General features: G+C 40.5%; 1 protein-coding gene across 2 annotated transcripts; it reads left to right on the forward strand.

Annotated features, from left to right (window-relative positions):
- Positions 1-34,330: 34,330 nt before the first annotated feature.
- Positions 34,331-105,229, forward strand: LOC127570289 (integrin beta-1-like). Of its 2 annotated transcripts, XM_052015690.1 has the most exons (17): positions 34,331-34,653; positions 65,687-65,800; positions 70,569-70,638; positions 74,065-74,150; positions 78,793-79,009; positions 82,281-82,451; positions 82,540-82,778; positions 83,147-83,305; positions 84,208-84,303; positions 86,872-86,961; positions 87,069-87,209; positions 91,528-91,730; positions 93,570-93,808; positions 95,604-95,826; positions 96,742-96,968; positions 98,377-98,543; positions 104,060-105,229. In XM_052015690.1, the coding sequence occupies exons 3-17, from the start codon at positions 70,569-70,571 to the stop codon at positions 104,123-104,125; spliced, it is 2,394 nt and encodes a 797-aa protein (XP_051871650.1). In that variant the 5' UTR covers positions 34,331-34,653; positions 65,687-65,800; the 3' UTR covers positions 104,126-105,229. The 2 variants fall into 2 exon arrangements, with proteins under 2 accessions (XP_051871650.1, XP_051871649.1); XM_052015689.1 differs by lacking the exon at positions 65,687-65,800.
- Positions 105,230-121,896: the final 16,667 nt, after the last annotated feature.

Here is a 121,896-nt window from a genome sequence, read left to right on the forward strand (position 1 = left end):
GGTGTTTGGGGAGAGGAGCAAAAATTTGAGGAAAGTTGAAAGTTTAGGTTAAATCAAAAAAGTAGAGAGTTTCGGGGGGGGGGGGGGTGGAATTTCAGAACTTTGGGCCTTAGCAGCTAAAGACACAGCCAACAGTAGTGAAGTGACGAAATTCAGGAATGATCAAATGGTCAGATTCAGAGGACGGTTGAAAGAGATTACATAGTTAGGGAGGAGCAAGGCCCTGGACGCATTTGATAAAACAAGGATGAAAATGTTTAAATCAACCAAGGCTGAACGGCAGATGTGTGAATAGGACTTGAGGTTGGTATCAAAATTTTCAGTGACCTCAGGTTTTATAGAATTAGGGTAGCCAAATAGTTGTGTGTTAGAATAGCATTCATATCCTAATAATCCTTTGTGTAAAAGATTCCCTTAACCCCTTTCTTCCCTACTGGTGGTGCACACACACATCAATTTGATTGCTTAAAGTGAAGATACATTTCCCCACTTGAACAACAGATGGAGCGTCAGTGTTTCTTCAAATGTTAAATACTGTACATGACACTAATTTTCCAGGAAATGCTTAGTGGGCACAAATCCTGAGAGAATCCAGGCTTCCCATATTGTATGATAGTAAAGATAATGTAAGGATTAGCTGCTGTTAGAAATGTTTATGAGTAATGCCAGCAGGCCCAGCATTTATTGCCCTTGAGACATTGTGGAGCCTTCTGAATCCTCTGCACTCCGTTATGAAGATACCCAATACTATTAGCTGGGGAGTTAGAGATCTTGACCATAAACGATGAAGGAATTCCAGCATACAGAACTGGTCTTGCACCCGAAGTGTTAACTGTTTCTCTTTCCACAGATGCTGCCTGATCTGTTGAGTGTTTCCAGCATTTTCTGTTTAGATTGGTGGAAGTTGTTGTCTGTAGTATGATGTTCTGTGGTAGAATCCACATTTTTAACCATACTAACTTATAACATTTCATATAACAATGCACATGACTTGCCACAGGTTGATGATGTTGAGGCATTCACAGTTTCAGCCCAAGGAAATCCATTGTAAAGTTATTAAAAAGAGCTTGAGGCCTTGACAAATTTAATAGTTTTCAGAATCAGAATCACATTTATTATCACTGACATATGTCATGAAATTTGTTGTTGTGCGGCAGCAGTACAGTGCAAGACATAAAAATTACTGTAGGTTACCAGTAAATAAATAAATAGTGTGAGAGGAATAACGAGGTAGTGTTCATGGGTTCATGGACCATTCAGAAATCTGATGGTGGAGGGGAAGAAGCTGTTCCTAAAACATTGAATGTGGGTCTTCAGGCTCCTGCATGTCCTCCCCGATGGTAATAATGAGAAGAGGGTATGTCCCGGATGGTGAGGGTCCTTAATGATAGAAGCTGCCTTCTTGAGGCACTTGTGCCTGTGATGGAGCTGGCTGAGTCTACAACCCTCTTCAGCCTCTTGCGATCCTGCACATTGGAGCCTCCATACCAGGCAGCAATGCAACCGGTCAGAATGCTCTCCACTGTACATATAAAGAAATTTGCAAGAGTCTTTGGTGACACACCAAATCTCCTCAAACTCCTAATGAAGTAGAGCCGCTGGCATGAATTAGTGATTCAAAAGCAACATTTATGTTATTTTTCTTCTCTTCTTAAGCAGCCCCTCAGGTGCAAGGACCTGATTCAATTCCAGTTTGTGGGTTCTCAGTGAGGCCAAAGTGGGAAACACTTGCATGGGGAGGGGTTGGTGAGAGATGTCTGACAGGTTGGACAGGGGAGTAGTTTGTGAAGCAGTGTGTTCCTTCTACCAGTGTGTCGACTTAAGGTTATTTTCGAACATTCATTCTCAGAGGTGGACATCATTAGCAAAGTCACCATCTCTAACTGACCTTGAATTGAATCTCTTGCTGAATTAAATCATAAGGTAACTAAGGACATTGGAATATCTAGAGTCAATAGTAGGCCAGACCCAGTAAGGATATCCTGAAGCATATTTGTGAACCACATGGGTTTTCAAGGACAAGTACATCGTTATTCGTGATGCTATTTATTACTTTAATTAGCTTGTCCTGGTCCAACCACATAGACGCCATGGCCAAGAAAGCACACCAGCGTCTCAACTTTCTTAGGAGGCTATGGAAATTTGGCATGTCCCCGTTGACTCACACCAATTTTTATAGATGTACCATAGAAAGCATCCTATCTGGATGCATCATGTCTTGGTATAGCAACTGCTCTGCCTGCGACCACAAGAAACTGCAGAGAGTTGTGGACACTCCTCAGCACATCACGAAAACCAGCCTCCCCTCCATGGACTCTGTTGGCACTTCTCGCTGCCTCCGTCAAGCAGCCAACATCATCAAAAGCACCTCCCTCCCTGGACCTTTTCTGTTCTCCCCCCTCCCATCGGGCAGAAGATACAAAAGCCTAAAAGCACATACCACCAGGCTCAAGGACAGCTTCTATCCTGCTGTTATAAGAATATTGAACGAACTTCTTGTAAGATAAGATGGACTTTTGACCTCACAATCTACCTCATCATGCCCTTGCACCTTATTATCTGCCTGCACTGCACTTTCCCTGTAACTGTCATAATATATTCTGCATTCTGTTATTGTTTTCCTTTGTACTAACCTCGATGTGCTGATGTGATGAAATGATCTGTATGGATGGCATGCAAAACAAAGTTTTTCACTGTACCTCAGTACATCTGGTAATAATAAACTAATTTACAATTTAAGTGCTCCAGTTTTCATGGTGGAACTTGAAATTGTATCATGAGATCAGTACCTGCAGGTCTCTGGACACTAGTCTAGTAACACAACCATCATACTCACCTACCCCTTTTATCCCTGAAGATATGTTCAAAGTGAGATGTATCCACAAATTTAAAAATTCACATTCATGTATGCATTCATTGTAACAAAAAAAGGCATATGGCATTCTTGCCTTTATTAGTTGAGACATTGAGTTCAAGAGTCAGGAAGTTATGCTGCAGCTTTATGAAACTCTAGTTAGGCCACATCTGGAGTATTGCATTCAGTTCTGCTCATCTCATTATAGGAAGGTTGTGGAGGCTGTGGAGAGGGTGCAGAAGAGATTTACCAGGATGCTGTCCGGATTAGAGGGCATGTGTTAAAAGGAAGGTTGGACAAACTAGGGTTGTTTTCTCTGGAGCGGTAGAGGCTGAGTGGAGACCTGATAGAAGATTATAAAATTATGAGAAGCATAGACAGAATAGATAGCCGGTATCTTTTTCCCAGGGTCGAAATCTCTAATACTAGAGGGCATGCATCTAAGGTGAGGGGGGAAAGTTCAAAGGAGATGTGTGGGGCAAGTGTGGTTAGTACCTGGAATGCGCTGCCAGGGATGGTGGAGGAAGCAGATAAAATAAAGACGTTTAAGAGGCTCTTAGATGGAGAGAATGGAGGGATATGGGCCATGTGCAGACAGAAGGGATTAAGTGTCATTAGCTTAATTAGTTCAGCACAATATTGTGGGCCGAAGGGCCTGTTCCTGTGCTGTACTGTTCTATGTTCTATAAGACCATAAGACATAGGAGCAGAATTAGGCCATTCAGCCCATCAAGTCTGCTCCGCCTTTTAATCATGGCTGATTTATTTTTCTCTCTCGACCATATTCTCCTGCCTTCTCCCCGTAACCTTTGCTGCCCTTACTAATCAAGAACCTACCAACCTCCGCTTTAAATATACCCAATGACTTGGCCTCGACAGCCATGTGTGGCAATGAATTCCACAGATTCACTGCCCTCTGATAAAGAAATTCCTCCTCATCTCTGTTCTAAAGGGACGCCCTTCTATTCTGAGGCTGCGCCTTCTGGTCCTAGACTCTCCCACTACTGGAAACATCCTCTCTACATCCACTCTATCCAGGCTTTTCAATATTCGGTAGGTTTCAATGAGATCCCCCTTCATCCTTCTAAGCTCCAGCAAGTACAAGCCCATGTTCTATGTAGAAATATTGTAAATACTGTAATTATTTATCAGCAGCTGAATGGGGAAGTGTGGAGGTGAGGGATGGCAAGACATCTAGAAAGGTATATTCAGACTGTTGGCACAAATCTTAAGTGTGCTAACATTCGCACTCTTGATTGATATCAGTGTAAGGACAGGAAAGAGTGCACTAAAAGATATCATTTCACCCAATTCCAGACTGTTATTTAAATTGTAATGTTAAATTGTTCTTAATAACCTGGAATCAAAAAGCTTCCAACTACTGGGTGAGTCATAGTATTCGAGGAAGAAAATTAATGGAGAGAAAAGTTCACCACTATCCTCTGAATTAGCATCTGCAAACAGCAAGGGGTAAAAATCAATCCCTGCGCAAAATGCGTGATGTAGTAGTGGTTATATATTGTGCTCAGCTTCCAAGGTTTGCATCTATTGAAGTTATTGCTGCAAAGGTTGTTATTAATCACTACCAAGCTTAACAGGGGATGGTTAAAATTTAAAACCACAAAATATGGCTGCAAGCACCATGCTTCGGTTTATAGAACAGAGAAACATAGAAAAGTGCAGCACAAGACCAGGCACTTCAGCCCATTATGTCTGCGCCAACCATGATGCCAATCTAACTAATCCCGTCTGCCTGCATATGATCTGTATTCCTCTATTCCCTGTCTGTTCACGTGTCTGTCTAAATGCCTCTCAACCATCGCTATCGTATCTGCTTTATCATCTCCCCCAGCAGCACGCTCCAAGCACCTACCACTTTGTGTAAGAAAACTTGCTTTGTAAATCTCCTTTTAACTGTCTCTCCTCATCTTAATGCCATGCATTCTAGTATTTGACATTTCCACCCCAGGAAAAGTCTCCAACAATCTACCATATTGTTAGATTGTTGTGTCAATGTCAACAAAAGAGCTGGTCATTGACTTCAGGAAAGGGGCGATGTACATGCACCTGTCTACATCAATGGTGCTGAGGTCGAGAGGGTTGAGAGCTTCAAGTTCCTGGGAGTGAACATCACCAACAACCTGTCCTGGTCAAATCACGTAGATGCCACGACCAAGAAAGTTCACTAGTGCCTCTACTTCCTCAGGAGGCTAAAGAAATTTGGTTTGTCCCCTTTGACTCTCACCAACTTTTACTGATGCACCATAGAAAGCATCCTATCTGGCTGTATCACAGCTTGGTACGGCAACTGCTCTGCCCAGGACCACAAGAAACTGCAGAGAGTTGTGGACACAGCCCAGCGCATCACAGACACCAGCCTCCCCTCCTTGGACTCTGTCTTTACCTCTCGTTGTCTTGGTGAAGCAGCCAGGATAATCAAAAACCCCACCCACCCGGGACATTCTCCCTTCTCTCCTCTTCCATCGGGTAGAAGGTACGGGTGCCTGAGGGCATGTACCACCAGACTTAAGGACAGCTTCTACCCCACTGTGATAAGACTATTGAACGGTTCCCTTATACCATGAGATGGACTATGACCTCACGATCTACCTTGTTGTGACCTTGCACCTTATTGCACTGCACTTTCTCTGTAGCTGTGACACTTTACTCTGTACTGTTACTGTTTTTACCTGTACTACATCAATGCACTTTGTACTAACTCAATGTAACTGCTCTGTGTAATTAATTGACCTGTACGATCAGTTTGTAAGACAAGCTTTTCACTGTACCTCGGTACAAGTGACAATAGTAAGCCAATACCAATACCATATTGATTCCTCTCATAATTTTATATACCTCTATCAGGTTGCCCTTCGGCCTCCGACACTCCAGAGAAAATTTAAGTTTGTCCAACCTCTCCTTATGTCTAATACACTCCAATACAGACAACATCCGACTGAACCTCTTCTGCACCCTCGCCAAAGCATCCACATCCTTCCTATGGTGTGGTGATCAGAACTGCACACAATACTCCAAATGTGGCCTAACCAAACTTTTATACAACTGCAACATGACTTCCCAACTTTTACACTCAATGCCCTAACCGATGAAAGCAAGTGTGCCTTATGCCTTCCTTATCACCATATTCACCTGTGTTGCCACTTTCAGGGACCTATAGACTTGTAGCTCAAGACCTCTCTGACTAAGGTTCCTGCCATTTTCTGTATACTTTCCTCTTGCAGTTGACCTCCCAAAATGCATCAACTTACACTTTTCCAGATTAAACTCCATCTGCCCAAATATCCAACTGATCCATATTCTGCTATTTCTTTCGACAATCTTCCTCACTATCCACAACTCGATCAATATTCACATAATTTGCAAACTTACTAATCAGACTACCTACATTTTCATTCAAACCATTTACACATATATATTACAAAAACAGAGGTCGCAGCACTGATCTTTGTGGAACCTCTGTTGTATATGACAAAGCCAATTTTGTATCCAACTTACCAACTCACCGTGGATCCCATGTGACTTAATCTTCTGGACCAGCCTACCATGAGGGAGGCTGTCAGATCCTGGGAGGTAGCAATCAGGTCCTCATTCTTATGAGTATTTTGTGACCAATCCTCTAAAGGGTGAATTGAATTCACCCTTAATCAGACTGGAGCATGCTACCACTGACTCATGGCTGGCAGAGAACCAACTTTCCAGCAAGTCACACACCATCCTAACTTGGACATATAACATCATTCATCTGCATTGCTGGATCAAGATCCTGGAAATCCCAACCTAATACCAGCCAGGGGGTACCATCGTAAAACATAGAACATAGAACAGCATGGCACAGGAACAGGCCCTTCGGCCCACAATGCCTATGCCAAACATGATGTTGAATTAAACTAATTCACTTCTGCCTGCACATGATCCACATCCCTCTATTCCCTGCATATTCATGTGTCTATCTAACAGCCTCTTAAACACCACTATTGTATTTGCTTCCACCACTCCTCGCTCAGCCCATTCCAGGCACCTACCACTCACTGTGTAAAAAAATTTGCCCCGCACATCTCCTTTAAACTTTTCCCCTCTCACCTTAAATGTACGTCCTCTTGTACTTGACATTTCTACCCCGGGAAAAAGATTCTGACTGTCTATCCTATCAATGCCTCTCATAATCTTATAAACTTCTATCATCAAAGAGAAAATTCACCACTATCTTTCCAGGGAAGGTAGGATATGAAATTTCACCATATTCAGCATTGCCTACACCAGAAGAACAACTTTTTAATAGTTAATCACAATTCAGCACCAGCACCGGAACTGATGGTACCTTGCATTTACTTGGTAGCTTTAGATAAGAACAGTACTGTTCGGTCTGAGTGGAATCAATTATTTATTTACATGAGGAAGCTTGTGTGCAACTGTATCATTTTTTGACTCACCTTTGTGATTTTCCTTTTATGGCCAACACAGATCTGGCATGTGTCAGCAAGGCCAGCTTTTAAAGGGACTGCAAATACATCTGCACTATAGAGTGCAGCAGTCTGTCATCTGCTTCAATGAATCCATTAGTCAAACATTACTCCCTTAAGTTAGCTTTACAGCAGCCACTGTGTTCCCTCAAAAACTTCGAATATAATTTAACATACTCCCCAGGAGAAATGCTTCTGTGATTCCAGATGAGTGAGAGAGCCTGAGACACGTTTCACCCCACATCTTGGAATGCTGCCAGTAGGGTGTAGAATTGCGTGTTCCAGCAAGTACGTGTGACTAATACAAAATGGGTCTCTTCTGGTTTATAGCTATCCAGCTCTTGTTGTTAACCTACTTCAGCTGAAAGAAGAGGATTGAGACTGGAGGCGTCTGGGCTGTGTCTGGTACACTCATTGGTATAATGTGCCCATCCCAGAGATAAGACATATGCTACTGTTCATTTTCCTCTGTGGGATACCTCAAATGTTGTCATGGCGTGTCCATGGACATGCACTAATTATTGCAATCATTTTTTCTTTTTGATTTGGTCACTAGGACAAGAGTTGTTACTGTGCAGATGCCAGCTTCTGCACAGGACAGGCTGATAACTGAGATAGAACACTAAGTCATGACCTCTTTTCCACTTACAGGATGCAGATGCATAAGGCATAAAGAAATACAGGAACCTGTCTGATTAAGTCATGATTATTGTCATTGTTCAAATCAGATACAGCTACTTTCAATGTACAAACTGCAGTGGTTCAAGTATGTGGTTCTCAGTCATCATGTTCTCAAACCATCGTGTTCTCAAGGGAAATAGGGATAAGAATAAATGTGGGCCTAGCGCTAATGAATATAAAAAAAACTGAAGACAGCAATAGTGAAGTGATGAGATTTGTGCTCCTTCCTTGAATTTGTATTTTTTTTTCATTCTCTCCTCCTCATTGGAATCACTATTTTAATAAAATCTTATTTTTAAACATAGAGAAAGAATCTAAGGGCATTTCATGGATGCAAAGGAAATAATGAATGTCATGCCAAGGAGGAATAGGTGGCCAAAAGCTTGGTCAAACAGATAAGGTTAAAAAGGATCTTAAGTGTCACTGGTCAATGATCAAGGAAGTCCAGAGCATGGCAGTCAAGGACACACCCTCTATTTGTGGATTAGGGGTACAACAAAGGCCAGATTTACTAACAGTATTATTTACTAGGTGGATAAAAGGCTAAGGAAAAAGTTACTGACTCTGGGCAGGGAAAAGCTACTATTTGCTTGGCTATGCCTCGCACGGTTTAAAATTCAAACAAGTTCTAATGATTTTGTTATAATTCACTGCATTTGGTATTTTGTAGTTATATTAGTTCAGTGCTGTTTATGTGTGTAATGTACATATTCAGCAATGAAGAATTATAAGTAATGTAAGTAATAAACAACTGGGTGTGTCAAGCAGTTGTTATTGGAATTAATTCATCATGTTATTATAGGTAGCTTCACTATAAGAAGCAAGAAGATGGCAGTTCACTACAACCAGTCAGAAAAATCAGAGCAGCATTTAAATTAAAATTTAAAAAAACTGCAGATGCTAAAAATCTGAAATAATAACAGAAAATGCTGAAAACCAGGTTCAAAAACAGCTACTTCCCTTCAACCATTCAGTTCTTGAACCAACCATTACAATCCTAATGACTACAGTTTAGCGACACTATGACCACTTTGATCACTTTGCACTAAAATGGACTTTTTTTTGTTCTAATTGTGTTCTTTCTTGTAAAAATTGCATATAATTTACGTATACTTTATTTTTTTCTTGTGAATGTGACTTATACGATGCTGCAAGTAAGTTTTTCATTGCACCTGAGCATACATGTACTTGTGCATATGACAATAAACTCAACTTTGACTTAGACTTTGAAACACTTATCAGGTCAGGCAGCATCTGCAGAAAGAAAAACAGAGTTAATATTTCAGATGCTAGACCTGAGACCCCTTGTCAGAACTTGGAAAGAAAGAGAACACGTTAGTTTTAGGACTGGGAAAAAGAGAAAAAAATGGCTTTCACCATCCTAATGACTGTGACTGCTTCTTTCCAACAGAGGTATGTGCAATTAAGATTTGTGTTAAATGAAAAGGATAGAACAGATAAAATAGAAATCAATAAACCTCAGGGGTGTACCTGAATTTTATTTATTACTTATCTGTGGGATGTGGATGTCCCCTGCAAGGATGACTTTTATTGTCCACCCCTAACTGTCCTTGAGATGATGGAGATGTGTTATCTTCTTGAACCACAACACTCCGAAGTGATTTATAAGGCACTGATAATCAATTTGAGTGAGTCACTGGACACTTAAGACATGCCAGTAAATTAGAACACAAAGTGCATCTCATCTATTTCAAGAAGATGACAAAACAGATGTGCAACTATAGACTCATCGGTATCCATTCCAAGTTTTACAGAAAAGATGATTTACAGAAAAGGTACTTCAGAATGCAATTTGAGGACTGGAGTTCCTATTAGGCTGGACTGGAGGATTTTCATTGCCATCCCTAAAGGACAATTGAGTTTTTGCAATAATCTGGCAGCTTCAGGCTCACTTGCACTGAACCTTCTTAAATTGAATTTAAATTCACACACTGTCATGGTGGGATGATGAATTTCTCTTAGAGTCTTAGAATCATACAGCATTGAAACAGGCCCATCAGGCCTGTTTCAATATGCTGACCATCAGGCCTATCTATACTAATCCTACTTGCCTACATTAATTCCACATTCTTCTATGCCCTGCTCATTCACATCCAGATGCTTCTTAAATGTTGTTACTGTTCCTGCCTCTACTCCCTCCTCTGACAGCTCATTCCACATACCAACTAATCCGTGTGTGAAAAATTTACCTCTCAGATCCCCTTTAAACCTACTCCCTCTCACTTTAAATCTATGACCTCTAGTTTTAAAGATTTCTTTAGTTTCATAGATTTCACCTTCTCATGGATTATTTGATCCAGCATCTGGATTACTGGCCAGTAGTATTATGTCTAGAACAAATGGGTCAGTAATCCTGCATTCATCTTAGAGCCAAATCAATATTACAATTGTTCAACATTTATGTTCCTGGCATCTACCTTACTGAGGAGGGAAAGGCTTTGGGCTGTCGAGGTGAGTCTGATCCTAACTGAGTTTCTGGTCAAAGGTGATCCTCGGTATGCTGGTGATGCAAAACTCTGTGATGGGAATGCCATTGAATATCAAGGATAGATAGCTTGACTCTTTCTTGTTGGAGATGGCCCATCCCCATCTTCCCAGGGATGGGGAATGAAAAACTAGAGGGCATATGTTTAAGATGTAAAAGATTTAAAAGGGACTTGAGGGACAACTTTTTCACGCAGAGGGTGGTGTGTATATGGAATGAGCTGCCAGAGAAAGTGGTTGAGGCAGGTACAATAACAACATTCAAAAGACATTTGAGAAGCACATGGATAGGAGGGGTTTAGAAGGATATGGGCCAAAAGTGGGCAAATGGAACTAGCTTGATGGGCACCATGGTTGGCATGGACAAGCTGGACCAAAGAGCCTATCTCCATGCTGTAATACTCTATGACTCTACAGCTATTTACTCTGTGACTCTACAGCCATTGAGTGCGACTGCTGTGGTGCAAATCTTACAATTTGATTGAAATCATAATAAATAAATTATTGAACCAACCAAATGTGTATTATTTATATGTAAACATTGATGGGTATCTGCTTCTAATTAAATGCATAAACAGCACCAAACATGTATACACCAAAAATAGTGAGCTATAACTTAAACCTTTAACTTCAAACCATGTTGGGTACAGCAGCCATAAATGAATTAAGTAGACCATGTGATGAATGATTCATCTCCTTTTCCGTATTTTCAACTATTTTAAGTGGTACCTTTAAGATATGATGATTCAATTCATTTCTTAAAAGGAAGAAATGGCTCACATTGATACTATTAGTGATGTGATTTAGAGACCAATGATTCTGCAGAATGAAGGTCAGCTCATTGGTCTCTCTGTTCTCATTGGGGGCTCTATTTTAAGAAAGAAAGCTAATAAGAAATGGAAGCCACGATAATGAAAAAAAAAGAATGAAATGGCAGATTTCATAAAAGGCAGTTACCCAAAGGATAGAAACAAAATGAGAGAAAACGTATTTTTCAGTGAACCTCTGCTAGGAAAGATTGCATGTGTACAGTAATGCTTCAAGATTAAACAAGGTTCTTGGGTTTGTTGCTCCTATTATGAAGCAATGCATGCAGGACATTGCAAACATGTACCCCAGAATTTAAATGTCTGTTAAACCACTTTTAACCATAAAATTAAAATCTTATTATAAAGTTTTGCTTTTGCAAACATTTGGTGTTGATCTGGCACAACCTCTTCCACCCCCTTCAGCATGGACATGATCACAGTTTAAAAGGCAGGAAAATGGAATGGTGTGAAGAACTTCCATTTAAGATATCTTTATTAGTCACATATACATCGAAACACACAGTGAAATGCATCTTTTGCGTTGAGTGCTCTGGGGGGGTAGCCCACAAGTGTCGCCATGTTGCCGGCGCCAACATAGCATGCCCACAACTTCCTAACCTTTACATCTTTGGAATGTGGGAGGAAACTGGAGCACCCAGAAGAAACCCACCCAGACGTGGGGAGAACGTACTAACTCCTCACAGACAGCGGCCGGAATCGAACCCAGGTCTCTGGCACTGTAATAGCGTTACGCTAACCGTTACACTACTGTGCCTGCCCACATTTCATCATCCAAACTGGAATTCCCCAGTCCTCTCCTTTCCCCTTCCAATCTGGCCAGATCAAGTCCTGGTCTCAGCTAAGATTTCATGTGGCATATCATTTCTGATCAGCTTGTCCTTAAAAGCCTTTTGTTTACCTTAAGTTGCCTCCAGTGTATATCCTGTTCTTTTTGTTCACAACTCTGAGGCCTGTTCACTTGCCTGTTCCTCCACCACATGGTGCAGTCAGCTGCCTAGACAGCATGTTCTGGAATTCTCTAACTGAATCTCAGATTCTTTACCTCCTTTGAAATCAACAAATCTATTTCACCCATTGTTTGGTCATCATTCTTAACATCACCTCCTTTAATTTGGTTTATATTTTCTTCCTCATACATAGGAATGACTTGCCTTGGGCAGTCACTCTGTATTGAGGATGATTTGCTTCCATACCAGTTTTGTGGGTTCTAATGAGGCCTCAGAAGGGGCAGGAGATAACGGAGAGTACGATATGGGTGGTAGTTTGTGCACTCCTTCCACCACTTGCACACGACTTCTATGTGCTCCTGATGCCTAGAGTCAAGGTTCTGAATACCATTCCAAATGTTCTTTCTCCACTTTGAGCAGTCATGGGACAGAGATGCTCAGTTTCTTCAAGGAGGCTTGAAACTTTTCCTCTGTCTACCTGGTAATCTCTTCCCATGGCAGAGCTTGGAATAGAGTATCTGTTTCAGGACTCTGGCATGTGAATAATCTGACCTGCCCAACAGACATAGGATATATAGCATAGAAACAGCCAAGCCATTCCTTGCCGGCATCTATGTTCTACTGTACCATCCTCCCATCTTTCCTCATATTTATCAGTGAAACCTTCTATTCCATTAACCCTCATTTTTCCCCAGCCCCCTCTTAAATGCATCTACACCATTCTCTTCAACCACTCCCTGCAGTGGTGACCTTCACATTCACACTGCTCAGAAGTTTCTTCTGAAATCCACATTGGATTTCTTAATGACTACTTCTATAATGTTGGTCTCTAGTTACGTTTTTCCACACATGCTCTCTGCATCCACTGAATCAAAACCCTTCAGAGTTTTAAAGTCCTTTGTTAGGTTACCCTTCAGCTTTCTTTTCTCAATGTCTCTGCGAACGACATGGGATTATTTTCCTATTTCAAAGGCATTGAGTACGTATTGGTGTTAATTTTATTTTTTCCCGGCAGTTTCAGAATGTACATATTTTATAACATTTCAACAACAAATGTTCAATTAGAAGCATGGATTGCCATTATGACTGACAGGCACATGCAGCTTCCAGCATAAACCCATGCAAGTTAATATACAATTTAAATATTTCGTCAATGGCAGCATTCAAGAAAATGCTCTTTCTTCAAGGATTGGAATCTGCTGATATATAAAAATGGTTCTTTTATTTATTGGTCTGTGGGACAATACAAAACTACAGTGTAATTGAGGGGGTGATTGCCAACTTTAAACCACAATTTCAACCAACTGATCATATCCGGTTAACCAGGGAACATTCCACTACCATGGTAATCCTTCTTAGTTTTGTTTCAAATTGAGAAAAAGAAACTTCACTATTTCTGTCCTGAACTCTTGGCTTCCCTTAGTAATATATTTGCATACTTAATTTTGTTTGTAAAGTGAATTAAGTATTGACTATTTTTGAATTTCACTTAATGATGAATCTCCTGAATAATTAAAGTCTCATGTTTAAAAGATAAAAATCCTATATAAACACTTGAAAGTTCTTAGTTACAAGTGGAAAATGTTTTTGTTTGACATCTTCTCATGTTAAGGAGTTGGTTCTTCAGCACAAGAGGTAATCATCTCCAAGTGCTGCTGTGAAATTAAAGGAAATTCTTTAAAAAGGATTTCTTCCCTAAATTGACTGATCTGAATTGTAGTACTCCTCAGCCTTTGTTCAACTGCATACAGCTCTCCGAAATCCATTCAAATAGTTAGTGTAGAGTTTATTCCTGCAAATGCAGTGACTTTGAAAACCTTTTTAAATGTTTGAATTTATGTTGTGCTACTGAGGTGGAAAAAATCTATCTCTATCATTTTCTGCTAAAGCAAATCACTCATGTTTGAAAGATTTTATTGTCTGACAGTAAAAAGAAAGACGAATTTATGCAGCAAAAGTACTTTACTGCTACTGAATTACTTCTATAGTAAGGAATGTAATGTGGTAGATACAAGACACTGGAGATGCTGGAATTTGGAGCAAAACAACACTCTGGAGGAACTCAGCAGGTCAGGCAGCATCTATGGTGAGAAATGCAGTCAACATTTCAGGTCGAGTCCCTTCATCTGGACTGAAAGATAGAGGGGAAATAGCCAGTATAAAAAGGTGGAAGAAAGATAGAGGGGCTCCAGCCTTCCCTTCATATACTGGAGTGAGCTAATTTTCCCTTACACACTTAGACAAATAGCAAAGGTATTAATTGTCTGATAATTGTCTTAAGTGAAATTGGTTGATGATTTAATATTGGACAAGACATCAGGAGAATTTCCAAATGTACCACGAGATCTTTTACATCTGAGAGAGTAGACAGGACCTTGGTTTAATCAGTGGAAAGCATTCTGACTGGTTGCATCACAGCCAGGCATGGAGGATCCAATACACAGGATCACAAGAGGCTGCAGAGGGTTGCAGACTCAGCCAGCTCCATCACGGGCACAACCTCCACCATCAAGGACATCTTCAAGAGGCAGTGCCTCAAGAAGATGGAATCTATCACTAAGGACCTTCACCATCCGGGACATGCCCCCTTCTCATTACTACCATCAGGCAGGAGGTACAGGAGCCTGAAGAACCACACTCAACAATTCTTCCCTTCAGCCATCATACTTCTGAACAGTCCATGAACCTATGAACACTACCTCATTATTCTTTTGTTTTGCATTATTTATTTATTTTTGTAATTTATTGTCATTTTATGTCTTTGCACTGTACCGATGCCGCAAAACAACAAATTTCACGTCATATGTCAGTGATAATAAATCTGATTCTGATTCATCCAAAGAGATGGTATCCTAGAAATTTGTTCTTAAAGCAAGGAACAAATAGGCTATGTAGTTAAAAATAGACTTAATCCGGAGTGGAGTAAAATTGCATACATTTCCAGGCCTCCTAGCACTCAAAGGGAAATTTGACCTCTGATTTTCCATTTTCCTTTGTCAGTGCTAGAAACACAATTCCAGTTTGAAGTTCTCCCTGATGATGTCAATATTAGAACAGCCTGTTTTTTTTTGCCTTCCAAATTACTTTCAACCTCACTGGTCTGAAAAATTACCTTCCTTATTTACTCACAAAACAACCAGTTTTTATTAATGCTAATTCCCCTGAAACCAGGTTATCTAAAGGACTAATCATATTCAAACTACATTCTATGCCAGGCTGCCTCCTGCATTCTGCAACCTCACTGCTTACCCTGCAGACTACTCACACTTAAGACTGAGCCTTCCTTGCACCATCAACTGCATTTCTATATTAAAACCTGACCTCCAATGGATATCTGTCAAAACCTAACACTGCCCTTGCTGGATGACATAGAGATGGAATATAGGTGTCAGAAGCACCACAGTCAGCCATGGGGACATTTGTGGACAAAGGCACAGAGGGACTCATCACTCAAGATCTTATTCACCTAGAGTTTACAGGAAATATGAAGGTTCTTTACTGAAACCTGTTGCCTCCTGCAAACTCTCAGGAGTACAAAAGCAAGACCTCACACGTGCCTAAACTGCTCTCATAATCAAAACCACTCTCAACTTCCCAACCTCAGGATCATTTCAAGCTGCTGCCACTGATCTGCAAACTTCTCAGTTTGTTTCTCATTGCTGCGTTGCAGAGACCATACAAGCTTCATACTTGAGGAGAGATGACTTCAGCCCAGAGAATGAGACAGACTAGACATAAGAATTTGCCAACATTTTCAAGTATTTGCTAACATAGAATGTGTAAATGGAGGAGATCTCCTGAACAGTCTCCTCCCAAGAGCACCTGATTATAACCATGGCAAGTCTCTGACCCAGTTACACTTTGTGTATCTTTCCTCCTGCTTATCTGTTCCACCAGCCTCTCTAATTCCCTCTTCCTTGGTCAGCTGTAGAAATTCCTCACATGGTAACGCTCAGTACAATTTGCATCAGTATTGCTTATCTGCTGTCCTTTCCCTGAGTTGCCACTGTGCAGGGTAAGTGTTGGGAGCTGCTCTTCATTGCTGTAGGAAAGGCTATTAATGCACTTTGTTCAGTCAAGTCAAGCTTATTGTCGTATGCACAAGTATGGTGAGGTACAGTACAATGAAAAATTTGTTTGCAGCACCATCACAGACAACAACAGAATATAAATTAAACATAAAATTATACCATACAGTGAAAAATAAAGACTGTGTAAAAGCAAGACCTTAGTGCAAAAAAAAACAAAGACACAAGACTTTATACATTCATAATCTGGAATTGCTGGTTAATAACAGTTGCATTAGAAGATCAAAACCATACTAGCATTTGGAATGTATTAGCACATCGTGCAACACTGTTTTAAAGCCCCCAAATCAGGGCTGACATCTCTGACAATGCAACACTCCCTCAGTATTATACTAGAACCAATGGCCTAGATTATGTGTTCAAGTCTCTGCAGTGAGGCACGAAACTTAAATGTCCTCATTCAGGAAAGAATGCTTCACTGAGCACCAGCTAATTAGAAGTAAAGGCTGCAAAGCATCAATGATGCAGGAATTGATTCCATAAGTAATTATAGTACCTGCAACCCAATGAGTAGAGTCAGTGGCATAGACAAAGCTTTTTCTTCATATAATGGTTTTTGTGATCCAGTTAATTTTAAGCATTGTGCTTTAAAATACAATGAAGTCCACAGACTAAAAGACACAACAGGCTGCAGGAATTGCACATATGCATTAAAGCCAGATAGGCCAATTAGTAGTATACCACAAATCACTATTTATTCCAAAGTGATTTAATGAAGATCATTTCTTTTTCCCAGGACTGTTGGCCAGGATGCCAGCCATTCACTTTGAGATTGACAAGGCATATGTTCCCTTTAAGCTTGAATTCCAAGGACCAGATGTAGCAGCCAATTTTACTAAAAGGGTGACAAGCAAATCATTGACCATGGAAGAATTCAGTATAACAACCTTCTCTGTAGTTGGGAACACAGGCTGCACATGGATAACCTGTTCAACCATTTCAACAAAATCATGGCTGATCCCTACCTCAAACACCAATTACCTGTCCTCTCTCCACATCTCCCTTAGTTCCTTTAATATCCAGAAATCTATCATTCTCTATATTGAATACAATCAATGGCTGATTACTCACAGCCCACAAATTTCCAAATATCCACGACTCTCAAACCCACCCCGATTTTCTCCTATTTCAGCCCCAAATGGTTACCCCATACTTTACGACCATGAGTCCTAATTCCAGACATCTTAGCCAGGGAAATCATACTCCCCTCATCTATCCTGTTAAGCCCTGTCATAATTTTGTATTTTTCAGTGAGGTCACTTCTCATTCTTTCAACTCTAGAGAATAGGGGCCTAGCCAACACATTCTCTCCTCATATGACAGACTTGCCATCGCATGAACCAGTCTGGTGAATCTTTACTGTACTCCCTCTAAAGTATATCCTTTTTTAGGTAAGAGACCAAAATTGTGCACAATACTCCAAATAAATAAATATTGTGGTCTTGCACAATAATTATAGTAAGACATCTTTACTCTTGTACTGAATTACCTGCTGCACCTCCATAAAAGCTTTCAGTGATTAATACACAAGTACAGCCAGATCCCTTTGAATATCAACGTTTTCTAATATCTCCCCATTTGTAATTCAGTGTTTCTGACTTTTGTACCAAAAGTGGACAACTTCACAATTTTCCACAATGTACTCCATCTGCTCACTTACCTTATCTATACCCACTGAAGCTTCTTTATATATCACTTTACATGTTCTCACTTAGTTTTGTACCATTAGAAAAGTTGTAAATATTATAGCAACAAACAATCTGCTGGAGGCATTCAGAGGGTCCCCGGCCCACTCCAACCTTACTTCCTCTGAACATGCAGCCCTAAAAAATCTCTTGTCTCCCCATTGGAAATATATTACTTGGTCCCCTCAGAAAAACTGTGAATCGTTGGAACCCAAGCACTGGTCCCCTTGGTATCCCACTAATCATAGCCTGTCAATCTGAGAAGCCATTTATTCCTACTTTTCTATCAGTTAAACAACTCTCAATCCACACTAGTATTTTACCCCCAATTCCATGTGCTCTAACCTTGCTCACCAACCTCCTGTATGGGAACTTATCAGAAGTCTTCTGTTCATTCAAATACATAATATTCACTGGTTCCCTTTCATAAATCCACATTGACTCTGCTCAATCATAGTTCTTAAGTTTCTTGATATTACATCCTTTATTATAGATTCAAGCATGTTCCCTACTACGAATGTCAGTCCTGCAGGTCCCTCGTTCCCCAATTTCTCTCTCCTTTCTTTTGTATATATTGGGGTCACATTTGCTGCTCTCCAATCTGTAGGAACCATTCCAGACATTTTATGCTGCTTGTAATTTGTGGGTAATTTGATTGAAACTAAAATTTATGAAAACATCTCAGATAGAAAGAGGGCTTGTATTTATCCAGCACCTTCCATGGCCTCAAGTTATCCCAGAGCAGTTTACAGCAGAGGTTCTTCTGAAATGTAATCGCCATCGTAATGAAAAAATGCAGCAGCTAATTTGTACACAGCATGCAGCCATTAAAAGATAATGTGATAGTGATCAGATAATCAGTTTTTATACAGTTAATTGAAAGATAAATATTGGCCTGCACTCCAGGGATAACTTCCTGTTTTTTTTCTTTGAAGTTGTGCCACAAGATCTTTTACATCTACATGTCAGGATGCATGGTGCCTTATTTTCATAAGAACGAAAGAAATAGTAGGCCATAATGCCTCCCAAGCCTGCTTCTCCTCTTCCACAAGTCCTAATAATAATTTGCTCATAATGCTTGCCTGATTCCTTTAGTATCCAAAAGTTCATCGATGTCAGCTTTGACTATGCTCAGCATCAGCAGCCCTCTGGAATGAGGCTTCCAAAGATTCGCAGCTTTCCAAGCAAAGGCATTTCTTCTCATTGCAACCATAAATAGCTGGCTTGAGATTCCACCCTCATGTTCTAAACACACCATCAATCAATGAGATCACCATTCATTCTTTAGAACTATAATAAATATAAGCTCATGCTCTTCTCATAGGATAATATCCTCTCCCAGGAATCAATCTAGTCAATCCACATTTTGCGTGAACTCACCAAAGCCATGAAGAGTTACAGTAAGATTGTTTCATTACTCTTGTACGCCAACCTCCTTATATTATTAAATGAAAATCATAAAAATTACCAATGTTGGAAATCTGAAATAAAAACAAAAATTGCTGGAAATACTTAACAGGTCAGGCAGTTTTTGTGGAAAGAGAAACAGTTAATGTGTCAGCTCTTGGACCCTTCTCCAGAACGTTAACAGTTTCTCTTTCACAGATACTGCCTGACGTGCTGACTGTTTCCATAGTCACAGTCTGTTAACCTGAGATGAACCAGTTCATTCCTATTCTTTGTTTTCTATCAATTAGCCAACTCTTAATACACACTAGTAGATTACCCCCATTTCCATATGTTCTAACCTTATGTATTTCATACAGATTTCCTACAGATCGGAGAGCAGTAAATGTGACCCCAATATATACAAAAGAAAAGTGAGAGAAAGTGGGGAACTAGGGACCTGCAAGACTGACATTCGTAGTAGGGAACATGCTTGAATCTATAATAAAGGATGTAATATCAAGGAACTTAAGAACTATGATTGAACGGAGTCAATGTGGACTCTGACTGTCCACTCAATCGATGAAAGGGAACGGGATATTGAATTCAAGAGCCGCAAGGTAATATGGCAGCTCTATAGAACTCTGGTCAGACCACACTTAGAGTATTGTGTTCAGTTCTGGTCACTTCATTATAGGAAGGATGTGGAAGCCTTAGAGAGGGTGCAGTGGAGATTTACCAGGATGCTGCCTGGATTGGAGAGCATGTCTTATGAGGATAGGTTGAGTGAGCTAGGGCTTTTCTCTTTGGAGAAAAGGAGGATGAGAGGCGACTTGATAGAGGTGTACAAGATGATAAGAGGCATAGATCGAGTGGACAGTCAGAGACCTTTTCCCGGGCGGCACAGCATGGTGGGTCGAAGGGCCTGTATTGTGCTGTATTGTTCTATGGTTCTATGGAAAATGGCTAACACAAGGGGGTGTAATTTTAAGGTGATTGGAGGAAGATATAAGATAAGATAAAATATCTTTATTAGTCACATGTACATCGAAATACACAGTGAAATGCATCCTTTGCGTAGAATGTTCTGGGGGGCAGCCTGCAAGTGTCGACATGCTTCCGGCGCCAACGTAGCATGTCCATAGCTCCTAACCTGTAAGTCTTTTGGAATGTGGGAGGAAATCTGAACACCCGGAGGAAACCCACACAGACACGGGGAGAACATACAAACTCCTTACAGACAGTGGCCAGAATTGAACCCGGGTCGCTGGCACTGTAATAGTGTTATGCTAACCACTACACTGCCATGTCAGAGGTAAGTTTTTTTTTACACAGAGAGTGGTGGGTGCGTGGAACGCACTGCTGGCAGAGGTTGTGGGGGCAGATACATTAGGGACATTTAAGAGACTCTTAGATAGCCACATGAATGATAGAGAAATGGAGGGCTTTGTGGGAGGGAAGGATTAGATAGATATTAGAGCAGGATAAAATGTCAGCACAACATCGTGGGCCGAAGGTCCTGTATTGTGCTATAATGTTCTATGTTCTAGGGAACCAGTGAATATTATGTATTTGAATCTACAGAAAACTTCTGATAAGTTCCAATACAGGAGGTTGGTGAACAAGGTTAGAGCATATGGAAACCTCCAGTGTAGGAACCAGGTAATCTCAAGTAATCTTCACAAACTGTAATTAATCATTTCAATGGATTGAGCTTTCACTGTAGTGATCCAATCATGTAATACTGTATTAATAAATATTAAATTCATCACATTACTCACATTATTTATAATAAGGAACCTAATACTGCTATTTCCCCCTTTTAAAAAAAATCAAGAATCTTGTTTATGGCATACAAAATCCTAATATTTGGTTATACTTTCCTGCTGGTGTGTAAATAGGGATAAGTGTCACTCTCTGCATACATTTTGTCTGACCTGCTATTTATTTCCAGCATTTTGTTTTATTTAAGATATTGCATTATCTTACGAGTCTGAGTGGGTTGCCAATAGAGAAAAGTGCAAAATTCAAAATATAATCTGAATCCCACAATTATGGATTCAATCAGAGTTCTGACACCAGAAATAATTGACAGAGGACTCATATAATGATTCGTGGTACTTTTCATTCAAATTTTCTTTGTGCATCTGAGATGTAGCTGGGAATATTTTTGTTGGGACCTAGAATTTTTTTAACATGTGAAGCTAGTGATGTCCAAAAGATGCAGAAATGGTATTGGACAGCCGTTTTTCTGTACACGTAGTTCTGTATCTCTGCAATTCTTTTGGAACGGTCTGTGGCTACATTTTGAATACAGGGCAGCAACATGCCCAGGCTATTGTGTGGTTATCTGGACTCGCAAGTGGGAATAAGCCTGGCCTCTGAGGTTCTTTTAATGAGCCTGCCTGGCTTGTTATCCATCAATAATACTCTCCAAACACCATGGGATTGCCTCAGCACTCTACAATATTGCACCCTAATTTATTTTTGCATATCACCCAATAAGTTTGTTCTGGTGGGGTCTTATCCATGCAAAGGTTACAATATACTAGCTTTTACTATACAAATGACCAAAAGGGTTATTGTTATTTAATGCCATTATTTTAACTGTTAGTGCCTTTTTTAATGAAAAATTGCAACAGAATTAAATAAAAGGCCTGCAAGACCTCAGATCTTTTCTAAAGGTTTATCTCACTGGTTCCAGTTAATGATGTATAAAGGATCATCAGTATTGGCTGTACATATTCCTTGCACTTTCATCACCTAACCTCAACGCCTGTAGCCATCTTGCTCTCAAGCATGTGGCTTTAGTCACCCAACGTGGCCATTTTTGTGGTGCACCTCCTTCCCACACCAGCTTGTAAGTGAAGAGCATCTTAATTAGCCAAATGATTGATGCCAAGTACCATTTATTTCAGTCATCAGTATTTGTGTAATCATATCTCTTCATAACACTTACCAAACCCATGTTCTTCCATGTCTAGCACAAGGACCCCAGGTACAAGGGAATGCCATCATTTTCAAGTTCCCCTCCAAGTCACACACTATCCTGATTTGAGTCCAAATTCTGGAGTTCCCTGTGTAATGGAATTATGGTGTTAATGTTACTTGCCACTTTCACCAGACAAACTGTAATACTCCAAGAAGATCCATTACTATCTTTTAAAGGCAGCTGGGTGTGGGCGAAAAATGCTCATTCTGCCGCCAATGTCTCAAGAATTATCTTTTTAAAAAGTAAAACTAAGTGTTCCAAGAAACAGAAAGTCAAGCCTTTTATAAAGTATTCTACATACATGCTGCTCTCTCTATATCTAGTTGTGTGTTCAGACTGTAACCCTGATTGAGCAGGAGAGTTATGTGGTGTGCCTGCTTTGCAACAACATAACTTTATGTGGAACATTCAATTTAAATCAACAGCTTAAAGGCTCAATGTATAAATAGTTTAAGTGTGATGCCTGGCAAAATAAATCATCACCTTCCTGAACTGATGCATTGAATCTCTATACGTTTATGAAGATATTACAAATTGGCAATGAGAAAGATACCTTTTCTTTGGAATTCTCTGGCAAGCTTTGTGCATGTTGCATAAAAACATTAGATTTTTCCTGCTGCTTTTTATGACTAATCACATGGAATCTCATTTGACTAAGGCAGCTACATGTAGCGACGAGAGTGCATAGCACAGCAAACCACAGAGCCAAAGAACAGCAACAATGAGTTATCACCGAAGAAGACATGCAGCAAGTTTAGCCATGTTGCTTTTAAATAATAACATGAATGCCCAAAATGGCCATATTGGGAGCCGTAGTATGGATGAACAAGCTTGAGAATTTTCAGCTCATATACTGAAATGAATAGAATTATTCTTTACAGATGTCCAGTTGTAGAATTCTTCAAAGCAATATGAAATACAAGCATAAAAATGCAATATTCCTGACAGGGACTGCACCAGAAGGATAAAACACTGACAAATCTCCCCTTCATATGCAAGGCCAAAAATGCCACTTAAAGATATTGAGCAAAAATTATAAGATTACTTTGACCCAAAGCCATGTGATATAGCTGGCAGCGATGTTTGAGACAAGGTTTCAGAAGCAGGATGAAACAATGTTTCATTTTGTGTGTTGCTCCAATATTTGATTTTGTGTGTTGCTCCAGATTTCCAGCATCTGCAGTCTCCTGTGTGAAACAAATAGTCAGTGTAAAATTTCATTAAAGAACTAATGTTTGCATTATAATTTTGGTTCCTTTTCACGATGTCCCTCACATGATAGGTTTGTCAGAGATGAACAAATTCTGTTGATCATGCAAAATCTGATACGCAAATTGCAAGACAGAAGGTGGCCTTTCAGCCCATCTTCAAAGTTCAACATAATCCCACCTTCTAGCATCTTCCAAACTCATGTCCAGAGTCCTGCAGGTCATGGCTCCTCAAGTACACACCCAAGTTTTTTTTTCAATTGAGGGTTTTAGAACATAGAAAACACACAGCACAATTCAGGCCCCTTGGCCCACAAAGCTGTGCCGAACATGTCTCTACCCTAGAAATTACTAGGCTTACCCATAGCCCTCTATTTTTCTCAGCTCCATGTACTTATCCAATAGTCTCTTAAAAGACCCTATCGTATCCGCCTCCACCACTGTTGCCGGCAGCCCATTCCATGCACGCACCACTCTGAGTAAAAAACTTACCTCTGACATCTCCTTTATACCTACACCCCAGCACCTTAAACCTATGTCCTCTTGTGGCAACCATTTCAGCCCTGGGGAAAACCTCTGACTATAACACGATCAATGCCTCTCATCATCTTATACACCTCTATCAGGTCCCCCCTCATCCTCCGTCGCTCCAAGGAGAAAAGGCCGAGTTCCCTCAACCTGTTTTCATAAGGCATGCCACCCAATCCAGGCAGCTTGTAAATCTCCTCTGCACCCTTTCTATGGCTTCCACATCTTTCCTGTAGTGAGGCGACCAGAACTGAGCACAGTACTCCAAATGGGGTCTGACCAGGGTCCTATATAGCTGCAACATTACCTCTCGGCTCCTAAATTCAATTCCACGATTGATGAAGGACAATACACCGTATGCCTTCTTAAGCACAGAGTCAACTTGTGCAGCTGCTTTGAGCGTCCTATGGACTCAGACCCCAAGATCCTTCTGATCCTCCACGCTGCCAAGAGTCCTACCATTAATACTATATTCTGTCATCATATTTGACCTACCAAAATGAACCACTTCACACTAGAACCATAGAACTATACAGCACAAAACAGGTCCTTCGGCCCACCATGTTGTGCCGTCCATCAAACCACCCTCACACTACCTAACCCCTTCCTCCCGCATATACCCCCATCCCACACTCCTCCATATGCCTATCCAACAAGCTCTTGAACCTGTTCAATGTATCTGCCTCCACCACCACCCCAGGCAGTGCATTCTGTGCACCAACCACTCTCTGGGTGAAAAACCTCCCCCTGACATCTCCCCTGAACTTCCCACCCATAACCTTAAAGCCATGCCCTCTCGTCTTGAGCATTGGTGCCCTGGGAAGGAGGCGCTGGCTGTCTACTCTATCTATTCCTCTCAATATTTTATATACCTCTATCATGTCTCCTCTCATCCTCCTCCTTTCCAGTGAATAAAGCCCTAGCACCTTAAGCTCCTCCTCATATTCAATACTCTCTAATCCAGGCAGCATCCTGGTAAATCTCCTCTGCACCCTCTCCAACGCCTCCACATCCTTCCTATAATGAGGCAACCAGAACTGAACACAGTACTCTAAGTGTGGCCTAACTAGAGTTTTGTAAAGCTGCATCATCACCTCGCGGCTCTTAAACTCAATCCCGCGACTTATGAAAGCCAACATCCCATTGGCCTTCTTAACTGCTCTTTCCACCTGTGAGGCAACTTTCAATGAACTGTGAATATGAACCCCCAGATCCCTCTGCTCCTCCACACTGCCAAGTACCTTGCCATTCACCCAGTACTCTGCCCTGGAGTTTGTCCTTCCAAAGTGTACCACCTCACACTTCTCCGGATTGAACTCCATCTGCCACTTGTCAGCCCAGCTCTGCATCTTATCAATATCCCTCTGTAAGCTCCGACAGCCCTCCACACTATCCACAACACCGCCTATCTTAGTGTCGTCCGCAAACTTACTAACCCAGCCCTCCACCCCCTCATCTAAGTCATCTATAAATATCACAAAAAGTAGAGGTCCCAGAACCGATCCCCGCGGGACACCACTAGTCACTGCCTTCCAATCCGAGGGCACTCCTTCCACCACAACCCTCTGCTTTCTACATGCAAGCCAAGTCCTAATCCACACAGCCAAGCTTCTTGGATCCCTTGGCCTCTGACCTTCTGAAGAAGCCTACCATGAGGAACCTTATCAAATGCCTTACTAAAATCCATGTAAACCACATCCACCGCACTGCCCTCATCAATCTTCCTGGTCACCTCCTCAAAGAACTCTATCAGGCTTGTGAGGCAAGATCTTCCCTTCACAAAGCCACGCTGGCTGTCCCTAATCAGTCCATGATTCTCAAGGTGTTCATAAATCCTATCCCTTAGAATCCTTTCTAACAGCTTACCCACCACAGACGTGAGACTCACCGGTCTATAATTCCCTGGCCTATCCCTATTACCTTTTTTGAACAAGGGGACAACATTCGCAACCCTCCAATCCTCTGGCACCATCCCCGTGGACAACGAGGACTCAAAGATCCTTACCAGCGGTTCAACAATCTCCTCCCTAGCCTCTTGAAGCAGCCTGGGGAAAATCCTGTCAGGCCCTGAAGATTTATCTGTCTTAATATTATTTAACAACGTCAACATATCCTCTCTCTTGATATCTACAACCTCGAGAACATTACCCCTACCAGCACTCCCTTCCACATCATCAAGACCCCTCTCCCTGGTGAATACCGAAGAGAAGTACTCACTGAGAACTTCTCCCACTTCCGCCGCCTCCAGGCAAATTCTCCCACCTTTGTCCTTAATCGGACCTACCTTTACCCTAGCCATCCTCCTACCCTTCACATACTTGAAAAAGGCCTTGGGATTTTCCTTAACCCTACCAGCCAAAGCCTTTTCATGTCCCCTTCTAGCTCTCCTCAGCCCTGGGTTGAACTCCATCTGCCACTTCACAGCCCAGTTTTGCATCTTATCTACGTCCCGCTGTAACCTCTGACAGTCCTCCATACTATCCACAACACCTCCAACCTTTGTGTCATCCGCAAACTTACTAACCCATCCCTCCACTTCCTCATCTAGGTCATTTGCCTACTCTTATAGTCATCTCTCCTCCGACCCTTATAACAGTTATGTTATATCAATGGCCCCACGTTTTTGACCCATCTGCTAAATGACAAAGGCCTTTCTATTTATTCTGTTAAGGTCCTTCATGATTTTATAATCTCATTTAAAAATCATCTCATTCATCTCTGTTCCGAAGAAAGCCTATCCAATCTCTTGTCATTGCTAAAAGTTTCCTGTTTAGAAAAAATCCTTGCACATCTCTTTTGCATGCACCCTCTCCAGTTCAATCATACCTTAAAATGTGGTAACCAGAACTGTGAACAATACTGAACCTGTGGCCTAACTAGTGTTATGTAGTCAAAGTGAGATATAGCATGAAAACAGACTTTTGGCCCACCGAATTTGTGCCAGCTATCAACCACCCATTTACAATGCTGCATTAATCCCCTTTCCTACTCTCCTCACATTTCATCAACTCTCCCCAGATTCTACCACTCATGTGCACACTCAGAGAATTTTACCATGGGCCAATTAATCTACCAACCCACACATATTTGGGACGTGGAAGGAAACTGAAGCACCTGGAGAAAACTCACACAGTCACAGGGATGATGTCCAAACTTCACACAGATAGTACCTGAGTTCAGGACCGAACCCAGGTCTCTGGCACTGTGAGGCAGCACCTCCACTAGCAGTGTCACTGTGCTGCCCACCTGTGCAGTACTAACCTAATTTCCCTGCTCTTTTATTCTATGCCTCTGCTAATAAAGGAAAACATTGCATTGGCTTTTTTAGCCACCTTTTCGATCCGTCCTGATACCTTTAAAGGATCTGTGGACACAGACTCCAAGATTTCTCTGTTGCTCCCACTTATTATGCATTTGCCTACCTCTACAATCTCCTCACTCGCTTCTTTTAATAGTCTGGGCTAAATTTCATTTGTGCCTAGCAACTTACTTACTGTCTAAGATGCTAAGCTCATTAATACTTCCTCTCTTACTGTGTTTATCTTACTATATATTTTAAACTCTTCTTTGCAAAAACACAGGGAAATGGGAGCAGGAGTAGGCCACCAGGCCCCTCAAATCTGCTCTGCCATTCAATATGATCATGGCTGGTCAATGCTGGCCTCAACTCCTCTTCTGTGCCAGTTCCCCTTAACCCTCAATTTTTCAATCTTTCAAACATTAGTTTATCTTCACCTTAAATATATCCAAAGGTCTGGTCTCCACCACCCTTGGAGGCAGAGAATTCCATGATTCACCACCTTCTGAAATTTCTACACCTCCCAATTTTAAATGAAAGGCCCCCTATTTTGTAGCTATGTTCCCTTGTTTGTGAGTCTCCCACTTGTGAAAACATTTCAGCATCTACCCTGTCAAACCTGCCAAGAGCTTATATGTTTGAATGTTATTCCTTATCTATAACATCAGCATTGTACTCATCTTAGTGAATATTTTGCAGCTGTCTTCAGAAGAACATTATCCTCATCCTGCAGCTCCATTTAGCTCCCCTTATGGTCCATGTTGGCCATTCTCTTTCCTTAGTTATGATTTTGTTCTTTATGTATAAAGAAGTTATCTTTGCATTTATTTAAATTGGTTTATTATTGTCACATATACTGAGGTACAGTGAAAAACTTTGTTTTGCATGCCATCCATACAGCTCATTTCATTACATCAGTGCATTGAGATAGTACAAGGGAAAACAATAACAGAATGCAGAATAAAGTGTTACAGTTACAGAGAAAGTGCAGTGCAGGCAGACAATAAGGTGCAAGGCCAGAAAGAGGTAGATTGTGAGATCAAGAGGCTGTATAAGAGGTCCATTCAATCAGCTTATTACAGCAGGATAGAAGTAGTCCTTGAACCTGGTGGTACATGCTTTCAGGCTTTTGTATCTTCTACCCGATGGGAGGGGGGAGAAGAGAGAATGTCCAGTGTGGGTGGGGTCTTTGATTATGCTGGCTGCTTTACCCAGGCAGTGAGAAGTGTAGACAGAATCCATGGAGGGGAGGCTGCTTTCTGTGATGTGCTGAGCTGTGCCCACAACTCTCTGCAGAGTTTATATTTTACTTGCTAGTATTTTTTTTCATTCCCTCTCTTTGCTTTCACAAATTCCCTTTTAATTTCACTCTTAAACTTTCTGCACTATTCTGGGCTTAAGCTCCTGGTTAAAGACTTCCTATTTCTTCCCGTATTTTAACCTTTGTTTCCTCATCTTTCAGAGGGTTCTAGATTTAGCAATTCCACCTAATTTCTTTGAGAGGACATATTTACCTGAAATGTTTAAATCTCTTTCTTGATTGTCTCCTACCACTCTATAACTGATTTACCTTCAATTAGCTATTTACAGTTTATTTTGGTTAAAAATCATCCTAGTCTAGTAAAATTAGCCTTACACTAATTTAAAATCTTTACTCTTATTTTATCCTTGCCTTTTTCCATTACTGTTCTAAATCTGAATTACGATCAGTACAGCAAGACCCCGACAATCCACTATCCATTTGTTTGAAAATCCTGATAATTCGGCATCGAGACTCTAGTTCACAAGCTCCCTTTAACAACCAGAGCCCCATTTCCTGTTCTCCCTTTAAACTTAACAGGATCCTGCTTCCACACTCTCTCTCTCTCACCAGGACCCTATGTCCCACACTCCCTTTAAACTTAATGGGTTCACTTAAAATTTATTGTACTACCGTGTAACATTTCAAAAAGTTTATTAAACACGTGTTGGAATAACATCCAAAAGTCTGGAAAGTCTGACAAAGTTCAGATTTAGAGTTTTACCATGTCACAACCTGCACATAAAATTGTTGTGTTGATGGGAATGGCATTCAAGAATGCTAGGGAATTTCGTCCTCCACCAGCAACTAGTATAGCTACAATCCACAGTCAAAATGCCATTGCAAAGTTTAAGACTACAAAACTGAGCCTGAAGTGCACTGGTGAAATCAGTCGCATCACATGCTATCATTACAATGACTATCACTTATCACGGCCTTGGTCCAAACGTGGACTGAAGAGTTGAATTCCAGAGTCAAGGTGAAAGTGACTGCCCTTGACATCAAGTCACATTTGACCCATTTTGGCATCAAGAGGCTATGAATTCAAAAGGTATCAAAGGGAAAGCACTCCCATGGCTAAAGTTATACCTCACACAAAGGAAAATGAGTGTAGCTGTTTGAGGTCAATCAATCAGCATACTTTGGGAGGTCCTCTGGGTAGTATCCTAGGCCCAAACATCCTCAGTTGCATCATTCCATTGTACGATCAAAAATGAGAACCTTCGCTGATAATTGCACAATGTTGATTCCATTTCCAACTCCTCTGCAAATGAAGCTGTCTGCAACTGCACACAGCTAAATTTAGACAAAATTAGACACAGGCCGACAAGAATCAAATAACATTCACATCACAAATGTTCCGGGCAACAACACCTACTCTTGATATTCAATAGCATCACCAGCATTCAAGTCCTGTAACTTCAATATCCAAGTGGTCATCACTAACCAGAAACTGAATTGGACCAGCCACATAAATACCGTGGCCACAGGAGCAAGTCAGAGGCAGCAAGTGACTCATCTCTGACACCCAAAGCCTTTCTGTCATCCACAAGTAACATCAGAAACTGATGGAATACCCTACTTTCCTGGATGAGTTCAATTCAAACAGCAATCAAAAAGTAAAACAGAAGCAGTCCACAGTGCCTGCTGTCAGTACCATGAACAAAATGCACAGCATTTATTCACCCATGCTATTCCATAAGCACCTCCCAAACCCAAACACTCCCACCATTGAGAAGGAGCAGGGCAGTAAGTACATGGGAACACAATGTCTTCCTCCAAAGTTTGCACACCATCAGGACTTGGAAACATATCACTTTCACTTATTTGTCACTGGATCTATCTCCTGGAAGTGTGGAGTACCTTTGCCAGAAGGACTACACTGGTACAAGACAGCAATTCATCTCAAGCTTCTCAAGGGTAATTAGGATGAACAATTAGTGTCAGCAATGGCCTGATCACAAAAATCAAAGAAAAATACAAAGGACATATTTCCCTTAGCTGAGGGGGTCAAAAATCAAGGTGCATAGATTTAAAATAATGGTTAGAAAGTTAAGACAAATAGCTACTTTTTTCCACCCACAAGATGGTGGAGATCTGAATCTCAATTGTCTTTGGTGGCAACTCCCAGCACATTTGAAAAACATGTACATGTGACTAATAAAGACAGCTTATCTTATTTGCACTTGAAGAATAATGACCTGTAGATCAAAGTTGTGGTATGTTCATATACTAGTTGTAAATAACTACTATTATACAACTTTATGTATAGGGGTGTGATAGGTGTTGCTAGCCAGGAAGAAAATACTCACACTGTCCTGATACTCGGGTGCCTCTGTAATTACTGTTAACCAAGATTTCACAAAGTCACAGAGTGGGTACAGCAAAAGAAAAAAGTTTTTTGGCCTGTTGAGTCCATACAGGCTCTGCACAAGAGCAATCCACTCCCCTACCCCTCCCCATAGCCTTGCAAGTTCCTTCATTTCAAATACTCATCCTTCTATCTCATTTGCAAGGTCAACACAAGAGAGAAAGGAAGTTGTGATGACATACTGATTTAGCCACAAATGGAGCATTGTGTTCAGTTGCAGGCCCCACTGGATCTAAAGGTTTTTACAGTGCAGAAGGGATCTACTAAAATAATTCCAATGAAGAGGATATTTAGATACATGGATAGACTTATTACAATACAGGAGGGCATTCAACCCATCAGGTCTATGTCAGTGTCCAGCAGAGTAATCCCATTCCCCCTCTTATTTCCACAATTTATTCTTTCTCACATTAAGGCACATGGGATCCATGGAGACTTGTAGATTAAATTCAAAATTGGCTTGGCTGTAGCAGACAGGGGGTAGTGGTGGAGGGGTGTTATTCTGCCTGGAGTTCTGTGACCAGTGGTGTTTCACAAGGATCAGTGATGAGACCTCTGTTGTTTGTGATATATGACTTGGACGAAAATATTGATGGGCTGATTAGCATGTTGGCAGATGACACTTAAATTGGTGAAGTTGTGGATAGTGAAGAAGGTTGTCAAAGGATACTGCAGGATGTAGAGGGTTAAGAGCTTCAAGTTCCCAGTAGTGAACATCACCAACAGCCTGTCCTGGTCAAATCATGTAGATACCACAGTCAAGAAAGCTCACCAGCGCCTCTACTTCCTCAGGAGGCTAAAGAAATTTGGTTTGTCCCCTTTGACCCTCACCAACTTTTACCGATGCACCACAGAAAGCATCCTATCTGGATGTATCACAGCTTGGTATGGCAACTGCTCTGCCCAGGAGCACAAGAAACTGCAGAGAGTTGTGGACACAGCTCAGCACATCACGGACACCAGCCTCCCCTCCTTGGACTCTGTCTTTACCTCTTGTTGTCTTGGGGAAGCAGCCAGCATAATCAAAAACCCCACCCACCCAGGACATTCTCTCTTCTCTCCTCTACCATCGGGTAGAAGAGACAGGAGCCTGAGGGCATGTACCACCAGACTGAAGGACAGCTTCTACCCCACTGTGTTAAGACTATTGAACAGTTCCCTTATTCAATGAAATGGACTATGATCTCACGATCTACCTTGTTGTGACCTTGCACCTTATTGCACTGCGCTTTCTCTGTAACTGTGACACTTTACTCTGTACTGTTATTGTTTTTACCTGTACTACCTCAATGCACTCTGTACTAACCCAATGTAACTGCACTGTGTAATGAATTGACCTGTACGATAGGTTTGTAAGACAAGCTTTTCACTGTACCTCGGTACAACTGACAATAATAAACCAATACCAGTTGGAAGTGTGGGCAGAGAAATGGCAAATGTGAGATGTTGCACTTGGGGAGGCCAAATGTAAGGGGAAAGTAAATGACAGCATTCTTAAGAACATTGATGTACAAAGGAATTGTGGGGTACACACCTCCCTGAAAGTGACAGCAGGAGTACATTATGTGTAAAGGTGGTATACAGCATACTTGCCTTCAAGTTGAGTAGTTGAGTATAGGTCAGGAAGTCATGTTGCAGTTGTATAAAACTTTGGTTAAGCCTGATTTGGAGTATTGTGTGCAGTTCTGGTCACTGCAATAGAGGAAGGACGTGGAGGTTTTGGAGAGGGTGCAGAAGAGGTTTACCACGATGTTGCCTGGATTAGAGAGAATTAGCTATTAGGAGACGTTGGACAAACTTAGGTTATTTTTGATAGGTAGATAATCATAGTCTTTTTCCCCAGGAAGTGTCAAATACTAAAGGGCATAGCTTTAAGGTGAGACAGGTAGAGTTTAAAGGAAATTTATTAGGCAAGTTTTATTTTTACAAAGAGAAGTAGGTGCCTGGAATGCTCTGTCAGGGGAAGTGGTGGAAGCAGATATGATAGTAACTATTAAGAGGCATTGAGACAGGCATGGAATGGAAGGATATAGACCATGTGCAGGTAGATTGGCATCATGGTCAGTACAGACACCATGAGCCCAAGGTCCTGTTACTGCGTTGCACTATTCTGTTAAGATATCTTTATTAGTCACACGTACATCAAAACACACAGTGAAATACATCTTTTGTATAGAGTGTTCTGGGGGCAGCCTGCAAGTGTCGCCACGCTTCTGGCACCAACATAGCATGCCCACAACTTTCTAACCCGTTCGCCTTTGGAATGTGGCAGAAAACCGGAGCACCTGAAGGAAACCCATGCAGGTATGGGGGGAACATACAAACTCCTTACAGACAGTGGCTGGAATTGAACCCGCATTGCTGGCACTGTAATAGCATTACACTAACCGCTACACTAACGTGTTCGATGCTCCATGCCCATCATCTTTGATTTTTTTTGCCACTTACCTACACTAGGTGTAATTTACAGTAGTAATTTAACCTACTATCATGTCTTTGCAGTTTGGGAGGAAAAGAGAGCACACAGTGGAAACCCACATGACTACACGCAGTACGTTCAAACTCCATTCTGGCAGCATGCAAGGTCAAGATTGAACCTCGATCCAAGGGGCTGCACCACTACTCCGCAGGTAGTAATTGGACTCCAAATTCAAAACAGATAAGTACCTGAAAAGAAAGGATTTGCAGGACTATTGAGAGAGAAAGGCGAGTGGGCCAATCTAAATTCCTCTCACATAGAGCCGGTATGGTCTCAATGAACTGAGTGGCCTTATTGTGTGCTGTAACTACTCTCTGAGTTTGTCATAGAGTAATACAGTACAGAAACAGGCCCCTCAGCCCAACTTGTCTATGCTGACCAAAATGCCCATCTAAGCTAGTCCCATTTACCCAGGTTTGACCCATACCCCTCTAAACCCTTCCTATCCATCAGTCTGGCATTTGTCATCCAGCTGAAGACATTAACTCTGTGCTTTTTTCCACCACAAAAGCCATGACCAGCTGATTCTCACCGGCATCTAGTTCTTTTTCTTCCCACAGATACAAACCGTTCCTCACTCCACTCCACGCCATGTCATGTCTCAATCACGTTCCCGGCGATGACATCATCGTTATCTCATCGTCACGCCCACACAGTGACGTGTCCGCTCAGGAATTCGTTTCCGGCGGGCGCCGCCGCCATTCGGCCTGACTCGGAAGCCATCGGCAGCGCTCGGGAGACGCAGGAGCAAACACAAAAGTAAGGAGCAGTCGCGGGCGCAGCCGCAGCCGCGTCCCGGAGAGAAACCGAGCGCTGGTGGCAGGGTGGGGGGAGTTTCTTTTTCCTCAAAAAGAAAGAAGAAAAGAAAGCAGCGTTTGAAGCGGAGATCGTTCAGTGAGCAGGCAGGGGAGAGGCGAGGACATCCATTGTGTGGATAACAGTCCTCTGAGGCGAGTGGCCGGGACCGGGGACATCTGAGCGGCTGGAGATCTGCTAACTCCGGTTGACCTGCACGTAGAGGTAGGTGGGCCGCCCATTCCCTCCTTTCCCCCAAGGAACTACTAACCGGCGGGGGTCCCTGGCCGCTTTTCACCGGTTCCAAACTGTCCTGGGTCGGGGAGGGGGGAAGAAGAGTCATCCACACGACCATCATCAGCTTGATCTCTCTCTCTCTCTCCTACCGCAGAAAGGACAGGAATGTGATACATGCCCTATTTATGGGTGGGGGACGTACAGCCACTTAAATATACTTTTCAAATTTATATACACAGTGTGGGGGAAGGGAGTTCTTCCAAGTCTCGTCGAGCCCAGTCTGCTCCAACACATTTTGAGAGAAGTTTTTTTTTGGTGGACATTCTTGCATGAATTTGAGGGTTTTCTTGTCAGCCTGGTTGGAGCTCTTGCTTTTCCACCCCAACACCGTCTTTTTCTTGCCTAGTCGAAACTTTGAAGATTCATGTGAAAGAGTTTTAACATGATCACTTGTTTCTGTTCTGCTATCTTTGGATATAACCTTGAGTGTTCGCAGTGGCAATTAAACTCCCGACGAAAGCTGCATAGCTTTCTCTTCTAGTGGCCTTGGGGCGTGCATTTTATTTGCGTTGGTCTTTTGTTTGTTCAAAAAAAATTGTAATGATGACTAGTGCTTGTTGCTTCTTTAATCATCTCGGCTTTAAATTCATTTGAAAGTGATTCAATTTTGAAGGATTTTGGATTTTTACATTTTTAAAAATAGATTAACCGTGGAACACTGTCTGTTGCAGGCGTTTTTTCTGATAAAATATTTTTTTAATTGTCATGCGAGACCTTGTACAAATGATGACGTGACCTGTTTTTATTTCGCAAATGGACAAATATGGAAAAGGATTTCAGCAGACTAAGGTGTTGAAGCATATTACCCATTCCATTTAAAATATCTATTTAACCTGATTGAAATAAATTGTACTTAATGTGTTTTGAGAAAGTAACACAAACAACAAATCGGAAAACTAAAAATAACGGTAATTTGCTTTTACCATGACTTCCTGTCCACGAATTTACATTTGTTCTGCAGTTATTTTGCAGATGCAATGTTTTATCATAGGGCATGAAATTTGTGCTGTAATGTACATTGATTGGTCTTAAACTGAAAAGAAAGATATGCATTTTTCTGATGCATGTACAGGGGCTGTTCCAAAATGCCTTAACAGCCTATGTAGCTTAGGAAAAACAGCAGCTAAATTCTCATAGAGATGTAACAATGAGCAGGCAATCTGCTTTAGTTATACTAGTGTACAAATAACAGTCAAGGTGCCAGAGAGAACCCTGTCCTCAGAGATATTGTCTTGGGATCTTTTGCATTACAGGCTTGGTTTAAGGTCTCTTCTGACACTGTAGCAATCTCTCAGTACTGCACTTCAACATAAAACATTGGAGAAAGTGCAATCCCCTTTTCAGTTGGTTTATCCTAGTGGAACAGCAAGGGCATCACCACTGACTCATGCTATAAAGAGGAAAATTAACTAGATTTTCCACTAGCCCTATAGTTAGATATGCATCAGTTATGTAATGGTTTAACCTGGATATGATAGCTCCTTTCTGATTAGCCTACTACATATCACCGGCATACTTAGTAAATTAGCAATAATGGTTAGAATGCAGTTTTAGAGGATGTCATTGGAACATTTTTATTCATTGATATGGACATTGCTGGCAAGGTTGATATTTTTTATCCATCCTAATAATAAACTATTGTGTGTAATCTACAAAATCTCACATACAGACTGATCAGAAAAGTAAGAGGGATTCAAGGGAGAGTGGCACATTGGATGCAAAATTGGCTTAGTGGCAGTTCTTTGACTGTTATCAGTGGCTTTCTGCAGGGCTCAGTACGTCGTCTGTTACCTTTGTATATATTGATGACTTTGACTTGAATGTGGAGGGTAACATACAAACATAGAAAACCTACAGTACAATTCAGGCCCTTCTGCCCACAAAGCTGTGCTGAACATGTCCCTACCTTAGACATTACTAGGCTTACCCATAGCCCTCTCTTTTTCTCAGCTCCATCTACCTATCTGAAAGTCTCTTAAAAGAGAAAAGGGTATGATAGAGAAGTTAGTAGTGGTAAAATTGGTTAACAAGGAAGGAAGCTTTTGATTCCAGAAGGATATAGAAGGTCTGGTCAGTCAGGCAGTAAGGTGGCAAATGAAATTACATTGATGTGTGAAGTGATGCATTTGGAAGTGAAAAAGGGGAATATTCAATAAATGGGAGTGTATCTTGAAGCGTAGAGGAGCACTTAATAAAATGTATGACTACTAATTTTTGAAGGTTGGCAAAACAAGATTGTTTATAAAACAAAAAAGGCAATGGGAAGCTTACAATATGATAGAAGTTTAAGGCTGGAATTGTGTAGGCTACAGGTTGAGTACTGTGCAGAGTTCTGGTCACCACATAACAGGAAATACTCTAGTTTCTCTTCAGATTGTATAAATCTTTTGCCTTTTACTAAAGATATGATTGTAAATCTCCACTGTACTTATTAATGCAAAGATATTGCCAGATGTAGAACATTGTAACTCGTAGGAAAGATTGGATAGGCCTGGATTGTTTTCTGCATATACATTTGGCTTGTGTTAAAGATGGCATCACAATACAGGTGTAGTTGAGAAATTAGTTATCTTTAAATTGTTTGTGCAGAATATGCTAACAATTTACAAGGCAAAAGTTGTGACCATCCATTTTAAGCATTTAGTTAAGATTAGCTCTGTGCACCAATCAACTTTCTTAGCTGTTTGCTGTTAGCTTTTGGATTTTGGAATTGCAAATTTGTATACTTGTGTTTCATAACTCTTGTGTTTTGTACTATAATGTGAAATTAAATGTTCATCTGAGGTTTGTGAATTGACTAAAAATACATTAAATTTTAAGAACAAAGCCCACAGAACAAAGCCCACAATTAATGATTTTAAAATATGAGTGGCTTTCATTTTGTTTTTCTTTACCAAGTTGCATTAGTTGACACTGTTTTCATGTTATATCCTGACAGATGGACACTGATGGAATTTCCAGGGGAATGTGCCTGATGTCTTTTGTGCAATGTTTTAAATGAGATGTCAAGCTAAGGCCCTATCTGGAACCTTCAGGTGGATCTTTTTCACAAAGAAAATCCTATGGTATTAATCAAATATGATCAGGGTTTTTTTTTGATATTCTGATCAATATTTATTCTTCAAACAAAATCAAGGAAAAGAAATTTAATTGGCCATTCTTTGCATAACTACCAAAATTCTGCTGCTGGATTTCCCTACTTTGTAGCAATGACTATTTCAAGAAAAATGTACTTCCTTGGTTTTGAAGGAAGTAGCTTTCATGGCCTTGGGGCATCTCAAAGGACCCAATTAATATTAATTGAGATATAATTGAAAGTTGTTTTTTATTTTCTAGCACCACTGGTCCATGCCACAGTGTTGGGATTGCAATGCAGAAACTGTGTACCTGCAATTATGAAGTATCTTTCATGTCTTAGAGCACCTCAAAGGAGCCAATTAAGTGTGGTTTGTTTGGGGGGGAGGGGTCACATTCAGCAGTTTGCATGCAGCACAACCATCAGTGAGCTAACTAGTTTTTCTATTCTTAGTGCTATTGATCTGAGGTTCAAATGTTAGCAATTACACCAGGTCAACACTCTAGCTACTCTTTAAGTAATCCCACAGGAATTTGCTTCCATCACATGGGCTTTGGCTTCATGCTGTACTTGTATTTCAACATTAATATGTCAGCCCAATTTGTACACTTAGATTTAAGGGGGAGGGAATAAACCCATGGCTTCTGATATTGGTATGAGTTTGTTTCATGGTAATGTAGAGAAGCAGTTGGCAATATCCCTACAGATTGTAATGTCTGAGCTTTAAATCTTGTCTACTGTCCATAAGCTTTTTAATCTCCACACTGTCACTTGTATCCTTTTCCAAATTCCCAGCTTTTCCTGGCCCATTGATTACCATCTCAGCTTATCAACCCATGTTCTCCATTCATTGTTGGTCACATCTTGTTTCTGTGCTCTATTGGCAGAATAATCTTTGGAAAGTCTTGCTATCTGGAACTCCTTGAAGTATCTAAGGTCATTACATTTCTTCAAAAATCAGCTGACTTGTATTCATTTGATTTTTATTTTACTTATTTCTTTATTTGTCATTGTACTGTTGCAACAACAACACAACGGGATTACGATGGCACTCCCTTGCCTAATAAAAACCAAAACAGTAAATTGGTAAGAGCAATTATAACTATAAATTAACACAAACATACTTACACAAATATAAAGTATAAAAAAAATAAAAAGGCAGTGTGCAAATGAACCATGATGATGATGATAATCAACAGCATATCAATATATTAAATAACACCATGGTGAGTCCAGCCGGTAAAGGGGGGAAGACATAGTATGTGCATGTATGTATAGGAGCTGTAAGTCCATGTTCAACAATTTAACAGCTTTGGGGGGAAAAAAAGCTGTGTTTCAATCTTGTAGTGTGTGCATGTATTGTCCTATATCGCCTACCAGAGGGGAGTAGTTTAAAAAGGTAATGAGCAGGGTGAGCTGGTTCTCGAATGATTTTATTTTTGATGTGTGAGATATGTGCAAGTCCTTATTGTCCATTTTTAGTTACACTGATCAGTAAAGTGTTGGTAGATCTCTGCCTTGCACATCTGCAGTCTTTGTGGATGGTGTTTCCATGACCTGGAAGGTGAATCTAGAAATCTGACCTCCCAGTGTTCAAAGAAAAGTGAATTTGGTGCTAAAGAAATTTGGTTTGTCCCCTTTGACTCTCACCAACTTCTACCGATGTACCATAGAAAGCATCTTATCTGGATGAATCACGGCTTGGTATGGCAACTGCTTTGCCCAGGACCACAAAAAACTGCAGAGAGTTGTGGACACAGCCCAGCGCGTCATGGACACCAGCCTCCCCTCCTTGGACTCTGTCTTTACCTCTCATTTTCTTGGTGATGCAGTCATCGGGTAGAAGATACAGGAACCTGAGGGCATGTACCATCAGACTTAAGGACAGCTTCTACCCCACTGTGATAAGACTATTGAACAGTTCCCTTATATGATGAGATGGACTATGACCTCACAATCTACCTTGTTGTGACCTTACACCTTATTGCACTGCACTTTATCTGTAGCTGTGACACTTTACTCTGTACTGTTATTGTTTTTACCTGTACTACCTGAATGCACTCTGTACTAACTCAATGTAACTGCACTGTGTAATGAATTGACCTGTATGATTGGTTTGTAAGACAAGTTTTTCACTGTACCTTGGTACAAGTGACAATAATATACCAATACTAATAGTTGTGCTTTTTTATCAGCTTTCCAGTACCAGATTGTTTTTAAATCAATGAAGGAATGTCAAGGAGAGTAATATTTATTGAAGTACTTTTTTAAAACAAAACTAAATTGGTGCAAACTATTTCATTGCAGTACTTTCCATAATCATGTTACTTTTACAATATAACATTGTTGGCTATTGCAACCCAAATTTCAGTGGGTAGGTGGCATTTTCAATAGTTCTGATTTTTGGATCTCTGCATTGGTATCTCCTGCTGACATCCACAGCCAGCTGTATGAAGTCACTGTCACAACTTATGCTGCAGTGTGCTTTGAAATCATTCAATAGGGGTAAAGTATGAAACAACTTGACAGTGTGAATTGTGCAATAAATGAAATGTTAATGGAAAACACTAAAGTAATTTAGCATAATATGTTATGCTATGAGGTCCCATAATGTCTGCAGCTTAATTTCATGTGCAGGTGATCAGCTTTTGTTGAGCTTGTTGCTGTCAGACTTCAATGTGTTTTTATTTACGTAGTCTCTGGAACATTGAGGGAGAAGTAATGCCATGCAATTTTTTGGATTTTCTTTTTGTGTTGCCATGTTCTTGCCTATTTCTGGTTTTTAAAATGTCTATGGAGATTTTGCAATTGTACCTCGGTCTTTCATTTGGTAACATTTAGGGTGGATAATGAAGGAGGAGCTATCAGAAAACATTGGGCCATAGTCTTTGTTTTTTTTTTGCATAACTTAAATGTCTAGGTATGAACCAAAACTTTTTATTGCAGGTGGCTTTTAATTTATGAAAAATACTGTTCAATTCAACTTGAGAAGGGTAGTGTAATAGCTATTTTACTGGATTAAGAGGCTGTGTTCTGGACTGTTGATCCAGATATGCAAGTTCAGGTCCCACAATGCCAGTTGGAGAATATAAATTCAAAAAATTAAATCTGGAATTGAAGCTAATTTCAGTAATAGTAACCATGAAACTGCCACGTTTGAAAACCAGTCAGGTTCACTAAGGCCCTTTTATGGTAGGAAATCTACCATCTTTGTCTGATCTGGCCCACACATGGCCCCAGAGCAAATGATGTGAAAGACTCTTAACCACTTTCTCCATTTAGGAGTAATTGGGGATGAACAAGAAGTACCAACATTTCCAGTGATGTCCACACCCTGTGAATGAATGTGGAAAAATATGGTGCTTCATGAACTTGATTCAAATTGCGTAAAAATGTTGTTTGGTTTGCACATTCTTGTGGGCATGAATAGAGAATTAAAAGCTGTTCTGTCTATTTCACCATATAAATAATAACGTTTCATGGCAACCACAAAAGCCTACCAAAAATATTATCTCTTTACGTTATCTCTTTAATTCCAACGACTCAAAGACTCAAGGGTTTAGATAGGTATTTCTGTGGATCACAAGCAACAGGAAAGTTTCATGATCCTCCATTTGAAGCATTGTACCTTTTTACAATGCATGAAGCTCAATCAGTTTATTTGGTTTGGTTAGACTGAATAATGTAAATATGGCAGTATGTAGAACCAGCTTTGTGTCTCATGAGCTTATCGGATATGTTTCTCTGCATATTAAGAACCGTAAATCTAGAAAACAAACCTGTGCTTGCACCCTCTCTGACATTACCTATGTATTCCATAACCTGCTTTTTTTTGGGCAATAAAAGAATTAAAATTTGAACTGGGATCACAAGTTTTTAAAAAAAACAAAACACTAACTGCTAAAGCAAGTAGCTAAAAAGAATTAAAAATATGAGCCGACATCAGCAAAGTAGTATTGACAGCTGGAATGTGCTGTGCCATGTACAATTTTAATAATGGAGCAGAATGTTTTGAGTGAAGTCAAACCTTCATGGCAGGTTAAAACATGTAACATTGCTAACAATGTGATGCAAGAAGACACTAACTTTGCCTGAAGTGAAAGGTGACATGCAAACTCTGTGTGATGCACTTCTCACATTTGACCATCACCCTCCTCACTTGGATCCACCTATCATCTGGTAGCTCTTGCTCCACCCCTTCCCTCCATATTTTTATACTGGCTATCTCCCCTCTTTCAGTCTCGACCTGAAACGTCAACTGTCCATTTCCCTCCACAGATGCTGCCTGGCCTGCTGAGTTCCTCTAGCACTTTGTGTATGGCTCCAGATTCCAACATCTGCAGCTTCTCGTATCACCCTTTTTAAATGTGTGTTGTGTTAAGTACAGATTCTCAGGTTGCAACCAATGGAAATATAAGTTGCTGTTTGATAATCTGAAACTGCTTTCCAAGGAAAAAATATTTTACTTATATTTCGAAAACCCGTTTTCTTAGATTTTTGGCCCTAGTTACTTTTCCTTGAATGTTGTGTTACCAGTATTTAAAATATGTAAAAATACAAATCTCCATTTTTATATTAGAATTTTAAGCATTTCAATTCAGGAAATTCTGATGTGTGTTCAAGAATATTTACTTGCTCAGTATGTTTTTGATCCAATGCAAAAGATGGCATTATTAGACTTGGCCTTGCTCATTTCCCAGAATCAAGTGTAAGTGGGGGAACATTCAAGAAAGAGCATCATAATACCATAATATTTAGAATAGCTACACAACGAAATGGACCACTCCAAGGTTAAAACAATCAATTGGAGAAGAATCATTTGCAATGGGATGAGACAATATCTGGCCATGGTAAATTGGAATAAACACTTAGTAGGTAAAACTGTAATTGAACAATGAGGCCTTTAGTGTGAAGATGCTTCAGCTAGTCCAGGTGCATTCCCAAGAAGGAGAAGACAGGAAATTTAAATACAGTGGAAAGGAGAGAATATACTCGAGTGTGAGGTTGTTCACACAAATGAGAACCAAGCTCATTGTAGAAGATTCAGATGGGATGTATATAAAAGGAAATCGGAGAAGCAAAGGGCATGAGGAAAGAATGACAGCTAACAGAAAGGGATCCAAAAGGTTCAATAATCATATGAACAGGAGAAGTACAAATTGGAGGCTAAAAAGGAAATATGCTCATGAGGGCAGCTGCCGTGACTGAGGTACTACGTTGGTACTTTATCCATTTTTTGTTTTGCCAGGAAGTTGATGATGATGATGCTGCTGCTAGAAAAGGAAAATGCAGTTAAAATGAATGGGCTTAGAAACTGATAGAGAAGATATTAGAAAGGCTAGCAGCACTTAAGATGGATTAATCACGCATTCCCAATATCTTGCTGAGGAAAGTAAGGGTAGAATTGCATATTACTTGACCATAATCTTCCAAACATCTATAGATGTTTGAAGATGCAAGGGACTGCAGATACTCTAATCTGGAGCAACACACAAAACTGGAGGAACTCAATGGGTCAGATAACACCTGTGGAGGGAAATGAATAGTTGATGTTTCAGGGGGTGGGGTGAGGGAGTGATGGGGAATAGTACCAGAAGCTGGGAGGTGATAGGTGGAAGTGACAAAGGGCTGAAGAAAGTGGAATCTGATAGGAGAGGAATGTGGAGCATGAAATAAAGGTAGGGAGGGCAGAGGGAAACCAGTGAGTGGGTAAGTGGCAGATGAAGTGGGTGGAGGAGATAAAAGCCTGAATAATGGGGGCTGGGAGAGAGAAAAGGGACAGGAGGAGTATTTAACTGGAAGTTGGAGAATTCAATGTTCAAAAGTTGCAGTGAAGTCTATGAATATTTTTAAGGCAGAGGTAGATGGATTCTTAAGCACTGGGATAAAAAATCACCAAGGGTAGGCAGGAATGTAGATCTGAGGTTACAGTCTTAAACAATTTAGTTTACTGATTTTATTGAATGTTGGTGGAAGCTTAAAGTGCCTAATGTGTAGCCTAATTCATGTGCTCGTATGAAAGAGAAAATGGACCTTCACAGTTTGGATGTTTTCTAGTGTTTGGAGGAAATGGCAGTTGTTGAATCTTGTCAAACTATCAGCTTTGGTTTAGTGGTAGTATTGCTAACCTTGGAACCTTCTGACCCAAGACAAACCCCATTGCAGAGACATTGGCAAAGTCAATAGAGAGACACTCGGAGTGCTAAATTGTTGAAGACATCCTTGTTTGAATGAGCATTTAAGGAAAGCACAGTTTAACTTGTAGGAAGAGGTCCTAAGTCTATTTTCAAAACTTTGGAATTATCCTAGACAACATATTTCTCTATCCACTGATGTAGAAGCAAAATACAGTAGATATCAAAACATAAAATAAGAAAAACTTAAACATTTGGCAAGTCGGGCATCTGCACACCCAGGGTGACCAATGCAAACATGCTTACACTTGACAAATTTACTGCTGCTAGGGTTTTTATTCTCGGGCATTAAAATAATGTATGGAAAAAATGTATGGAAAATTGGCTTCTCCAATGCATAGTGCAGTTATTAAAAGTGAGCTGGTTCCTGTTACCACTTGAAACTAGTATGAGAATTGAATCATAGCAGAAGAATGCACATCTTTTTCTTGCCAATACAATTTTTGTTACTTATTTTAATAGTCAATTACTGAATATTTCTCAGGTTTAGACTGTCTTGATCTTGGTGTATGTATTTTCTTACATTAAATTTTTTTTCCCAAAGGAAAAGACACAAGTATACTTAGGAACCTGGTTTTGATTCCTGGTCATCAAACAATAGTCTCAATTTCCTGTGAAATTCTATGTTGCAATCTGTGGAGTTATTTAAACATGTACCTTGTTAACCATTTTGCTTTTATGCAAATTACTCAGGCAATTTCATGGAGGTTGAATTGCATTCTGATAAAGGGGAAATAAGTAATTTATTTCTGATGGACATTCAGCAATAGTTAAAAGGATTTTACTTCCTTTTAAAGTGTGCAGTTCTTTAGTAATTTCTTTCTTTTGTTAATGTTGTGCACATCTCTTTACTGCCAACCAGCTAAACCTATTGCATCTCCAATCATGTAAATTTTCAGTTGCTGAGGTGCAGGATTTTGGACCAAATTAAATTCTTGCTTTGAATGTTTTTTTTAGAGCTAATTTAAAATGAAATCTACTCGCCTTTTAGGGTGGGAGGAAATCTGATTTTTAGATGCATATTCACTGATAAATAGGTGTGAATACTACATATTGTACATTTGCACTGCCTGCCCTGTGTTTTGTAATTAAATTTTACATAGTAAAATTAGAGGTTAATGTAAGATGGATCCAGTGGAAGTAAAATTAGTAGCTGAAATGGGCTACATTTAATTCTGCATTTATTAAACTTGACGATATGATAACTCAGCCCTTTTACGGATTTCTATAAAAGGTCAGGATGGTGTTAACTGCAAAATCTAACTGATTCAGCAACTAGATCTGGCCGCAAATGGTGGTTATGCTGCTGGTGTCTTTTTTTTAAACCCTAAAATACAATGAACTGTATGAGATACTATAAAGTTTTCATGTGATTTTAAAGTAGAAATGTATGGATACTTAGCTGTTTTCCCCTGATTATCTCAACTACATATAGTTAGTGTACTCAGAACTAACAAACAAGCATCAAGTTGATATTTACAGCTTCCTAGAATTTTCTGTGTTCTTCCATAACTTAAAGTATCTTGATTTGTTTAGAGAAAAAAAGCAATATTGATTTTCATCACTTATAATCACACACAACAATCACATGTTTAATCATTCTTAAACAGAGGTTTACAATGGTCATTTTCAAAAGAATTTCCATAATTCCAGCTACTTTAAGTGGCATTACTTTCCAGCAGGAAAAAACTAATTACACCTCCTTATTTGGAAAATGTTACTCAAGACAGCTGTGAATCATTGAATCTGGCCATCTGAATCTGGCCATCTAATACCCATGCTTAACACTTCTGTAAGGAAGCTAGATTGGTATTCAGGAAGAAGAAAAAGCAACTTACCTTCTGCTGTGGTAAGAAATGGGTAGATCATTTAACATAATTAAACCTGAATATTTTAGGAACATACATAGGATTAGTGTGTGTGGTTCCTTGAGAGCTGTACTGTATTGAAGGAAATTATGGCTGAACTATCTTGGTCTCACTTTCTTGCCTATTCCTCATGACCTCTGGTAACCCTATAGCCCTTCAGTGATTCAGACTCCACAAGTCTTGTGGTAGAGAATTCCTAAGATTCACAATCATCAAGAAATTCCTCCTCTCATCAGTCCTAACTGGACACCCTTTAAACGTTTATTCTGAAAAGGGTCACCTAGTTCTATATTCACACACAAGGGGACATGTCTTCTCCTTGTTCTATCCCCTCATAATCTTAAGTTTCAACAATACCACCTGTTCATTCTTATAAACCCCAATAAGTGAAGGCCTAACCTACTGAACCTTTCCTCATAAGGCAATTCCCTATCCTAGAAATCAACCTAGTGAAGCTTATCTGAAGCAGCTGCAGTACAGTTATATTTTTCCCAAACTAAGGAGACCCAAACTGTTATGTGGTAGTGGTCTCCACTATGCTCTGTAGAGTTGTAGTAAGGCAACTACATTTTTGTACACCTTTCCTTTGCAAAAAAAAAAGGCCATCATTCCATTTGGCTTCTTTGTTACCCATTGTACCTGCATGATAACTTTGTTTTGTGTGTGAACAGCTAGAGTCTGGCTCTTCGTTTGAATAAAATCCTTTTTTTTGCCTACCAAGGTGAACAGTCTCCCATTTCCCCACATTATATTCCATCTATCGATTGTTTTCCACAAACCTATGTCCCTTAACACACTCTTATGTCCTCTTCACAATGTGCTTGACCAATGTATCTTTGTATTTTCAGCAGATTTTGCTACCATGCATTTACTTCCTAAGTCATTAGTACAAGTTTATAACCAGTTGAGACCCCACTACTTACAGCAGTAGTACTACAATCAGCTGTTCATTTCTCTCCATAAATGCTGCCTGACCTGAGTTCATCCAGCATTTTGTGTGTTGCTCCAGATTCCAGCATCTGCAGTATTTTGCTAACATCAATGATCCATTTAGCCTGACTCTATTTTCTGTTAATTAGACAATTGTTTCTCCATGCTAATACATGGCCACAAAGCCAGGATTTATAATCTTGGACAGCAACCTTTTATGACACTTAATTGAATGCCTTTGAAATTCCAAATGCAGATTGCGCCTTCTGATTGCCCTTTATGCACTTTGCTTGTTACATTCTTGAGGAATTCCAGTAGATTTGCCAAATGTTTCTCTTCCCTTCTCTCAAATCATGTTAATTCTTTGATTACATTATGATTCTTAAAGTGTCCTGATGCTAATTAATGGATTCCAGCCTTTTCCCAAAAACCATCAGACTGACTCGCTTATAGTTTGCTGCTTTCATTCTCTTTTTTTGAATAGGTTTACTACCTCTGCAGAATCCAGGAAATTTTGGAAGATTACATCCAATGAATTCGCAAACTTAAGTTCTTGTGAAGTAGTCCCTCAGATCTAGGGGACTTTTCAGACTTTAGTCCTGTTAGTCTCCCAGCACCTTTTCCCTTAAATTGGTTATTTTTCATGTTCATCCCTTTATTTTGACTCTTTTCCTACTATTTTTTTAATTTTGCCTTTCTTGGAGATGTACAAAATACGCTTCACAATGCATGCTATTTCTTTAATTTCCCTGTCTCAGCATCTTGTAAACAAATGCTTTTGCTACTCTTCTTACATATGCATTGAAGCCTTTTTATATTACTATATTTTCTCTCCCATAATCAATTGTACTAGGTAGCAGAATACAAAAGCAGGGAAGTTTTAGTAAAAGTTCACAGGGCTTTGGTGAGACCACAGCTGCTGTACTATGAATAGTTTTGGTCTCTTTACATCTGGAAAGCTCTACTATCACTGGAGGCAGTGTACAGGGTGGTTCTCTACATTTGAAGACATCAGTTTTATTCGGATCAACTGTCTTAACTAAAGTCTCACCCAATTTTGTATTGAAAAATCATTTCTAATTATCAGAATCGAATCCAGGATTTATTGCTACTTTTGTGGCATAGTGGGACAGTGAATTAAGTTGTTCAGAAGATTGCTTTTTTGTCAAAGATCTAGGATTTGAGAACTGGTTAATGTTTGAGCAGTGTTTTATACTGAGATATAGTGTTGTGTATGGTTCTGGTTACCACACTGTACAGGGGAAGATGTGATTGCACTCAAGAGAACAGAGAGAATGTACTGGTCTGGAAAATTTAATTGAGGGGAGATTAGCCAGGCTGGGTTTGTTTTCTTTGGAATGAAGGACAGTAAGACTGGCTCTGGAGATTGGGATGTTATATCCATAATAGAAACATGGCTGAGAGAAGAAGGGCAGGACTGGCAGTTCAATATCGGGCGTGACAGAGGTACAGGTAAGCGAGGAAGGGGTGTTCTCTTTTTGATAAGGGAGGATGTAACAGCAGTACTTAGAGATGACATTTTTGGGGGATCAGCCAGTGAGGCCATATGGGTAGAACTTAAAAACAAGGAGAGGGGTCACTTTAGTGGGGTTGCATTATAACCCTCCTTACACCCTCTACCCCCCCCCCGTAGTCAGCAGGAACTTGAGCAGGTGTGTAGAGAAATTGCTCGTAGTTGTAAGAATAATAGGGTTGTATTAGTGGGAGGTTTTAGTTTCCCCAGTATTGACTGGGCCACCCAGAATGTTAAGGGCCTGGATGGGGTAGATTTTGCAAAATGTGTCTAGGAAAATTTCCTGAGTCAATATTTAGAGGGCCCTACTCAGGAGGGTGCAATACTGGACCTCTTAGAGAATGAGGCAGGGCAAGTAACTGAAGTGGCAATCAGGGAGCTCTTTGGCTCTAATGACCATAATTCTATTAGTTTTAAAACTGATGGAAAAAGATAGGGCAGTCCACAGGTTAGGGTCCTAAACTGGAGCAGGGCTAATTTTGGAGAAATTAGACAGGATCTAGCAGAGGTCGATTGGGTGAGCCTGTTTGAAAGGAAAGGAACGAATGGCAAGTGGAAGGCTTTTAAGACTGTGATATTTTCAAAAGTGTGATGTCAAGAGTCCAGGGCAGCATGTTCCTGTTAGGGTGAAGGGTAAACCTGGCAAATTTAAGGAACCCTGGCTCGGGAGAGATATTGAGGCTCTGGTCAGGAAAAAGGAAGCATACATTAGGTTCAGGGGTCACAAAGGAGTGAATCCCTTGATGACTATAAAAAAATTAAGAATATGCTTGAGGGAAATCAGGAGGGCAAAGAGACGGTATGAAGTGGATCTGGTAGGTAAGGTTAAGGAAAGTCCCAAGAGGTTCTATAGCTATATTAAGAGTAAAAGGGTGGCTAGGGAGAGAGAGTAGGTCCCCTTAGAAATCAGCAGGGCTGCCTATGTCTCAAGCTGCAGGAGATGGGTGGGATTTTTAACAAATATTTCTCCTCTGTGTTTACTGAGGAGAAAGTCATGGTTGCTTGGGAAACAAGTGGAAATGTTTTGGTGAGCATTGATATTACCAGGGAAGAGTTGTTTGCAGCCTTAGTGCATTAAGTTGGATAAATCCCCAGGGCCTGACCAAGTACATCCTCGGACTTCAAGAGGCTAAAGAAGAACTTGCGGCGATATTTCCTTCATCATTGGCCACTAGTGAAGTTCCTGAAGATTGGAAGGTGGCTCACGTCGTTCCATTGTTTAAGAATGGTTGCAAGGACAAGCCAGAGAACTACTGGCTGGTCAGCCTGACATCAGTAGTGGGGAAGTTACTGGAGGGAATTCTGAGGGACAGGATCTACCAGCATTTGGATAGACAGAGTCTGATTAGGAGAAGTCCACATGGCTTTGTGTGTGGAAAGTCATGTTTGACAACCCTTTGAGTTTTTTGAAGAGGTAACCAAAAAGGTAGATGAGGGTAGGTATGTTTATTTAGACTTTAGCAAGGCCTTCAAGGTCCCACATGATAGGCTGGTCTGGAAGGTTCGATCCAATGGAATCCAGGGAGAGCTAGTTGGGTGGATTCAAAATTGGCTCAGGGAGGAAGCAGAGGGTGGTGGTTAAAGGTTGTTTCTTGGAATGGAGGCTGGTGACTGGTGGTGTGCCACAGGAGTCAGTGATGGGACCCTTGTTTGTTATTTATATAAATGATTTGGATGTGAGTGCACAAGGCTTGATCAGTAAGTTTGTGGATGACGTGAAATTAGGAGGTGTTGACAGTGAAGGTTATCATAGATTACAGGGGATCTTGATCAGTTCGGGAAGTGGGTTGAGGAGTGGAAAATGGATTTCAATACACAAGTGTGAGGTGATGCAATTTGGAAAGTCAAACCAGTGTAGGACTTGTACTATGAATGGTAGGGCACCAGGGAGTGTAATGGAACGGAGGGACCTAGGAGTACAAGTGCATAGTTCATTGAAAGCAGCATCACAGACAGGGTGGTGAAGAAAGAACTTAGCACACTGGCCTTCATCAGTCGGGCCATTGAGTATAGCAGTTAAGACATTATGTTGCATCTGTATAAGTTGTTGGTGAGGCTGTACTTGGGAGTACTATGTATGTTTTAGTCACCCTATTATTAAAAAAGATGTGGTTAAACTGGAAAGAGTGCAGAGGAAATATACAAGAATATTGCCAGGACTAGAAGGCCCAAGTTATAAGGAGAGGTTGGCCAAGCTAGGTCTGTATTCCTTGAAATGTAGGAGGGGTGACCTTATAGAAATGGTTAAAATTATGAGAGGCATAGATAAGGTGGTTGATAAGTTTTTTCCCCCAGGGTAGGGGAGTCCAAAACTAGGGCGCATAGATTTTTGGGGAGGTGGGAAGATTTAAAAGCACCCTGAGGGGCAACTTTTTCACACAGGGTGGTGAGTACATGGAATGAGCTGCTAAGGGAAGTGGTAGAGGCAGGTACAAAGTGGAAGTCGAGTTTATTGTCATATGCACAAGTACATGCACAGATGCAATGAAAAACTTGCAGCAGTATCACAGACACGTAGCATCATGTAAACAACATTTACAAGATTCGCAAGGTACAATAGTAACATTTAAGAAGTACTTAGGTACATGGAGGGGTGGGGCTTGGGGGGGATATGGGCCAAATGCAGGAAATTGGGATTAGTTGATTGGGCACCATGGTCAGCATGGACTGGTTGGGTTGAAAGGCCTGTATCAATGCTGTATTGCTCTATGACTCTGAGAAATAAATGAAATGTATAAAATTAAGAGACTTAGACAATTAAATAGGAAGGATTTGTGACCTTGAGCAGAGAGGTCAGTAACGAGGAGCGTAGAGTTCATTGATAGGATTACAGGAAGTTGAGGAATTTTTTTCTGTCCAATGTGAGGTGGAGGTCTGGAATTCTGGCAGAAACTTTCATCACATTTCAAAAAGCCATAATTAGCAAGGTTATGAGTCCAGAACTCAAACTTGAGATTAATCTGAATCAATCACTTTTGGTTACTCTTGTCATTTTGGACTCCCAGTGATGTAGATTTCAGTGATGTGTTTTCAGATCAGGGCCTTCACTCAAACCAGGAGTCTATTTGCTGCACTACCTGTGATAGTTTACTTTGGTACCTATTAATTTTACCCAAAATGATTCTATTGTCTTAATTCCTTTGATTTCCCCTGGTTCCTTCCCATCTGTTCCTAGTGATTTCACTTGGCATATCATTTTTCCATCTCCATGTACTTTCCACAATCAGCTGACTTTGTTTTCCTTGTTTAATGTCCTCAATTTGTTACCGGTAATCCCACAAATAACTCTTTGAAGTATTAACTGATTAGTTAGTTCCTGGACACAATTTAATCCACACATCACCGAATGATACAATTTGAGTTGGCTGCAGTTAACTGCAGATTTTTATTTTTTTATTTTGAAGAATCCAATCCTGTTTTTCAGTTTAATACAGAAGTTCTGTATTGCCTGCCTCCTCCTCATCACCCTCTTCCTACTTGTCCTTATTCTGTTCAGTCACTATCACCTGCTTACTCAGCTGTGCTGAATTCTCAGTTGGCATTTGTATTTCCACTTTTAATGTCAACAGACTGCAACATTAATGGGTTAAAGGAAGGGGTGACATGGTAGCATAGCGGTTAGTGCAACGCTATTACAGCGCCTGCAATCAGGGTTCGATTCCCGTCGCTGTCTGTAAGGAGTTTGTATATTCTCCTGTGTCTGCGTGGGTTTCCTCCGGGTGCTCCAGTTTCCTCCCACATTGCAAAGACGTACGGGTAGGTTAATTTGGGTTTAAAATGGGCGGCGCAGACTCATTGGGCCGGAAGGGCCTGTTACCATGCTGTAAATAAAATTTTTAAAAAAATTAAAATTTAAAGAAAGACCAAGTGAGTGGTTGCTGAACACTTTGACAAAGATTGGTGCAGTAACAGCTGTTTAACAGATTTGGGGTTATTCCAGAGAGGACTGAGGCAATCAAAGTATTTGCCATCAATGCTGTGGAATGGAAGGAGTGATGTACGCAAAGGCAGATAGAAGAGGGATTAAGTTAGAAGTGACAAGTGACTGGCATTTGGAATGAGGGAATATGACTTCAGTTCTGTACTAGCTAGGATTTAGTGGAAAGGCAAGTGTGCAAATACCCAAGGTGTATATTTGACAAAAGCTCAGCTAATGTTTTTCTGCTGTGAAACTGGAAATGCTTACTGGCAGGATATTGGGTTCAGATGGTGTCAAGCTTTTATATTTAATTCAGCCTGAATAAAAGGGTGGAGTTAGTGAGACCTGAAACTAGTACAATTGAAGGAAATTGTTGCTCATCCATGAGTTTGATGTCAGATTAGCTGGCCCAATAATATGGAGGGGTGAAATCAAGGCATTGGTGCTTAAAATTGCATCTCCAAGTTTGTTATTAAGCATTGAAAATATATTTTATCTTGCTGTTTTTATTTGCTAGAGTATTGAAGGCTAATTGTAGGGCATACCAGTCTCAACAAGGATACAGTACAGAAAGTCTCATTCATGGTTTTGCAATAAAATATGTAATTTGAAGTTACTTTAACAATATATTTGGCCAGTGATAAACTGCATTAATTTTTGCTCATAAAAACAAATTATATCCATCATAGTTTTCTGTCTCAAGCTGAATCAGTGAGTGTTTTGTGTTAAAGGCTGCTTCCTTTGTGTTTTAACAAAGAGAAACATACTGCAGAAAAACAAACAAGCTGGTTTGTTTTTCTGCAGTATGTTTCTCTTTGTTAAATTTCTGTTTAACTTAATGTTAACTAATATTGTATTAGTGTTCTTGAAAACTAGAAATATAGACTAGCCTGTATGGTGCCTTCGCTGATCGTGCAATGTCCCGAAGTGCTTTGCAGCCACTGAAGGACTCTCAAGTGAAGTTGCATTTGTCGTGTTGGAAGCAAATGACAAGAACCTAAGAAATAAAAGGGAAATAAATGGTAGGACAGTGGGGAGATGTCTCACTGAAATCATATCATTAGATTCTGTCTTTGAGAGAAACTTTTTGGGAAAGAAAGCGAATGCTATGTTGGCATTCATTTCGAGAGGTATAGTGTATAAAAGTAAGGAAGTGTTGATGAGGCTCTCCGGGGCACTAGTGAGGCCTCATTTGGAATATTGTGCGCAGTTTTGGGCCCCACATCTTGAAGGATGTGCTGACATTGGAGAGGGTTCAGAGGAGATCTACGAGGATGATTCCAGGAATGAAAGGGCTTACGTATGATGAGCATTTGTCGGCTCTTGAACTGTACTCACTGGAGTACAGAAGAATGAGAGGGGACCTCATAGTGACATTTAAAATGTGGATAGGAAAGGACAGAGTAGATGTGGCTAGGCTGTTTCCCTTGGTGGGTGAGTCCAGGACCAGAGGGCACAATCTTAGAATTAGAGGGTACAGTTTCAAAACAGAGATGAGGAGAAATTTCTTTAGCCAGAGGGTGGTGAATTTGTGGAACTCCTTGCCACGTACAGCAGTGGAGGCCAGATCAGTGGGGGTGTTCAAGGAGGAGATAGATAGATATCTAAATAGTCAGGGTATCAAGGGATATGGGGATAAGGCCGGAAATTGGGATTAGAATAGGTTTTTTTCCCCCCATTTCTCATTTTTTTCCCTTTTCCTTGGAGCAGACTTGATGGGCCGAATGGCCTGCTTCTGCTCCCTTGTCTTGTGATCTTGTGAGTGCAAACATTGTAATTTCTTAACTTTTTATGACAATGTAATTATATAGTACTTCTTCGGATGCAAGTCCGTAGCTCCCTGAAAGTGGCAATGCAAGTGAATAGGGCAGTACAGAAGGTGTATGGCATGTGTGCCTTCATTGGTCAGGGCACTGACCATAAATGTTGGCAGGTTGTGTTGCAGCTGTAGAAAACTTTAATTAGGCCACATTTGGAGCATTGTGTACAGTTCTGCTTACCCCATGGTCGAAGTGCTTGTTACTGTGCTGTACTGTTCTGTGCACTGTTAATGAATTGAATGTCCTTGCAAAGCTGTTGAATGTATGGGGATCATTTTTACTTTGAATTTTTTTTTGTCCTGAGTACTCTGACCAAGAATGAATCTTTTAATCCAGATCTTTTTCATGTGTGTGATATCCTGATTTGAACAAGGGTGTGTCTAAGTCTGTTTATGGCATCATATCCTGTGTTCTTTGTATAGATTTCTGCTGGCACAATCTTAGCTTTAATGGAAGCTTATTCAGCAATTAGTCATTTCCCTTCAACAGAAATGTTTCTTGATGAATAAAAGAAGAAATGGCAAAGTCTAGCCTGAAAATTGTCAAATGAATACATTTTGCAATGCTAGCAATATTTATTCCTTTCATTTGTCCCAAGTTTTTTTTTTAAAAAAGGCAAAATTTGGGGGGGAAAAAAACAAATTAAGCCTCTGCAACAATTACATCCAAAATTTGTCTGCTAGTTAGGCATCCATCACTAAGGACCCTCACAATCCAGGACATGCCCTCTTCTCGTTACTACAATCGGGAGGAGGTACAGGAGCCTGAAGGCCCACATTCAATGATTTTAGGAATGGCTTCTTCCCCTCTGCCATCAGATTTCTGAATGGTCCATGAACCCATCAAGAATACCTTTCCTTTTTATGCACAATTTATTTTGCAATTTGTAGTTTTTTTTTTGTCTTTGCACTGTACTGCTGCTGCAAAACAATGAATATCATAAGTCAGTAATAAATCTGATTATGAAAAGGCTAGAGTACTTTGATGCTGAGTTAACGATGGGTAATGTGGCAGGTGAGCTAGGCAGAGTGTGAAAGGGGTGGGGTGAGGTGTGGTGAAAAAGCCAATTGATCTTTCATATCCTCTGATCAAAGAAACAATTCTGATGCTTTTAAGTATTATTAACTAGCAGGCCCTTTAGTTAGTGTGTTGTGATGATTAAAAATATTGTAGACCAGGATTTCTTTTGTTATTCTGATTACCTACTACTTATGATTGTGACATTATAAAAGTAAAGTGAAAATATTTGGGGGATTAGGCGCTCTGCACAGCCATAGCACATGTTCATATCTGGAAACATTAGCAAAATGAACAGCCAATGAAAATTATATAACAAGCAAGAGTTCAAGGTCAAACTTGCACCAGACCAGAGCTCCTTCGGGTCATTGACGTGAAACATTTGGGATCTGTTTCTCTTTCCACTGATGCAGTGTGCTACACTGAGTGTATCTAGCATTTTCAGTTTTATTTCAGATGTCCAGCATCAGCAGCTGTTCTGAAGCCATTAGGTTTTTTTTTTGGGTCCAGGTGTGCGTGGCTTACTGTTCTCCTGTTTAATATTCATGTTCTGTATTTTCATGATTTGAAATATAATGAATGTGAAATGGAATATAAAGTTTATAACTAGCATACTCTGATACTAAAGGTGCTCACTTACTGGCACTTAGTTTTGCTGAGATAGGAAAGCTGAATTTAGCAGCACAAAAAGTGGCATTTATCTCGTGGGTTCCCTGGAATGCAAACTTAAAACAGCACCAGTATGGAAGTGGCTTATCAAAGAGAAATTGATGCTAATATTTTACTGGAAGTATTTTTTTAAAAGGGGCTCCTTGTATATCAAAATTGCATGCTCAAATATTTTCAGAGTTCTTTCCTTTTAAAGCAGCATAGTGTATAGTTTTAATTTGTGCAGTTGTTGAATACTATTGAGCAGATCTATCTTAGAAGCTGAACTAATCAAATAATTTTTAAGAACAGGCTGACTATGATGCCAAATTTAATCCCACCTCCCTGCAAGTGATCCAAATCCCTGCATGTTCGTGTGCTGGTGTAAATGGCTCTTAAATGCCATTACTGTCAGTTTCCACCACCACACCTGGCAGTGTGTTCCAGGCACCTATCACTGTTTCTAAACTAAAACCCTGAGGAAAAACCCTATCCTATCTATGCCTTTCATAATTTTGTAATTTTCTATCCAGTCTTCCCTCTGTTTCTGACACTCCAGAGCAAGCAATCCAAATTTTGTTCAACTTCTCCATGTAGCTAATATTCTCTAATCCAGGCAGCATTCTGATGAACTTCTTCTGCACCCTCTCCAAAGCCTCCACATCCTTTCTGTAATGGGCTGACCAGAACCACGCACAGTGCTCCAAGTACAACTTAACCACAGTTTTGTACAGCTGCAACATGAGTTTCTAACCCTTCTGCTCAATGCCTCAACCGATGAAGGCAAGCATGCCATACATCTTCTTTACCACCCTATTTACTTGTATTGCCACTTTCAGGGGGCTATGGACTTGGACCCCAAGATCCCTCTACATTAGTGTTCTTAAAGGTCTTGCCATTTACAGTATACTCTTGCATTTGGCCTCGCAAAGTACAACATCTCAAAAAGTCCTAATTAAACTCCATCTGCCATTTCTCCACTCATAACTGCAACTGACCTATATCCTGTGACAACCTTCACTATCCGCAACTCCACCAATCTGTGTCACCTGCAAGTATACTAATCAGCCCATCTACATTTTCATCCAATTCACATACATGTATCACAAACAATAGGTCCCAGCACTGATCCCTGCAGAATACCACTGGTCACAGACCTGCAATCAGATTAACACCTCTCCACCACTACCTTCTGTCTTCTATGGCCAAGCCAACGTTGAATCTAATCTACCAAGTCTCAATGGATCCCATGCATCTTAAACCATGAGGGACCATGTCAAATGCCTTACTAATGTCCATGTAGATAGACAACATACACTGCCCTACCCTCGTCAATCATCTTCATCGGCTCCTCAAAAAATTCACTAAATCTTGATAGTTTAATGTGCATTGCTTAATTTAAGTTTAAGTACAGAAATGCAAGCAGCAGCTTGCCAGGGTTTAAATTTCAATTGCATGTCTTAAATGATTGCATGTGTTGGCAAAGTTTTTTTTAGCCAATCGGAATGAAGATGATTAGGTAAATCCCCTGCCCATCTGCCGTGGCTGATGCCCACACCCCTCTCCCCAGCTGTAACTGACAGGTTTCCATTTTTGTGTGCATAATTTACACGTAACTATTTGTACTCACTGAATATTTCTGGAAGACATCCTACTTTTTTTGAAAGATGATGCTTTAGTTTTTCCCCTTTAAATAGGCTCATGGTACAGAGGGGATATGGGCTAATGAAAACAAATGGGACTAGCTTAGGTAGACACCTTGGTCAGCCATGAGTGAGTTGGGCCAAAGGACCTGTTTTCATGCTGATAGAAATGTATTCAACTGTGTTTTGAATGAGCACAATGACTAAGCCTCCACAGCCCTCTGGGTTGGAGAAATCTGAGTGAAGTTTCCCTCATTTCAGTCCTAAGCAGTTTGCCATTTATTCTGAAACCGCCCCTAGTCCTAGACTCTTTGACCAGGGGAAACAGCTTCCCTGCACCTAGCTCATCAAGCCCTTCAAGAATTTTGTTGATGAGATTTCTTGTCTTCCAAATTGTTTAGAGTGGGATTGCATTTTCTAAGCAATCCTTCTCTAAACAACCTCTCCACTTAAGGCAACTTGATTATCCTTGGAATTTTCACGGCACTTTGTTAAGTGCATCCAAAATTGTACGCAATACTTCATGGAGGCCCTATGTAATTGCATTAGAACTTCCTTACCCCTGTATTCATATAAACCTGTAGTAAAGGCTAACATATTGTTTGCTCTCTGCTTGCTATACTGACGTGACTTGTGTATAAGAACACCTTGGCCCCCTGAACATCAATGTGATCTGATCCCTCACTATTGAACTAGTACTTTGCTTTATTTTTGTTACATAGAACATAGAACAGTACAGCACTGCACCAAAAGAGGATAACTTCATATTTTTCCACATTCTACTCGATCTGCCACATTCCTGCCATCTCACTCTGCTTGCTGCCATGTGTACTGGCAATGCTGTTGAGGTAACTCTTAGATCTGAAGGAAATGGGAAGGAAGACTGGTACTGGTAGAATAGAATTTCTGAATACTAAGAGCACCCCAAACATATCCATACACTCTGGAAACCCTGAGGCATTGTCTGAGATCATTGGGAGTGGGAATCCAAGTGCAGTAGATAAGGTGGTATCCAAGACAGAGGTTCTGGTATCGGGTTCCTGCAATGCAAGCTAGAGAATTGTAAAGCAACTTGCTGGATGCAAAATAAAATAGAATCTGTAGGATATTCTGGGAATTCAACAGATCATAGTTGACCATTGACTTAGTTATTTTTAATATTCTGAGTTTCCAATACCATGTATGACATGTTCACATGGTCTGCAGCTAATACCAATGAGACTCTTTTGGCTGTAATGGACATGGGTGCAGGTATAATTGCAACAGCAATGATGGGTGGGGTTGTTTGCAATTGAATGGGCTAACAGCATCAGCAATGACCCAGGAAGAAAGTGGCGAAAAATAAACTGCTAGCAGAATTCAATGGCTTAAATAGCATCCATTCATGCAAAGAGATGGTCAATATTTCGGGCCGTGACCCTGTATCAGGACTGAAGAACGTTCAACTGTTTAACAATTGAGCATGACATTTGCATCTTCTGCAGAAGCAGAACTGTACAATAGGGAGATCCATAATTTAAAAAAAACATTTAAGGAGATAGTCGACCATTAAAAATGAGCTCAATCGTAAACATGCTGAATTTGAATCCCATTTTTGAAGGAGTTTTTGCAAATTTGTTATTTCAGCTCGGTGCAAAGGTGATCCAGAAAAAATGATACTGCCACCTGTTAACACGAGGCATATTGTGAAAAGAGTGTTTGTATAGATTTGTCTTTCAATGTCTATTATAAAGTTTGTATTACAGAAGCCTATCTCAGCTTTTATTAGCAATCATCATTGCAGATGTTTTCAATTTTTAGCACGGTTTAAAAACACAAAAAAAAGCAGAATTAGGCCTCTTGGCCTCTCATGCCTGCTTTGTCATTCTATAAAGTAGCGGCTGATTCTTTTACCATTTCTCTGCATAAACCCATATATATATGAAGTGGGGATAGTTTAAAGTGCCGTTTGGTCATTTGAATTTCTGTTTCCCCCTTTCAAATGCTATTTTCCTGTTGTACAGGATGAATATTTTTAACTTTGATTTCCTAGTCTCTTAACTTGTGGCTCTCAACAGTTATGTCAGTATGTGACATCAACAAATTTTTGAATTCCACACGAACAGTTTGTTACTTCAAGCCTTTGCAAGGGTTGTCTCTATTTTGTATCCTAGGTATGGGTTTTAGAACACTGCTTAATTTGCACTGTATTGGTTTTATGTTTATAATAAACATTTAAGCTGCCAGCATTGTAAATGTTAACAAACTGAAGTTACATTGATGCATTATCAAACAAAATATGTCATCAGGCCTTTATTATCATTATATTGTTCCTGTTTTATAGCTGCATCTGGCTCATTTTGTTCTTTTCCCTCCTCATGCCACCCCCTGAAAATTAAAAAGAAACTGCAGATATTGGAAATCCAAAATGAAAACAGTAAATCCTGTAAGCTGTCAACAGGCCAGGCAGCATCTGTGGAAGGATGTTTTGGATCAAAGACCCTTCATCAGAACTCCGTCGCTTTTTCTACAGATGTGTCCTGGCCTGTTGAGTGATTATTGAATTTTATTACCCAGATATGTATAAATTGTATATTTTGTAGAATTACAATACAATGGCCATTTGCTCCCACCAGAACTGCCTCCACAGGTGTTAGGAATCTGAATTCCACTTACTTAAAAAAAAATCAAAAGAAAACTGCAGATGCTAGAAAACTGCAGATGCTAGAAAACTGCAGATGCTGGAAATCTGGAGTAAAAACAAAATGCTGGAAACACTCAGAACTAGGCAGCATCTATGGAAGCAGGCTGGGAAAAATGGAGTCTGCTTCTGAATCTCTCTGAATCAGACCTGCTGGTGTGTGTCTCAGCACTACATTATGCAATTTTTATGTTCTTTTGTTTTACATGTTCTCATGGTCTAAATGCTCTCATTTCATAGACCTTAATTTTCTCTCTATCCAACTGCCTCAATTAACCCATTGACCAGATGATCTCTACAGCTTATCCCCACAACAACCTTGACCCTGCTCTTTCATTTAGCTGATTATCCTATACATCCCTCATCCATCTTCTCTGCACTTAGTTTTAAACTTCTCTTCCCAAGTTCTGACAAAGGGTCCTCGACATATTAACTGTTTACCTTTCCACTGATGCTGCCAAACCTGAAAAGTGTTTGCAGCATTTTCTGGTTTTTATTTCAGATTTCCAGCTTTTGATTTTATTGCAGTTCTAGGAAATGAACAAGTAATAAATGCATGGGCAATAAAAACAGATAACTCTGGAAACAGTAGGTCATATAATATCTGTGAAAAGAAAAACAAAGCTAATGTTTCAGGTTGACCCTTTTGCAAGTTCTGCTGAATAGTGAGAATGCTGTTTTTATGTTGTGGATCTTTTTTCCAATGGAAGTAATTTTGTCACATGCACCAGATTCTATTGTAATGCTGTAAGATGGTTTAGTGGAAGTACATTTACTAGCTTGACCAACCTTGAGGCTCCAATTTATTTTAAAGTAAAAGAATTTTAAAACATGCACACAGTTCTGAAAGCTCAAGCATTGTTAGTGCAGATGGACATCGGCATTCTTTGAGAAACTGTCACCTACAGAAGGAAAGTGACTAATGCCAGAGGTAATTAAACAGCCTGTGTGAGTCAGTCTGTGTATGGGAACAAATATCATGCTCTGCAAAATCTGTGGCAGAAGAGTTTTCTAAAAGTTGTACTAATGGCAGAATGTTTGAAGCGTTTGATCTGAAAATTATTGGAGCAGAATCTTGGGAATAGGATTTACGCACATCTGCAAAAGCATGGACTTGTTGGGGATAGTCAGCATGGCTTTGTATGGGGGAGATCATGTCTTACAAACTTGATTTGAGTTTTTTTGAGAAGGTGACGAAGATAATTGAGGTTAGGGCAGTGGATGTTGTCAACATGGACTTTAGTTAAGTTTTCAACAATGTCCCTCTCAGAAAGGTGATCCAGAAGATTAAGGCACATGGATTCGTGGAGACTCGGAAGATTGGATTCAAATTGGCTTGGCCAGAGAAGACACAAGGTAGTGGGTGGAGAGGTGGTATTCTGACTGGAGGTCTGTAACATGTGGTGTTCCACAAGGATCAATGCTGGAACTTCTGTTTTTCTTATGATACATATAAATGATTTCAATGAAAATGTAGGTGGACTGATTAGTAAATTTGCAGGCAACACAGAAATTGGTAAAGTTGTGGGGAGTGAGGAAGGTTGTCAAAGGATTCAGTGGGATGCAGACCAGCTGGATATGTAGGCAGAGAAATGGCAGATGGTGTTTAATCTGGACAAGTGTGAGGTGTTGCACTTTGGGAGGTCAAATGTATACGATAAATGCCAGGACCCGCAAGAGCTTCACAAGGATATTGCCTGGATTAGAGGGTATTAGCTATAATGAGAAGTTGGACATACTTAGATTATTTTCTCTGGAGTGCTGGTGACCTGATAGATACAGATAAAGTTATGAGAGGCACAAACAGGGTAGTTGGTCTTTCTCCCAAATATTAGACGATGTAGGTTTAAGGTGAGGGGGGGAAAGTTTAAAGGAGAGTTGAGGCAAGTTTTTTTTTCACACCGTGGTAAGTGTCTGGAAAGCACTGCCAGGGAAAGTGGTAGAAGCATATAAGCTGGCAAGGTTTAAGAGGCATTTGGACAGGCGGGGAATGGAGAGATGTAGACCATGTGCAGGCAGATGGATGTGTGGATTAGTGTCACGGTTGGCACAGATGTCATGGGTCGAAGGGCCTGTTCCTGTGATGTACTGTTCTGTTTTGTTCTCTAAAACCTGCCCTGATCCAGGGTGATCAATCTAGGAATTGGGTGATTGAACTATCGTCACCTTCTAAAGTGGCGTAGCCACAATTGCAGCAGTTTAGAAAGAAGACACTCCACTTTAGAGCAATTGGGAAAGATCATGAAATATAGGCCTTGCTTTTATCCTGGGGGGACGAAATTTTTTTAAAAAACAGCTTTTTGCTATTTGGAAATATTCAAAATGTATCTTTTACTTTGGCAAAGACTCATCCATTTTAATACATTCTAACGATTATACTGCGGCAAGGTCGGTGATGATGTCGATTAATGGCTGCTGATGCATTCTTTCTTTTAAGCTATTGGATAAAAGAAATGGACTGCATTTCAGTATTGAAGCTGGGTTATTTGTTTAATACTTTTACAGTGTTTCAACCTGAACACCAGATCTGCATGTTAGAACAATGTCTTGGAAAGACTTGCTGACATGCAAAAGTACTTGTTTATGTGTAATTTCATAAGTGTCTGTTCCAAATGTTTTGTTTTGAGAGGCAAGCCCTTTGATTTGAGCTTAATATCTGGAATACAATGTCAGTTTAGATTCTGTAGAGATGACCAGATAAGAACGTTGGATTGTTCCGTGCGGATAGTATATGATAGAAATTGAGATCAGTTCAAGCACAGATTGACATTTAGCTCCCTCCTTCCCCCATCCCCATTGGTGAACATTTAGTTTAGAAATCTTTGCTAGCAAAGATTTTAATTCGTTGCTTAATGAATACTACAATGAAAGATAAGGAATACATTTGGAGACTTTCAGTATAAACCATGACATTTAAGTCTTTTTGATCAAGTCAATGGGAAGGAGTCTGTTAAATAAAGCATTTAAAATGGGGAAAAATTCTTGAGCACCTGCATTCTTCCAGCTGGCAATAATGGTGATTTGATGAATGACTTGTATGTTTTAGCTTGTCAAAACAAGCACAGTTTGCATTTGATTTTCTGCATGTCTAACTGGAGGAGAGCTACACTCATAACTGTACAAAATGACTGCTGCGGTTGGCCATATAACTGACTCAAAAGTAATTAATGTAGATATTCATAAGACACGAGGTAAATACAAGTACATTCCTTGCTAAGGTGCAAGGGGAATATAGAAATCTGTGTAATCAGTACTACTTTAGTTTCAAATAGTTTAAATGAACACACAGAAGTCTGCAAGGATCTTAAATCAAAGATTGAAAAGTCTATAATTGCATTTGAGAAATTCCAAGAAACTCAACAGATCTAAAAGCAAAGTTTGCAGGTGCCAGAAATCTGAAATAAATAGTGCTGGAAATACTCTGTAAATCAAGCAGCATCTATGGGCAGAGGAATTGTAAACTTTTCAGGTTGATGATGGAAAAGAAAATGAAATCCAAAATTTAAAGGAAGAGGAAGCAGAAAAACTAAATGTTGGAAATATAATTAAAGGTTGGAGTGTCTGATGACCTGAAATTGTTTAATTCAGTGAGTACAGAAGGCTGTAAAGTGCCTAGCTAGAAGATGAGGTTCCTGGAGCTTGGCTGGAACAGTGTAAAGGGCACATTAGGAGTGGAAGGCAGAAGTGTCATAGTCATACGGCATGGAAACAGGCTATTTGGCCCACCACGTCCATGGGCACCCATTTGTATTAATTGCATCTTCAATGCTCTCTAGGACCTTGCCATTCATGGTCTGCGTCCTAGCCTCATTAATGCTCCCAGGGTCCAGAAGGTTAGAACACATGGCCTGAGGGTGAGTTGGCAAATTGGATACAAAATTGGCTTGGGGTAGGAGGCGGAGGGTGGTAGTGGAGGGTTCTTTTTTTCAAATTGAAGGCCTGTGACTAGTGCTGTGCTATAGGGATTGGTGCTGGATTCTCTGTAATACACATTAATGATTTGGATAGAATGTTGGTGGCATGATTAGTAACTTTGCAGATGACACCAAAATTGGTATTATAGTGGGTAATAAAGACAGTTGTCCAAGGTTACAACAAGATCTGGGCAAAGAAAGGCAGGTAGGTTTTAATGCTGACAATTGCTAATTGATGCATTTTGGCAAGTTAAACCAAGGCAGGACATTCCCCAGGGCCCTGACATTCACTGTGAGTGATGTTGAACAGAGACACCTTGGGGTACAAGTACATAGTTCCCAGAAAATGGGAACACAGGTAGACACAGTGGTGAGGAGCCCATATGGGTGCTTGCCTTTGTCAGCCAAGGCAGTGAATACCAGAGTTGAGGCATCATGTTACAGTTGTACAAAACATTGGTTGGGCTGCAGTTGGCGTGTTGTGTGCAGTTCTGGTCACCATGCTCTCAGAAGGATGGATTAAGCTAGAGAGTGCAGAAAAAAATTCATGAGGATGTTGCCAGAATTGGAAGGCTTGAATAAGACCAATCAGTAAAGATAGGCAGTAACACCTCCACCACGATTATGCTTAACACTGTGCCCCACAAGGCTGCATCCTCAGCCCCCTACTCTACTCCCTGTGCACTCTCAACTATGTGGCCAGATTCTGCTCTAACTTCACCTACAAGTTTGCAGATGATACCATCGTGGTGGGCTGAATCTCAAATAACAATGAGTCAGAGCACAGGAATGAGATGGAGCCTAGTGACATGGTTTCATGACAACAACCTTTCCCTCAATGTCAGCAAGATGAAAGAGCTGGTCATTGACTTCGGGAAGGGGGAGTGGTGCACGTGCTCCTGTTTATATCAATGGTGCAGAGGTTGAGGGGGTTGAGAGCTCCAAGTTCCTAGATGGACTCTTGATTTTGCAGTCTACCTTGTTATGGCCTTGCACCTTATTGTCTACCTGCCCTGCACTTTCTATGTAACTATAAAACTTATTCTGCATTCTGTTATTGTTTTCCCTTGTACCACCTCAATGCACTGTTGTAACAAAATTATCTGTGTGGAGAGCATGCAAAACAAGTTTTTCACTGTGTGGAGAGCATGCAAAACAAGTTTTCAGATGTACAATGTGACAATAATAAATGTACCAATTTATTAGGAGGGAATGAATAGAAATAGATGACTCCTAGGTTAAAAATCAACTACAGAAGGCATTTTAATGAGTTGACAACAGTTCCAAAGACTTGAAAATTACGATTATTACGCTCCTGTTTTTTAAAAAAGCAAAGGGCTAATGGTAAACCTGGTAACTATCTGCAATTTTAACCTTCATGGAGGGAAAAGTTGTGCAAACAACAGTGACAGAATTAGCAGTCAATTGAACAAATGTTGATTGAATAAAGAAAGCCAAATTTATTGAAGATAAATTGTTTGGTAATTGATAGCTTCTATAGACTTCCAACTGTATTCTATAGGTTGCTCTGTAATAGGCTTGTCCTCAAAATTGAAGGCCATTGGGGAAAAAAGTGAGGGTAGTAACATGCAAGGAAAATTAACTAAAGGGGAAAAAGAGTAGCAGCAAAAGGTTTTCTTTTTAGAACTGAAGAGAAGTGTTTTGTGGACTTCCTCCAGTGTTGGCCCTGATTTTCTTAATATATATTAATGATCTAGATTTAGTACACAGGAAACAGATTTCCAAATATGCAGATGGTGCAACACTTGGAGGCAAAGTAAGCGGTGAGGAGGATAGTAGTGGACTTCAAGGACATTCAAGTTGGTGATGAGGTAAAAGATACAATCTTATGCTGAGAAATTAGTTATATTTTGGTAGGAAACTGGGGGCACAATTCTTACAAGCTACAAGAACAGGGAGATTGAGTTGTTTTGTGTGCATACTTCATTGAAAGTGGCAGAATAGATTGAGAAAGTGGTTCAAGCAATATATGGGATATTGAATTTCATAAATAGAGGCCATATAAGAGCAAGGTTGTACGGTGAACCTTTTAAGAAACAGCAGTTTGGGCATAACTGGAATGTTTTACAAAAGGCATAAAGGCTCTTTGAAACAGATGTTGCAAGGAAATCTGATGGAAATATTTCAAATCATGGAGGATGTAGACTGGTGAGACAGAAAATCTATTCCAACGAGCAGGGGAGTCAAAAACTAGGGCACAGAATAAAACAAGTATGATTAGGTGTTTTTTTAAAATCACAGCAAATGGTTTAGTTCTGGGGGTAATAGTGGAGGCAGAGTCAAGTGTACCATTCATACAGGAGCCAGATAAGTGAAAAGGAACAAAAAGTAGTGTTAGAGTAGGACCAGCTGAATAGCTCTTGAATAGAGGCAACACAGTCTTGATGGGCCAAATGGCTTCCTTCCATGCTGTAGTCAGCCTGTGATTCTTTCAGCAGGTACCACGTGCCATTCAGTCTTCCTCCTATCAAAAACCTTCTCATTGTGCTCTGTAGCCCTTCCGTTTCTCTCCAACTTAAACATCTTTGAATTTTAACTTTTCTCCATTCTCATGAGCTTTCAACTGGAAATAGTGACTCTGCTTCTCTCTCCGTATGCTCCCTGATCTGCTCAGTATTTCCAGTATTTTCTTATTCTCTTTTTGGGTTCTCTGGTTCATTCTTCCATCTCCACCTTGCACAAGTTCTAGGGATCCTGCAATCACAACCACAGAAATGAGGACAAAGGGAACCCCATCCTTTAACTGGATAGAAGGAGAAGGGGCAAGAGCAAAAGTGTGGGAAATGTTACAGACATGGTTGAGACACAAAACAGCAGATGCTAGAATGTAGAGCAAAAAAAAACTGCTAGAGGAACTCAGCATGTCAGGCAGCATCTGTGGAGAGAGAGGAATAGTCAATATTTCCTGTTGAGACCCTGCACCAGGACTACTGAGTGTACAAGGAGATAACCAGTAATAAGAGATGAGGGGGAGGGATGAGACAGGAGAGGGCAGGTGATAACTGGAACCAGGTGAGGAGGGCACAGTAAGCAGATGGAGCAGAGTGGGGGGAGGTAGAGATGGAGGCTAGGAGATAAGTGGAGTCATCAAAGGGCTACAGATGCTGGAATCTGATAAGGTTATAATTGGAAGTAGATAGGGATGGTGGGCAGATGGAGCAAGTGGGGGAGAAGATGGGAGAACCAGAAGTGTGTGGGAAGGGCAAAAAAACTGGGTAGCAGTGGGATGGGAATTGAGGGGTTGCAAAGAAGGGAATGAGGGAATGTGGGTGAATCAGAAGGAGAGGGAAAAGAACACTGTGCAGGTTACCTTAAATTGGAAAATTCAGTGTTCATACCATTGGGTTATAGACTACTTGGGTGGAATATGAGGTACTTTTGTGTTTGGCCTCACCTTGGCAAGGATGGTGCAGAAAAAAAATCTAATCGTAGAATGGAAAACTTGTGAGACACTGGTGTAGAAGGTCATTTATCTAAAAGATTATATTACTTAAGCCAGAATGTATTGTGCATTTCTAAAAATGTATAGTTGTTTCCAAACATGCAGTCTATTTAAATGGCATTTCAGGCACTGAACCATAGCGATTCACCAAGTTTGCTGAAATGCCTCCAACATCTACCAGCAAAATGAATTGGGAAAGAGTTCAAGGTTACAGTTGTCTGATCTTCCAAGTAACAGCTTGTACATTTTATTTCAAGTGGAAGTTGGCTAGATCACCAAATCCCAACTGAAATCAGTCTGCTGTCCATCTTCCAATCAGCCTCTCACCAACAAAAATGATCCTTTGGCAATTCCTTGCCACATTACTGGGAGCCTAAGTCTCCCAGTGTCTGCATTGGCATGCAGCTTCCCCTTTCAATGATCCAGGATCCACTGAGATTGTTTGGCAGACTTGAGTCACTGAGAGACAAGCAGCTTCTAATTGAGACAGACCCCAGGAAGGACCAGGGCAATGGCTGTATGGAAAGGACGTTTCCTCATATGGGGGAATCAAGAATTGTTTAAAAAATATGCAGCTCTCCATTTAAGATATCAGGAAAAAAGTTTTGAGGATCACTAGTCTCAGCATTCTCTTCCTCAGAACAGGGGAAGCAGTGTCTTTGAATTTTTTAAGGCAAAGGTACTAAGGTTCTTGATAGCCAGTGAAGCGAAACATTACCAAGGGAGGATGGAATCTGTTGTTAAAGTTACAGTCTGATATACCCTGATCTTGTTGAATGATACCAAGCTCCAGGGACTGAGTGGCCTACTCATGTTCCTAATTTGTTTGAGGCTGTTCCTTTTTCCAAAAACAATTGCAAAATATCTCCAACTATTTCTTTATCAATCACATTGGATGATGAAGCATTACATGTCATAAGCATGCACTTCGGCTTTGTCATCTCAATTGATGATCAGCAAGCAGCATATAGTGCAGCTGCAAACTATAGCTAAGTCACAGCTGGGCATCCATTTAGATGATCCAGCCAATACTTTTCCTTTATCATCACCGGATCGTTAACCTGGAGTTCCCAACCAAGCACCATCAGCACAAGTAGCATAGCGGTTAGCATAATGCTTTACGGCACCAGAGACCCAGGTTCAAATCCGGCAACTGTCTGTAAGGAGTTTGTATGTTCTCCCCGTGTCTGTGTGGGTTTGCTCCAGGTGCTCCGGTTTCCTCCCACATTCCAAAGACGTACAAGTTATGGGCATGCTATGTTGGCGCCAGAAGTGTGGTGACACTTGCGGGCTGCCCCCTCCCCCCCCCCCCCCCCCCAAAATCACTACACAAAAAAGATGTATTTCACTGTGTTTCGATGTACATGTGACTAATAAAGATCTTATCATTTGCAGCAGTTAAGTTGCATCACCAGAATAGGGCAAGGAAAATGGGTAATGTGTTCTGGCTGAAAGGTCATCAAAATGAAGCATTGACTATGTTTCTCCATAGGCAGTTCTTTCTGAAACATTGTTACTTAATGCTTCCCTTCAGTTTAATATTTTAGGTTGACCCTTTTTAATTCATCTTGTGTTTGGCATTTGAGGAGAAAATTAACCACTTGCACTGTTAATTTGCTCTGAAGCTGCGATTCAATGAGGTCTTTTTCAGATTGTTAAAACCACCCCACCCTTTGGTTCTAAATGACTTAATATCAAGTTCTAATAACCTGCTTCCTCCATTCTGTTAAATAAACAGGAACTGCCTTGGTAAGTTTGCTAACTGACAATAATTGCAGATATTATTCTGCATATATCCCTCAAATATTCATTACAGCAGTGGTTCCCAACCTTTTTGAATATAAGCCAAGCTTGTTCACACTTAACAAAGCATGCAATTGTGCCCCCAAACACCTGATGATGTAGTTGTTTGCTATTAAGGAGTTGATGCTGGTCTAGGGATTTCATGGAATTGCTATCAGCCCAACATCTGGAGCAGTTGCTAGGCTGAGAATGTTTTTAGCTATGCTTACATTTGTGAGCCTTCTAACTAAATTGCCATAATATTATGAAACACTTGCACCACAACCCCCAAAAATCTCCAAGAAGCACACCAGAAATGGGAGCTACTGTGTCACAAAATGCTGTCTATACTTTTTTAAAGTCTCTGGAATGCTGAATAGAAATGCATGTGCAAATGTAATCAACTCATTGGTTAACGGCTTTGGATATTTTTTGCATGGAAATCTTTGAAGCTTTGGGTTTCTGTGTTCTTGGCAGGGAAACTGCATTGAAGTTACAAGTAAGTGGTGTGCTAACCACTGATTGCCAGCCAGTGATCTGAACATCCAAGCAAGGTCTAATCCACTGTTTTGGAGATAGATTTATTTAGTGGGAAGAGTTTGGAAAGTCACTATCAACTTAATTCTGAGTACTAATTACATGAAACTATCTTTTCACTGGTTGTCAAATATAGTGAAGTTCATATAGGAGGAAATAATCTAACATTGAGCTGGGTAACCTTGTTAAAGCAAATAAAGGGGACTTCATCCTGTAGTTTTGAATTCTATGTGACTAAGCAATGCACAACTTAGTTATGACAAAATTGCATAATCCCTCATTGTAGTTTAGTATTTAATGTATCTCAGATGCTGGAGTGAACTGCAATTTAACAAATAATAGCAGATCTCCAAAAGGATGCTCATTGAGGTTTAGAAGTACCTTCCTGCAAATAGTGTTGCCAGGAGTGCTGACCTGTTCACAGGAGGAATATAGGGCTGCTGGGATGAGGTGCTGGCATTTCTCACCAAAGAGAGGGTGCAGGGTTTCAGGTCTGGTCACAACATTCTTGGATTTTGGGAACATAGTTGTTCAAAACTCTGGGAGCGCTGGAAATGACTCTTGGCTTGGGGAATATCGTGAAAATAATTTGTGAAAACAAATGTAGAATCTGGGTCTGGAAGAGTGGAGTTTTACTGAAGGGCCTCTGCTCCTAAAAATTACCTGGTCTCATTCCACTGATTCTTTGACACAACAGTTGATTACATGGAGCAATGCCATCGGGGCATTTCCCCTAAATGGTTTCTAGCAAAAGTTTCAGGCAGAAGCAAGATTTTGAATGCATTTTGGATGCTGATTTTTTTAACTTTTCCTTTCAGATGGACTTGAAATGTATCCTATGTACTGTACTGGTTTGCTGCTACTGGTGGCATGGACTTGCTCAGTCAGGTAACACATATGGTATTAGTCATTTGCTATTTAATATATTTAATCAAACATCAATAATTTTTATTTCTGAATGTTTTCCTGAAAACACAAGTGATTCCATGAGGTTATTACTTGCACACTTCTCAATTCAAGGTATTGAATGGCATCTTTTCACAAAAGTCTCCAACAAGAATTGATCATTCCCCTCTTTCTCCTGGATACCATCTTGGACAATATATGCCTTTAACACATGCTGATGGTACCTACCTCATTATCTCTCTCAACGCTTTTACTGCACTTATGCACTGCACCATATAATAGGTGCATCACAGGAGCATATTTGGCCCACTGAGTCCATGCTACTTTTGAGTAGAGTAATCCCATCAGTCCTATTTTCTCCTGCACTTTTTCCCATAGCCCTACAAATTATTCTGCCTTGCGTGTCTATCTGGTTCCCTTTTTAAGGTACGTGATTCTGTTTTCACAATCCCTGCAAGCAGTGAATTCTAGATCATAACTGTTTTCTTCATCCTCCTTGTATAGTTAAACTCTGAGAATCCTGTACCCTAGGGACTTGGGTACCGGGCTAACAGGTTTTCTGTACTATTGGATATTACTACTATAATACCCAAAGCATTTTTACTTCACATTTTGTTTTACATGCAAGTTCAAAAGGAACAGGAAACTGAGACCTGGTGGGTTTAAAAGGAACAAAGTAGAACCTGGTGAGTTTTAGCTCGCCATTACAAGCTGAAACATGCAAGCACTTCTGGCACCTGCCATGAATCTATCCACATTCCATTTTTTCCCAACCCCAGTCACATGGTCTGCTTGCATTCTGGACCACTGGTTCACACTCTGGACTAATGAGTGAGCCAGAAGCCAAATCATGGTGATTTCCAAATAATCTGATATACAGCAAAACTCAGATAATCTGATCTTTTACACAATTTTACATCTAATTCCAGGTCCATGAACCAACTACTAATGGGGGCAACTTCTCTATCTACCCTCTCTGAGCCTGTTGTAATGTTGTATGCCCGCATCCAATCTTCTCTCAACCTTCTTTGCTCCAACCCCAGTTCTCCTTATGGCTGAATTTCCTCAGCCCTGCAACTATTGTAGTAAATCCTTTCTGCACACTGTTTTGGATTTATCCTTCCACAGTTAAGTGACTAAGATTGACCATATACTTGAGCTTTGTCCAAATCAGGCGCTTAGATTCAATATAATATCCCTGCTTTCTACTTCTGGAATCATGGGATTCATGAATAGTAGATTTCCTAACCATTGTCTCTGTGTCCTACTATTTTCAAAGATGTTTTATACATATATGTCCAGCTAAATTTGTTTCTGTACTGTGCAATTGTATCTGTATTCTTCTTGCCAATTATGTTGTATTCTCTCTTCTTTGTGCTAAAGTGCATCACTTCACAGTACCCTATATTCAATTTCATTTGGCTGTCCATTCTGCCTGTTCATCTTTGTTGCATTCAGTCTTGAATGAGTAGCGATGTCCTCCTGTTGAACATGAGTAAAATTGAAGCACTTCTTCAAATCCTTTTCAAATCTACGTTTTGCATTCCATTCTGATCAATTGTCATGGCCCAAGCCAAATTTGTTAAATCCAGAACTATTCATCTCGTTCTCAAACCTCCCCCTGAGCACTGCCTTGCATCTGTCCATCCAGTGGTGAAACTTCCAAACTTGATTCTTTCAATACTTCCATCACCTTCTTGTTTTCCTCTTTTATCCTTCCCAAGCATTGATTTATCAACTAAATTGGTAAAAAAAAATGCATTGATATAACATTGATTGCAGTGGTTCAAGAAGGGGCTCATGACCACCACCTCAGAGGCAATTAGGGATGGGGAATGAATCTTTGCCAACAATGACTAGATCTTAAAAAGTGAATAAATATTAGAATAAAGTAATCTGTATATTTTCATGGTTTTCAAATGGAACTACACAGCATGAGTTCTTCCTGATTTTTGCACAACTTTTATTCGAGTCAAATGGTGCAATAGTTTCACCTACAGAAAAATCATTGGGTTGATGATTAACATCAGGGAATATTCATTAATCTATTCTTTTAACAGCTGAGTGATATTTTGGCCATGCGTCCTCTTAACAAATCTCACTAATTTCTCCTGTTAGCTTGGTTGCCTTATTTACCAATTTAGATACTTGTTCAGTTGCTGCTTTTTTTCACCATAGTTTTCAATGACAAGCCTTGATGAAGTATGGCAACAGGAAAATTGTTGATGAGATTGAGGGTGTGACCACCCCAATTTCTAGTGATAACTTGTCAACTGAAATCTGTCCATTGCCACTGGTTTTGTTTCCACTAAACCTGATTAGAAGCAGAGCAACCTCATTTTAGAAAACTTCTGCCTGTATTTTCTTCCCCCCTATTCATTTCCTTGCTTAGATTCATCATCATACAGCACAGAAACAGACCCTTCATCTCATCAGTCTGCATTGACAATCAACCACCCATTTGCACTAATCTTGCATGAACCTAATTTTACGGTCCCCACATTCTCATCAGTCCCTGAATTCTACTGGTCACCTTAACATTAAGGGCAATTTACAATGGCCAATTAACATACCAACCTGCATGTTTTTGGGAAGTGGGAGGAAACTGGAGCATCCTGGGGAGATGCACATGGTCTCGGGGAGGACATGTAAACTCCACACAAACTGAGGTCGGGGTTGAACCTAGGTTGCTGGAACTGAGGTAGTGGCTCTTCCAGCTGTACCAGATTTCATTTAAATGGAAACCGGTGAATGATCAACAACTGAATTATAAAAGATTATATATTTTTTTTAAAAAGTTGAAGACTACAAAAATGTGATCTAAAGTTGAGCTGCTTTGAGATCAGTGTAGAAACTTCAAAAAAAAATTTTCAGTATTAGACCAGCATCTGGAAAATGACAATCATTCTGAAGTTTGTAAGTTCAAGAAAAATTATTAGAATAGAGTCTCAATCGTTGAAATGATAACAGGACAATGGGCGAGGGTATTTTAAGGCATTTTGAGGGATAACCTGAAGTGCTTAAATTAATGAAGGAAGATGACAAGCCAGCTAGGAGAGAACTTGTCCAACTAATAGAATAATAGAATTTTGAACAAGGAGACAAAAATTTAAGGGCTTTGAATAAAACATTGAAAATTGGTAAATAAGAATTATTTTAAAAAAATAGTGCTGACATGAGTTATGGATTGAAGTAGTTTGAAAGATAGCCTGTCTCTGGTAAAATGATCCTAATGTTTATTTTGTACAGTTTAAGTTGCCAGTGTCTGATTTTTAATCTGGCTTAATGGCTACTGCTGAGGGTTTCCAATAAACTTTCATACAGCTTTCAGTATACAGTTGATACTTCCTTACATTTAGTATACAGCTTGGACAGTTTAGAAACTTAAATTGCCTTTCTATTTTGCAGACCCTAGTGAGTGTTTAAAAGCCAGTGCAAAGTCATGTGGAGAATGTATACAAGCTGGTAGAAACTGTGGATGGTGCACCAAAAGTGTAAGTTTTACATTTTAAAAGTCTTTGAAGGAGAACAGCAATTATTGTATGATTTTTGTATTTCTGTTGTGGAGAGGAGGGAGAATGCTACAAATCATCCAGGCACTGGGCATTTACAAGTAAGTAGTATTCAAACACAGTTGAACTTTCTCAAATGAAGTGTTCTAGTCTAGGCAGTTTTGTCATCAACTTGCCTGCTAAAATAAACATTTACTGAACATCAGTATGTTTACTGATTTAACTTTATAACTAACTATAGAAATTTTGTATATCCCATAATCTTCCACTGGGATAAATAAGTGGAAATCGTTCTTGATTGATCTTGGTTTGATTAAGTTGTGACTAAGTACTCAGGAAAATGTGTCAAGTTATTAGATCCTTCATGGTCTTATTGCCTTTTGGAATGAAGTAGATTGCTGTGGTGTTCATAATCACAACTGAAATAGTGTCTTGTGGGAATGGCTTATTTAAAAGAATTCTAGTAATGGCAAAGTACACATATATAATGCACAGAGAAGGTCAGAAACATGAGGGCTTTAGGACAGCTAAGCAGGAAATATGCTGGAAATACTTGAGTCATGTAGTATTTGCAGAACAAGGAACAGAGTTAATGTTTCAGGACAGTGCAGTTTCATCAGTTGCAGGGAAAGATGAATATAGAGAAAATGGGAAGATGTGTGATACTGCAGAAAACAGAGGTTTAATGGCACAAGTGACCGCTCTGAGAGGGTGGCAAAGCCTACTTCATAAAACAGCAGTCTTGGAGACATGAAGGTAGGAGATGACAAAAAAATCTAATATTGCAAAAAGAGAGCAAGGATTGGTTCTAAAGAAATGTGCAGAAAAGGGCATAATGAAAATAGCAGAGCTGGAAATGGATGGAAGGTATAATGAATATTGAATGAAGGTTGGAATTAAAAATTGCTGTAATCACAGGACAAAATAGAACACAAAAGAACTTAAAAGATTTGGTTCAGAGCCCTTTTGTTTTTGGTCTGATGTGCATAAATTTTGGAGGAAGCTATATTGTCTGCTGTAAGCTATATCTGATTGTATGTGCGCAAGCTTCACCTACTTGCCCCTCGGGTCCCTTTTAAATCTTTCCCCTCTCACCTTAAACCTATGCCTTCCAGTTTTACCCTGGGGAAGAAAAACAGTGACCATCTGCCTTGTCTATGCCCTTCATGATTTTATAAACCTAAAGCCACCCCTCAGTTTCCTTTGCGCCAGCCTATCCAGTCTCTCCTTGTAACTCAAACTCTCCAGTCCCAGCAATCTCCTTGTGAATCTTTTTTGCACCCTCTAGCTTAATCATATTATGGCAACCAGAACTGCACACAGTATTCCAGATGTGGTCTCGCAAACATCCTGTACAACTGTAACATGACATGCCATACACCATCTTCACCTTGTCTACCGGTGTTGCCATTTTTGGGGAACTATGAACTTGTACCCCAGGTCTCTCTGTTCTACAACACTGTATTGGTTTATTATTGTCACTTGTACCAAGGTACAGTGAAAAGCTTGTCTTACAAACCGATTCTACGGGTCAATTCATTACACAGTGCAGTTACATTGAGTTAGTACAAAGTGCATTGATGTAGTACAGGTAAAAACAGTAACAGTACGGGGTAAAGTGTCACAGCTACAGAGAAAGTGCAGTGCAATAAGGTGCAAGGTCACAACAAGTGACGTGAGGTCATAGTCCATCTCACTGTTCAATCGTCTTATCACAGTGGGGTAGAAGCTGTCTTGAGTCTGGTGGTATGTGCCCTCAGGCACCTGTATCTTCTACCCGATGGGAGAGGAGAGAAGAGAGAATGTCGCAGGTGGGTGGGGTCTTTGATTATGCTGGCTGCTACACCAAGACAATGAGAGGTAAAGACAGAGTCCAAGGAGGGGAGGCTGGTGTCCGTGATGCGCTGAGCTGTGTCCACAACTCTGTAGCTTCTTGCGGTCCTGGGCAGAGCAGTTGCTGTACCAAGCCGTGATACATCCAGATAGGATGCTTTCTATGGTGCATCGGTAAAAATTGGTGAGAGTCAAAGGGGACAAACCAAATTTCTTTAGCCTCCTGAGGAAGTAGAGGCGCTGGTGAGCTTTCTTGGCTGTGGCATCTACATGATTTGACCAGGTCAGTCTGTTGGTGATGTTCACATCCAGGAACTTGAAGCTCTCAACCTCAGCACCATTGATGTAGACAGGTACATGTACACTGCCCCCTTTCCTGAAGTCAACCACCAGTTCTTTTGTTTTGTTGACATTGAGGGAAAGGTTGTTGCCATGACACCATTCCACTAAGCTCTCTTATCTCCTTCCTGTACTCCGACTCATCGCTGTTTGAGATACGGCCTACAACGGTGGTATCATCTGCAAACTTGTAGATGAAGTTAGAGCAGAATCTGGCCCCACAGTCGTGAGTGTATAGGGAGTAGAGTGGAGGGCTGAGGATGCAGCCTTGTGGGGCCCCAGTGTTGAGAATCGTGCCGGAGGTATTGCTGCCTATCCTCTCTAATTGTGGTCTGTTAGAAAGTCAAGGATCCAATTACAGAGGGAGGTGTTGAGTCCTAGGTCTCGGAGTTTGGTGACAAGCTTGCTTGGAATTATTATATTGAAGGCAGAGCTGTAGTCAATAAACAATAGTCTAACGTATGTGTCTTTACTGTCCAAATGCTCCAGAGCTGAGTGTAGGGCCAGGGAGATGGCATCCGCTGTAGACCTGTTTCGTCGATAGCCGAATTGCAATGGGTCCAAGTTGTCTGGTAGGCTGGAGTTGATGCGTGCTATGACCAACCTCTCAAAGCACTTCACGATGGTAGATGTCAGAGCCACTGGTCGGTAATCATTGAGGCATGTTACCTTGCTTTTCTTTGGTACCGGGATGTTAGTGGTCTTCTTAAAACAGGAGGGAACCTGAGATTGAAGCAGGGAGAGGTTGAAAATGTCCGCAAGTACTTCTGCCAGCTGATCAGCGCAAGATCTGAGCACATGGCCCGGGACATCATCTGGGCCAGGTGCTTTCCTTGTGTTCACTCTCTGGAAGACTAATCTTACGTCCTCTGTGATCAGATTCAGCTACGTTGGTGGCTGTCAGGGTGGATGTTGACAATCCACTTCCCTTTTGTTCAAAATGCGCATAGAATGCATTAAGTTCATCAGGAAGGGATGTGCTGTTGTTAGCTGCGCAGCCCGACTTTGTCTTGTAGCCTGTTATGGCATGTAAGCCTTGCCATAACTGGCAGCTGGTCAGGGACTCTTATTTTGAGTTGGTATTGCCTCTTGGCATTCCTGATAGCTTTCCGAAGGTCATACCTCGATTCCTTGTACAGATCAGGATCACCAGATTTGTGTGCAGCAGTCCTCTCCTTCAGTAGGGAGTGGATTTCCTGGCACTGTGTGTGTGGGGGGATGGGGGTGTGCTGGGTGGCATGGGGGAATGCTCAAGTAGACTGTTTTCCTCTCAATGCATATATGGGTAAATTAAGTAGCACATCAGTTATCTTGCCTCTGATCACAATTTCCTTTGTTACCCAGAGAAGTAATTGCAGTATTTTTATTTATCACAGATTGTATTTGCATGTGATACTAGGCTGCAAGTGTTGGGTAGCTTGGTTAGAAAGCCAATAATTGAACTGACATGCAGATGTACTTCAATCTCAATTTACAAGTATTGAATGCATTTTTTAAAATCTTAATACTTGAGCAAATTATAAGAGCAGTCTGTGAAATGAAGTTGATTTCAGCATAGGAATTCCTTTGTAGTATGGCTCGAGTTGAGGAAAATGAACTTGAATGTTATGCCACTGTTATTACAATGTCATTTTGAATTTTTAGTGCAGAAAATTGTCCCTTAGGCATTTTTTTGTAAATAATGTAGTTTATTGAAATTTCTCCTTTGTCCTCTATAACCTTATTAACCCTGCACATCAAATATTTTGCAAGTTGTTTTATGAATCGTTATAGAATAAACTGAGTGGTTGCTTCCATCTGATGAATATCACAAAGGGTGAAATGGGAAGTTAGAAATATTTTTCACACATGTTCAATGGGGTATGGAATGTTTCACAACAGGTAGTAATTTGGGGAGAAACCACTATACCTAATTTGATGATAAATATAACAACAGTAGAGAAAATGAAACGGGATTGTCCATATTTCTGCTGTTGAGCAGTGCTAACCAGAAACAGGATTGTGTGAACTCTGGCCATGTAATATCATCAGTCCTGTCCTGATTCAGTTCTGCAATATTTGAGCCAAGATTCAGTCATGGAGAAATCCTTAAAAACTTGCCTGTTTAAACGGCTGGGGTAGAAATACAGTGCTGTAGCTGCTGCAGTTTTTGTGTTAGAGGACAAATGTGGGGTCGGATGCAGGAGGAGTTTGAGAGAGAGTGAAGAGGCATGAGTAGCTGGCATTACAGTGGAACAGAACCCTAGCCAAAAGCTTGGCTACGTAAGCTATTCAAATTTTAAATGGGCAGTCTGGATTGGAAAATCTACCTGGAAGTTTCAGCAATGCATGTTTATGAAGCAAGATAATGGAATCAAATAGCATGAAATACTTGTCAAAGACAGCAAATATGTTTAAATTCTTTCAAGGTGTAATCTGCATCACAAACATATGAACTTGTTTTTTCTTGTAGGAATTCTTACAACAAGGGGAACCAAACTCTGCACGCTGTGATGATATTGAATCATTAAAAAAGAGAGGATGTTTAATGGAAGAGATTGAAAATCCCAAAGGTTCACAACGAATAGATGCTAATAAAAAACTTACTGGTCACACAAGCGGTACAAAGGTAGAGGTGAAAGACATTACGCAGATTCGACCACAGAAGCTAACCCTGAAATTGCGATCAGGTATTTCCATAAGAAATACTCAAAGTAATAATTGCTATAAAGTAAAAAATGTTTTTAGTTCAATAAAAACTGCTGCAGATAATAGTCATTGTTCCATTCAGGTATACATCCAAGATGCATTATCTTCGGATGTGAAGTGGTTGAGCGTTAGGCTTTATTGGACTTTGAAATGATTTTTACCCCAGCATCACTGTCAAGAATACAGTCGCATAACACTACATTGTGCGGCCACATGAGTACTGACTGCTTAGTAGACAGGCTCACAGGTCTGAAAAATACACCTGCAGCAAATTGTTAAACATCTCAATAATTTTAGTATTGTCAACATTGTTTTGTGGAACTTCATTTTCAAAGCATCCTAACTTGTTAAAGATACAGTCCAACTTTGTGGCTGGTTATCTGACGTGGCCGAACTCTAGTCTGAAGGCTGCACTGCTTTTTGATGAGCAAATGACTCTTCCCTTCCACTGCCTCTCAGTGTGGAGATTGAATATAAGAAACTAATGGAGTTTTTGCTTTATACTTATTGTGACAAATTAGGTGTCCAACCTCTCTTCTCAGTGTTGACTGAGGAAAAATAGCCAATTTCAGTGTGCAAAACCAGGCTCCACAGACAAACTAGCAAAACAGCAGAGGCACTGAGGGGTTTTGTTTAAGCAGGGACTGGTGGTCATTACTACAATTGTGTAGTGAAGATTATGGTGGAGAGAATCAAGGGGCTTTGATAGTCACTATTCTTGTGACTGGGTCCACCTATTGCAGTGTTATGCTGACTATATTCTTGACAGTGATGAATTTTCTGGTGGGGTAAAATCATTTCTAAAAGCCCAACAAAGCCTAATGCTCACCACTTCACACCTCAGCATAGTTGGTTTTGGGTTTATCTGAATGGGACAGTGACCATTATCTGCAGTAGTCTTTACTGAACTGAAAACCTCTTATCACTGGTCAGATGAGGGCACAAATTAAGATCATCAGGTGTTTTTAAAGTGTGGATTACTGTACCAAATCTTAATATTTTTGGAGACATGGGCACTTACTGTCTTTGAAAAGGTGGTGAGTCGCCATCTTGAATGCATCTACTTGCTCTCCTTGTTATCCTTGGTAGTAGTGATCACTGTTTTGTGAGGTGCTATTGGACTAGCCTGCGTGAGTAACTGCAGTGCAATTTGTAGATGGCATAGCCATACTGTTTCACATTTTAATGTTTAGGGTGATGAGTGAGGTGCCAGTCAAGCTGACTTGACTGTTGGAGCTATGTTCGTTCAGAAAAATGATTAATATTCCATCACAGTCCTGATTTGTGCCTTGTAATGGTGGAAGGGTTTTGGGGAGTCATATGGTGCTCAGTCGAAACAGGATACCTAACCTGTGACCTGCTGGTCCAGCTACAGCATTCATGTCACTGGTCCAGTTGAGTTCCTAGTGGTTGGTGGCCCCTAGAATGTTGATGGTAACAACACTGAGTGTCAGTGGGAGGTGTAATATTACTTGCTACTTATCCACCCATGGCTGAATGCTGTTTAGGTCACGTTGCATGCAATACTGGACTGCTTCATTTGTTGCTGAGTTGAAAATGATTGAACATAATGCAGCCATCAGCAAACATTTCCATTTCTGACCTTATCGTGGAAAGAAAGTCATCAGTGAAGCAGCTAAAGATAATTGAGCCTAGGACACTGTCTTGATGTCTTAGGATGATTGTTGGAGGTTAATCATAGCCATCTTCCTTTGTGCAAGCTATGAGTCCAGTCATTGATGCCCATTGACTTCATGTTCGCCAGGTCTCTAAGTCAAATGTAGCTTGCTTCTCTTCACTTCATCTCACTTCTGGAATTCAACATTTTGGTCCATATTTAGGCCAAGTGGGTTATTGGAGTGTGCCTCCTGATAACACTGACAACACATTTCAGGATTCTTCTGAAATGGGGAGAGCAAAAATGTTTAAGATAAATGAATAAATATTTGAAAAGTAAAATGGATATAGAGTAATAAAATGTTTAGCTCCCTTAAGGATTTTAAAAAGGGAAAATAGTAATACTCAACTGTTTAAGCAGCATCTATATAGAGTGAAACAGTTAATATTTCAGGTTGCTGAATTGGTTCTCAGATGTTTCTCTGAGCTGTTTGGATTTGGAGCATCCTTTATATTTTGACTTTCTATCCAATTGGAGTCTGAATTTCCTGCTACCTTTTGACAGCTCAAATCTTAAACGTGTCAGATTATTTTGAAGGTGTAGTTGTTGAGTTGCATGGCCGTGCTGTTTGTTTACCTGCAAACCTTTCATTTAGTAAATGTTCAATTTTGTTTGAATCTATAGGCTTGGACATTTTCCTTGCTAGTTCTTCAAAACACACGTGTGTTGGAAGTAGTAGTTTGAATTTTTTTTGTCAGTTTTAATGTTTCTCAATTTAGTTGCTCATACTAAAACCTTTCTGCCACTTTCCTTTGTAATAAATTTATATTGTTTTATCTGATTACTAGTGCTTCATGACAGTCATTTTTAATCAAAAGCAGCAATCTGTTTGTGTACTGCAGGTTCCCATAAACAGGTGAGACGAACTTTGGTATTTGAGGGGTAGCATGGGGAGAGCTACCTTCTCTTTGAATAGTTTCATGAAATGCACTGGCTCTAGCAGGTTAGATCTTGATTTAAGATCTTCTAAAGATAATATGCATTCCTACATTCAGATTTTCAACTAGATCGTGAAAGGGCTTCAAAGCATCACCTTTTACTATTTTACACAGAAAATAAGATTGTGGTAATCTAACTGCGTTTTGAGGGCCTGAGCAATAAGATGTCAACTTCTGTTGTTCCACATGGAATCAAAGGTCATCATTGTTCGATTGCAGTAACAGTTTTGCATGTTAGTCTCTTGTTGTTCTGTAATAACTCTTGTCTGGAGTAAGCTTCTTTCTATGCCACAGTGACTCCAATTCTTTTGTACCTTCTCCACCTCTGCCCGCCTTCCCATATTGCTATTCTGAGCTTCCTAATGTTAAGGTTAACTTTGTATTAAAGCCCAATTCTGAACTGCATCTTTATTCTTGGATCAGAAGTGACAGTGTCTATACAAAATTCTACAAAGGTGTAAATAACTTAAGATGAAATGTTAATTTGCATGGCTCACTTCACATGTACCATTTTCAAAGGATAAAGATCATTCTGAGACATTGTCATTTGCTGTTCATATGGTATAAAACAAATTACTTGTGAACTTGCATTTCATATGACATTTCTGACACTGGAATTCCTTAATTTTATTTCAGGAGAGCCCCAAACCTTCTCATTGTATTTTAAGAGAGCAGATGACTATCCCATTGATCTCTATTATCTTATGGACCTCTCTTTTTCCATGAAGGATGACTTGGAAAATGTTAAAAAGTTAGGAACTGAATTGAAAAATGAAATGCAAAAGATAACTTCTGATTTCAAAATTGGTAAGAATGATCTTACTTTATCTTCTTTCTTTCTCCCTTACGCTTTGCACACAATGCTTCATTTTGTATTAAACCTGTTCTCATTTAGGGTTTGGTTCCTTTGTGGATAAGACTGTGATGCCATACATCAGCACAACCCCAGCCAAACGAAAAAATCCTTGCACAGGTGGTGAGGTATGCACAAGCCCATTTAGCTACAAAAATGTGCTACCATTGACAGACGATGGATCAAAGTTCAATGAACTTGTAAGCAACCAAACCATTTCTGGGAATCTGGACTCTCCAGAAGGTGGTTTTGATGCCATTATGCAGGTTGCTGTTTGTGGGGTAAGTGATAATAACTGTCCTTGATAATTGTAAACAAAATTAATATTTTGTATCATGACATGCTTCAATTTTCCAGAATTATATGATAGATGGCTTTGTTTTCACTATTTTTATAAAGATAATCTGGTTTTGCCTAATCTGCACAGACTCAATATTTTATATACTTCAGCAGATCTCCCCTCAACTCCTGCCTGCCTGCAGTAGAACTTTTCCAATGTTTCCACATGGTTTTCTCCTTTGTTTAGAGTACTCATTACTTTCTCCTGCAATGTTCTTTTCCATCTGTCCTCTGTGCCTCAACTAAACCAAATAGAATTGTAAAAGTTACAGAAATTCAGGACTTCATTTACTTATCCTTTTTCTTGTAGGAAAAGATTGGTTGGCGAAACGTCACTCGATTGCTCGTATTCTCTACGGATGCAGGATTTCACTTTGCGGGAGATGGTAAACTGGGTGGCATTGTTCTTCCAAATGATGGGAAATGCCATCTCAATACTCAAGGTCTCTACACCATGAGTGATTACTATGTAAGTTTGCTTTTTGATCTTGGAGCTTGTGGATCATAGAACATAGAACAGTACAGCACAGGAACAGGCCCTTCAGACTACAATGTTGTGCCGAACTAATTAAATTAAACACCTCACTAAACTAATCCCTTCTGCCTATACAATGTCTGTATCCCTCCATTCTCTGCATATTCATGTGCCTATCTAAGAACCTCTTAAATGCCTCATATTTGTCTCCACTACCACCCCTAGCAATTCGACCCTGGGAGAGAAAGGTGCCAGCTGTCTATCTATGCCTCTCATAATCTTATAAAATTCTATCAGGTCTCCCCTCAGCCTCCAACACTCCAGAGAAAACAACCCAAGTTTGTCCAACCTCTCCTTATAGCACGTGCCCTCTAATCCAGGCAGCGTCCTGGTAAACCTCTTCTGCACCCTCTCCAAAACTGCCACATCCTTTCTATAATGGGGTGACCAGAATTGAATGCCATGCTCTAGACGCGGCCTAGGCAGAGTTTTATAAAGCTGCAATGTAACTTCCTGACTCTCGAATTCAGTGCCTCAACTAATAAAGGCTAGCATGTCATATTCTGCTTTACCATCCTACCAACCTGTGCAGCCATCAACAGTGTACTGTCCCTTTACATTTGATCTCCCAAAGTGCAATACCTCGCACTTGGCTAGATTAAACTCCATCTGCCACTTCTCTGCCCATATCTGCAACAGATCTATATCCCACTGTATCCTTTGGCAATTCTCTACACCATCCACAATGCCACCAATCTTTATATCAATCATGGGAATATTATTTAGTTTATTCCAAAGTCAGGCTGAAGATTTGTTTACTTTGTGTATTTAAAAAAAAATTGAATGATCTGTAAAGTATTACTCCTCAACTGAAAATCTGAATTTTTTTTGTGTAGGATTATCCATCCATTGCTCATTTGGTACAGAAACTTAGTGAAAATAATATTCAGCCTATTTTTGCTGTTACGGAAGAATTCAAGGGTGTATACAAGGTAAATGCTCCCAAATACATTTCACAACTATTTTTTTGAATGCATCAGTACAGAATAATTCTTTGAGAGTATGAGATGCAAAAATACTTTTCATTATTGTCATTTAACCTTGGAAGATTTGATTGTCAAACTTGATGCTTTCATAACCTGTTCTTTTCCCCTCAAAAGTATAAATATGAAAGAAACATTTAGTATTTTTAGCGACACGCCACTCCTTAATAGTATTAAAACAATATGCAACTTGAAGTATGATCATGGCAGTTTAAGCAATTTACGTGGATCTGTTACAAGTGAGATCTGTGACAGTCATTTTTAATGGTTGATGCAGAAATATTGGTTTGGACATTATTCACAAACTCATGAGCATTTTCCATTCATTCTTGCCACCATAACATGCAGACAAAACCTCATGTAGTTTACCTTTTTTAAAAGGAATTGACGAAATCATAGTTGTCAGAATGTAGCAGCAGTAACCCATTCTGTCATTTAATCCAATCAAGACTGAGCTGTACCTCAACTCCATGTCTTCACTTAATATTCCTTGATACCCCTTTTAACAAAGAAAAGATTAACTTTGATCCTCTGAATTGACCTTGCATCAATATTTTAGCGAGTGCCACATATTTCCATTATCCTTTGTGTGGAGAAAGTCATTTTTTGGTTACTTTGCTAAATGGCCTAACTCCAATTTTAAAATGATCCTCCATCAGAGAAAGTAGTCTCTGTGCCCTAACCCTTTCAAATCCCTGAATCGTTTAAATCAATTAAATTCCAGTAAACCTCCTGTGGGACTGGAGCTAATCTTCAGAATGAATGGTAAACTGTTCAATCTACGGCAACTGTTATTCAGAACCAAGGTTGCCTAAACCTCATTGGTTGAACTGTAGGATGCAGATGATGCTCTCATTTGTATGTGCTGGGAGATTGAGCTCCAGGTCATTTCGACTCACTTACCAAAGCACACAAAAGGATGAGCCTTAAAATCAAAATCCCCAAGGCAAATGTTCTCTATCAACTGATCCCTGTTGTAACAGTAATAAAGGTTTGCAGCAAGATTCTGGAAAATGAACATTTAAAAACTGCAAATGGTAGAAATCTGAAAAAACATAATGTTGGAAATGCTCAGTAGGTCAGGCAGCATCTCTGGAAAGAAGCAGCATTAATATTTCAGACTGAAGATCCCTTGTCAGAACTGAACACCTAGAAATCTGGAGAGACACTTTCAGCAAAGGCAGAAATCAATCATAATCACCCGTAATATGTCACCACAGCCTTTCCTTATTTGAGGAAAAGGATATTTAAAGGTTAGGAGCTCAGAAGTGGCATAAAGCTCATGGTCTATCAGATTACCTACAGCAAGCAACTCCACACTGTGGAAAGATACCACCAATGTTGTCTCCACAACATCCTCCCAATTCTCTGGGTGATAAATGAACCAATATAATTTTCCTCTCCCAGGCCAACATCCCCAATATTGAGGCCCAGTTAAACTAAGTCAGCTAGGTTGAGCAGGTCTCATCATTCTTATGGACAACATCAGACTTCTGAAATAGGTGTTATATTCCAAGCTCTGTCATGGGAAGTGATTACCAATGAACAGAAGAAAATATTTAAGGATGTACTTAGTCACCTTGAAAGATGCAACATCCCCACTGACTTGGAATTCTTGGCTCTTAAGTGGTGAAGAAGCATCGGGATGAAATGAGAATCTTGTCTGTGCATCAGGAGCACAAAGAATCCCCATGTAAACACTAACATACCTCCTGCCCCACCTGTAGTAGTGTCTGTAGTTCCAACATTGGATTCTGAGGTGATCGATGAGGCCACGGAATGAAAGGAAGTTGATCTTAAGGCACTTCATAAAAAGAGGCCACATTTTAAGGCAGACCTTAGAAAATGATAGTCTGGAGTACCTTATCAATGGTGGCAGCAGAAATGTGATGGTCTTGAAAAAGGAAGGGGATAAATATTTGAGAAGTTAAAGATAGTAAACATGGAAGTAGAATAGGTGTCTAGTTCCAAAGTAGAGTAGAAATAATGAGTCAAAGCCATGGAAATGGCAGATAGGGTCCCAGTTCAATGCAAGTTAACCAGATTCACAGACATGCCAAAAGAAAGAGTTGGCTGATACACTTAAGGGGCAAAAAAAAAGTCAGATTATCTCAAAGCTTGATGAAATTTTTTTTTGAAATTGCAGCAATAGCAAATGGAACAATAAAGTTAGTGTGTAACCACAATACACTGCTAGTGGGATACTTATGTGCTCTGCTCTTTAGCTACAGCTGCATGTAGTTATGAATTTTTAAATGGTCCCTGTTCTGGTTCTCTTCTGTTTGTCTATGACCTAACCTCTACTTTCAAGAATAGAGTTTTTGACTTGTATGTCAACTTGGAGAATGGCATTGGTGCATTTAGCTCTTCTAAATTGTAACTGAGTTCATTTATCTCAAGGCATTTACCATTCGTCAGGGGGGAAAAAAGTTAAGATTTTTGTTACTATTGTTATTAATGATTTTATTATTGTCATTCTATAACTTGCAGTTAGCAATGTCGCATTATTTCTAATAGGAACTCCATAATCTCATTCCAAAATCTGAAGTGGGTGTTCTTTCATCAAACTCCAGTAATGTTATCAAATTGATCCTCGATGCTTATCACGTAAGTATTAACTGCATAAATTGACCTTTTAAAATTTGTTTACCTTCCTTTACCAGTACTTCTTAAAAAAAAATGGCAATTACACTTCCATTTTGTTTTCTGAACAGGCTTTGTCTTCTGAAGTTATCCTGGAGAACGATAAATTGCCAGAAGGACTTTCATTGCAATATACAGCCTTCTGCAAGAATAATACTGTTCATACAGGGGAGAATGGCAGGAAGTGTTTGGGCATTCAGATTGGTGATGAGGTAAGGTCGTATCAGTGATTACTAAAACTAACATTTTCTGTAAGATTTGCTCACTGAACAAATCTATGCACTTGCAATTGTGCTGAAGATGAGAATCAGGAAGATAGCTCATTTGCACATCTTGGTTAGTTTGAAGCTTCATATTTTCTTTCCTCTAAGCACCTTTATGAATGATGTCTGATTATAGTGTTTGAATCTTCCCATGCAAATACAGTGGCATGCATAAGTTTGGGCAAAATTTTTGTTACTGTGAATAGCTAAGCGAGTAAAATGACCTGATTTCCAAAAGGCATAAAGCTAAAGATAACACATTTCTTTAATATTTTAAGCAAGATTACTTTTTTATTTCCATCTTTTACAGTTTCAAAATAACAAAAGAAAAGGGCCCAAAGCAAAAGTTTGGGCAACCTGCATGGTCAGTACTTAGTAACACCCCCTTTGGCAAGTATCACAGCTTGTAAACTCTTTCTGTAGCCAGCTAAGAGTCTTTCAATTCTTGTTTGGGGGATTTTTGCCCATTCTTCTTCGCAAGAGGCTTCTAGTTCTGAGATTCTTGAGCCATCTTGCATGCACTGCTCTTTTGAGTCTATCCACAGATTTTCGATGATGGGAAAATCTCAGTCGTGGGACTGTGAGGGCCATTGCAAAAACCTTCAGCTTGTGCCTGTTGAGGTAGTCCATTGTGGAATTTGAGGTGTTTAGGATCGTTATCCTATTGTAGAAGCCATCCTCTTTTCATCTTCAGCTTTTTCACAGACGGTGTGATGTTTGCTTCCAGAATTTGCTGGTATTTAATTGAATTCATTCTTCCCTCTACCAGTGAAATGTTGCCCGTGCCACTAGCTGCAATGCAAGCCCAATTCATGAAATTTCATGAAAAGAACACCCCTTCAACTGTTAAGCATGGGGGTGGATCAATCATGCTTTGGGCTTGTGTTGCAGCCAGTGGCACGGGGAACATTTCACTGGTAGAGGGGAGAATGAATTCAATTAAATACCAGCAAATTCTGGAAGCAAACATCACGCCCTCTGTTTTTTAAAAAAAAGGCCGAAGATGAAAAGAGGATGGGTCCTACAACAGGATAACAATCCTAAACGCACCTCAAAATCCACAATGGACTACCTGAACAGGCACAAGCTAAAGGTTTTTCCATGGTCCTCACAGTCCCCTGACCTCATCGAAAATCTGTGGATAGACCTCAAAAGAGCAATGCATGCAAGACGGCCCAAGAATCTCTCAGAACTAGAAGTCTTTTGCAAGGAAGAATGGGCGAAAATCCCTCAAACAAGAATTGAAAGACTCTTAGCTGGCTATAGAAAGCATTTACAAGCTGTGATACTTGCCAAAGGGGGGCATTGCTAAGTACTGACCATGCAGGATGCCCAAACCTTTGCTTTGGGTCCTCTTCCTCCTTTGTTATTTTGAAACTGTAAAAGATGGAAATAAAAATGTAATCTTAAAATATTAAAGAAATGTGTCATCTTTAACTTTATACCTTTTGGAAATGAGGTCATCTTTTACTCGCTTAGCTATTCACAGTAACAAATTTTGACCAGGGATGCCCAGACTTTTGCATGCCACTGTATATGCAGTCAGTCTATATCTAGATCTTGTTTTCAGTAGCTATGAAAAGTTAGCATTTGGGAATACAAAACATTTCACAACCATATCATCTTGTCTAATGATCCAAAAGTATACTCTGGCAATTTGTAATCAAAATCAGTATTGCTATCCCTTATGTCCTTTTCTCTTGTTTACTACTACCATCTCTACAATCAGGTGAAATGATGGCATGCTTCCATCACCAGAAACAGATCTTTTTACCATTGTGTCCATGGTAGTGCAGCGGTTAGCATAATGCTATTACAGCGCCAGCGACCTGGGTTCAATTCCAGCCACTGTTTGTAAGGAGTTTGTACATTCTCCCTGTGTCTGCGTGGGTTACCTCCCACATTCCAAAGACGTATGGGTTAGGAAGTTGTGGGCATGCTATGTTGGCGCCGGAAGCATGGCGACACTTGCAGTCTGCCCCCAGAACACTCTACGCAAAAGATGCATTTCACTGTGTTTAGATTTACATGTGACAAATAAAGATATCTTATGTTTGTAGAGTATCCTTCTACTCTAATCCCATTGTGTAGGCTTCTCTGCTTTGCCAATTCAATTGTGATCCAAATGCTTAAATTTGTGTCTGACTCCACCCCCTCAGCCTGGGCATTCCAGATTTCAACAGCCATCCCCTACACCTCCCACCCCTGATCTTAAAGTTTCCTACTCTCTATCCTATCTGTGCCTCTCAGAATTCTGTATACCTCAATTTGATCCTGTCTCAGCCCCCTCTACTCCAGCCTATCAAGTCTCTCCAAAACTGAAACACTCCATCCCAGGGAATATCCTGGTAAATTTCCTCTATACCCTCTCCAGTGCAATCTGGTCTTTCCTAAAGTGGGGGGATCAGAGCTGCACATGGTATTCCAGTTGTACCCTAACCAATACTTCATGAAGTTGTACCATTGCATCTTGTTCCTGTGTTTTTATTCATTCAAGGGATGTGGGCTTCACAGGCTGAGCCAGCATTTAATTGCCCATTCCTGATTGCCCTTGAGAAAGTGGTGGAGAACTGCCTCCTTGAATAGCTGCAGTCCTTGAGGTGTGGGTATGCTGTTATTAGAGAAAGTTTCAGGATTTTAACTGACGATGAAGGAACAGTGATATATTTCCAAGTCAGGATGGTCGTGGCTTGGAGTGCAACTTCCAGGTGTGGTGTTTCCATGCTTTTGCTGCTCTTGTCCTTCTAGCTGGTAGAGATTGTGGGTTTGGAAGGTGCTGCCTAAGGATTCTTGGTGAGTTGCTGCAGTGTTTCCTGTAGATGGTACAAACTGCTGCTACTGAGCATCGATGGTGGAGTGAATGAATAGTTGTGGATGGGGTGTCTATCAAGCAGGCTCCTAAGTCCTGTATGAGGTCAAGTTTCCTGCATGTTGTTGAAACTGCACTCAACCAAACAAGTGGAGAGTATTCCACCACACACCTGACTTGAGCTTTGTTGATGGTGGATAGTGTTTGGGGAGTTATGATGAGTTACTCACCACAGGATTCCTAGCCTATATGGCTTCTCCAGTTCAATTTCTGATGCTTGGTAATCTCCAAGATATAGTGGGAGACTCAATGATGGTAATACCTTTGACGATCGAGGGTGATAACTGAATTTTCTCTTGTTGGATATCGTCATTGCCCAGCATTTGAATGACATGAATATTACTTGCAACCTATTATGGATATTGTCCAGGTCTTGCTGCATTTGGATGTGGACTGAGGAGTCATGAATGGTGCTGGATGTTGTGTAATAATCAGTGAACATCCTACTTCTGGCTTTGTGATTTGAAGGAAGGTCATTGATGAAGCAGCTGAAGATGGTTAGGCCTAGGACACTATCCTGAGGAACTCCTGCAGAGATGTCCTGTGGCAGAGATGTTGACCTTCAACCATTTTCTTTGGTGCTGGGTATGATTCCAACCAGTGAGAGTTTCCCTCTGATTTCCATTGATTCCAGTTTAGCCAGGACTCCATACTCAACAAAATACTGTCTTGATGTAAAGGGCAGTTACTCCACCTCTGGAGCTCGGCTTTCTTGTCCATATTTGGAGAAAGGCTGTAATAAGGTGAGGAGCTGAATGACTTTGGCAGAACCCAAACTGAGCTTCTGTGAGCAGATTGTTGCTGAGCAAGTGCCACTTGATAGCACTGTCACTTATCCCTTCTGTCACCTTGCTGATGATCGAGAGTAAACAAATAGCTGGTAATTGGCTGGGTTGGATTTGTCTTGCTACTCATGGACAGGACAAACCTGGGCAGGGTTCAATGCTAATAAAGGCAAATAAAAGCTGCCTTGACCACTTTTTCTACCTGTGCTGCCAGCTTTGGTAATCCTTGTATTTGTGTACTAAGGTTCCTCTGTTCTCCAAAACTTGCTAGGACCCTACCATTCATTGTTTATGTCCAAGCCTTTATTAGTCCTCCCAAAATGCATCACTTTGCACTTCATCAGATTTAAGTTCTGTCTACAGTAAAACTCTAAGTCTGGCTCATTTGGGACTTTGGTGCTGGACCAGCAGATTTTCTGGATTATTGGATGTTATTTTATGAATTCTCAACACATTTAATTCACTTTTTTTAAAAAGGTATTACACTAACATTTTGGTGAAGCTGTTAAGTTCCAAGGGAGCACAGCCAACAGAACCATGTGAGTTTAAAGGAAGCATGAGAACGGGCCCAGTGAGTGGGGAAGAAAAAAATAATTTCTCTTTTGCCTTTTAGGTCAGTTTCAACATAAGTATCACAGCAACAAAATGCCCAAATAATGGTGAAAAGACAAGCTTTCAAATCAAGCCTCTGGGATTTAATGAGAAAGTAGAGGTTACTCTGGAATTTATTTGTGAATGTGAATGTCATGAAAAGGGATTTCCCAATAGCTCGTACTGTCATCAGGGTAATGGAACCTTTGAATGTGGAGCCTGTAGGTAGGTGGTGAACTTATCCAGGGGTTTATAATAGTCTGCATGCCTGGGGTGGAGAAAGTAATGAATAAAAGTTCAACTGAATCTTTTTAATTATTATTACATTTGTTTTTGTGATTTAACATCATGTTGAAGTTCAAGATATCTCAATTTTTCAGCACCTATCAAAGTAGGGATTTAATGAAGAAGCTTGTTTGTGGCAATTTGTATTGAAGGGAGAATTTGCTTTTGAATTATTTTGTTCAAGGTGAGGAATGTTGACACTGCAGACTTGAATGGCATTTAATGAGATAGCAAAAATACTGAGGTACTCTGTAGGAGAAAGTGTTTTTGGACAAATTTCCTTTGGGTGTGATCTTGTGTCCTTCCAAAATATGAATCTGTCTCAAGGTTTAACTGCTAATGCAGAGAGTATTTATCCTTTTAATGAGGCAGTAATTTGTCTGTAAGAAATAATTTTGGTGCAGTGTTGTAATTTATAGAACTGTGACTACATAAGACTATTACTTCTAATTGCCACTTGGTATGTTAATGATTCATTGCCTATTACTGTAATTTCCCCAGGGACAATTTGTTCTCAATTCATGCAAAAGTTCATTCTGTTTTCACTTGTGTACCAGAAGTAAGAAGAATATCTGATACATCTCTGGCATACACTGGCATCTGGTATACTGTAAATTTGAACACATCTGAGACTGTTAAATGTTGGAGGAACCCAGTATAAGCAATGAAAATTAAAACAAAATTGCAGATACTGGAAATCTGAAATAAAACAAATTACTGTAAAAACACAGCAGGTTAATCAGCATTTGTGGAAAGGCAAAGAATTTCTCTTCAACTTGAAATGTTAACTGTTTCTCTTTCCACAGATGCTGCTTCCAGCATTTTTTGTATATCCCTTTGTGGATGGCCTGCACTAAAAGGAGCTTGGGGCAGTTCTAATTCATGAGAATAACCTAGTGGCTTCTCCTTTTGTGGCTTGTTAATAACTTCCCTCCTCTTGTCAGAAAACCACCTGGTACTGTGGGTGTCGTAAATTTCAGCCCCACTATATCAGTTTCGGAAAATTATTCAGATTAGCTGAACTTGCATTATCTGCTGTGGTCAACTCCTTTCACCACAGACCTGCAATAGTGTTTGTAAGAAATTTTCAATATGCACAATGGCGCAGCAAGTAAAGCTTTTAACTTCACTGCTCCAGCAACCTGGGTACAAGTCATAGAATTGTACAGCATGGGAACGGGTCTATTGGTCCACCATGTCTGCACTGAGCATGATGCCAATCTAAGATAATCCCATCTGCCTGCTCACGGTCTTTATCCCTCTATTCCCTGCCAGTTCATGTGTCTGTCTAAATTCTTAAAAATTGCTGTCATACAGTCCTGATCTCTGGGGAGTTTGCACGTTCTCCCTGTGACCACATTAGTTTCTTTTCAATGTGCCTGTTTCTTCTCTCATCCCAAAAATTGTTTGGGTGGCAGGTTAATTGGCCACTGTATATTGTTCCTAGTGTGTAGATGAGTGGTAGAATGTATGTGTGGGGGGTTGGGAGGAGGGGGAGGGTAGTTGATGAGAATGTGAGAGTGTAAAATGTGTTAGGATATGATTATTGTAAAGATGGATGTTTAATGGTCGGCACTGACTCAGTGAACCAAAGCGCATGTCCCCTCCCCCTCGGATTTGGTAGACTGTCAACTACCATTGAATAACAGCACTATGCAAGAGTTCAGATTTTTCATTTAAGGTGGTGGCTGGAGGTGGGCAGAAATGAGAATAAAATTACTTTCTAAAATTTATAATATATTAGAGCAGTATTTAAAATGTGGGCTGCTTAATTTTCAGGTGTAACAAAGGACGCATTGGTCGCTTTTGTGAATGCAGCACTGATGAAGTAAATAGTGAGGACATGGATGCTTCATGTAGGAAAGATAATACATCTCTGATCTGTAGTGACAATGGAGACTGCATCTGTGGAGAATGTGTCTGTAAAAAGAGGGGAAATCCTAATGAAATCATCTCCGGCAAACATTGTGAATGTGATAACTTCAACTGTGACCGGTCTGGTGGTTTCATTTGTGGAGGTAAGTATGCAGCACAAGGAGCGATCTGCCTGAACTAACGTTGCACGTGCTAGTTACTAGGCTTCACAAACATTTTAGTTGCAACATTGTTACAAATACTCTTACTGTGGCAAAATACTAGTGAGTTGCTCATTGCACATTCAATTATCTATATATTTTGCCTCCAATCTGAACACTTGAAGTATCTCTAAAATGTCTTAAAGTTCAATTTTCATTGTTTCATGGTATGTTTAACCTCCGTTTTCATTTTGGAAATGAGGTAATTGCTCTCCCACTTGAACCATTTTAATATCATCAATTCATAGATGAGTCAATTCATCAAGCTTTTGTGCTGCCCAATCTCATTATTTGTGTTGAAAGAACTGTGCCCAATGCCAAAAAAGGAAAGAAATGTCAGTTTACATAGAACACTATAGAACAGGCCCTTCAACCCACCATGTCTTCACCGATCATGATGCCAATCTAAATTAATCCCATTGACCTGTAGGTGGTCCATATCCCTTTACCACGTGCTTCTGTTTCAAGTAATGGTCAATCTATAAAGGCATTCTTTCAGCATCTTGAATTGATTGGAGACTGTAACCTTATTTCAAAAGTGAACTGCAAAAATGTTTAAATGCTCTTCTAAATCTATTTCAAACTATAATGGGTAAATTGAATCTAAGTCTTTTGTACACTTTAATCAGAATTAATTCCACCACTCCTGCAAGTGTTTGTGGATCGCAGAAGAACCAAGCCTCTTCAATGTGAGAATAGGTAACAGGGAAATAAGTAGGGGAATGGGACTGATGGGAATGCTCTGACAGCCAGCATAGACTTTGTGAGCCTAATTAACTCTTGTGAAATTTGGTGCTGTATCAATCTTGGATTAGATACTGTACTGTACTACAGAAAAGAATGATTGCAGGCATAATATCCCACATGGAAAAAAAATTAAAATACTTGCTTCCCACCTTGCTAATTACCCAGCAGATAAGTATTGATTTTATAATTTTGGTTTATAAACTAGAGGGCAAAATTGTGAATGGGATGCAAGAACAGATTTGGTGCTTGTATATGAATAGTTCATTGAAAAGAGACGGACAGTTGAAAAAGTATTCAAAAAGGCACAAAAGGTCCTGGGCTTTATAAATGGAAGCGTAAGAGTTCAAGAACAAGGAAGTCATGATGAACCTTTAGAAAAACACTGGTTTTGCCACATCTGGAGTATTGTATGCAGTTAAATTTTATTTACAGCGTGGTAACAGGCCCTTCCAGCCCAATGAGTCTGCGCTGCCCATGTTTTAAACCCAAATTAACCTACCCATACGTCTTTGCAATGTGGGAGGAAACCGGAGCTCTCGGAGGAAACCCACGCAGACACGGGAGAACGTACAAACTCCTTACAGCGACAGGAATCGAACCCAATCTCTGGCGCTGTAATAGCGTCGCGCTAACCGCTACGCTACCATGCCAAGTTCTGGGTACTATACTTGGTTACTTGGGATAAGTATCCTATCATTTTCTTTTTCTGTTGTTGTTATCTCAAGGTGTATTTAAGCACAATTTTCTTACTGAAATTAAATGTCGTTCACACAAGTGAAGAAGTATGACCAGCTGAATTGTTCTTGCTTTAAACCAGTACAGACTTGATGGGCTGAATGGCTTCCCCTGCTGTAACTATTGTGATCCTGCTTCACAAGCATATTGGTGATTTTTGGTGGGAGGGATGAGGGAAGAATTGTGGGGAGGTGATGGTGAGTGTAGGAATCTCAAACTCTTGAATATTCAGAAATGTTTATCTTTGCCTCTGCAGGAAATGGAATCTGTAAGTGTAGGGTATGTGAATGTTTCCCCAACTTTACTGGCAATGCCTGTGATTGCTCCCTGGATAACTCAACATGTATTTCAAAGAACGGACAGATGTGTAATGGCAGAGGTACATGTGAATGTGGTCGCTGCAAATGCACTGATCCAAAATTCCAAGGGTCGGCCTGTGAAATGTGTCCAACCTGCCCAGGAGTCTGTACAGAACACAAGTAGGTATTTGGGTAATTAGAAGACTCATAATTTTTTGTTGCTGATGTTCCTGTGGAAAAGCCTTGAGACATTATACCATGTTAAAAGTGTTATATTGAATGAAAGTTGTGTCTAAGTAAATTTTGTTCCATATTTTAGAAGAAATGCTTAATCCTTTGGCAGGTAAAGCTCATGTTTAAAAGGGATAGAAAAATTCAAAAGTAATCGAAGAATACTTGTATATAACAATATTTCCATTTGGTTTAGAGTCTTGATTTCCTTGTCTCTTGTGATTAACCTTAAGACAATATTTCCATGGAGATTTTTTAAAATAAAGAAAAATCACTTTCACAAATTATTTTCTATTTTCCATTTAGCTATTGCTTCAAGATTAGATATATTTCTGTAATGCACATTTAATGATTTGGAAGTGGATTACAATTTGACAGACTCGTGGATCTTTGCACATTAGGATACAACAGAGTTTTAACAAATATTGTACTCCAATCTGAGAACCAAGTTTGTATGAATAGAAACATGCCTATTATAAGTCTTTTGAGCTAAGGGTAAACTATCAGTCTCTTCAGTGACACCCAATAAATGTCCTTTTTAAAATGCATGGAAAGAAAAAACATGATTAGTTTTATCTATATTTCATCTAATTTGTCACTCTGTTCAAATTCTGTATTCCTACTGAAAGTAGTACAACTTTGAACGAAGGCTAGTAAATGTGTGTATGTATGTGTATACTGTGTGTGTGTGATATTATATGAAAAATTCAAATCATGAGAAAACCAAGGAAAGTGGTCTGTGAAATCTCCATTTGAACTTTATTGAAATCACTTACCCAAGTCACCTGATCTATAATTGAATCTCTTTAAGTGCTCTAATTGGAAAGTTTGCGCACAAACTTGCAATGCTTCTGTGTTCAATAGGGATTGTGTTCAGTGTAAAGCCTTCCAGAAAGGACCGAAGAAAGATAGCTGTGATCAGTGTGAGTTTGAAGTGCATTTGGTAGAAAAGCAAGATGAGTTGCCACAACCAGGCCAAGTCCCATCAATTGCTCACTGTAAGGAGAAGGATGAGAATGACTGTTGGTTCTACTTCTCCTATTCTGTCAATGACCAGAATGTTCCAGAAGTTCATGTTACCAAAAACCCAGGTAAGACTAAGGTGTTTTGGGTATTCTCAACCGTGAATCGTAGTGTTCCAATGCACACAAAATCCTAATGCCAGAAGTACACTAACAGATATCATCTGAAAACTTTAGTTAAGCTATGGAAAAGGTACTCAAGATAAATCTGGTATTTAGAGCAGCACAAAATTTATCACGAAACTTAGATTTTGCCAACATGTCCTTTTTTCACAAGTGTTCAAGTTGTGAAAGTACACCAAGTTGATGAGTATTTGTAATTAAAGACACATTGACATTTTGGGTTCTCCTCATTGGGAGCTGATTTATCAGATAACAATTGTTCTAATTCCAAGTGAAAAGTCAATAATATTCTCCTGAAAGATCAGAAAACTGCAAAATGGTCACATCAAACCATTGTCGGCCAGATAGTCACTGACCTCAGTTCCTCAGATCACCCTTCTGCAGCTTCCAGCCTTGTAGTCCCCCAACCCCACACAGCCCACTTCTACCTCTTCCCTAAAATGCACAAGCAGATCTATCTAGGCATACCCATTGTTTCAGTCCGCTCTTGCCTCACCAAACTTGTTTCTTAGAACAGAGGCCCAAGCAGTTCCCCTCCACCAGTCGACTCATTCACTGGTTCTGATATTGAACAGCTTCTCCTTTTAACTCCACTCCTTCTCCAGATCAGAGGTATAGCTATGGGAACTTGCCTGGGCCCAAGCTGTGCTCATCTTTGTGGGATGTATGGAACAGGCAGCCATTTGGTCCTAGAGATTTTTTTTAAAAGACTTTTTACTGCCTATGTCCAACCTGCTCTCATTTTCACATGGTCTTTTCCAGATGCCTCTGCCTCTGAAATAATGGATATATTGGTGCCCAACGTCCATTACAAGCCACAGACTCCCACAGCTTTCACAGCTATATTTCTTCCCACCATGGCAAAATCTCCATTCCATTCTTCCTGTTCCTCTTTCACTGTAGTATCTGCTCTAATGATGAGACTTTCCACACAGGTGCCTCCTGAGATTTCTTCCTTTCTACCATAGTGGTCAGAGCCCTCAATTACATCTCATCCATTTCCTGCACCTCTGCTCTCACTCCTTCCTAGCCAAAGCAAGGGAAGAGCTCAGTCCTTGGTTTCTACCCCACCAGCCTCATGTTCAATGGATCATGCTTAGTAATTTCTGCCACCTTCAAGGAGATTCCATTCCCAAAGGATAAAATATTGCATAAATGAGAACCAAGTAATAATTAGTGGAAAAAGAACCAAAACCTAACTACTCAGGTTTTGTATTTCCCCCGTATGTGAATTATTTCAGTATACCATCAATATAAAGAAATAGCTGTATTGCTCCAAGGTGAATGTTATATAGAGCATACTGAAGTCCATAAAATCCATTGTAGTTTATTGTTTTTTAATTTATTTTTCCAGAATGTCCGCAGGCACCTGACATCATTCCAATTGTAGCTGGTGTGGTTGCTGGTATTGTCTTGATAGGCCTTGCCTTGTTGCTGATATGGAAATTACTGATGATCATTCATGACCGAAGGGAGTTTGCAAAATTCGAAAAAGAGAAAATGAATGCCAAATGGGATACAGTAAGTCCAATTTGTATACTTTTTAGAAAAATTGTCTTGGATTTAAGAAAGTAACCAAAAATCTATTTAAAATAATCCCCTTGAAGGTGGGAGAATTTTTTGTAATGTATAACGCTATCTAATTTTCAGATCCCATTCTTAAGAACATGAAGTGTTATTCATTGCTCCAAGCTGGCAATGTGCTGTCAAGACATATTTGATTAATAAAATGTCCAAACAATCTAATGTTTGGAGCAAATGCATGTTGTGTAAACCAGTATATGAAGATTAAGAATTGTACATCCGAAGAGTGTTACATGAATAACTGTTGTACAATATTTCTTGCAGCACCAGCCTTTACAAAAGCACACCTGATAGGTGGATATCTTGTTAGCTGGTCCTTGTGCTAAAACTGTAAGCTTTTTATTGTGTGCAAGTCCAGAAAAAGTGGTCACTGTTTAAGGATACAAAGTAGCCCATTTACAACTGAGATGAGAAGAGATTTCACCAAAGACTGGTGAACCTCTAGAATTATCTATCACAGAAGGCAGTTTAGGCCAAAACATTAAATATATTCAAGAATTTGTTAGATGGAGTACCAATGGCTTAATATAAAAAGAGATATGGGTTGAAGGCACAAGCAGGATACAAATTTGGGTGATCAGTCATATTTATTGGCAGAGCCAGCTCAAATGGCCTACTCCTATTTTCTGTGTTTTTAAGATACCTAGATGCATTCCATTCTGGTACAAGTTCTTGATGAGATCAGTCTAAACACTATTCAATATTTATATGTAACAAGAATGGTAATAAATATTGACCTTTCAAAATATGAATTGAAGAAATGTAAGTTAGCAATTCCTTAGTACAATTAGCCCTTTTTTAAGTACCGAACAAAAAAAAACTGCATGGGAGATAAATTCAGCTTGTAAAGCTGCTCTCTTTCTGAATAAGTTGAAGGAAGTTCAGTATCGGTAGTAATGGAATTGATATCTAAAATTCTGAGCTGCAGTCATGATGCTTCAAACAAGTCTGCCATGGAAGCCTTTACAGAGAGACCTTCCTTTCCTCCCCTCCCCTCCCCACCTATTACACTGCCATGCAGAAAGCTGAAGGCTCCAGGAAGTAGGTAATCATGGGGCTGTACGGAACAGAAATGGGTCCTTCGGTCTACCATGTTCATTGTAGGCTCTTGTATGGTTGGATATACAAAAATGGAAATTATCCACAAACCTTGTTTGTAATTCAAGCATTTCAATGGGTAGGGCTGAATTCAACACACAGGGCTGAATTTTAGCTGTGTAGCTATCAGATATTATGACAAATGGGAAATCAAACTGACCATCAATGAAACCACTCCCATCTCAGATCTCCATATAGTGTAATTATCTTGGCATTACTGTAGACAATTGCTTACGGGGTTTAATTTTTTTTAAATGCTCCCATTACTAAGTACTTGAATTGTTTTGATTTCAGGTCTTTAATGTACTCTTTTTCAACTAGTACAGAGTTAACTATCTAATGCAGTGGATAAGCTGTTGTACCTGTAGTCCATTAGTCTAAAAGATTTGCTGAAATAATTTTGAATAAAACATGACTCAAACTTCAGATTTATACCTTTTTTAAATCTTTCTTTTTGCTGATTCTCCATATTTGTTTTCTCTGTAGCAAGAAAATCCTATTTACAGGAGTCCTATACACAAATTCAAGAATCCAAATTATGGGCGCAAAGTTGCTTCTCTCTAAACCTGTTTGTATTATCTTTTCTTGCATGTTTTTCCTCATCTTTGCTTTTCTGTATTTGCCTGTTTAACATGTTGTAGTGACAGAAGACTTGCCCTTTAAGCAGCTACAAATATTCAAAAGGGAAAATGAAATTAAATTTTCTGTACATGGATGTTTTTGGTGCTGTGTAGCCAGAGACAGGAGATGTGCATCATTTATTCAAATTACTTCAGACATGCACAAAGATCCAATAATCAGCAAAATAGAGTGACTTAGGCAGACTTCATCCTGCATTGTACATAACAGAATAAAAATCCTCTTAGAAACCTGCTCACCCCCAGTTTTTTGGAAATGGAGAGGCTTGTTTGAGTGCATGGTCTGTGCACTTTACTAACTAAATAACTTGTATGACTTGAACATGATTTGCTGTTTTAAATTTTTGTTCTTTTGCTCATGTTCCAGTTATGTATTTTAGAGTCTCTTGCTTACTACATTGGCTGATAATTATGTGAAATCTCATAGAAAATTTCCAATAACATAGGATTCCCTCAGGCAAAAGATTGAAAATACTTGCTCCAGGTGTTGGTATTTGAACCCTTTCTAGAACAAAGACCAGTCAAGTGTATGGTTCAATAGCTTCTGATTTGATGTCAATATCTGGAATGTATGACATTAAAATTGGAATTTGTTGTACCAGACATCTCCCACACGTTGGTAAAGAGAGTAGGATGGGTGGTGTGACTTCTTCCTCAAACAATCACAATCTTAACATTTCTGCAAATAGAGAAATGAAATAACTAGCCTCAACAGTATGCTTTCCAAACAGCAAAATGAATGTAATGGTAGTTTGCCTATGCTACTTGTAAATAAATGGGATCTTTCTCACACCCTTCAAATTAAAAAAATACGTACATGTATCTAGTTGCCCCAGTAACTTGAATGTGTCAGATTTCTGCAGTCCCTCTCATGATGGTATTTGGTAATTCTAAAATAAAGATGGTTAAAGGTGGGATATGTTACGGGAACATTGCTGTATTCTTATTGGGCTAGTAATTCAAAGGCCTGGACAAATGTTCAGAAATTAATTAAAATGCTATCATGGCAGCTTAAGTTCAGTTAAATGAAAATCTGGAATGAAATGCTAGCAACAGTAAAGCTAATGATGTAACTACTAGCTCTTCCTAAAGAAAAAAACATCTAGTTCCCATATCCTTTGGGGTAAGGGAAACAGGTTTGCAGCCAGAGTGTGATCAGTATGTAACTGTCTCTGAAGTAGCCTTCTCTATTCCAAGGGCAGATGAGGAATAAATGCTGGCCTTGCTACCTGCATCCACATCCCTGGAGGAACCAGGATAAAAACAATTATGACAGTTTTTTAGTGTTGGGAGGTGTGATTTGGCATGCTGTTCCTTTTTGTACCTTTTGGTGATAAAGAAAAGCCATGTAAATGAATAGATGTAAAAGCCAAATGAAAATATTATTAAAATATTTTTCATTTAGTTTAGAAAACTCACCCTATTTCTACTAGATTGCAGAATCAAGTAATTTGCAATACTGTAGTTTCACCTGGTTTCTGCCCTGAACCACAGCTCCAGTGAATCCATAGCCATGGCCAACCATTATGGACTGATCCAGACAGGTTTCAATTCCATATCCATCCACTCCCAGATTTTGAGCTTCCACTTCTGTCATTTCTTCAGCTCCTCTGCTTCTGGAATCTTTATTCTCACTGTTGTTTCTTCCTGACTTGCCAGTTCCCAATCTTCCTTGGCTGGTATCTCATCCTATATACACTTGGTTATTCAAATTTGTCAAAGAAAGCTTCCCATATATATAGTTCTTCTGGGTATTCTAAATTATTTTGGAGCAAACTACAAGGTATAATCTGCGACCAAGCCTCGCTTGCTTTTGTGCTGACTGGCTTCCTAATTTCCAAAATCTGCACATTCTTCAAATCCTCGTTGCCTTCCCCAACCATTCATGCTGGCATTCTGTTCCTCTGACCCTGGGTTCTCTCCTGTATCTGTTCTTTTTGCCCCATGTTTGTTTGTTTGGCTCTCCAACAACCAGAGTCACTTGCTTTAGAATAAAGCAAATTTCTTAAGTCTTGTCTCCCTTATGCATTACAGTCTTACTCCTTTTGACCCTACACTGCTGCTAATATATTCTCTTGGCACTGTGTTCTTTTTCAAAATCATATTTCCACAAAGTACTTTGAAGTTGTTTTCTACTTCAATGGTGCTTTTAAATGCAAGCTAATAGAAGATGGTATGATACAGTAATTTTGTTTCATGCTGCTTTGTGCACTTGAATATTGTGAACTTGCATTTAATTCCTGGCTCAAGTGTGCTTCAAAATTTAGGAACTTGTATTGAAAACTAACCTGTCACTGCTGTGCTGTGAATTGAAGTTGTATTTTAATTTAATTTTGAAATTTTATCACAGTAATGTATTTAGGCTCTGAAATGGTACTTAAGAAGTTGAACTGCAATATGAGAATATAATTTGCACCTTTAGAAATGAGCTTTAACATCTAGATTGTTTGAAATGTAAAATATTCCTCCTTGCTGTTACAAAATAACTAAGTTGCCAAAAACTATATTAAGCTGGTTACAATGCGGGTTTGAAACGACTAAGATTTTATTTGCTTGTGACTGACAAAAAAATTGAATTCTCAAGCTTAAGCAACTCCAAAACAGAATATTCCTCCTGGTTAAATTGTGATTCATGTTGATATCACTTGTAAAGTTGGGGATTACTGTGTCTAGTATTCTCCACCTATTAGTATTTAGTGTATCTTTATCTTAACATTCCAAAAACCACTTGCCAACATGCAATCAGTTGGTCTTTAAATAAGTATATAGGACATTCACGTAAATGACAACAGCTCTTATATAACCAGGAATAGCAGACATGTGACCTTGAGTGCAAAGTGCTTCCTGGGGACCAGACTATTGAACAGAATTGTAGAGGTGATTTTTTTTCACCAAACAGATCTTTAAAGCAAATTGAATTTCAGACTCTTGAAGTAATTATTGGAAACTAGCTCTAAGATGCTAAAATGAAACTAAAAGATGCCATGCTGCATGGTTTTAGAATATAGTGGTAGTATCATCACAGTAGATATTTTGGACATAGTATTCCTGGGAAGAATCTGACAATTCACCTGGAATGTGGGATTAAGGGGCTGAATTGTGATGCAAATGGATATATTTTACTTTGAGAAAGGAAAAAGAAGTTATAGAACAGTTTGGGCAAAGTTGAGGTGATATGAATTTGTGCATCATTGGGGAGGCTTTCAGGCCATTTTGCCTCTTGGATCTATCCAAGTGGTCCACTCTCCTGCTCCTTCCCTATAGTTCTGCAATGATATGATTTCCTGTATGACAGATATAATTTTCCCTCATTAAAGAAGCAGGAGATGCCCTATGAATGGAAGGAGTTAATTACTGATTAGGTTTTGCCATAATCCATAATAAGTGGCAATATAAAAATAGCCAGGTCTTAAAAGTCAGGACCAGTAAGAGGCAAATTAGTACCTGCCTAAAACCTTTTAATTTCAATAATTTAAAATTTTGTGAAACCAGGAAGAATGTGCAGATTACTTTCCAAGTGAATTGTTACTTGTAAATTGATAAATATGCTACAGTGATTAAGTACAGTGAAAACACTTGCATCATCACAGGTAATACAGTGTTCTTAATTGTTGACTATAACAACACATTTTAAAAAGTTGATTTTGCCAATGATATGCTTTCAAGTTTAGCTGCTATTTTGAAATCTAAAGTTAATTTTATCTTTCTTCTCTCCAGGGCGAAAATCCAATCTACAAGAGTGCTGTGACAACTATTGTCAACCCAAAATATGAGGGAAAATGATGGAATTTCTGCATTTTTGAGGGTTTTTTTTATTTTAATAAAAATATAGATAATGGGTTTGGGGTTTTTTTTGTAGTCACAAATTAGCTTTAGATCACGGCAGTGATTTGCTAACCAATAATGTAAGTTTTTCTATGCAGATTTTGAAACATGTACAGTAAGTGTAAACAAAAATTAGTTGCTTTTTAAAGAAGTTTTAATTTGAAAAGGGTGCAAAAAAAACAGCGTTTGAATGGAATGATTATTCCTTTATATAGCTTTGTTTTAATTTTTAATATTCTTCCAGAATTTAGACTTTTCCAAAGTTATCGTGTAAATTCTGTTAACAATATTTAAATTCGGTAAAACAAGAACTTGAAAAAGCGAAAGAACCTCCCCTTAATGTGCCAAAAGAAATTATTTGGAATAAATGCTTCTGTTATTTACATGAGTGCCTGAGAGAATTTTGTAGGCCCAAAATAAATATCAGCTTTTCTTTAATCTTTCATTTGTCCAGCAGTCATATTGTGACTTGTAAAATCTGTGGTTACATTCTGTTTATTTTGTTACCACCCTTTAGATCAGGGCGACTGAGCAAAAGTACATGCTTTTTGATTTTTAAAGCATTATACAACTGTGTTAAACATATAATTGAAATATTTGACATTATGCATACACTACTCTGCCAAATGTGGATGCTTTTTATTTAATTGTAAATGGGTTTGCCAAATCGTGACAGATCAAACTTAGTTTTTTTTTAATTTAGATGCAGGTATTCATTGGTTTGTAATATTGCAGATTTTTTAAAATGTATTTTGTAGCAACCACTAGGCCTTGATATTTGTATCAATACAAAGAGCAATTGCTTCCATTTCTAAGCAGGTTCTCTTAGAACTGCACAAACTCAGAAAGATCCCTTGTGTTCAATAGCTAAATACTAATAAGCTGCAAGCAAATGGTAACTTGGATAAATGCTAGATACAGCTGTTTGCATTAATTCTGTCCAGATATGGACTGATTTCACTCGGATCACTTTCTTGATTTAAAGTGCCTTTTTATTTTAAGTATTTTCACTCTTGGCATACACTTGAGTTATTTATTAAATAAACGACTTTATAAAAATAACTTGTCTTTGGATCTCCATTTTAATGCAGCATTTAGTTACATTGGTACCTCACTTAGCACATAGGATGTGTCCATGTGTACAATAGTGCTAACTGGATCAGCTGTAAAAGGCATATGGGGTACTTGCCATCATGAGCCAGAACACAATATGTGAGCAGGAAGGTTATAGTACAACGTTATAAAACGAAGAAGGGACTGAGTGTAGCGTATCTGAGTTTGCTAATGACACTAAATTGAGTGGAAAAACAAATTCCGCAGAGGATGTGGAGATTCTGCAGAGAGATACAGATAGGTTTAGTGAGCGGGCAAGAGTCTGGCAGATAGAATACAATGCTGGTAAATGCGAGGTCATCCACTTTGAAAGGAAAATAGATCAGATTATTATTTAAATGGTGAAAGATTGCAGCATGCTGTTGTGCAGAGGGACTTGGGAGTGTTTGTGCATGAATCACAAAAGGTTGGTTTGCGGGTGCAACGGGCTATCAAGAAGGCAAATGGAATGTTGGCCTTCATTGCTAGAGGGATTGTATTTAAGAGTGGTGAGGCTATGCTGCAACTGTACAGAGTACTGGTGAGGCTGCACCTGGAGTACTGCGTATAGTTCTGGTCTCCTTACTTGAGGGGGTGCAGAGGAGGTTCACCAGGTTGATTACGGAGATGAGGGGGTTAGCCTATGAGGAGAAATTTGAGTTGCCTGGGACCATACTCACTGGAATTCAGAAGAATGAGAGGGGATCTTACAGAAATGTATAAAATTGTGAAAGGGACAGATAAGATGGGGGCAAGAAAGTTGTTTCTACTGGTAGGTGAGACTAGAACTAGGGGACATAACCTCAAGATTCAGGGGAATAGATGTAGGACTGAGATGAGGAGGAACTGCTTTTCCCAAGGAGTAGTGAGTCTGTGGAATTGTCTGCCCAAAGAAGCAACAGAGGCTACCTCATTAAATATATTTAAGACACAGTTGGATTTTTGCACAGCAGGGGAGTTGAGAGTTGTGGGGAAAAGGCAGGTAGGTGGATCTGAGTCCATAACCAGATCAGCCATGATCTTATTGAATGGTGGAGCAGGCTCGATAGGCCAGATGGCCTACTCCTCCTATTTCTTATGTTGGTTCAGCCACAGCTAGAATAAATGGTGTACAGTTCTGGTTGCCACACCATAGGAAGCATGTGATTGCACTAGAGAAAGTGCAGAGGAGATCTACCAGCATGTTGCCTGGGCATTTATTTCAGTTTCAAGGAGAGAATGGATAGACTGGGTTATTTTCCTCAGAGTAAAGGAGGCTGAAAGGGAACCTGATGTACAAAATTACGAGGTGTGTAGATAAGAGAAAACATTTTTTCCTGTAACAGAGGTAACTAAAATTTGAGGTCACAGGTTTATGATAAAGGAAAAGATTTATCTAGGATGAATCTTAAGTTTCTGAGGAAGAACTTATAACCCAGAGAGTGCTTAGAATCTGGAACACATTCCCTGAGTGGTGGAGGCAGGTACACTCAAAGCATTAAGAAGCATCTGGCCAAGCACTTAAGTCACCAAGACATAGAAGGCTATGGACTAAATGCTGTTTAATGAGTTTATAATAGATGAGTACTCAACAGTCAGCATAGACGTGGTGAGTCAAAAGGCCGGTTTCTGCACTATATGTATGTGACTGACTCTGTGTATGACTCCAACTCCAGGTGGGGTGGTGAATGGTTTTCAATTGTATCTCGGTGGAACAGGTTAGAAAAATCAATGAAACAGTGCATCTTTTTGATGTATCTAATCTGGTTTAACAAAGTCAATGTAAATATGATGCATCTAAATGCTCTGAAACTTCATGTGCTTTTCACACATCCTTGCCTTTTTGTTGACTCTAATGCAATAATTTGCTTCACTGAATATCCAGCAAACACCTTCATATTTACTGAGGTAAGGAAGTCAGTTAACAACAATGTTATTGGTTGATCTTTAAATAGCATCTGTTGTTATAGTGTATGCTTATCTTCACAAGTTGCTATCTGTATAACAACTCAAAAAGACTGCAGGAGGTACCACGGGTTTTGAACAAAAGTTCTGAAATTTCCAGATCTGTGCAAATCTACCATAAGATCAGCACACTTTAATGTCATGGTTGTATTGGGCTATGTTTTAAATTAAGGCCCTCTGGTGATTTCCTTCAAATAATTGAATCACATTTTTAGAGTTGATCACAGGTTCAATCACACTATTCAATGGCAATAGAACACCAATATTTTTGAATGATCTGATGGAATATATCTTGCCTTTTGATTTTTAAAAAAATTCTCAGGTTAAAATCCCCTCTGGACTTGCCCCATCTCTAACCTCCAGACCTAAAACCCCAGTCTCTGCAGTCACTTCTAGCCTCTTGCAAGACCCCTTATTTCTGTTGCACCACAAATGGTGCCCATGTGCCCCAAATATCATACAGCATGATTGCAGTCTCTGCTAAGCTTGCACATTTAAGAACAGCTTAATTTTGTAAGTTGAGATTTCACAAGATGAAAGACTTTCCTAGGGATAAGAGCCCAAATAACTGGTATGAATCAGGTCCAGGTTTGACTTCCCTTCACACTCAGGTGTAGGTGATTGAACAGGCCTGAGATAAGCCAGAGTCTATTTTAGGATGAGGAGGTGCAGGAGAATAAAGCAATATTTTCTCCTACTGCAATAAGGCCCTATTCTTTCTTTAGCTACTCTTTTTCCTTTAATATACAGTACTTAAAATCTATTTGGATTCTCATTGATCTTCTCTGCCAAAGCTATTTAATGCCCCCTTTTTGCCCTTCTGATTTCCCCCTTAAGTATTCTGCTGCGTCCCCTCTACACCTCCAGGGATTTACTTAATCCCAGTTGCCTGTACCTGACTCGTGCCTCCTTTTTCCTGACCAGAGCCTCTAGATCCCTCATTATGCAGGGTTCCCCATTCCTGCCAGCCTTCACTCCAACAGGAACATGCCAACCTTGAATTCCCGTTACCTCACTTTTAAAAGCCTCCCACTTGCCAGACACCCCTCTACCTGTAGACAACCTACTCCAATCAACTTTTGCAAGTTCCTCTTCTAATACCATCATAATTTGTCTTGCCCCAATTTAGAACTTCAACATATGGAACAGATCTGTCCCTTTGCATAACTAATAGAAAACTAATAGAAAATTAGTAGAACTGATAGAAAATAACCTGGTGACATGAATCCTTTGAGACTATTTTGTATTATTTTTTGGAATCTAGACATTGCCAACAAGGCATTTATTGCCTGTCCCTAATTGGCCATGAGGTTGTGGTAGTGAGCCTTTGCTTTGAACCACTGCTGTTCTTCTGTGAAGGTATCCCACAGTGCTGTTGGGGAGGGAGTTCCACAATGAAGGACTAGCAGTATACTTCCAAATCAGGTTGGTGCATGACTTGGGGAACCTGATGATGGTGGAGTTTACATGCACCTATTGCCGCCCTCTTCCTTGATGGTAGAGGATACCAGTTTGGGAGGTGTGTTTGAAGTATCCAGGGTGGGTCATTGCAGTGTATTTTGTAGATGATATGTACTGCAGCCACTATGTAGCGGGGTGGTGGAATAAATGTTTAGGGTTCTCAGAAACAGGCCGTTGTGGTGGTCTGCCTTATTTAATGGGTTTACTGCCATATTAGGATTTATTCAGCAGACAAGAGTTATCATTTTATAAAAGCATCATCAGAGCCATTTGTTGAGGAATGGACCACAGTTGAATTATTTAAGTTTGCTGACTTGGAATCTACAAACCATAGAATTGTAATTCCAACTTGGCTAGTCTATCTTCTACTGACTTAAGTTTTCTGAAAAATTTTTTAAATTGAACTTAAATTATAATAATTAAACAAACATTATAAACTGTACAATTGCACAAAACAGTTGTATAATAACACTGGGTTATACATCTTTTCAAGATTGTTACTGAAAACTCACTGAAATTTGATGTTATTTCTGATTTAAATGACTCATGCAAGCACCTTTAACACAAATTACATTAACGACCAGACTCAGGTAATTAAAGAACAAGCACTGGTGTAAGTGAGTTGGAATATCATGGTCCTAGCTTAATCCTCTAAGCTTTTAATACCAAACGGTAGAGAGTAAAATTACAGGATCAAGTTGTGAACAAGCAAAGCCTTCCTTCAAATAGATAACACCTGAAGGGGAAACGAGCAAAATTTTTCATCAAGTCAGTCATGTGAATTAGCAGTAGTCCATTCTACCCCTCAAACTTGCTTCACCTCAACTCTGCATTCCTGTCTGTTGTTGTAAACATCTACCTTTGCTTAAAAATACTCAGACTTGGCTTTCATCACCCTTTGAGGAAGAAGGTTATGAAGACTTCTGAACCTCTGCAAGAAAATGTTTTGCTTCATTTGTGTCTTAAATTGGTTTTAAACAGTAGATATGTCTAGCCTGTCCAACCTTTCTGGGTATTAGTCCTGTACCCACTCGCTTAACCATTCTATATCCCTTTGTCACTTTCTTATGTCCTCTTCACAATTTACTTTCATACCTACCTTTGTGCCATCAGAAAATTAGGCAACAATACCTTCTGTGTCATCATCCAATTCATTTATATAAATTGTAAAAACCCAAGGCCCCAGCACTGATCCCTGCTGCACACCTCTTGGTACATCTTGCAACCAGAAAAGTCCCATTTATCCCAATTCTTTGCTCCTCATTAGCCAATGTTCTATCTACACTATTACCTCTTGCACCAATAGTGCTTATTTTCCACAATAACCATTGATATAGAACCTTATGAAAGCTAAGTAGATGGCAGGTAGCTTCTTGATTTCTGTGTCTCAAATTCAGGGTTACATTTTCCAATCGAATAGAACCTTTCCCAAATTAGGGGCATTTTGGAACATAAAAATGCATCAACTATCTCACTAGCCACTTCTTGGATGAAGTGCATCAGATCCAGTGACTTGTCAACTGCAATTCCAACAATTTGCATACTATGACTTCCCCAAGGATTGTAATTTTTCTCAATTCCTGACTTATAGCTATTTCTGGGATGTTATTTGTATCCTCAATAGTATACTAATCCTAAATACCTGTTTAATTCATCTGTCATCTCCTTGTTTTCCATTATTAATTCCCCAGACCAACCTTCTATGGGACTAACACTCACTTTGTTAACTTTACTTTTTAGATTTCTCTGGGAACTCTTACTAACCATATTTCAAGGTGTAGTGGAATTGACATCTCAGTAACAACTTGCATTTGTGTTTTGGCCTTTCTTATATTAAATAATCTTGCATTGCCTTATGGAAGTGTGTTTGGGCAACATTTGACACAGAACTAAAGGCTTGGTTCTTTTAAGAAGGAATGGTGATAGAGGAAACTTCCTTACAGCCGCCTAGGTTATAAGATCTGAAATTGTATAGTTATAGATTTCAGATCTTATAACCTAGGCAGCTGGGGAAACAGTTGTCAATGTGGCTGAAGGAAACAGGTAATGTAGCAGATGCCAGAATTTGGGGAATAGAGGTTCTCTGAGGGTTACGGGAATTTGAGAAGGATGTAATGCAAAGGGCATTGAGAGGTCTGAAGGCCATAAAATTATTAATGGTTTTGCAGTACAGTGAATTGGCCTAAGTCATATGACAAATCTGCCATACCTGGGTGAAGACATGTTTCTTCATTTCAATCTTAAAAACCCGACCCCTCATTCTGAAACTGCTGCTGTCCTAGATTCCTCAGTCAAGGGAAACCTTTTTCCCCACACATCTAGCCTGTTGAGCCCTTTAAGAATTTAAATTCAATGAGATCTTTCATTCTTCCCAGTCTACTTGGTTTCTTCTCTGCAGCAGACCTGCCATCCCTGGAACCAGTCCAGTGAATCTTCAGTGCACTCCTTGTATGGCAAGTACACCCTTTCCCAGATGATGAGACCAGAATTGTATGCAACACCACAGGTATGATCTCACCAAAGGAGCTCAGGGTTAAATCTGACAAGATACTGACTTGGGACAGAATTTGTGGTGGGGACCGAAGGGAATGGCTTAAACATTTAATTGCAGGAAATTTCTGTTTATCGAGTACTGAATGTCAGATTAGAGCAGGGTATATGAGAGGGGGAGCAAAGAGGTGAGGAGCTGGAGATGGCTGAAGTCAGATATTTGGAATGACACTGACGGTCATTGTGGGTGAGAAAGAAGACAATATAAATCATTCATCTGTTGATAAGTTGCCCATTTTGGCTACAGACTGGATGGAAATTACAGCAGGATGTACAGCAAACTACCTAATAAAGTCAAAGTCAAGTGTGTTGTCAACCTAGCAGTTTATTGCCATCTGTATACCCGGTCCAAATTACAGTTGCATCTGATAACAGAAGTTGTATTTCCTGTACAGTGTATAATGACTGGCGGATAATTACATTAACATTCATGAAGTAATCCCAGTCACCTACAGCACTAATTGATAGGGAATTGCATAGTCATCTCCAGTTTGCCTGGGAATAGTGGAGTTATTAAGTCAAAGTTGAATTTATTGTCACATGCACAAGTACATGTGTGCACAGGTGCAATGAAAAACTTACTTGCAGCAGCATCACAGGCACCTAGCATCAGATAAGCAGCATTCACAAGAAAAAACATAAACACAATTTTTTTTTTACAAAGAACACAATTAGAACAAAAGAAAAAAAAAGTCCATTTAGTGCAAAGTGATCAAAGTAGTTATAGTGATGCTGAACTGTTGTGATTAGGGTTTTGCCAGTTGGTTCAAGAACGGAATGGTTGAAGGGAAGTCGCTGTTCTTGAACCTGTGGTTTGGGACTTCAGGCTTCTGTGCCTCCTGCCTGATGGTAGCTGTGGGAAGATGGCATGACCTGGATGATGGGGATCCTTGATGATAGATGTTGCCTTTTTGAGACAGCACCTCCTGTAGATACTGCCAATGGTGGTGGGGGATATGGACGCCTTGGAAAGGGTGAAGAAGAGGTTTACCAAGATACTGCCTGCATCAGTGGAGGGAAATGGACAGTCAACAGACCCTTCATGTGCACTGAAAGTGGAAAGATAGCCAGTATATAAAAAAAAAGTGGAGTGAAGGGGTGGAGCAAGAGCTGGCAGGTGATAGGTGGATGCAGGTGAGGGTGATAGGCAGGGTCGGCAGGAGAGCAGGAATGATGGCGGAAGCTGGGAGGTGATAGGTGGAAGTGACAAAGGGCTGAAGCTGAAGGAATCTGATAGGAGAGGAAAGTGGCGCATGGATTATAAAGGGAGGGAGTGAGGTGGGGAGGGGAACCAGTGGGAGGAGTGTGTGGGTGATGAGTAGATGGAGAGGGGAAAGAGAGAGGTTGACGGGGGCTGGTGGAATCAGGAGGACGGAGAAAAGGGACAGAGGGGGAGCAGTTACCAGAAGTTTGAGAATTCAGTGTTGATGCTGCCAGGTTGGAGACTGCCCAGGCAGAGTATGAGGTGCTGCTGCTCGAATTCAGATATGAAATCACTGAATTCTTCCTCCACAGAATCATGATTCTGCTCCAGATATCTTTCCTGGCTGGCTTTCAGATGGTTTAGTAATCCCTGACTTGTAACATCCATAAGGTTACTGAGTGTCAAACGTTGCCATGAGCAAATCAACCAGTTTCTCAGCCTGTTAATCAGTTTGCTTATTTTGGCATGGACTTCACCTAGTGGAAATCAGTCTGCAAGTTTCAAATATATGTCGATATCAACAAGGATTCTCTCAAACTTCTGCAGGTGCACTATAGAAGGTATCCTGACAGGTTGTATCTCAGCCTGATACGGCAACTGTTCTGCTCTGGACCAATGGAACTTGCAGAGAGTTGTAAACACTGCCAGTCCATCACAGGCTCATCACTTCCTTCCATCCAGTCCATCTTCACAGTGTGTTGCTTCAGGAAGGCTAATAGTATCGTCAAGGATGCCTGCCACCCTGGCCATTCCCTTTTCTCTCTTCTACCTTCTGGGAGAAGATACCAGGAGGTTGAAAGTCTGGACATTCAGACTTAAGAACAGCTTCTTCCCCACTGCTGTCGGACTACTGAACCAATCACCTCTTTCACATCCCCTTCCCAGTGGTGCTGCCACCTTCTCGGACTTAATTCTACTTCTCAGTTACTCTGTTGTTGTCACTTAAGCATGTCTTTTTGCACTACTTCAGACTGCATTAATATCTCTGCGCCATTCTGCATTTGTGCTCATCGCTGTATTTAATGTATTTATTATTGCCATGTACACTGTACACCGTGAGCTTCATGCAAGCAAGGAATTTCATTGCACCCTAATGAATATGAGAATAACTAATCTGAATCTGATATCCTGTCTTTTTCTTACAGGTGTTAAGTTGCTTGAGAGGGCATGTCCTCTTGAATGTTGACAGATTCCTTTATACATCAAATTTCCAGGTTGAAAGTCACACAGGCCCTTTGGCCCAACTGGTCCATGATAACCAAGATTCCCATCTAAACTAATCCCATTTTCCCGTGTCTGGCCTATATCCTTCTAAACCTTTCCTATCCTTGTACCTATCCAAGTACATTTTAAATTTTGTTATGTACTACCCCTCAACCACTTCCTCTGGCAGCTCATCCATATACTGACCACTCTCTGGGTGAAAAAGTTGCCCCTCTGGTTCCAATTAAACCTCTCCCCTTTCACCTTAAATCTATGCCCTCTAGTTCTTGATTCCCCAACCCTGGGAAACAGACTGTGTGCATTCACCCTATCTATGCCCCTTATAATTTTATATACCTCTATAAAGTAAGCCCTCATTCTCATTTGCTCCAATGGAAAAAGTCCTAACCTGCTCAACCTCTCTCCATAACTCAGTCCCTCAAGTCCCGGAAATATATACTCATAAATCTCCTCTGCACCCTTTCCAGCTGAATGACATCTTTCCTATAGTAGGGTATCCCGAACTGAACACAATATTCCCAATGCGACCTCACCAATGTCTTGTACAACTGCAACATAACATTCTATACTCAGTGCCCCGACTGATGAAGGCCAGTGTGCCAAAAGCCTTCTTCACCACCCTTTCTCATGGATAGCCTTGTAAATTCTTCAGTAGTGATAAAACCTGTTTCTTATTTAGATGTTGTTTCAGTGTTCTGAACTAAGTATAGCATTTACACACTGGAAATGCTGTGTTGTTTCCCCTCCGTCCTCTTTTTAAATTCATTGTTTTCTGTATCCAAGTATGTACTTAATGGTGACATTAGACTTCCTAGCAAATATACACCTTGCCTTTAGTCACTTTCATTCTTGAGATCATCCATGTAATTTTGAAGACCCTTCCCGTCCTCATAGAAAGTGAATCTCTTGTAGCTTCGATGCCTAAATATATAGCATCCATTAAAATTCAGCTGGCCTCTATTAATACACAAAGTTCAAGTTTCCTGAAGCATAGTTCTTCCAGTGGTCAACATACCAGTTTTCTTACCACAAGAGCATTCTATACAAAGATAAAATAGATTTTCATCTGAACGAAATTTAGAGAATTTTAATAAACTTGCTACCAGATCCTATCACTTTGGCAGTGAGCTAAGCCACAGCTGATCCACAAATGGTAATGTTTCAGGTTTAAGCAAGTAGGTTGACTTCCTTGAATTGCACTATGCCTCACAATTCAAAAATAGGCACACAATTCTTTGCATTTTTCTGAGAGAACATTTCTAATTAAAACCAAAGGACATTTTTAGGCAACAGCAAAGCAAACTATTTTAGCTCTGGTGCAGAGTCCCCCAAAATAACTGTTCTTTTTCTCTCCTTGCATTGTTTATCTACCACCGCCTTATTTAACTGATTTAACTCTTGTATTCCAGAAACATGGAGAAGACTGCAGCTCCAAGATTTCAAATTTCAATTGTAGCGGTTGCTACCGCGAAATAAAACAAGACGCTAGTCGAAGCATTGTCAAACAAGAACTAGTTTATTTTCCCGCCTTGCGCGGGCCTTTTAAGGGAGACTGTTCCCGCCCAATGCAACCGGCAATGACGTAAGTACTACGTCATCAAGTCTTTCCCGCGCGCGGGTTCTCCCCGTTGCTCAGGAAAGACGAGGCCCGCCGCCATCTTGGGCCTCGTCGCTCCAACGCCGCGCGACCCGACTGCCGAGCCGGTTTGCCTGACCAGACGGTGAGTCGCTACACAACCCCCCCCCCAGAACCAGCGATACAGTCCCCAAGGTCCGCAGGCTGTGCCAGCCGCCGCTTAGGTGGCCGGCCTCTGCGTCGCGGCGTTGCAACCTTGACCGGTTGTTGCAGATCTAAATGGGCCGGTTTGAGGCGGTCCATCGTGAAAACCTGTTCCCTGCCTCCAACGTCCAAAATAAAGGTGGATCCATTATTCCTTATGACTCGGAACGGTCCCTCATATGGTCGTTGCAACGGCGCCCGAGGTGTGCCCCTGCAAACAAAAACAAACTTACAGTCTCGTAGTTCTTTGAGCTGGCAGGATGGGGCTTGACCGTGCCGTGAGGTGGGAATCGGGGCCAAGTTGCCAAGCTTCTCGCGCAGTCTTTGTAGGACTACTGGGGGTTGTTCCCCTTGGTCTTGAAGGGCAGGTATGAAATCCCCGGGGACAACTAGGGGCGCCCCGTACACAAGCTCAGCTGACGAAGCGCGGAGGTCTTCTTTGGGGGCAGTGCATATGCCGAGCAGGACCCAAGGCAGCTCGTCAACCCAGTTAGGACCCTTGAGGCGGGCCATCAAGGCTGATTTCAGATGGCGGTGAAAACGTTCCACCAACCCGTTTGATTGAGGATGGTAGGCCGTGGTGGTGTGCAGCTGTATCCCTAGCAGGTTCGCTAATGCAGCCCAGAGACTGGAAGTGAATTGGGTGCCTCTGTCTGAAGTGATGTGGGCCGGAACACCAAAACCTGAGACCCAAGCTGTGAGGAGTACCCGGGCACAGGAATCAGTCGTGATGTCAGTCAGGGGGGTTGCCTCTGGCCACCTCGTGAACCGGTCCACGATGGTAAGGAGGTACCGGGCTCCTCTTGAAACTGGCAGAGGGCCCACGAGGTTGACATGTATGTGGTCGAACCTCCTACGGGTAGGCTCGAACTGCTGCGGCGGGATTTTGGTGTGTCGTTGGATTTTCGATGTCTGGCAGTGCGGACAAGTCCTGGCCCACTCACTGACCTGTTTGCGCAGGCCATGCCAGACAAACTTGCTGGCGACCAGTCGGACAGTTGATCTGATGGACGGGTGCGCCAACCCATGTACCGAGTCGAAAACGCGTCTCCGCCAGGCTGCAGGGACTATAGGGCGGGGCTGACCTGTTGCGACGTCACAAAGTAGGGTCTGCTGACCTGGACCAACCAAGAAATCTCGGAGCTGCAGGCCCGAGACTGCGGTTCTGTAGCTGGGCAGCTCGTTGTCGGCTTGCTGTGCGTCAGCTAGGGCCGCGTAGTCGACACCCAAGGATAGGTTGTGGATGGTCGGTCTGGGAAGTGCATCAGCAACGACATTATCCTTTCCGGAGACATGTTGGATATCTGTTGTGAATTCGGAAATGTAGGATAAATGCCTCTGCTGATGAGCTGACCAGGGATCAGAGACTTTGGAGAAGGCAAAGGACAAAGGCTTATGATCGGTGAAAGCGGTGAAAGGCCTGCCTTCTAGAAAGTATCGGAAATGCCAGACCTCCAGGTACAGCGCTAGAAGTTCCCGATCAAAAGCACTGTATTTCAGTTCGGGTGGTCTAAGGTGCTTGCTGAAAAATGCCAAGGGTTGCCAGCGGCCTTCGATTAGCTGTTCCAGTACCCCACCCACCGCGGTGTTGGACGCATCCACTGTGAGGGCGGTTGGGATGTCTGTCCTAGGGTGTACAAGCATCGTGGCGTCTGCCAGGGCGTCTTTGGCCTTAACGAAGGCAGCCACAGCCTCGTCATTCCAGGTGATGTCCTTGCCCTTACCAGCCATCAGCGAGAACAGAGGGCGCATGATACGGGCTGCTGCAGGGATGAACCGATGGTAAAAGTTGACCATCCCAAGGAATTCCTGTAGGCCTTTGACCATGTTGGGGCGGGCAAAATGGCGGATAGCGTCTACCTTGGCGGGTAGGGGTGTTGCCCCATTGCTGGTGATTTTGTGGCCGAGGAAATCGATAGAGTCAAGTCCGAATTGGCACTTGGACGGGTTAATCGTGAGGCCGAAATCGCGGAGACGGGAATACAGCTGGCAGAGGTGGGAAAGGTGTTCTTGGCGGTTACGGCTGGCGATCAGTATGTCATCTAGGTAAATGAACACGAAGTCCAGGTCTCGGCCTACCGCGTCCATCAGCCGCTGGAAGGTCTGCGCGGCGTTCTTAAGGCCGAACGGCATTCGAAGGAATTCGAACAGGCCGAATGGGGTGACTATCGCAGTTTTGGGGACATCATCCGGATGGACCGGGATTTGGTGGTATCCCCGAACAAGGTCCACTTTGGAAAAGATGCGGGCCCCGTGTAAGTTCGCTGCGAAGTCCTGGATGTGAGGGATGGGATAGCGGTCCGGGATGGTGGCGTCATTCAGCCTGCGGTAGTCGCCGCAGGGCCTCCACCCTCCGGTGGCTTTGGGGACCATGTGCAGGGGGGATGCCTAGGGGCTGTCTGACCTGCGAACAATTCCCAGCTCCTCCATGCGACAGAACTCTTCCTTTGCCAGGCGGAGCTTGTCTGGAGGTAATCGTCATGCTCGGGCATGAAGGGGTGGCCCTGTAGTAATGATGTGGTGTCGTACCCTGTGTTTGGGCCTAAAATCTGTAAACGAAGGTGCCAAAATTGATGGGAATTCGGCTAGGAGCTTGGTGAACTTGTCGCCAGAAAGGGAAATGGAGTCCAGGCACAGGGCTGGTAGGCTGATTTCTCCCAAGGGATAGGTCTGGATAGTGCTAGAGTGGACTAACCGCTTCCCTCGCAGGTTGACTAACAGGTTGTGGGCCCGAAGGAAATCGGCTCCTAGGAGTGGTTGGGTGACGGTGGCAAGGGTAAAGGTCCAGGTAAAATGGCTGCCATCGAATTGTAATTGAAGTGTACGGGTGCCGAAAGACAGTATCGTTGTACCGTTGGCAGCATTGAGTGCTGGACCTGGTGGCCTGTTACGAGTGTCGCGGCCGGTCGGGGGCAAAATACTGACCTCCGCTCCAGTATCAATGAGGAAACACTGTCCAGATTTCTTGTCCTGAACGAATAGGAGGCTCTGTCGACAGCCAGCCGCCGTAGCCATCAGCGGCGGCTGGCCCTGGCGTTTCCCTGAAACCTGCAGGGTGGGGGGCATCGACGGGCCTCCGCACCCCACCTCTGATGGTAGAAACACAGCTGGTCACCCGTGTCATCGTCTGTGTTCCTGGGGTGTGGCTGCTCGGTTGCCGGGACTGGGCGAGGCGGGCGTTGGGCTTGCGGCCTGGTGATTTGGCCGACGGACACACCGCTGTCGCGTTTGGCCTTCCACAGGACATCTGCCCGGGCGGCTACCTCACAGGGGTCGCTGAAGTCGGCATCAGCTAACAACAGGTGGATGTCATCGGGGAGTTGTTCGAGGAAGGCCTGTTCGAACATCAGGCATGGCTTGTGTCCCTCGGCCAATGCCAGCATCTCATTCATGAGAGCAGATGGGGATCTGTCCCCCAGGCCATCCAGATGAAGCAGGCGAGCGGCATGCTCACGACAGGAGAGGCCGAAGGTCCAAATCAAAAGGTCTTTGAAAGCCGGGTACTTATCTTCCTCCGGAGGCGACTAGATGAAGTCCCCAACCTGGGCGGCTGTCTCTTGGTCCAGAGAACTAACCACATGGTAGTACTTCGTGGAGTCGGAGGTGATCTGCCGAAGGTGGAATTGCGCTTCGGCCTGGTCAAACCAGACGCTGGGCCGAAGTGTCCAAAAGGCGGGCAGCTTGAGGGCCACTGCGTTGGCTGCTGCATTGTCGTCCATTGCGTGGGTCCAAAATCCGTTTGGACCGTCGGGGTCACCAATGTAGCGGTTGCTACAGCGAAATAAAACAAGACGCTAGTCGAAGGATTGTCAAACAAGAACTGTTTTTTTTTCCCCTCCTTGCGTGGGCCTTTTAAGGGAGACTGTTCCTGCCCAATGCAACCGGCAATGACGTAAGTACTACATCATCAAGTCTTTCCCGCGTGCGGGTTCTCCCCGTCGCTTGGGAAAGACGAGGCCCGCCACCATCTTGGGCCTTGTCGCTCCGATGCTTCACGACCCGACTGCCGAGCCGGTTTGCCTGACCAGACGGTGAGTCGCTACACAATGTTATTTTTGAGGAAACATTTCCCTTATGAAGTGCACCTTAACTTTTTTTTTACAAAATTCCAAGATTTTATAAATGTCTATCTAAAATGGATGCATAAACTATGATTAGCTAGTGCTAAGAAACTGAGGTAGAGGGGTCCAAGTTTTATTCTGAGCAAAAAATATTTGACGCAATTTGGACAACAGTAATAGATGTGTTTATTTTGGTGTGCTTAATTTCTCTCATGGGCGTTCCTCAGTTTAGAATCTCAGAACCAAACTACTGCACAAACCATGTACGTAGAGGCTTTGTCAGGTAAATGCTATACACTGACAATCTGACACTGACAGGTACAGCATATGCTATATGCTGAGACACAGCTCAGCACATCATGAAGACTAACCTCCCTTCAACGGATTCTGTCTACATTTCTCGCTGCCTCAGTAAAGCAGCCAACATAATCAAGGACCCCACCCACCTTGGACATTCTCTCTTCTCCCCCCTCCCACTGGGCAGAAGATACAAAAGCCTGAAACCACATACCACCAGGCTCAAGGACAGCTTCTATCCTGCTGTTATAAGACTACTGAATGGACCCCCTGTATGATAAGATGTACTCTTGACACCACAATCTACTTTGTCATGGCCTTGCACCTTAATGTCAGCCAGCACTGCACTTCCTCTGTAACACTTTATTCTGCACTCTGTTATTGCTTTTCCCTTGTACTACCTCAATGTACCGATGTGATCAAATGATCTGTATGGATGGCATGCAAAGCAAAGTTTTTCACTGTGCCTCAGTACATGTGACATTAATAAACCAATTTACCACTTGGCCCCTTCAAGTCTCCACAGAGTGAATGCACTGTTTAACTAACCATCAGCTTCCCAGTATAGAAAGCATTGTACAGCCAAAGCTAATTGGCTATTGGTTGCAAGATTATTTGGAATTTAGTCAGAAGAATTCCATTTTTTGGTGTTAAGTGTACACTTTCAGTGCCTCTTAGCATCAACAGTGGCCTGAAGCACCACAGACCTCTCTGGTTTTGTTACCGGATTTGCAAGACAGTTGACTCAGTTCAATAAGCACATCCTCTTCGAACTAAAACCTCAATATGTAACAAGCAAGTGTAAACCTTGGCTTGTGTTCCAACAATGCAGGCAAAATTACCATAACAACTTCATTTGTTGTAAAGTGCTTTGGGTGTCCTGAGGTCACAGAAATGTGCTATATAAATGCAAGTCTTTCCAAACAATGCCTACTCCTTTTATACAAAAAATACATGAGCCCTTGTACCTTTTGCTGTCAATTCTTTGTCATAAGCAAGGAGCAAAGTAAATGATTTGTGATGAACAAGGACATAACCAGGAGCAAGTTGCTATGAGGCACTTATGGTACTCATTTAGATCCAGTGTAAGGACAACACACCATGTAAATAGTGGGTGCACGTGGACATTTGTGACACTAGTCTCTTAGAAACGGTATTTACTATTGAAGGCCTACTCACAATCTGTCAAATATTAATGACATGGAGTCATTACAAAGAAAGCCAAGGTAATACTAGAAACCATAACAGAAAAGTCTCTAACTTATACCTATTAATAGAATGTAAAATTCAGGTTACAATGGTGATGTACATGTATTTGCTAAGGAGGTTGGTGAATTGCAATACCTTAAAAGACTGTGTCATGTGATTATCTTTTGTAACATTGTTGTCCCTTGCTTGCAGTTTTAGATGAAAATAGACTACCATGATAAATGGTGTTTATTTGATGCTTGAGACACAAGAGACTGCAGATGCTGGAATCTGGAGCAACACACAAAGTGCTAGAGGAACTCAGCGGGTCAGGCAGCATCTGTGGAGGGAAATGGACAGTCGATATTCCAGGTCAAGACCCTTCATTTGGACTGAAAGGTAGAGGGGAGATGGCCAGTATAAAAAGGTGGAAGGAAGGGGTGGAGCAAGAACTAGCAGGTGATGGGTGGAACCATGTGAGGGGTTGAAAGACAGATGAGGGAGGGGAGAGAGTGGGAATGGCATCAGAAGCTGGGATATGATAAGTAGAGGTGAGAAAGGGTTGAAGATGATGGAATCTAATAGGTGAGGAAGGTGGAGCCTGGAATAAATGACTGGTGGGAAGGGGAACCAGTGGGAGGAGTATGTGGGTGATGGGTCATGGTTATTTGATGCTTCATTGGTAAGTGAGTGGCTGAGAGTGATACTGGACTCTACACTAATTCAGAATAAACTGCACTGGTGATAGGGAAGGGTTGCATGGAAGTCCCTGGCTGTGGAAAGTCAAACAGGGTGAATTTTCAAAAAGCTTGGTAAAACGGAAGGCATTCTTTAAAAATAAAATAAGGTTAGCACAGGCAAAAAAGCTTAAGATGCCAGAAGCAGCAAAAAAAAGGGGATATACCGGATAGCTGGGAAAAGATGATAA

This window comes from Pristis pectinata, chromosome 5 (genome assembly GCF_009764475.1).
Source record: "Pristis pectinata isolate sPriPec2 chromosome 5, sPriPec2.1.pri, whole genome shotgun sequence".
NCBI lineage: Eukaryota > Metazoa > Chordata > Chondrichthyes > Rhinopristiformes > Pristidae > Pristis > Pristis pectinata.

Coding starts and splice junctions, on each gene's coding strand:
- LOC127570289 (XM_052015690.1), top strand. CDS start 70,569: ATGGACTTGAAATGTATCCTATGTACTGTACTGGTTTGCTGCTACTGG. Junction 82,452..82,539: donor AACTTCTGATTTCAAAATTG/GTAAGAATGATC, acceptor GTTCTCATTTAG/GGTTTGGTTCCTTTGTGGAT. Junction 93,809..95,603: donor TGGTGGTTTCATTTGTGGAG/GTAAGTATGCAG, acceptor TTGCCTCTGCAG/GAAATGGAATCTGTAAGTGT.